At 42.5% G+C, this 116006-nt stretch overlaps 2 protein-coding genes across 2 annotated transcripts; one reads left to right on the top strand and one right to left on the bottom strand.

Moving 5' to 3' along the window:
* Positions 1-9796: 9796 nt before the first annotated feature.
* On the bottom strand, positions 9797-44799 carry ALG12 (ALG12 alpha-1,6-mannosyltransferase). Its single transcript, XM_089684710.1, has 9 exons — positions 44611-44799; positions 44404-44536; positions 33228-33401; positions 32251-32445; positions 27989-28092; positions 22962-23185; positions 17814-17983; positions 17148-17223; positions 9797-10833 (listed from the first exon to the last, which is right to left on the bottom strand). The coding sequence occupies exons 1-9, from the start codon at positions 44767-44769 to the stop codon at positions 10605-10607; spliced, it is 1464 nt and encodes a 487-aa protein (XP_089540836.1). The 5' UTR covers positions 44770-44799; the 3' UTR covers positions 9797-10604.
* Positions 44800-45521: 722 nt separating this feature from the next.
* CRELD2 (CRELD disulfide isomerase 2) lies at positions 45522-83309 on the top strand. Its single transcript, XM_089684718.1, has 10 exons — positions 45522-45749; positions 49689-49771; positions 51844-51954; positions 52328-52419; positions 58297-58473; positions 59908-60003; positions 69163-69246; positions 70207-70302; positions 80509-80649; positions 83038-83309. The coding sequence occupies exons 1-10, from the start codon at positions 45606-45608 to the stop codon at positions 83112-83114; spliced, it is 1101 nt and encodes a 366-aa protein (XP_089540844.1). The 5' UTR covers positions 45522-45605; the 3' UTR covers positions 83115-83309.
* The last annotated feature ends 32697 nt before the right edge of the window (positions 83310-116006 follow it).

Raw genomic sequence — 116006 nt, 5'->3', positions numbered from 1 at the left:
AGCTAGGTGCCAGTCCAGGCTTCTGGGTAGATCCTGAGCATATGGTTGGGATCTTTTCAGAGTCTGAACTGGCTGAGTGATGTCAATCGACTGCAAACTTTAGCCTTCTTTCGACTGAATATCGGTCACAGGAGTGTAGAATGAACTTCACTCCTCTGACCTATTGACTATACGTCTCCTTTTTCAATTAATACAAAACTCCCAGTGCTTACAATACACCATAACCCATCTGTACAGTAACCACATTCCACCTGACCAATTGTAATATCCTGGGTGGATGGTCTATGATGTTCTCCCAGTCACTCACCCCTTGGGGTGTGCAGCACTGTGATTTGCAACTGCTCTGTCCACTGGACACAGTGGAACTGAGCAATTGCTATCAGGTCCTGCTGTTTGTTCCAAGTACCAGGTGATCTGTGTGATTTACTTGGTGAACATGACCATGGTCATGAATGGCAGCCATTCATTATTTACTTTTTATGATTGGTGACTGATCACATGGTGTACAGGGCCAATCACAGTGGCACTGTACCATGGGATAGCTGTGGCCAATCACAGCATCCCAATAGTAAACGAGGTATGAATGCAAGTTATTTATGGCAGTTAAAATGATTGCTGTTATGAAAAAAAATCCTTATCGCCTTCCCAGAGTAGTACAGACACTGCACTACTGCCACACCAGTTAAGCCTCTTTTACATGGCTGGGTTGGTGCAGCTGCTGAATTCCTGCAGCAATAATCTGAATTGCTGCTGGAGTGGCCAGGTTATGTGATCAGCAGCAGCTACTCAGCCCTTTTAAACTAATGGTGGGCTGACTGCGGCCACTGCTGTTTGCATGTAGTTGTACACAGAGCGGTTAGCTGTATCAATATACACCATCATATTCTACAATAGAATTAGATACCTGTGTTCTATGATACTGTCTATCCTGTACATAGAAGTTAAGATATTTGGAATATTGAGATGTGCAGACCTGAGCTGGGAGGTGTCTATTAACATGGAGTATGTGATATACAGGGGCAAGAGAAACCAGCCTCATGGTATGTCTTTTTTTAAGCTGTTTTCTGTATACATAAAATTTAAGTATTTTTTGTTATTTTACTTATTGAGATATGAATAAGTGCTTCTTTTTGAGCCAGAATTCTTTTGTTCTTTCCAGATATTTTGAAAGCAAACCACATCTAGACTGCTGAAATATTCAGGTAGTTGTAAATCTGTCCTGCCTTCCACTTGAAATGGCATCAGGATGATACCTTGGCAGGACTTCTGGTAAAGGAAAGTACTGGAAGGGAGGAATTTGCAGTAGGGTACCTTTTTTAATGAGTCTAAAGTTCTGAACGTGTCCTGATGAAGAGTTTACCTCTCTCAGAAATACTGGTTTCCACATGAGTTGTTCAATAGAATAGTCCTCAGAAAAATGAAAAAAATGCTCCGTCAGCACTCTAACTACAGGTAATTCCAAGGAAGAACATGAGGTCTCAATTGAGTTTTCAGTTGATAGTTGCTTGTAGATACTGCTCAGCTCACTTAAAGCCTGTAAGTGTTCAGAAGACTGACACCCAAATTATTATTGCCTGAATCTTTATCAAAGGCTGACTGGAGAAAGTCAGAGAGATGTCTGCCACGGGCAAACTCAGCGGAGCATCATTTAGCTTCTGCAAACACTAAATAATTTTCCAATTACTGTAACATGTCTTATTTGTCCTAGCTTTCTGCAATGTATAGACAACTACAGAAGATAGGCCTGAGGCTAAGAGTATCTCTTTCAAAAACCGCACAGGTTCTGTCTGCAAGGATTAGGGTATTGACGGTGTTCCAGGAGGAGGAGGAGGATTTTCTTGAAAGGTATTATTATTCATCAACAGTAGCCTTCTCGGCCAACAGGACCCAATGACAAATACCCTCTGTTTTTGTTCTGAATTTTCAACAGAACTCTCAAAGTAACCACTTGCCCTCCTGAGGATTTACTACCCCCCCCGTTAAAGTAATGCAGCGTTACGGTGATGCATTTCTTTGACAATTGCGCGGACATGTAATGCTGCACTCAAATTTACGTCCTTTTTTTCTCCCCACAAATTGAGCTTTCTTTCGGTGGTATTTGTTTACTGAGTTTCTTTTGCGTTATAAAAAAAAAAAGCCCCAACAATTTTGAGAATTTTTTTTAACTATTTGCTATTAAACATGTCCAGTAAAAAAAATTAAATCAAATTTAGGCCAAAATGTAGTCTGCTACATATTTTGCTAAAAAAAAAAATCCAAATACGTGTAAATTGGTTTACATTAAATTTATAGTGTTTACAAATGGTGGTATATATACTGGAATTTTTTTTTTTATTTTATAGTAATGGTGGCAATCAGTGACTTATTGTGGGACCACGGTGGGCATTTTGACACTGGGGGGGAAACTGACATTCCCACTGACACCAATACAGTGATCAGTGCTACAAAAAAAAGAAAAAAAAGCACAGATGCTGTACACTGCACAGGGCAGGAAGGGGTTAACATGAAGGCCAATCAAAGGGTTAACTGCTGGCAGTGGTTTACTGTAAGCACACTGCTGTGGATGGCTGGGCTGTGCACGTTTCCTACAAAAAAGGTATGAGGGTTGTGGTCAGGTTTATCACATGCTGGATAACTTTTATGTGCAGTGTCCATTTCTGCTGTAGGCTGAAGGTTAAGAATTCATGGACTCTAAGAATAGGATTTTATGGTATGTTAAAACCCCCCAAGGGAAATGGGCAAAAAAAAGCAAGATTATAGAACTAATTCTTATCATGCATAAATACAACACACGTATATGGAAACTTCAGCAAAGGGATTCCATCAAATCTACCTGCTTGATTTCTGACCACCTTCGAGGTTTCAGTCCCTCTGCTATATTCTCTATAAAGTAAAGTGGGACCCTTTAGTGAATTTCCAGGTTTGTACACCAACAGCAGCACATCAAGGTGCAGAAATCTCATCTCAAGGTAAGAGTATTTGTCAGTCCTCTTCAGGGCAAGCAAATAAAGGTATTGGAATAGCATGGCCTGAATACTTTTGGTAGCTTAAAGCAGGGGTTAAAATTTTGAGTCCAGACCTATTAGCCGGTCACAAAACTTACTCTCCACCAGTTGCCCCACCCAACCTTGCCCAGGTCCACCCCTACCCCCTTAAAGCTTATGAAATTAAATTTTTCTTTAGAATAAATAGTTCAAAATATAAAACTGTACACAGTAATGTATATCCCAGCTCCCCTGTACTCCATTATAGTGATAAGACATGTTATATACACTACTTGCTGTCCCCTGCGGCGGTGGAGAGGGCGTCTCCTCTCAGCGTAGGAGAGCGGACCTCTCCTGCACCTGTCTGCTCGGCGGTGGTACTGCAGAAGCCAGAAACTGGAAGTTTTAACCGGAACTCGGCTTCACAATGAGGCTTTGAGCGCAGGTGCAGTCGCTCCATGCTTCATCTGTGCTCACCCCAGAGGAATTTCTCCTTGCATTTGGTGAGCGACTTTTTCAAGCCCTGCTTAAAGGATAGATTCAACTTTTAGACACAAATAATAAATGCACATTATTTTTCAGGTAAAAAAAAATTAGTTATTTTTGTCTACAGGAGCCTGGAAAGCATTGCAGCAGTGATCAGTAGATCGCTGATGCCATGCCGTTCTTCTGCAGACCTGTCAGAATATCTGCTTGCTGTATGGGATGTATGACCAAGCAGATATTCTGACAGAAAGCTTCAATGAACTACCACAGTGCTATGGTAGTTAATTGAAAACTACAAGCCCACAGCTGCTAAAGCTGTCAGGACTTGCAGTTCATTCACGGAAGTCTGTGAATGAAGGAGGCCCGCACGGCCGCGCTGGTTTCAAATTTGACAGATAGTATGGGGACACTTCTCCCTGTACTGTCAAAGGGAGGAGGGGTGGCAGGTATGGCTGCGGCTATGGGAACATGTTACACCCTAAAAATGGGTGAAATATGTAACATGTTCCCAAAGGTGAACTTATCCTTTAAAGTAGAACTAAACCCTCCTATCCTTTACAGCCACAGAAGCCATCATGTTTGCCTGTTTGAGCTGCAGTTCCCAGGATGCCACACATGATCCGTTATGACACCAGCCCTTTGATGATAGTTCTGTTGAAAGAAGCAGCAGGTGTGACCATCGGTGATGGCATTCTTTGAATAGAACTCTTTTTGAGAAACAGTTAAAATTAGAGGTTTGGTTTTTCAAACTTCTGCAATTGGAAACTAACAAATACCATGAAATATTAAGCCTGCATTAGCTGTTCATTCTGTGTAAAATTTCTGTAGACTGTACCCTGAGAGCTAAACACAGTGCAAAGCAGGTTGGAAAGGTGCAGAGTGCCCCTTTTGGTACCTGCATGATAGGACCAGGTAGATGGAAGGCAGCCCAGTTCAATATGGGATTGGTAAAGTGTTAAAGTAATTCTGAAGGTTCATTGGGTTTTTTTTTTTCCCCTTTCCATGTCATACACATCCTCTCCCGCAGCCTACATGCTCTTCCGCCCCTCTCAGGCAGTCCAGGCTGTAGAAAGATCCAGAATTTAAAGTCCAGATTTACCCCACAGTCTGGTGCAGCACCTGGCTCAGTCTCAGCACTCTGCTGAGAGCCTAAGCCAGCCGTGCCCTCCACAGTGAGCGGGCGGGGTGGGATGCAGAGCGGGGTGACTGAGTCACTGCTCTCAGCAGCGGAAAGAACTTAGCGATCATGTGATCACTAAGTTCTCACACTTAGAACTGGCAGGGGACTGATACTGCAGCTACCTAGAAAAGTATGATTTTGAAAAAAAAGCCATCAGTGGGCAGAAGATTTAAATGCTCTTACAGCTCATCTGTTTAGAGTAAACCTTAGGTTAGTGGTGGGCAAGCTGCAGCCCTTCAGCTGTTGTGGAACTATATTTCCTGTGAGACATTACAAGACTGGCTGTTACAAGCATACCTCTATCTGTCCCATGAGGCACTGCAAGACTGACAATTATAACCAGAACTCCCAGAAGCGTGATGTGACTTGTAGTTCTGCAACAGCTGGAGGGCCACATGTTGTTCATCCCTGCAATGATTGCCCCAGAATTTTTGTTTAAACTCCATGTTCATGGCAATATAACCCTGGGTGTAGAGCGATGGAGTTGCTGTTTATTTTTTCTTAATTTTATGATTTCATATTTAACTTTTTTTTTCTATACAACTTTATTGCTATTACTTGGTGGCTTATAATCCCTAATGTGATAGCATTGTGGATATGACATGTCCTCTTTATGGAGACAAGAATCCACTTGTGTCCACTGCCCAGAACTGTGCGTGATCTGCTGTGCACATGGCTTTCTAGCCATGATTTTGATAGCTCTAAACCAGCATGCACCAGTCACCTATAAGTAATCGGGTGGCTCCACAGCCACCCTGATTACTTTTACAATAAAGCTCAGAGCCCACTGATGAAAATTAAAAACAGGCTCACAGATGCTACTGCAGTCATGAGCTTGCTTTAACCTGTTCACTCTTTGGCCACTTAGACATCCAAAGAGGCAAACTAAATAGGTAAGTAAGCATCCTGCGTACATTGCCTATATAAGTAAAGAGACTTAGTGATGATTGTCCCTCAGTCTAAAATAAGCTTCATTTGCATGTTAAGGAGGAACCAAAATGGCAAAATAACTAATAAACTTCCGTTTTAACTTTTTTTTTTTTTAAATAAAAAGTCTAAACATGTCTGAGATTTGGGGTCTTCATAAGAACTAAACACTCCCTTTATTAATCATCATGAATTTACAGTGCTGCACTGTTTATTTGGGAAACACTGAACGCAAGTCCTTAAACATATAGTAGCACCTGGTTTCCCAACTAAAGCTCCATTCACATATAGGCGTTTTACATTGGGGGTGGAATTGCTGAGATTTTGCCCATAATTTCAGAACATGCTGTTAAAATGGGAAATTGTGCATCAGCATGTTTAGGTGACATTCATTTCAATGACACCTAAATCTGTGGGGAAAATTTACCGCAATTGCCGTGTGACAATCGTGAGACGTACAGCACCCAAAAGAAGTTCTGAAACTTTGGGCATTGCGTTTTTAGGTGCCATTGAAATGAATTGCACCTAAATGTGCTGATTCACATTTTAACATAGACATTTTGAATTTCAAAATGTCTGTGTATGGAGTTTCAAGGCCTCACAAAATCTACATTTGTAAAAAAAATTAGTAGATACAGTGCCTTAAGGTATTCATATCCCTTGAAATTTTCCACATTTTGTCATGTTACAACCAAAAACGTAAATGTATTTTATTTGGATTTTATGTGATAGACTAACACAGAGTGGCACATAATTGTGAAATGGAAGGAAAATGATAGTTTTCAAAATTTTTTTACAACTAAATATCAGAATAGTGGGGCGTGTATTTGTATTCAGCCCCCTTCACTCTGCTATCCCTAACTAAAATGTAGTGGAACCAATTGCCTTCAGAAGTCACCTAATTAGTAAATAGTGTCCACCTGTGTGTAATTTAATCTCAGTATAAATACAGCTGTTCTGTGAAGCCCTCAGAGGTTTGCTAGAGAACATTAGTGAACAAACAGCATCATGAAGGCCAAGGAACACACTAGACAGGTTAGGGATAAAGTTGTGGTGAAGTTTAAAGCAGGGTTAGGTTATGAAAAAATATCCCAAGCTTTGAACATCTCGTGAAGCACTGTTCAATCCATCATCCAAAAATGGAAAGAGTATGGCACAACTGCAAACGTACCAAGACATGGCCGTCCACCTAAACTGACAGGCCAGGCAAGGAGAGCATTAATCAGAAAAAGCAGCCAAGAGGCCCATGGTAACTCTGGAGGAGTTGCAGAGATCCACAGCTCAGGTGGGAGAATCTCTCCACAGGACAACTATTAACGCAACACTTTTCACATATTTATTTGTAAAAAAGTTTGAAAGCTCTTTATAGTTTTCCATTCACTTCACAATTATGTGCCACTTTGTGTTGGGCTATCGCATAAAATTCCAATACAATGCATTTGTTTTCTTTGTAACATGACAAAATGTGGAAAATTTCAAGGGGTATGAATACTTTTTCAAGGCAGTGTAACTATATAAACATGGTTTGATTTTTACCTAGTGCATTCTAGCCATTTTAAAAAGTCATATAGCCAAAAGTTTGCAGTGATACCCTTTGACTAACTTAGGTTATTAAAAATGCAATCCTTTGTGATTCCTTAGATTAATCACTGTCAAAAAGCCTGATGAATCCTGTTTATGATTCTCAGGAATTGTTTAAAAGCTTGACAATTTTTAGATGGAGCGCTTCACAGATTGGTAAACTTCTGCCCATCTTTACTTCTGAGACACTCTGACTTGCTAAGATGCTCTTTAAATACCCAATCATGTTACTGACCTGTTGCCAATTAATCTAATTAGTTGTAAAATTTACTATTTAAAAAAAAAAAAAAACTAACAACTTACTTTGCCAGCTCTTTGTTGCCCTGTCCCAACTTTATTTTTAAGTGTGTTGCTGCAATCAATTTCAAAATTACCTTATATTTCTTCTTAACTACATGTTAAAATCAGTATTTTTTGCTAGAAAATTTATTAGAACACACACACACTTTTTTAAAGCAGAGGCCCTAGGGAATAAATCAGTGTTTTTTGCAGTTTGTCACACATTATGCGCAGTGGTTTTTATATATATATATATATATATATATATATATATATATATATATATATATATATATATATATATATATACACATACATACACATACACACACACAGTTGTGTTCAAAATAATAGCAGTCAGACATCACTAACCTGATCAATCACTGTTTTTGGTAGAAATGATATTTCTACATGGCAAATAATTTACTAGCAGGTGTAGTAGAGTAAAAGAAATCCAACAGACCCAACAGTCATGACATGCATGCTGCTGATTCTGTGTAATTGAATCACAAATTGAAAGGGGCGTGTTCAAAATAATAGCAGTGTGGAGTTCTATTAGTGAGGTCATTCATTCTTTGAAAAATAGGTGGCAATTATTGCCCTTATTTAAGGAAGGAAGGCAGCAAATGTTGTACATGCTGGTTACAGTGCATTTCTCTCTGAAATTCTGAGGAAAATGGGTCGTTCCAGACATTGTTCGGAACAGCAGCGTACCTTGATTAAAAAGTTGATTGGAGAGGGGAAAACATATAAAGTGCAGAAAATGATAGGCTGCTCAGCTGAAATGATTGCAAATGCTTTAAAATGGCAACCAAAACCTGAAAGATGTGAAAGAAAGCGAAAAACTACCATTCGAATGGATAGCAGAATAGCCAAAATGGCAAGGACTCGGCCAACAATCAGCTCCAGGAAGATCAAAGAAGGTCAAAAGTTACCTGTGAGTATTGTTACAATTGGAAGATGCCTATGTAAAGCCAAGCTATCTGAAAGAAGCCCCCGCAAAGTCCCACTATTGAAAAAAAAGACGTGCTGAAGAGGTTACAATTTGCCAAAGAGCACATTGACTGGCCTAAAGAGAAATGGCGCAACATTTTGTGGACTGATGAAAGTAAGATTGTTCTTTTTGGGTCTAGTGGCCGGAGACAGTATGTCAGACGACCCCCAAACACTGAATTCAAGCCACAGTACACTGTGAAGACAGTGAAGCATGGTTGCACAAGCATCATGATATGGGGACGTTTCTCATACTACGGTGTTTGGCCTATTTATCGCATACCAGGGATCATGGATCAGTTTGAATACATCAGAATACTTGAAGAGGTCATGCTGCCTTATGCTGAAGAGGAAATGCTCTTGAAATGGGTGTTCCAACAAGACAACGACCCCAAACACACCAGTAAACGTGCAACATCTTGGTTCCAGACCAACAAGATTGATGTTATGGAGTGGCCAGCCCAATCCCCGGATCTTAATCCAATAGAAAACTTGTGGGGTGACATCAAAAATGCAGTTTCTGAGGCAAAACCAAGAAATAGAGAAGAACTGTGGAATGTAGTCCAATCACCCTGGGCTGGAATACCTGTTCACAGGTGCCAGAAGTTGGTTGACTCCATGCAACACAGATGTACAGCAGTTCTCAGAAACAGTGCTTATACAACTAAATATTAAGTGATTCAAAAGAAAAGCAAAATCTTCAAACATTTTTCAGTTTATATAGTGAATGTTTGAGTTTGTAAAGAAGAATACAAACACTGCTATTTTTTTGAACAGTCTAATATTCACTTTTCTTCAATTTTTTTTAAAGGAACAACACATTTGATATATTTTTCTTCACGTTCTGATTTGGAATAGAATATGTAGTGTTCCCAATGCATTTGCGTGTATGGAAATACACATAAAAGCTTCTATATAATGGCCGCCGGCCATGGTTACCAGTGACTTGACAAAGCGCAACTGCGCGAAACATGTCGTCTTGGTAACCCCACATATGCTCCCAGCTGAAGCCAACGCCGGACACTGCCTTCGTTTGCCATGGTGACACCACCCAGGACGCTGGTACGCTGACACCACGTGATTTGAAGTCGACAGGAGCATTCTTTGATCTCAGCTCCCCTCAGAGCGGACGGGCCGTCCATTGGAATCACACTGTCCACTTCAGGCTGGTTAATTTTATTATACTTGCTACTTTATCTCACCCAATAAAGATGCACCTCCACTAAGGTGCTTGTCTGAGAGCATTTTCCACAGCGCCTTTTTTTCCAGTTCTCTAGAAGGATTTTGAGCTTTATTCACTTTTTTCAACACACACACACACACACACTATTTTTTTTTTTAAAAGCAGAGGCCCCCAGAGAATAAATCAGTGTTTTTTGTTTTTTTTTTAATACACGGTATGCGCAATGGTTTTTCAAACGCAAATTTTTAAAAAAACAGAACAAAATACAAAAAATTTTAGTGAATAAAAACAATCAATAACCCAATTTTTTTGTAAAAGTATAAAAGCTGATGTTACGCCGAGTAAATAGATACCAAATATGTTGCCTGGGCAGAGCTGATAAAACGTACATTTTTACTATTTATAGACGTTTTAAAAGCATTTACAGGTTACCTGAGAAGACAATCTTAGAAGAAAGCCTGTTAGAGTCTGCAAAAGACTTGAGACCAGGGCAGGACAATGACCCTAAACATACAGCCAGAGACAATGGTTTAGATCAAAGCATATTTATCTGTTAGAATGGCGCAAACTCCAGACTTTAATCCAATTGAGAATCTGTGGCAAAACTTGAAAATTGCTGTTCAGACACTCTCCATCGAATCTGACAGCTTGAGCTATTTTGCAAAGAAGAATGGGCACAGATTTCGCTCTCTAGATATGCAAAGCTGGTAGAGACATCCCCAAAAAGACTTGCACCTATATTTGCAGCAAAAAGTGGTAATACAAAGTATTGACTCAGGGGGGCTGAATACAAATGCACGCCACATTTTTCAGATATTTGTAAACAATTTTGAAAACCATTTATCATTTTCTGTCCATTTCACAATTATGTGCCACTCTGTGTTGGTCTATTACATAAAATCCCAATAAAATACATTTACAATTTTGGTTGTAAAATGACAAAATGTGGAAAATTTCAAGGGGTATGAATACTTTCTCAAGGCACTGTACATTATACATTCTGAGACCGCTCTAAAATAATTAATTTTGTTAACAGTTTAAGGTGAATGGGTGGATATGTATCAAAATGAAACCCAAATCCATCAAAGCCAGATATATGGCTTAAAACTTTGTAGTGATTTTTATACTGAGACAAATGAGAAGCATCAAATTCCATGATGATGTGTGAGTGGAGTTTCATAGCTTCATCTGTCCATGTAACATCTTCACTTTTGTCATACCTTTAACGAAATATAAAACACAAAAAAAACTTGTCAAGGTCTATATTAACACATGCTCACATGAATCTAATTCAAATAGTGGCGTACTAAAACAATAGTTTTTCTGCCAGATGAAAGCAGTTTGTTCATGACACATTTTACATCACAGACCGTTTTTTACAAGTATGAAGAAGGTGACTATATGAATAAAATGAAGGAAATTACATTTAACATTTTCAAAAGTTAGAACATTCTAATATGCAAATAGAAGCTTCAGGGATGACCCACCCCATTCAACAACTCCCTACTGGTAATTCCTGAGGGTGGGCCAGCCCTCAATGTGAAGTTGTAAATTTTCTTTTCTTATTTGTACAGTACAGGACTTTTATTCATAGAATATGGGTTATATGCAGGCTACCTTCATGTGATTAGACTTTGGCAAAGACGCAATGTCTGACCCTTTTGTGCACTCAGGTAACCCCATGCACTCTGTTAGCCTCTAGTTTTTTGCTTGTGTCCTTAGGGGAACCTGTTCTCACCTGTATTTTAAATCAATATTTTCTTCTGACACTTCTTTCACAATTTACCTGCTTATTGCCTTGAGCTATCTAGCAGTTTCCGCACCAGTACCCTTAAGCTTTACCTTGGGTACCGTACAAAGACTCCACTTTTTGGGGTTAACCTGTAAGGTTAAGCATTAACAGCTCACCTTGGCACAAAGCATAGTGCATAGAGCAGCTCTTATATCAGGACATGCATCCATTTTGTACTTTATTCTGTGAGTACCCCACTGGAAAGCCCCTCGCTTAGCAAAGATGGATCATAGGTGCAAAGGTGCTGGGGCAAAAGGATCAAATAACATGCATTCTGCAAACGGCCTATGCGTATTGCACCCATCTTGGACATTTTTTGTTATATTAGGGTGTGCTATATATATGTATGTTCTGCACAGCATGAGATATATTTTTTGCACTTTATGCATGTAGGTGTTTTCCATCGTTTTATTGAGTATTTGCACAAAATGTGATGTGTTTTTTCACATACTGATTTAGTTGGTTGGTTCATTTTATATATATACAGTCATGGCCGAAATTGTTGGCACCCTTGATATTTTTCCTGAAAATCAAGTATTTCACACAAAAAAGGTATTGCATTAACACATGTTTTGCTATACACATGTTTATTCCCTTTGTATGTATTGGAACAAATATAAAACAGAGGCAGAAAAGCAAATATGACATAATGTCACACAAAACCCCAAAAATGGGCTGGACAAAAGTATTGGCACCCTTAACTTAATATTTGGTTGCACACCCTTTGGAAAACATAACTGAAATCAGTCGCTTCCTATAACCATCAATAAGCTTCTGACACCTCTCACCCGGAATTTTGGACCACTCTTCCTTTGCAAACAGCTCCAGGTCTCTCTTATTGGAAGGACACCTTTTCCCAACAGCAATTTTAAGATCTCTCCACAGGTGTTCAATGGGATTTAGATCTGGGCTCATTGCTGGCCACTTCAGAACTCTCCAGCGCTTCTTTGCCATCCATTTCTGAGTGCTTTTTGACGTATGTTTGGGGTCATTGTCCTGCTGGAAGACCCAGGATCTTGGACGCAAACCCAGCTTTCTGACACTGGGCCCTACAGTGCGACCCAAAATCCTTTGGTAATCCTCAGATTTCATGATGCCTTGCACACAGTCAAGGCACCCAGTGCCAGAGGCAGCAAAACAACCCCAAAACATCATTGAACCTCCACCATATTTTACCGTAGGTACTGTGTTTTGTTCTTTGTAGGCCTCATTCCGTTTTCGGTAAACAGTAGAATGATGTGCTTTACCGAAAAGCTCTATCTTGGTCTCATCTGTCCACAAGACGTTTTCCCAGAAGGCTTTTGGCTTACTCAAGTACATTTTGGCAAACTGTAGTCTTGCTTTTTTATGTCTCTGTGTCAGCAGTGGGGTCCTCCTGGGTCTCCTGCCATAGCGTTTCATTTCATTTAAATGTCGACGGATAGTTCGCGCTGACACTGATGCTCCCTGAGCCTGCAGGACAGCTTGAATGTCTTTGGAACATGTTTGGGGCTGCTTATCCACCATCCGGACTATTCTGCGTTGCAATCTTTCATCAATTTTCCTCATCCGTCCACGACCAGGGAGATTAGCTACAGTGCCATGGGTTGCAAACTTCTTGATAATGTTGCGCACTGTGGACAAAGGCAAATCTAGTTCTCTGGAGATGGACTTGTAACCTTGAGATTGTTGATATTTTGCCACAATTTTGGTTCTCAGGTCCTCAGACAGTTCTCGTCTCCTCTTTCTGTTGTCCATGCTTAGTGTGGCACAGACAGACACACAATGCAAAGGTTAAGTGAACGTCTCTCCTTTTTATCTGCTTTCAGGTGTGATTTCTATATTGCCCACACCTGTTACTTGCCCCAGGTGAGTTTACAGGAGCATCACATGCTTGTAACATTCTTATTTATCCGCAGTTGTGAAAGGGTGCCAATACTTTTGTCCAGCCCATTTTTGGAGGTTTGTGTGACATTATGTCGAATTTGCTTTCTTTCCTCCCTTTTTTTGTTTTGTCCCAATACACACAAAGGGAATAAACATGTGTATAGCAAAACATGTGTTAATGCAATACGTTTCGTGAGAAATACATGATTTCCTGGAGAAATATCAAGGGTGCCAACAATTTCGGCCATGACTGTATATGTTACATGTACATGCATTTTGATACGTTATGTGGGGTGTATTTTTTTGGAGAAATTTGGAGCACCTATAGTAGTCCTATCATTAGACTACTCACGATTACGTGTTAATTGGACAATCAGTCCAGATTGGTGTGTGGTTTGTTGTTTATGCACATACACTGTGTTTAGGCATCATTATCAGCATATGTATGTTCCTTTTTTCACTTATATAGTTGGCATTTAGCACATGCACTATAATATCACTTGATTTGTGTGTGTATTCATTGTATTTGTTTTATTGTGGATATGTACATGCGTTTTATAAGTTTATTTTTTACAGGTTTAGGTTTTTCTTAGGTAGCAGCGCCACATTTCCTTTTTTCATTATTTGATTTATCATCTGGTATATGATTGGATGTTGGCAGTTTCATTTGATCTTCTTAGTATAGGCTTAGTAGCACAGGAGATTTATTTGAACAAGCAGATTAAACCCCTGGATCGTCCAATGCTTTCTACAGCCAGAAAAAGCTCTCACTGGCATGGTGGATTTTCATTTCTGCCCTGGAATTGAGTCACTTCTTCACAGAGCCTGGGAGGTGGGGAAATGGATGCTAGCCTTATGGGCTGGGGTGGAGTTTACAACTCCCTGTCTAGGGAACTTGGTGCTTAGAGGAGTCAAACACCAAATCAACATTCTGAAACAGACAGCCAGCAATTACCTCTAAAAAAAAAAACTGGACATCCTCTTCTACAAGGTCACCAAGTCAGGGTGCATTTGAATACCACAGCAGTGGCCTACACTAACAATCCTGAGGGCATCCCAGAAGTCAAGCTGCCCAAAAAGAATCAAGCCTGATACTCTTCGAGATCACACTCCGGCTCTCTCGGCCATCCACATCTCTGGAGTGCATGATTGACAGGTGAACTTTCTAATCTGCCAATGCGTAGATCCAGGGAAAGGTCTTTGTACCCAGAAATCTTTCAAAATCTCTCAAGATGTGGACATCAGCCTCCAGGTCCAACAACATGCTGAACAGATTGGAAAGCCTAAAACCAGGGATCCTCTGGCTTTCACACTAGTTGCTCTACTAATTCCTTGGACTCAATTCAGACTGTCTTCCCTCTGATGATAGTCTCCCTTGACTGCTGCACAATAGGAGCAAAAAGAGTTCCAGCGTCTGATCATGCCAAATAGTCCCAAAAGGACGTGGTACATAGACAAAAGCCATACTCAGGCTACTGGTGGACAAGCCTTGTCCAAACAGACCTAACTTATTGGCCCATTCTGACTTAGGTTTTTCCACCTTATTCAGGACAACAGGATTTAGCATAAAAAAAAAAAATAACTGTGCAAGGACAGATGGCTGAACCTCAGGGAATACTCTATCACTCTTATTTTGGAAATTTTTTAGTCTGGTCTTGACCATTGTCTGGCCTTGAGTACCCTTAAAGTGGTTGTAAAATGCATTCAATGCATGAAGGTAAAAAAATCTGTGTGCAGCAATTCTCCCAGCCCCTCAATACTTACCCGAGCCTCATCACGATCCAGCGATGTGAATGACAGCCTTGGCTTTTCTGGGTCTCTGCTTCCTCATTGCCTGAGGCAGCAATTACAGCCAGTCAGCCAATGAGGAAAGAGAGGGGGAGCGGCCAAGCCGCAACTCCATGTGTGAATGGACACACAGAGCAGTGGGTGCCCCATAGGAAGCTACTTGCTGTGGGGGCACCCGACAGACAGGAGGAGCCAGGAGGGCCTGCTGGGGACCCAAGAAGGGGAGGATCCAGGCTGCTCTGTGCAAAACCACTGCACACAGTAGGTAAGTATAGACATGCTTGTTGTGTTACAAAAAAAAAAAAAAAAAAAAAAAAAAAAAAAGAACCTTTTAGAATATGCTTTTAAGAGACAGGTTTCTACCTTATCCATTCTCTTCCAGAAACCTTTTGCCTCGCAATCCCTAATCAAGGCTTTTCTTCAGAGAATTGCTCATACAGTCATGGCCAAAAATATTGGCATCCCTGCATTTTTGTCAGATAATACACTACTTGGCGCAGAAAATGGTTGCAATTACAATTTTTTAGGCATGCTCATGTTTATTTCTTGCTTGTATTGGTATGACACAAAAAAAGTTTAGGGAAAAAGAAGCCAAATCTAACACATTTCATGAAAATCCCCAAAAATAGACTAGACAAAATTATTAGCACCCTCAATGTAATATTTGGTAGCACAACCCTTGGAAAAAATAACTGCAATGAATCGCTTCCTGTAACCATCAATAAGTTTCTTATATACCTCTATATTGGAATTTTGGACTCTTATTTTGCCAACTACCCCAGGTCTTTCAGATTAGAAGGGTTCCTTTTCCCAACTGCTGTTTTGAGATCTCTCCAAAGGTGTTCTATGGGATTGAGATCTGGACTCATTGCTTTCCAGTTCAGTACTCTCCAGCGCTTTGTCTTAAACCATTTCTGGGTGCTTTTTGACATGTGCTTTGGGTCACTGTCCTGCTGTAAACCCAACTTTCTGACACCGCACCCTACATTGCATCCCAGAATTCTTTGGTAGTCTTCAGATTTCATAATGCCATGTGCACGGTCAAGACATCCAGTGCCTGAGGTTGTAAAGCACCCCAAAACATCAGTGAACCTCCATCATGTTTGATGGTACAGACTGTATTCTTTTCTTTAAAGGCCTCATCGCTTTTTCTGGAAACGGTAGAATGATGGGCTTTACCAAAAAGCTGTACTTTTGTTTTGTCTGTCCACAGCACATTCTCCCAAAATAATTTTGGCTTCCTCAGGTAAATCTGGCTTTTTTAGGTTTCTGTGTTAGCAGTGAGGTGCTCCTGGGTCTCCTACTATAGCGTCCCTTTTCATTCAGATTGCGACATATAGCGCAAGCTGACAGTTGCACTGTCTGCCTGAAAGTCAGCTTGAATTTGTCTGGAAGTTGATCGAGGTTCTTCAGCCATCATTCAAACAATCCTTTTGTTGCATTCTTTGATCAAGTTTTTCTCTTTCATCCACGTCCAGGGAGATCAGCTACAGTGCCATGGGCTGTAATATTCTAGACAATGTTGTGCACAGTGGACACAAGAACATTAAGATCTCTGGATATGGACTTTGCTGCTCTCTTATCAATGCTCCATGTGGCACACAGAAACGCATAACAGAAAGGCTGAGTCAATTTTTCAACATTTCAATGGTACATTCTTTTGAATAACTACACAAAAGATACAGCATGCAGGACTTTGCATAGCACAGCACACCTGAGTGGCTACTTTTAAACAGAGAAGAAAAGAGCCCAAAACTAACAGAAATGTACATTACAAAAGCTGGGGTTCTGCAGCAGAAGGAAGGGTGCTGCATATCATCACGGCTTCCATTCTGTGTCAAAAGGAAAGGATGGGTAGAGTTAGCAGCCACTAACTGTCCCTAATCAAGTAGACATCTAGTAGAGGACAGGCACTGCAACAAGCCCAGTGAAAGCCTGTAAAGTCCAGCTACAGATCATGAGTTCATCTGCTTTGAGCGCTAAAGGGACAGAATAGTCTAACAAGTTCCTTTCAAACTAGAAACGCCTTACAAATTGCAAAAATAAAAAAAAACTTTTTTTTTGATATTTTAAAATATTACCACATACCTCCAATGTGAGTGAAATTGTAAGAATCGCGATACTCCAGTTTGGGCAGTCGCTACATCTATATGTACAGATACATCTAAAAAGGCATAAAATAAAAAAATCTCATAATTCAACACGTTAACCACATCAATATTTGAATTCTAATTTATTTTTTTTTTTTGGGTGGGGGCACAAGTCTTTTTATGGTGTAAAAAGTATAAATTTTATTTTTCTTTGCCCAATTTATCAAAAGACCAGAACTTTCTGGTACAGAGCTTTGTAAAGAAGTAAAAGGGGTTTTGTTAAAGTCTGTGTTTAATACACAAAAGTTAAAATAAAAGGAAAACGATAAAAAGTGACCAAGAAACCGTTAACAGTTGTTTCATAGCCGTTATTACAGTGTAAGAAAGTAATATTATTTCCATAATTTACACTGTAACAAGCTATGACCGTGATACTGTAGCATGAGGGTCTCTTCGGGGCTCCTGACTATACAGTACAAACTTGGCTGTCAGAATGACCAGTCAAGGGAGTTGCAAATGTACATTACATATAGGGACTGGGGTGTTTTTGGGACTATGTACACCCTTACCCTATAGGCTGAACTTAAATCTAGTTTGATTCACAAGTGGTTAAATTGATAAGATGAAACAAGGAAAAATAGAATATCTAGAAATAAAATCATACCTGTTGAAGGGTTCACACGTTTATGTAACACATCCATTGCAACACCTCCAGGATAATTGAAATGGGACACATATAAAGATCCTGCAGAGTAGACAGCATTACCCAGAAGATGTGCTATTACACATAAAGAGCCAAACTTAAATAGCCAAGATTTATGGTAGTTGTGAAATCTAAAAATAGTAACAAACACAATCATGAGATATGATTCGTAAGAACTACTCAACAAGCCCCCAAATCACATATAAGGATTTGTTTCTCTAATTGAATACATTATTTATGGAAAAAATAAGGCATTACTTATGTAGTGCACAAAAATATTTATGAAACACATCCTTTAGGACCAGTGATTGGCAACCTGATAGATAATGAGAGTCTTAATTTGAATCCATCTTTCTCAAGGGCTGCAGGTGATAATTTAAACAAGGAAATAAAGTATTATTCCAACTTTACTATTGACTGATTTGCAGTTGACCCATGATTGCTAACACTGTAAAGCAGCCCATAGATGAGTAGATTTTGTTAGCTTCCACCACGGAATTGTGTTGATGGGGGAATACCTCCCACAGTGTTATTGTGTTCTGCCAGCGGGCAGCCTTCCCGACTTTCAAAACACAATGATTACTGTTAGTGGCTATAGCCATTAGCAGTAATCAAATGGAAAAACCTGACAGGCTGGATGTACCCAAGTCAATCAATAAATCAATTTGGGTACAATCAGCCCATACATGGATCGAATCTTGGCTGGTCCCTGCCAAACCATCTAAATTTCGATCCATGTATGACAAACTTTACACAGAAACTATCAGCATTAAATTTCTGAAAGCCACCAGAGCTATGCCAAGTGTACAGCATTTATCATTCTTTTGCAGGTTCTATTTTCATTGCCTGTGGCGATAGGAATTTTTTTTTTTTTAATTGATGTATTACACCACTTAAGGCCAGGAGCCATTATAAAACAGTGCTTGGATAACGTCACTTGTCCTACAGACATTTTAAAAGTGCACTCAGAGTCAGCAGATTCTAGGAACCACTGCTGTCAGTAACAGTAACCGCCCAATACTAATCCCAGGAGCTGCTATGATCAGCTTGTGATCCAACCAGAGAGCTCCATATGGACACTCTAATAGGGAACTGCGAAACAATGCTTCAGAATTGTGTTTACAGAGGAAAAGATGTGAAATGACGGCACTGTCACCCTTTGCTGCCTCCTCTGGAAGCAACAGATCACTGCAGTAGTGAGTGCCAGTGCCCAGGAATGGCTTGGGTGTGCTACAGCATCCCCCAAAATTATACTAGTACCTCTATAGCCACACTATCAGCAGCCATTATACTGCAGAATCTGCATTTTACTTTTTTTCTAAAATGCAGTGGAAGAGGGAACATATCTGCAATCTGCAAGGGATCTATAGTTGGCTCAAATGCTTATGGAAAGGAGTACAATGTCATTGGAAATTTTAGCAATCCAAAACCTAAAAAAATATTCTCTGTGAAAAACCAACTTCTATCTTAAAGCAACATTCATCCCAAAAACAAAACTTTTTTTATATTGCAGCTTGCCAATTCTCCAGTGTGCTGGCTGCATTCATTTTTCTTTGACTTTTTTTTCCCCTTTATTTTTACCTGTTGACCAGTAAGTCTGTTTTTTTACAAATTCCTTTAACAGACCAAGCTGTTCAGCAAAAGTGGCAGCTAGAGGACTGAGACAAACCATTTAACATTGATAGGTGTGCTTACAATTGTCAGCTTTTGTGTAAAAACTTTGCAGTTAGGGGAAAGTTTTTCTTTCCCTTTGGAACAAAGTGTTAGATGCTCAAGGAGAACTTGACAAATTAGAGCCAAAATCCTGCTAACACTACCTTAGGTTGATGCAGCTGTTGTTCAAAAGGTGTCTCCATTACTTTTCATTCAAGAGTGGAAGCAAAAACTGTGATAATAGCTAAACCAGAAAAAAATAAAGGAGTAAACAAAAAAAAATACTTTTTTTCCCACCATTTCTTCCTAAATAAACCTTGGAAGTAAAAATATCAAGATGCAAATCTGCTACTAAATTATAGCTCTAAGATAAATGTGGAATGGAGAAAAGTTGCTATAGGAAGGAACAGTCATGTCAAAAGTTAAAGCAGAACTCCAGGCAAAAAAGTCTTTACATGTCCTTGTTGCTGATTTCCTACCTTCACTGAATATGTAATTTATCTTCTGGTTTACTCAGTAGCTGCTCTGAAATAGCCTATTCATTTTCAAATCAAAAAGTTAATTCTCGTTGGTTTCCTGTTTGTAAGACCAGTGGCCACTCTGCCTCCTATTCCCCCAGCCACTGGTCTTGACACATCCTTTCTGTAGTTCTTTCTCCAGGAAGCATTGATGTAATTCAACCCCACTTGTAGTGGTGGGAGGACCTAGACTCAGAGTCCGGGTTCCTTGCATGAACTGCCCCTTTCAAACCCCTCTAAAAAAAAAATTCCACTGCAAGAAAATCATGGCTTTGGTCATTTGCCTACCGGGCACTTTTACCCCCTTCCTGCCCAGGCCAATTTGCAGCTTTCAGCGCTATCGCACTTTTAATGACAATTGTGCAGTCATGCAACACTGTAACCATATGAATTTTTTTCACAAAAATAGAGCTTCTATTGGTGGTATTTAATCCCCACAGGATGTTTTATTTTTTGCACTATAAACAAACAACAAATAAAAGTGAAAAGAGTGAAAAATTTGAAAACAAACAAAAAGGTTTTCTTTGTTCCTATTATAAAATTTTGCAAACAGGTCATTTTTCTCATTCACTGATGTGTGTTTATGAGGGTGTGCTGATGGGCATTGGTGAGTAGGCACTGATGATTCTGCACTGATATGCAGCACTGGTAGGCGGCAATGATGGGAACTGATAGGCACCACTGCTGGGTACTCTTGGGGCTGCACTGAAAATCAGTGCAGACGTCTGCTTTGACAGGTGCCAGTTACCGGCAGTACTTTTACACTGTGACAGCATGAGCAAAGTACTGCCTATACCCAGTAAGTATATTTACATAGTGGTCAGCTGTGATTGGACACAGGTGATCACGTGGTAAAAGGCTGCTGTGATTTGCCTTTTACCATGTCATGTGATCAGCTGTATCCAAAAGGACACAGCGATCATAAACAACGCATTTTCACCACTATGCTCAAAAGTTGTTCTGGGGTTTGCCTCCTGAAATACGGTCTTTGGTGTGCAACAAACATGTCTCCTGTCACTTTGGCCAAACAATCATATCTGTGATTGATCAGTCTGCAGCTTATGGTTTCAGAAGGCATGGTCTTTGCCTATATGTGTAATTGCAAACTGTAGCCTCCCACATGGAAAACTGGTGAGATTGTTTTCTGAATGAAGGTGCATGCAATTTTGAACCCACCTGTTGCAAAAACTACAAGAACTTTCTGGGGAAGCTTAGAAACAAAGAACAAGCGTACTTTATCCCTCGTAGGGGAGCAAATGATGTTTGTAGAGTGGTACAGCTGACCCACCTGGCAGAATCCTATCCTAGCCCCTCCATGCTGCTCTCTTGATGTCTGTAAAGCGTTTAACACAGTTTCCTGAGACTAAATTTTTTTTATGTCCTTCGGAAAGTGCGGTTTCGATGAGCAGTTCCTATCTTGGATCTCTGCCCTGTATGCCCAGTCTTCGGCTATGCTGAAATTTGCGGGCTACACTTCGGACCAATTTGCAAATCGTTGAGGCAAGAGACAAGGGTGTCCCCTTTCTACCATTTTATTTATTTTGGCCCTCGAACCTTTAGCAGCTGCTATCTGAGCGAACCCAGACATACATGGCCTCTAAACATCGGCAAAGTACCACAAATTGATGCTGTTCGCTGAAGACATCCTGATGTGTCTCTCCTCTCCCCACACTTCCCTACCTAACCTCTTCTGGCAGACTTCAGCTCCATTTTTAATCTAGACATCAGTGAAGCCAAATCTAAAGCTTTAAACCTCACTCTATCAAGAAGTTTTGGTCTTGAAAACGCCCTGTGGGTGGGGCGAAATGCATTGATGCACTTCTGGTCTGCTGTCTTCTTGGCCTACGTCACTTCCGGTATTTGGAACGCACGCCGACTTTTGCGGTTAAAGCAGCCATTTTTGAGGTGGAAAGCTGGTCATCCTCTACAGTGATCCTTAAAGCGTGAGATCCCTATATTTACAATTTGGAAACTTGTTCCGTTGAAGCCTTTGAGGCTATTAAACAAGGCCTGTTATTTTATTGAAACATGTGAGTGTCCTTATTCTATGGATTTATATGGTATTGAGTGGCAGTATTACACTATGTAGCCTTTCTTTCCTTGCACACTATTGAGGATTCCATGGAGAAGTAGAGTGGAGTCGATTGCTGTATCTAAGCAGGGTGAAGGCGATTTGAGTTTCTCCTGAGGGGCTATAGGATCCCTTATATCCTATGAGGCTTATTACTCACCTCCATCTGGTGAGTGCGGTCAATATTATTTTTCACGTGGTGATTAGGTGGAAGCACATTTTGGAATATTGTTTTGAAAATCCTTTTGGGAAAATAAGGACTTATGTTTGAAATATTATATTTATATTTTTGCACGGACATTTATTTGTGATTATTTTTATGTATTTAATTTTTGCGCTGTTTTTTGTGTTATTTATTATTGGTGGTTTTCACTGGTGCACAGCTGCATAATTGTATACTTTCTTTGATTGGCGCTGGGATTTTTTTAGTTTGCTTTCCTGATTTGGACTACACTTCTCCCTCTTCTCATCGTCATAACAAAAGGAGGGAAGGTGTTCTGTAGTTCACATAGGAGAACTGGTGAAAGATGAGAACATTAAGATATCAGTTCAGGACAGTTACAAGCACAAAGGATTTCTGGCAGGATGGACAGGTATTTTCTGTAAAATGTACTTAGCCTCAAAAAAGAAAATTAATGTAGCCAACACATCTAAGGGCTGGTAAACTGCAATATATAAGATATTTCTGTTTGGGGTTTAGATACACTTTAGGGACTACCAAGGTTGCAAGCCAAGAAGATTTATATTCAAGCACAGATCACACAAATAAAAATTTACACCCCAATCTCTGTGTTCTTTAGGCTAACACTAGGCATCTAACTACGGGTAAACTTTTTTATGTATTAAGCAAGTTTCCTTTGTACTTACATAAATGAACATCCTTTAGCAGCCACAATGTTTAAAACAGGAAATGTGTAAATGATAAACCGTAGTTCTTTGTGGGGAAGGAAAGAGTACAAAAATATGAAACCCACAACTGGTGCAATCAGGAGACGCATTCTCCTGTCAAAAAGGCCAAATGGCAGGAAGAAGATGCTTAATGCCAATGCTCGCGGTATGACTGAATAAAAATACCACAGAAATGGTGAAGTCTTAAAGATATCAGATAAGGAAATCTGTCTAAGCAAGGTCTGAATAAAATATATTATAATATACAATGCCTTGAAAAGGTATTCATACCCCTTGAAATTTTCCACATTTTGGGATTTTATGTAATAGACCTACACAAAGTGGCACATAATTGTTAAGTGGAAGGAAAATGATAAATGGTTTTCAAAATATTATACAAATAAATATCTGAAAAGTGTGGTGTGCATTTGTATTCAGCCCCCTTTACTCTGATACCCATAACTAAAATCTAGTCCACCTGTGTGTAATTTAATTTCAGTATAAATACAGCTGTCCCGTGAACCCTTCAGAGGTTTGTTAGAGAACATTAGTGAACAAACAGCATCATGAAGGCATACACCAAACAGATCAGGGATAAAGTTGTGGAGATGTTTAAAGCAGGGTTAGGTTACAAAATAACCCAAGCTTTGAACATCTTACGGAGCATTCGATATTGGAAAGAGTATGGCACAACTGCAAACCTACCAAGACATGGCCGTCAAAATAAAATGACAGGTCAGGCAAGGAAAACATTAATCAAAGAAGCAGCCAAGAGGCCCATGGTAATTCTGGAGGAGCTACAGAGATCCACAGCTCAGGTGGGAGAATCTGTCCACAGGACAACTATTAGTCGTGCACTCCACAAATCTGGCCTTAATGGAAGAGTGGCAAGAAGAAAACCATTGCTGAAAGAAATCCATAAGAAGTCCCACTTGCGAGAAGTCATGTGGGGGACACAGCAAACATGTGAAAGAAGGTGCTCTGGTCAGATGAGATAAAAAATTAACTTTTGCCTAAGAGCAAAATGCTGTGTATGGCAGAAAACAAACACTGCACATCACCTTGAACACACCATCCGAATCATGAAACGTGGTGGCGGCATCATGTTGTGGGGATGCTTTTCTTCAGCAGGGACAGGGAAGCTGGTCAGAGTTGATGGGAAGATGGATGGAGCCATATACAAGGCAATCTTAGAAGAAAACCTGTTAGAGTCTGCAAAAGACTTGAGACTGGGGCAGAAGTTCACCTTTCAACAGGACAAGGACCCTAAACATACAGCCAGAGCTCCAATGGAATGGTTTAGATCAAAGCATATTCATGTGTTAGAATGGCCCAGTCAAAGTCCAGACCTAAATCCAACTGAGATTCTGTGGCAAGACTTGAAAATTGCTGTTCACAGATGGTCTCATCCAATCTGACAGCTTGAGCTATTTTGCAAAGAAGAATGGGCAAACATTTCACTCTAGATGTGCAAAGCTGGTAGAGACATCCCCAAAAAGACTTTACAGTTGTAATTTCAGTGAAAGGTGGTTCTGCAAAGTTTTGACTCAGGGGGGCTGAATACAAATGCACACCCCACTTTTTACATATTTGTAAAAAAGTTTGAAAACCATTTATCATTTTCCTTTCACTTCACATTTATGTGACACTGTGTTGGTCTATCACATAAAATCCCAAAAAAATACAGTTACATTTTTGGTTGTAACATGACAAAATATAGAAAATTTCAAAGGGTATGAGTGATAACCTTTATTGACTAACTTAGGTTATTAAAAATGCAAACCTTTGTGATTCCTTAGATTACTCTGTCAAGCTTTAAACAATTAGTGAGAATCATAAAAAGCCTGATGAATCCTGTTTGACAATTTTTAGATGGAGCTTTTCACAAATTGATAAACTTTTGCCCATCTTTACTTCTGAGACACTCTGACTCTCTAAGATGCTCTTTATATACCCAATCGTGTTACTGGCCTGTTGCCAATTAACCTAATTAGTTGTAAAACTTACTATTTTAAAAAACTTACCACTTACTTTTCCAGCTCTTTGTTGCCCTGTCCCAAACTTTTTTGAAGTGTGTTGTTGCAATCAATTTCAAAATTACCTTATTTTTCATCTTAACCACTGTAGCTCCAGGCCATTTCTGTCACTTTTTGTTTACATGTTAAAATCAGTATTTTTTGCTAGAAAATGTCTTAGAACTCCAAACATTATATATATATATATATATATATATATATATATATATATATATATATATATATAAAATTATATATATAATTTTTTTTTTCTTTTAAAGCAGAGGCCCCCAGAGAATAAATCAGTGTTTTTTTTTTATGTCACACGGTATGTGCAGTGGTTTTTCAAACGCAATTTTTTTGGGAAAAAAAATACAAAAAAGTTTTAGTGAATAGGCAATACATAACCCACTTTTTTGTAAAATATAAAAGATGATGTTACGACAAGTAAATAGATACCAAACATGTTGCCTGTGCAAAGGCGGCAAACAACATAAATTGTACTATTTATAGGCGAAGTTTGAAAAGCCTTTACAGGTTACCACTTTGGATTTACAGAGTATGTCTACTGCTAGAATTACTGCCCATGATTTGACATTTGTGGCGATATCTCACGTGTGGAATGATCACTGTTTGTGTACAGGACCAATGCATGCATTCGCCTTTGCGTAAGAGCACGGGCAGATGGGGCACTTTAAAATTTTTATATATTTTTTTGTTTTTGTAATCACTTTTATTGCGGTCACAAGGAATGTAAACATCCCTTGTGACAGCAAGAGACATGTGACAGGTACTTTTTATGGAGCAATCTGGGGTCTATAAGATCCCAAATTCCTCCTCTGCACTTGAAAGCATTCACAACACCAAGATTGGTGTTTTTGAACGCTTTCAGTTTTTCAAAAGTGGCGCCAATAGTTTCCGAGTAAACCAGAAGTGATGTGAGGTCATCGCTTCCGGTTTACTATACAGGACAGCCATTCAAAGCCGATTCCCGCTTTGTTCGGCTGCCTGGCCAGCCGGCGGATATGCCGGCTAGTCGCTCGGGTCTCCTGGTGGAACAGGAGATTCTGAGAGGGCCGCGGAAGATGGAAGTCCCCTCCCACTGCTTATAAAGGCAATCGAGTAACAGTTAGCCGTGCAAGAGAGCCGACTGCCGGCTGTAAAAACGGTACTGGGATGATGCCTGCAGCTACAGGCATCACTCCGGTATAACCACTGAAAGTCATGTTTTGTATTTTCTGGTGTGAATAAAATATGGGTTTATGATATTTGCAAATCTCTGCATTCTATTTGTATGTAGATTTTACACAGCACCCCATCTTTTTTGGAATTGAGGTTGTACAGGTGAAACTCAAAAAATTAGAATATTGTGCAAAAGTTCATTTATTTTAGTAATGCAACTTAAAAGGTGAAACTAATATATGAGATAGACTCATTACATGCAAAGCAAGATGGTTCAAGCCATGATTTGTCATAATTGTGATGATTATGGCTTACAGCTCATGAAAACCCCAAATCCACAATCTCAGAAAATTAGAATATTGTAAAAAGGTGCAATATTCTAGGCTCAAAGTGTCCCACTCTAATCAGCTAATTACGTCATAACACCTGCAAAGGGTTCCTGAGCCTTTCATGGGAAAGACTGCTGACCTGACAGGGAAAGCCTCAAAAGGTAATTGCAAAAGAAGTTGGATGTTCCCAAAGTGCTGTATCAAAGCACATTAATAGAAAATTATGTGGAAGGGAAAAGTGTGGAAGAAAAAGGTGCACAAGCAGCAGGGATGACCGCAGCCTGGAGAGGATTGTCAGGAAAAGGCCATTCAAAAGTGTTGGGGACTTTCACAAGGAGTGGACTGAGGCTGGAGTCAGTGCATCAAGAGCCACCACACATAGACGGATCCTGGACATGGGCTTCAAATGTCGTATTCCTCTTGTCAAGCTGCTCCTGAACAACAAACAATGTCAGAAGCATCTTACCTGGTCTAAAGAAAAACAGACCTGGTTTGTTGCTCAGTGGTCCAAAGTCCTCTTTTCTGATGAGAGCAACTTTTACATCTCATTTGGAAACCAAGGACCCAGAGTATGGAGGAAGAATGGAGAGACACACACTGCAAGATGCTTGAAGTCCAGTGTGAAGTTTCCACAGTCTGTGTTGATTTGGAGAGCCATGTCATCTGCTGGTGTTGGTCCACTGTGCTTCATTAAGTCCAGGGTAAACGCAGCCATCTACCAGGAGATTTCGGAGCACTTCATGCTTCCTTCCACAGATGAGCTTTATGGGGATGCTGACTTCATTTTCCAGCAGGACTTGGCACCTGCCCACACTGCCAAAAGCACCAAAACCTGGTTCAATGACCGTGGGATTACTGTGCTTGATTGGCCAGCAAACTCGCCTGACCTAAACCCCATAGAGAATCTATGGGGCATTGCCAAGAGAAAGATAAGAGACATGAGACCGAACAATGCAGAAGAGCTGAAGGCCGCTATTGAAGCATCCTGGTCTTCCATAACACCTCAGCAGTGCCACAAGCTGATAGCTTCCATGCCACGTCGCACTGAGGCAGTAATTGCTGCAAAAGGGGCCCAAACCAAGTACTGAGTACATATACATGCTTATACTTTTCAGAGGTCCAATATTGTTCTATGTACAATCCTTGTTTTACTGATTGCATGTAATATTCTAATTTTCTGAGATTGTGAATTTGGGGTTTTCATGAGCTGGAAGCCATAATCATCACAATTATGACAAATCACGGCTTGAACTATCTTGCTTTGCATGTAATGAGTCTATCTCATATATTACTTTCACCTTCTGAGTTGCATTACTGAAATAAATTAACTTTTGCACGATATTCTAATTTTTCGAGTTTCACCTGTATATTGTTGGAGCTTTAAAAACAGCATCGCTAGGATAGAATGCTTGACCAACTTAAAAATTTTCAGCTAGCTGGCCAATACATTTTTTTTTTTTTTTGTAGAAATAAAGGATACTCCCCAACTTGCACTTTTATTCAAAAATGTATTATACCACAAGACTTCTCCCTCTGGCCAAAGAACACGTTTCCAGAATATGGAATCTATAGCAATGGTTAGACCTAAAGTGACAGAAAACAAATGTAAAATCTGTAAATGAAAGCTGAATTTTAGGCAGAAATTGAAAGCATCATTTGATTGAGTAGACTAAAAAGGGACATCAGCCTTAACCAGTCAAAGCATTAATATACTGCACAGTGCTGTCAGACCCAGGTCACATGCTTGAAAGAAGGGGAAAGCACAGGATTGACAGTGTACTGCTGTCCTTCACTGTCCAATCAGTATGCTGAGCAGTGAGGCAACACCACTATTCCTTAAAGTTCACCTTTTGACAAAAAATAATAAAAATTAACTTTTTTTTGCAGGTAAAAAAAAAAAATGCATTTCATTTATTTTTTTGCTGCAAGAGCCCGTAAAAGCACTGCACCATTGATCAGCAGATTGCTGGTGTCATGCAGGACTCCCGCAGACTTGACAGTATATCTGAATGCCCGTACATCCCATATGGGCAAGCAGATACACTGACAGGAAGAATCAATGAACTACCAAACAACCAAAATCCCAAAATTTGGGTTGTCTCCAGAACAGTAATAAATGGGAAATCTTGCAGTGGAGACATTAGTTATAGTGACACTGGTGACAACCAGGGACTTCCTCACTTTGAAGGAATTTCCTCTTACTTCCTATTTTGGCTATGGGACAGGAAGAGAAGGATTGACTCCCCTATGGGACACAAAAAAAAAACTGTTAAGTGTTAAAACCTTCCCTTACGCTATCCAAATTGAAAAAAGTTTTGCATTTAGTCCTAATTTAAAGCTCTACATATGCAGTTGCAAGGAACATTACTGATTTGTTTGTTTTAGATGGAGAGACTATCAAGCAGTGCAGTGGTTATTTGACGCCAATAACATATCACAGTAGAAATTCAGTTTATTAAAACCCTACTGCTCGGGTCAACCGTTTACACAACTGTTGCCCTGGTTTCTGCTATCCAATACTTATGAAACTATTGTATTTTTGTATACCTTATGGACAAGTTTATGTAACATTTAATCCTAAAATACTGGATGACCTTGTGCTAGACACAAAATTACATTTGGATTGTCTCCCTCCAGTTTTCCTTTTAAATTGAACAAATCATATTTACAGAGGTCTGATGCCTTGTGTCATGATTCCAATATCTACTGAAATTATTTGCCCAATAGTGACTGTATACTAACAGATGCAGTCACTGTCATGTATTTAGACAGTTGCAGGTGCTGCGGCTGTCTGAATACAATGGTAGGCAGCGCAGATTCCTCTACCCACGCTATTTATCGATTTTCTCTAAATCAAATTCAAAAGTGTATGAGGCTTCTTTCATTGTTTCAATTCCCTTCCAGTGTGATGCTCACATTTATCTACGTGCCACATTATCACTCTCAAAGCACAGTTGCTTCATTGAACATAAGTGGACATCCTTCTGGATTCCATCAAGTTCATGCAACATACAATATGTCTGCACAACAGCTAGGCAAATGCTGTGGGAAAAACAAAAGTTGCCCCTGACGTGCGAACACAGTAATTATTGCTAATGGCTATAGCTAGTTGTACAACAGTTGAATTGGGTACAATCAGTCTGCCCAAAGATGGTTCGAATCTTGGTCAGTTCCTGCTGAGCCAGCCAAGATTCAAACCATCTATGCCTGGCTTATTGTTTTCTGTTAATTTTTTTTCCCCTGCTTAATAGCAGAAACAGGGCATGAGACGCACCATCAGACCTACACAAATGCATGACAAGTTTCAATATGTAGCAAGCGTTCATTTGTCATGCAAAAGGAAGAACCAATAAGTAACTGTACGACAGATTTCTACATCTAGACATTTAACCGCATGCCGCCCAGCCACTGTACATATACGGCGGCAGGGCGGCACTCACAGGCAAAACCACATTTTAAGACGTGTGTTTTGTAAACAAATAGGGGGCGCGCGCGAGGCGCGCCGCCCTATTTGTCCCGCGGATCACCGCCGCAGATGTCAGTCGCCGGGTCACAGCCGCTCCTTAGCGGCTATGTCCCGGCGATCGGCGGCAAACAGTGACAGAGAGCACAGCTGCAGTAGCTGTGCTGTCTGTCACTTCCTTCTCAGCTCGAGGATGAGCTGATCGTGAAAGAAGAGTTTCTCTTTCTCGATCAGCCTTGTCCCTCCCAGTACACACCCCCGCCCCCTAGTAAAACACTCCCCTCACTCCCGTAACCCTTCCCTGCAAAATAAAGTTAACCCCTTCCTCCCCATTGCCATTAGCACAGTGTCAGTTTTTTTTTTTTTTGCACTGTTTTTGGGGATGTCAGTGACCCCAAGTCAGTACCCCCAATGTCAAAATGTCCGCCGCAGTCTCGCCATAAGTCGCTGGTCGCTGCCATAAGTCCCTGATCGCCACCATAATTCGCTGATCGCCGCCATTATTAGTATAAAAAAAACCCCTAAAAATCCCAGTATCTTTCCCGCCATTTGTAAACGCTATAACTTTCACGTAAACCAATTAATTTACACGTATTGGTTTTTTTTTTAGCAAAGACATGTCGCAGAATGCATTTTGGCAGAAATTTATGACTAAATTTGATTTTTGCATTTTTTTTACTGGACATGTTTTATAGCAAAAAGTCCAAAATATTGTTTTTTTTCCTCAAAATTGTCAGCTTTTTTTTTTATAGCGCAAAAAATAAAAACCGCACAGGCGATCAAATACCACCGAAAGAAAGCTCAATTTGTGGGGAAAAAAAGGATGTAAATTTCATTTATGTACCATATTGCATGACCTCGCAATTGTCCGTTAAACTAGCGCAGCGCTGTATAGCAAACAAATGGCGTAAATTGCAGTATTTATACCATAGTTTGTAGACGCTAAAACTTCCACAAAAAGCAATCAATATACACTTATTGGGATTTTTTTTACCAAAAACATGTAGCAGAATACATTTTGGCCTAAATTTATAACCAACTTTGAGTTTACTATATATTGTTTATAGCTGAAAATAAAAAATATTGTTTTTCTTCAACATTTTTGGCCTTTTTTTGTTTATAGCGTAAAAAATAAAAAGCGCACAGGTGATCAAATTACACCGAAAGAAAGCTCTAGTTGTGTGAAAAAAAGGACGTAAATTTCATTTGGGTGCAGCATTGCATGACCGCGCAATTATCAGTTGAATTAGTGCAGCGCCGAGTAGCAAAAAGAGGCCTGGTCATTAAGGGGGGTAAATCCTCTGGAACTCAAGTGGTTAAAGGCAAAACCTATACCAGTCAGGTTTTTTTTTTTACATCTGTATCTCATTGCGGATATTTTCATTCACTTCCTGTCTATAGCCAAAACAGGAAATGAGGACATCATGCCAAAGTGAGGGAATCCCTGATTGTTACTAGGGTCACCAGAACTAGTGTTCCCATTGGAAGATTTCTCCTCCATTGCTGTTCTGAGGGTAACCCCAAATTTAGGATTTTCTTTTACTCTCACTTTGGATGACAATGGTAAACAGGACAAATAGAGGTCAGATTATCAAATGGGGCCGCACACAGCAATAAAACCTGACAGGTGTTGTAATCTCTCTCTACTCTATCCAAATTTAAAAAACAAAAACAAAAAAGAGGTTTTGCCTTTAGTTATACTTTAAAGTCAGTGGGGAAAAAACTACCTAGTAAAAGAAGGGATATGAACTCCCCTACTATATGTGTTCCTATTCACACAGCATATCAAAACATATTTTTAAAAAACATATAATTTATAAGATTTCTAGTCGTTTCTTTGGAACAGCATCATACATAGGACTTGTTACTACACAATAAACCACCCATGCCTTGAGATCTTCAACCATTTGTTAGGACCGACAGTGTGCACAACTGGTAATGAAAATAAACCAGCATAGTACAGACAAGATTAATTATGGTAAATAAAACTCTCCATCCCCATCTTAACTTTACATAGAACGGGAAAACTTCAGTTTTGGAGTTTTCAGGAATAAGCAAGTAAAAACGTAAGCAGTAATTTTTATATATTTTTCAAGTTATTCTATGTGAATGGGAATAGGCATTGTCCCAATTTGGCTGCAAAAGTGGAAACACATTTTTAAATGATACAGTCTCTAAATGTTCACATAATCATCAAGGTTACTTTTGACATTTACAAAACAAAACCCTTTAGTATTTTAGACATTCATAAAAAATAGAAATTTGGCCAAACTACTCACTTAAGCAGACAATTCCAGCTGGGACTGCATGAGAGAAAGCTGTAAAAATGGAAATGCTTCTTTTCATTAGAGATATTAACAGCATGAGTCCCATTAATATACACAGCTCAGATCTGAACACAATGATGGCGAATGCCGAAAGCCAAATAAATGGACCAGGCTTCTGCTTCATCCAGTATTTGATAGCCAGCAATACTATGGAAACAAAAAAGAAAAGTTGTGGATGCATACTCCATTACGGTTTGCAACAATATGCTTTATGGTGGTCACATGTGTATGTGATCGGTTGATCATTTAATAAGACTAAAATGACTGAATTAAAAATTACAAAACAAAGACCATCTGTTCAAACAACCTATAGTAAGTTTCTGATCAATTTAAATTTTGCCAAGTCAATCAGCTGTAGCAAAATTTTGTCATTCACTTTTGTTTGAACTAATAAATATCTATTTGTATGCCACAGAAACAATTGTAACTCTGATAAATTCTTTTTTTTTTTTTACGCATTGTACCCCATAATAATGAAAATTACATCCACATGGTAAAAAGCTTAGCCTCCCATAAAAAGGGTAAAAAAAAAAAACCCACATGGGGGTTAGTCAACAAAAATAATGAAGATCTACTGTGCTACTATTACGTGATAAATTAGGTGAGTGGGAGCTGCTAGCTTTACTGTACTTCTACTTGACCTAAAGAGACACATCCTCACAGATCTACTACAAAACTTCAATAAACACATTTTTGGATTAAATTTAAGAAATAACACACAATTAATGAGCTTTACACTAACAACACTTTTTGGAATTCCAATACCTTGATCTATAAGGGATATTCCCATTGTTTACATGTATTGCAGTCAGAGATTACAGCCTTGAATTAGCAAAATTAGCAGATTCTTACAGTTTGCTAAAAAAATATATTTTATAGCATGTTTGTATCTAATGAATGAAGCCAAATGTAAAATAATAAATACTCACCGATGGGAAGTGCAAATGTATTAGGAAGGGTTCGAGTACAGTAGAACATCAAATGAAATTGAGATGTTGTTATTAGGCAGAACAATGTAGAGACGGTGGATCCAAACTGTTTCCATATCTCTTTCTGTAACTGCCATAGTGCAAAAATGACAGTCAAGCCTAAAGATCCTCGAACTAGTACAATAAAAAGAAAACATGTTTTGACATTGTAATACATTTAGAGGTATTTTAGCAGTATGTAATACAGTACATTTAGATGTATTTTGGATGTATAGTATGTAATTAGATATTCTCTGCATACAGTACCTAGTGATCTTTAAAATCATTTGTGCCACTAAGTCTAGAGCTACAAGAGCGATTCTCATCTCTGAGAGATTTAAAGACTTGTCGACCCTTATGTCATTAGATGTACATTTATTTTCAATGTGCTGCAAAGGAGATGACTGCCAACAAGTGGCTAAATCTCTCAGCTGCAGAGACATGGAATCACCCCTGTAACCCTAGCCAAATTTGAAGTCCTACTAAATGCTCTGTGCAGTAGTTTTGCACAGAGCAGTGCTGATCCTCCTCTTCTCGGGTGCCCAATGACAGCACTGGTGCGTGCTTGCTCTCGAGCCCCCTCTGTGTGTCCATAAGTTCCCGTGCACATTGCTGGACCCAAATCAAGCTCAGGTAAGTATTTCTCCCTCCTCACTGGCTGATTGACAGCCAGTCTTTTGAACCAGTGGCTCTAAAGTGGTTCCAAAGGTACATCACACTTACCTGTTCTGTGCAATGGTTTTGCACATAGCAGCTCCGATCCTCCTTTTCTCATTTCTCCCACCAACGCTTCTGGCACCTCCCACTTGCCGAGAGCCCCCACAGCTAGCTGCTTGCTCTGGGGTACTTGTGCATGGTCCCTCCCGAGCCACCTGTATGTGTCTATGGGAAGCACAGAATTTGGCTCAGTCCCGTTCTCTGCTCCCTCCTCACTGGCTGATTGACAGCAGTGGGAGCCATCGGTTCCCATTGCTGTGTCTCAGCCAATGACGAGAGAGACCTGGGAGAACCGAGGCTCCTGTGCACAGTGCCGATTCGAGATCAAGCTCAGGTAGGTATTAAGGGGGATGCGGAGGAAGCTGCACACTGAAGGTTTTTTACCTTCATGCATAGAATGCATCAAAGTAAAAAACCTTCACCTTTTACAACCACTTTCATACTACATGCTAAAAAATTTGTTTAGCAAACTATACAACACCAAACTATAAGAAGACCTCTAACATGTTTGTGCATTTAATAGTTTATTCAAGCAAATTTAACTGCTATCTAATGCATCTATATGCCCCTCAATGTACATCAACATGCAATTTCTGTTGGTCATTGACTAACACAGGATTTAAAAACAACTGTGTCATACTGTCACCTACAGGAGAATTGGAAACGGGGAAAAAAAAAAATTAAAAACCTGTGAACTTGGTATAACCCCTTGCACTCACTCCATCAAGCCTCCATGTTTTTCTTGTGTCCGGGAAGGATGAACATCTTGACCAAAGTATAACTATTTGTACAAGCTATGTTTATGATCTTGCTCTCATTGCTGTTTGTTACAAAACTGAGGAAAGCGAGGAGTGGGAGGGATTATACAAGCCTGGCCACTGTTTTTTTTTTTATTGTTTACCAGTTTCTAAATATTCCTATAGTCAGCAGTATAACCCAATTGTCTCTAAAACCTGGGCCCCTCAATGAACTCCAAGTGAAGGATTTTACAGGGGGGTTGGTTTACTAAAGGTAAATATACTGTGCACTGCAAGTGCAGTTGCTTTATATCCAAGGAGAAGCTCTGAAATGAGGCAAAGCTGTGCTGATTTCTTTCATCCAATCATGTGCAAGCAAAATGCGTTTTTTTTTTTTACTTTCCTTGCATGTTCCTCTCAGATCTAGAGCAAGTGCACAGTCGATTTGCCTTTAGTAAATTAACGCCAGCGAGTACAAAAATCTATTCTTCTCTACAAACGCACATCAACAATGTATAGCAGCTAAATGTTCAAATACATGCATTTATGAAGCCCCCCAGCCAGAAAAACTCATTTCCAATATCTTGCCAGTGCTCCCCTTCTGCTCCTGCCTCAGTCCCACCTGGCGCTAGAGACTTTAAGGGGAGATCAATCACTCAACTGGCTGCTATACCTGAGCAATGTCACATGGGAGAAGGTCTGTAACATTAAAATATAAACGTGAGCTGCTACATATACAGTATATGTAAAGTGCTGCATAAATTGACAGCCCTATATAAGTACCAGTTATAATAATAAAATATTAGTTGCAGGGAGATGAAAATGATTCTGATGTACAGTTGCAAGAAAAAGTATGTGAACCCCTTGGGATTACGTGGAGTTTTGCATGAATTGGGCATAAAATGTGCTCAGAACGTCATCTAAGTCACAACAATAGAATACAGTCTGCTGAACATAATACTACACAAACATTAGATGTTGCCATGGTTTAATTGCACGTAACATGTAAACATTCACAGTGCAGGGAGGAAAAAGTATGTGAACCTTTGGACTTAATAACTGGTTGACCCTCCTTTGGCAGCAATAACCTCAACCAAACGTTTCCTGTAGTTGCAGATCAGACCTGCACAACGATCTGGAGTCATTTTGGACCACTTCTCTTCACAAAACTGTTTCAGTGTAGCAATGTTCTTGGGATGTCTGGTGTGAATCGCTCTCTTAAGGTCATGCCACAGCATTTCAATCGGGTTGAGGTCAGGACTCTGACTGGGCCACTCCAGAAGGCGTATTCTGTGCTGTTGCAGCCATTGTTTTGTTGAATTACTTGTATGCTTTGGGTCATTGTCCTGTTGCATCACCCATCCTCTGTGGAGCTTCAGTTGGCGGACATATGGTCGTACGTTTTCCTGCAAAATGTCTTGATAAACTCTGGAATTCATTTTCCCATCAATGACAACAATCCGTCCAGGCCCTGAGGCAGCAAAGCAGCCCCAAACCATGATGCTCCCTCCGCCATGTTTCACAGTGGGGATGAGGTTTTGATGTTGGTGTGCTGTGCCTTTTTTTCTCCACACATAGTGTTGTGTGTTCTTCCCAAACAACTCAATCTTGGTTTCATCTGTCCACAGTATATTTTGCCAGTAGTGCTGTGGAACATCCAGGTGCTCTTTTGCAAACTTCAAACGTGCTGCAATATTCTTTTTGGACAGCAATGGCTTCCTCCGTGGTGTCCTCCCATGTACACCATTCTTGTTTAATGTTTTCCTTATTGTAGATGTGTCAACAAAAATGTTAGCATGTGCCAGAGATTTCTGTAGGTCTTTAGCTGACACTCTGGGATTCTTCTTTACCTCATGCAGCATTCTGCGCTGTGCTCTTGCAGTCATTTTTACAGGATGACCACGCCTAGGGAGAGTAGCAACAGTGCTAAACTTTCTCCATTTGTAGACAGTCTGTCTTACCGTGGACACATGAACATCAAGGCTTTTGGAGATACTTTTGTAGCTCTTTCCAGCTTCATGCAAGTCAACAATTCTTGATCGTAGGTCTTCTGAGAGCTCTTTTCTGCGAGGCATGGTTCAAAACAGACAGTGCTTCTTGAAACCAGTAAACCCAAAACAGGTGTGTGTTTTTTAAGGTCAGGACAGCTGTCAGCAACACATCCGATATCATCACACTGGTTGGAGTCAAGGTTGGCTCACTCCTGGCTCCAATTAGCTCTGGGAGAAGTCATTAAGCTAGGGCCTCACATACTTTTTCCTCCCTGCACTGTGAATGTTTACATGTTATGTGCAATTAACCACTTGAGCTCCAGAGGATTTACCCCCCTTAATGACCAGGCCTCTTTTTGCTACTCGGCGCTGCACTAATTCAACTGATAATTGCGCGGTCATGCAATGCTGCACCCAAACAAAATTTATGTCCTTTTTTTCACACAAATAGAGCTTTCTTTTGGTGGTATTTGATCACCTGTGCGCTTTTTATTTTTCACGCTATAAACAAAAAAAGGCCAAAAATTTTGAAGAAAAACAATATTTTTTACTTTCAGCTATAAAAAATATACAGTAAACTCAAAGTTAGTTATAAATTTAGGCCAAAATGTATTCTGCTCCATGTTTTTGGTAAAAAAAATCCCAATAAGTGTATATTGATTGCTTTGTGTGAAGTTATAGCGTCTACAAACTATGGTATAGATACTGCAATTTACGCCATTTTTCTGCTATACAGCGCTGCGCTAGTTTAACGGACAATTGCGCGGTCATGCAATACGGTACATAAATGAAATTTACATCCTTTTTTTCCCCACAAATTGAGCTTTTTTTCGGTGGTATTTGATCGCCTGTGCGGTTTTTATTTTTTGCGCTATAAAAAAAAAGGCTGACAATTTTGAGGAAAAAAAAACAATATTTTGGACTTTTTGCTATAAAACATGTCCAGTAAAAAAAAAATGCAAAAATCAAATTTAGTCATAAATTTCTGCGAAAATGCATTCTGCGACATGTCTTTGCTAAAAAAAAAACAATACGTGTAAATTAATTGGTTTACGTGAAAGTTATAGCGTTTACAAATGGCGGGAAAGATACTGGAATTTTTAATTTTTATTTATACTAATAATGGCGCCGATCAGCGACATATGGCGGCAATCAGACATATGACGGCGACCAGTGACTTATGGCGGGACTGCGGCGGACATTTTGACACTGGGGGGGAGCTGACTTGGGGTCACTGACATCCCCAGTGACACCAATACAGTGATCAGTGAAAAAAAACCCACTGAAACTGTATTAATGTCACTGGGGAGGAAGGGGTTAACATTTTCAGTGTTCACTGTGTGAGGGGAGTGTTTTACTAAGGGGGCGGGGGTGTGTGCTGGACGGGGGAGGGAGGGGGGAGCTGATCAAGGGAGAGAAACTGTATTCTCCCTCTGCAGCTTGGCGGCGAACTGTCACAGAGCAGGCTGTGTGTAAACAATGCAGCCCTGCTCTGTTTCAGTGTTTACCGCTCATCGCGGGAAAACGGCCGGTAAAAACCGGCCGTGACCCGGCGGCGGGGACCCGCTGCTGACACCCGTGGGACAGGTAGGGCGGGCGCGTGCCTCGCGCGCGCCCCCTGCCCGTTTTGTAGGCACACGTTTTAAAACGTGCTTTTGCCTACGAGCGCCGCCCTGCCACCGTTTATATGCGGTGGCTGGGCGGCATGTGGTTAAACCATGGCAACATCTAATGTTTGTGTAGTATTATGTTCAGCAGACTGTGTTCTTCTATTGTTGTGACTTAGATGACGTTCAGAGCACATTTTATGCCCAATTCATGCAAAACTCCACGTAATCCCAAGGGGTTCACATACTTTTTCTTGCAACTGTACATGTCATGAGCTATGTGCAGATACAGAATGGTATTTCTTGGTTGTCCACAACCAACTAGAGACAGAAAAAACTGTTACATAGGTTCTATCTGTGGTAGTCATGCAGTATTTGGACTGACCGGGATGACACACTAATGCCAGAAATCCTAACCCCGACCCCGACATCAGAGCCAGCTGGTCCAATACCGACGGACACTTTTGGAGGTAAGACCTTTCTCCCCAACAGGTGTGGTGACACCCTCCGAGGTGATTGGCCAGTGGCCAAGGAGTCCATCGTGGTGCTAGCTGGTCTGGCTGAGGGCTGTAAAGGCAGAGTCCTGCAGTCCTTGGGAGTGGTGACCCAGGAGGTAATAATAAGTTTGGGACCCCACTGAGAGAATGAGCACTAGGCCACGACACCACCCACTTTTTTCTGCACCTTGCTTCATGGGCTAGGCCTTTTGGGCAAGACCAGCGCAACGCTTGTTACCAGGCAGTAAGGTCTAGCAACTGTATAGCACATTGGCACCATTTTTCTCTTCATGTGTGTGTATGTCACTTCACATAATTATTTTTTTAGGTTTCACTCTACATGATGGTCGAGTGTAGATCTTCAAGCCCACCCTAAAGTCAAGAGGGAGAATGTGCGGCCATCAGGTTCCTTAATCCCTTGCTTTGGGGTTCTCTCTTTGGAAGAGGCCTCACTTAGCACTCAGGGGTCAGTTTTGACTAGCCACAAGGCAAGCAGTCCGCCGGGCAATTTGGCTAGGTGATCCAGAGTGTCCTTGCCCGTCAGGAGCTTTGTGGCCTGGAAGGAAAGGGAGGCAGGTCATGGGGAAGGGAACAGTGACACAGCCTGCACATTTTTTTTGGTGTACACCCCAGTTGCGACTTGGCATGCAATTTGCAATTATAGCAATCATATTGGTGTGGTTCTGACTTGGTCAGAGCCGCACCAATTTCTAAAGTAGTACATGCACTACTTTTTGTGCAATTAGCATAGATATCTGTGTCAGATATCTTGCAAATCGCACCTGAAATCAGCATGTCTCCAGACTTTGAAATCGTGCAACTTCACTGTAAGTCACGCAATTTCAAAGTCGGGCTTGATGTGACCGGGGTTTTACTTGGTGTTTAGCTGACAAACTGTATGTTCTGGTAGGCTACTTTAAGAGCTGATTCTCACATGTGCAGTGTGGGTTGAAGCTCAGGTTTCACAGCTAATTAATAGCAGTTGTTCAGTGGTTGAGATCAGGTTTACATCAGGTTCAGGACAGGATTAACTCAGGATTTTATCCTGTTCAGACATATGTGGTTTACAAACAGTTCCCATAGAAGTCAATAGCTTGTAATCCAAACCTGAAGGCACGGCTTAGAAATTGTATAGGACTCTTTTTCAAACCGCAGTGAATCCACACTGCCAGTGCACTGGACATATGTGAACAGGCACCCTAGGAAGCAATGTTATTTCACGTCACGCAGATTGGATGCAGTTCAAACCACATATATGTGAACAGGCACTAAGAGCTGATTCACACAACTGCGGTGCGCATTGAGCTCAGGTTTCACAGCTAATTAAGTGTTCTTGCATGGCAAGACCACTTACTGTTATCTCACTTATATATTCTTATTATTATAGCCAAATTTACCACCCTAACTCCTCCCACAGTTTTTACACTACATAGACAGTAATATACCGAAACGTGCGGATTGTTCCCGATTGGTGTGCTATTACTTTGTGGAACGTTTCGCCAAATGGTTCACAAAATATTGGCGTTTTTGTGGTGAAATTGGTCCCATAGGAATGAATGGCGGAATGTTCAAAACTAGAGTGGGAGCTGACAAAAGCTAGAGTGGGAGCTGAAAAATCAGGACATGATTTCTAAACTGCCATCACTCCCTCATTTTCAAGCCCACCTACACAAATCGTATATCAAAACGTTCAGCTCTCCCTGCTGCCACTAACAATGTCCACGGCTAAGCCATAGTCCTGATAATTTTCACAATATGACCATTTGTTTGCAACTCACGCCGCCCATTGACATTCATTGAAACTCCACTCTAGCCACCTCAAATTTGAAGGGCAATTTCTAAACTGCGACTGTGCCTTCATTTTTAATATTTCAGAGACATACTATGCATCAAAATGTAGGTCTGGGTCTTGTGATTCTCACAATATAAAGCTCTTCGGTGTAGGATTTATAATTTTTAAACTACAACCGTTTGAAGATGGCAACCGCCAGTGAAGTGAGCAAGTTGGAACAGTTTGTTTTAACCGCTCTTCTCTGCCCTTGCTGTAGAGTGAGTTGCCATAGGAACCCAGGTGTGTGAGCAGGCAGCAGTGACAAAAGCTAGAGTGTGAGCTGAAAAATCAGGACATGATTTCTAAACTGCCACCACTCCCTCATTTTCAAGCCCTAGACTACTGGTGGAGGCAAGAACACTTCACACAATTTCCCCAGAAATTGTAGCTTTTCTAGTTCATACAGTAGTTGCTCACCGGTTCATGTCAGATTTAAATCAAGTTCATAACAGGATGCGCACCTGAACCACACCGCACTTCTTAGAAATCATACAAGACTCTTTTTCAAACTGCACTGAATCTGCACCGTCAGGGCACTGGATATATGTGAACAGGCACCATAGGAAGCAATGTTTTTTTTATGTCATGTGGATTGGATGTGGTTCAAACCGCATTCAGTTCGCATATACGTGAACCAGCACTTAGTCTCATGTTTGGCATGAGTAAGGAAGGGACAGTGCAAGGACTCTAGCTCACACCATAGCTTGAGGGACCTCGGAAGTGTGTGGTAATCACCTGACTGCTCCATGTCCTTAAGGCCCATTCATACCAGAAACTGCAAGTAACTGCGCGTTTTTTCCTCATACCTATGCATGCATTTGATGCATGCTTGACATGCAGTTGACGTGTTTTTCTATCTGCATTTGTCCTGTGAAGTCACTTCCTTCTTTCTTTGGGCTTCTATGTGCACTGTGATGTGCTGCAGTGCATTGTATGCAGTTTTGCACATTTGCAGTGCGGACAAATGCAGCATGCTTTGCTTTTCCACACTGTGTTGCACTGCACTGCAGTGCAGTGCTGTGAACTGTGCCCACAGGATAGCCTGGATTTTGGACTGTCTAAACAGTGGGAGTGAAGTCCAAAATGCAACAAACTGCATTCCACTGCGTTCAGTGTGAAAGGGCTCTTAGAGTGCGCGGGTTTGTATGCAATATATGTTTATGCCCTTCCGTGTCCAGCCGGCTAGATTTTGGGTGAGTGCCAATGATACCAACAAATGGGCACAATTGCTCCCATTGACACCAGTGAAAGGGCACAATTCCTCTCATTGACAGGGCACAATTCCTCCCAATGACACCAGTGAAAGGGCACAATTCCTCCCAATGACACCAATGAATGGGCAAAATTCTACCCAATGATACCAACAATAGGACCCAATGACACCAATGATGGGGTACAATTGTCAGGACCTTTTCTACTCTCGGTGGCCATAGTCTGGCCCCCCTAAAGTCTGAAAGAGTAAACTGACCATTTGTTTAACCACTTGCCAATCACCTTATAGCAGAAGTACTGCTACAGGGTGGAAGGGCTCCGCAAAAATAACATATATAAGTATGTATATATACACATGATTTGCATTTCCGGGTAGGGGGTGCCGCTATTGGAGGCTGGGGATGCCAATCACTGGGTCCCGGTTGGCAATTCCTGGCTGGCACTCGAGATCGTTGGCAAAGTTAACAGGGGAGAGATCTGTGTGTAAACAACACAGGTCTCTCCGATGTCAGCATGGACATGCTGTTTTGTATGTCTCTGCACACCAGAGAGATACAAAGCAGCATGTCTCCCTAGTAAAACACACACAGTGCACAGTTAACCCTTTGATCGCCCCAGATTTTAACCCCTTTCTGCCCAGTGTCATTAGTACAGTGTCAGTGCTTTTTATTAGAACTTATCACTGTATTAGTGTTACTGGGAGTGGCAGTTAGTCAGTTCCCCCCAGTGTCAGAATGCCCCCCACAGTCCAGCTATAAGTCGCTGATCGCCACCATTACTAGTATAAACAAAAATAATAAAAATTCCAGAATATATACCGCCATTTGTAGAAGCTATAAACTTTCACGTAAACCAATTAATTTACAATTATTGGGATTTTTTGCAAGGACATGTTGCAGAATACACTTTGACCTCAATTTATTTAGAAACTTAATTTTTTAAATTTTATTGGACATGTTTAACTAGTTGCCGACCGCAGATAGCCGAATGACGGCTGCACTGCGGCCGGCCAGTTCTGGGTGGACGTCATATGACGTCCTCCCAGAACGCGCTCTCCTGCACGCCCCAGGGGGCGCGCACCCGGCGATCTCCGTGATCGTTGTGTCCTACGGACACAGCTGATCACGTGATGTGGTAAAAGGCCAATCACAGCGGCCTTTTACCACGTGATCAGCGGTGTCCAATGACACGCTGATCAGAGGGAAATGCAAGTGCCGGTTCTCGGCTATACTTTCCTCACGCTGTCAGATCGTGAGGAAAGTACTGCCGAGAACCGGCAGTTGTCACAGCGAGGATCGGCACCGATCATCAGGGCACTGATGATCAGTGCCCTGATGATCGGTGCTCAGCAGTGCCACCCGCAGGTTCCGCCCACCTGTGCCCAGCAGTGCGCCCACTAGCTCCGCCCACCTGTGCCCAGCAGATCACCCACCTGTGCCCAGCAGTGCACCCACCTGTGCCCAGCAGTGCACCCACCTGTGCCACTCTGCAGTGTCACACACCTGTGCCCAGAAGTGCCACCTACCTGTGCCCAGCAGTGCCACCCACCTGTGCCCACCAGTGCCACCCACCTGTGCCCACCCACCAGTGCTGCCCACCAGTGCCACCCACCAGTGCCGCCCACCAGTGCCCAGCGGTTGTGCCAGTCAGTGCCGTCTATCAGTACCCATCATCAGTGCCGCCTATCAGTGCTGCATATTAGTGCCGCCTATCCGTGACACCTCATTAGTGCTGTCTATCAGTGCCGCCTATCCGTGCCACCTCATTAGTACTGCCTATCAGTGCCACCTCATTAGTACCGCCTATCCGTGCCACCTCATTAGTACTGCCTATCAGTGCCCTTTAGTGCTGCCTATCAGTGCCCATCAGTGCCACCTATCAGTGCCCATCAGTGCTGCCTCATCAACACACATCAGTGAAGGAGAAAAATTACCTGTTTGAAAAATTTTATAATAGAAACAAAGAAACTTTTTTTTTTCAAATTTTTTGCACTTTTTTTATTTATAGCGCAAAAAGTAAAGCGCCCAGTGGCGATTAAATACCACCAAAAGAAAGCTCTATTTGTGAGAAAAAAATGATCAAAATTTAATATGGGTACAATGTTGCATGACCGCGCAATTGTCAATCAAAGTGCGGCAGCGCTGACAGCTGAAAATTGGCCTGGTAAATAAGGGGGTATAAGTGCCTGGTAGGCAAGTGGTTAATAGCAAAAAGTCAAACTTTTTTTTTTTCTTCAACATTGTCGGTCTTTTTTTGTTCATAGCGCAAAAAATAAAACATGCACAGACGTTCAAGACAAACCAAAAGAAAGCTCCATTTGTGGGGAAAAAAATTGACAAATTTCATTTATGTACAGCGTTGCATGACCGCGCAATTGTCAGTTAAAAGCAGTGCTGTATCACAAAAAATGGCCTGGTCAGGAAGGAGGGTAAATCCTCTGGAGGGCAAGAGGTTAAAAAAAGTTTGGAGACCCCCGTGCTAGAACATACCCTCATGTATGAATGGAGCGGCACGTGTCTGCTCACACACACGGAGGACATCTCACCTATCAGCTGGGAATAGAACTTGGACACCTCCAGCACAGAGGCCGCCAGTACAGCCGGGCCGGACAGAAGAGTGAGGAAGATGGGGCCGAGGAACGTCCGGGGGACCACCCCGGGGAACTCATGGTGATCGTACTGCAGGAGGAAGACAACAGGAGGGATTAGTGTCCGCCGTACACAGCTCCGCCCTCCCCCGCTCACCACATTACCTTGTCCAAGTCCAGCTTATGATACAAGAGGTCATGGGCGGCCTGCAGGTTAAAGCTCTCCTCCACCTTGGTGTACGGACATACCATGAGATGTAGGAATGCCACGGCCGGGTACAGGAGCACCAGAGCCTGCCCGCCGCTTCTCCCCTTCATCGCCATGTCTGACGGAGGAACAGCACGCCCCCTACCGACGTTATAGGCTACTACAGCCGGGAGTCCTGCCTCTGTACCAAGCACAGGGTGAGGTGGCCGGCTTTCCCCTATAAACCCAGCGCAGGCTGAGGTGGCAGGCCTTTCCAATACCCAGCACAGGCTGAGGTGACCAGGTTACTTATGCCCAGCACAGGCTGAGGTGACCAGGCCTCTTATGTCCAGCACAGGCTGAGGTGACCAGGCCTCTTATACCAAGCACAGGGTGAGGTGGCCGGCTTTCCCATATAAACCCAGCACAGGGTGAGGTGACCAGGCCACGTATGCCCAGCACAGGCTGAGGTGAACAGGCCTCTTATGCCCAGCACAGGCTGAGGTGACCGGGCCACGTATGACCAACACAGGCTGAGGTGACCGGGCTACGTATGCCCAGCGCAGGCTGAGGTGACCGGGCTACTTATGCCCAGCACAGGCTGAGGTGACCGGGCCACTTATGCCCAGCACAGGCTGAGGTGACCGGGTTTATTATGTACACATTGGTTTGATATCTGTACCCATCTACACACAGCACATTCCCTGTCCTCAGCAGCCGTAGACAACTTCTCCGTACGCGTGGAGCGCTGATTGGCCTAAGCGTGGCAGCGGTGGATTTGTCCACATCCTGGAAAATTGTACCGCACAGCCAATCAGCGTGCAGGGAGGGCGGACACGGAAGTGAGAAGCCGACTTGGAAGGATGCAATGTCTGTGCCTGGAGTGAGTGTTGTCAGGGTAGGAGCTGCATGTCAGTCCTGCGTACCGGGGTGTTGTATGGGTGGCCCTGTGCACTGCTAGTTCTCCTCCATTATGGCAGTCATAGGAAGCACTGGGACTGCTGTGTCCATACACCTGCCCACCCGGTTCCTCATTGTACTCTTCTTCTTCATCTGTACAGCTGCAAAGAAGGAGCCGTGTGACACGTGTAGGAGGCTGGTGGACAGGTTCCACGAGGTAAACAATATCCTTCTGCTGTGTCCTCAGGGCTGGACTATACAGAGCCTTGTATACATATAGGCTGGCCATTTACTGCATAGGCTCATCTATTATCTGCATTCTGTACTGATTACCTGTTTACAGTCATGTGTTGGCACTTAGTCTTTTGTCACATAAAGGTTTCCTTCCTTGATATAAACATGTAACAAGTTTCTTAGCCCTGGTTCACTCTGGTGCGACTTGTCATGCGATTTGACAGTTTCACCCTACTGTCAGTAATGGAACTGCTCAAATCGGTGTGACTCTGACTTGGAATCACACCGATTTTAAAAATCATTTCTGCACTATTTTCAGCAATTTCAGGTGCGATTTTCATTGACATCTGTATGAAGTCGCACAGATGTTCAGGCAAGCTGCATATAAAATCACACCAGCTTGGTGGCTTTGAAATTGCGCTACTTCAAGCAAAGTAGGACAATTTCAGGGTTGCATTTGGTGTGAACCAGGACTAAAAGCCAAACTCCAGGGATGATCTGTATTGCATCCTTATATTGGTGCAGCGTATACATCTCTGCTACCTGATAGACTGCTGGGAAAGCTGACCATCAGTGTAGTTAGTAGTCATTACTGCAGTGATCAGTGAGACCTTCTGGGTACCGTTCTGATTCTGGCAAAAATTGAATGTGTTCTGTGGCGGCAGTGCCAAGGGAGCAACAGTGTGAACTGGGGAAGTCGATCAGCAAAGCAAATATTTATCTTCTACTTTTCACAATTTGTGATTTTACAGCTTGTCTGGTTTTATTTCTAGCATAAACGTGGACTCCAGACTGACTTGTATTGCATAGTTAAAGCCAGCTTGCCACAATACATTACTCAAATGTGAGTGATCCCTGAGAAAGCTGAACATCACTGTAGTAGTCAGCACTACTACAGATCGTTCCTTCAGCTTTAAAGGGTAAGTTCACCTTTTGTAAAATGTTACACCCATATTCAGGATGCAACATGTTACAAAAGGACCAGCCCCCACTTCCCTTGTTTTGACAACTTCCCCCCCAGCTTTCATAATTTAAAAAAAAAAGTGGCCACGTCACTCATGCACCATATTCTTTGAATTGGAAAACTACAAGTTCTCACAGCCTTTGCAGCTGTCAGGTTGTAGTTCTCAATGAACTACCATGGCGCTGTTGAACACTGTGGTAGTTCATTGATTCTTCCTGTCACAGTGTATCTGCTTGCCTGTATGAGGTGCGAGTACACAGATACACTGACAGGTCTGCAGGAGTCTTGCATGGCACCAGTGATCTACTGATGGCTGCTGCAATACTTTCCAGGCTCCCAAAACAAAAAATAGCAAATGCACATTTTTTTTTTATCTGCAAAAAAAATGTGTATTTATTATTTTTTGTTAAAAGGTGAACTTATCCTTTAACTTAAATAATTTCAGGCACCCTGTATGCAGTTTTTTGTGATTGAAGCATATGCTACTGTTTGTGATTATTATGAATAAAAAAACATTGTCAAATGCAGAAGATGAATATTAGTGTTTTGCTGGCTATCAGCCTTTAATTCTGGAAGTGTTACTAAACCCACAACAGTAAAATCAGTCTGTATATGCAGTAAAGCATGCTTGTTATACTCACTGTGGAATCTAAGGAGTTAATCCTCTCCATTGTGTAAAAAGACTGTTTGATCCTTTCTTCTCTGCCCCTCCTCTTGTTGAAATGACCACCTGATACAAACTGAATCCATCACATACACATGGTCAGTTTGGTGCGTATTGCTAGAGAGGGTTTTTTCTTTGCAGAGTGCATGTGATCAGCACAGGGCCAATCGGCACTGTCCAGACAGAGGGTCAGAGGTTTCACATCCTAGAGCAGAAAGAAAACTCCTCCTACAAGCTTTAACCAGTGCTCTGCTGAAGTCACAAGACTGTTCTAACCGCTGATGAGAAAATGTATTTAGCAGTTTATATTTACTAAAATAATTGCACTTCAATGTTGTGTGTACTGTGGGAGACCAGATATAGTGAATGCAGGGTCTTGGGTTTAGTATCGCTTTTTCCCAAAATGTTCCTGTAACTGTTTATAAACTGTTAGACCAGCAGATTTAGATAGATTTGGATAACAAATTGAACTCCAGCTAACACTACCCTTCCTCAGACTGACAATGCTGCTTTACAAAAATGTCAGCTTTGCTACTTCTTCCGGAGCAGAGACACACTAGGACAAGAAGTGTGTTACTGGCTAAACCACAAGGTGAAATAAAGGGAAGAAAGCTTATAAAAAGAAAACTAATGCAGTCACCACATCTAAGGGTCTATTCACTCCAGATGCAATGCTGGAGGACAACTATTTCAGCTCACTCCCACCACAACCAGGCAAAATGGCTTGTCTCCTACCTGGTCAGTTCACATCACAGCTTTTGGCAGTTAATTGACCTGCTGGAGTAAAGGCATATAGGCTGTTAATTTTGCAAGGGAAAATTCCCTTGGAAAGTAAACAGTCTATTTGCCTTCAATAAATCTAGTTAAGGCCTATCTGGTCCTTCCATGAAAGTTTCTACTTGGTGATGCTTTCTCTTTCCTGGTCTGGAGCACCAAGTTCATCCCCTTCCTTGTGGCAGTTCCTCTATCTTGCAGAGGGTTTCACTTCATCTGGGCTTGATTTTGGCTTTGGTCCTTCAGTGTTCCTTTGCTGCAGATGGATTCCAAAAAATGTTATTGGACCTGTCAGGTGCTCTTGCCCACTCATCAGTTGGACTGCTTTTGGATGACCCAACTGTTTCTGAAATCCTGTGTGTCTCAATAGATGGTGGAGAAAGTAATTTGTTTGTACTGACCAGATTTAGATTTAAAGCATAATTAAAGTCATACATTTTTAGGTTTAGGATAGAGTATTGCGATTTTCAGTTGGGGAGACTTCCCTTCACTTACTATCCTGTAGACAGAACAGGAACTAAGGGAATTTTCTCCAAGGTGTTTGAAATCTTACACAGCTGTCATCAGAAGTTCCTATTGGAAGATTTTCTACTCCTCTTCTCTTTCAGGGACTACAGTAAGTTTGGACTTCCCTATACTTTCTCTCTCAGTGCAAATAGTTACAAGGACAAAAAGAGAGGGTGAATCTCTAGAGCAGAGACATGGTAACATTAAGATCCTGATGGAAGTTCTAACTCTCCCTATTCCATCTAAACCTTTTGCTGAGAATAGATTACAGACACTCTGGAACTATAACAACTATCAATGCTTGGTTTCCTGGCAGCAGAGAGTACCGCTTCAAAAAATCTGGAAATCCAGCAGGCGAAAAAGCCAATGTGCCATTGAGGCTCTATATGCTAAAATATAAATTCTGCTTGGATAACAATAAATGCAAAACTGTAAAGTGGTTCTAAAGGCTGAAGATTTTTTTTTAACCTAAAATTCTGTGTGCTGCTCCCCCCTCAGCCCCCCATACTTGAGCCCCCTCTCAATCCAGCGATGTGCTTGGGAGCCTCGGGTCTCCCTCTCCTCATTGGCTGAAACTCAGCAGCGGGAGCTATTGGCACCCTCTGCTGTCAATCACAGTCAATGAAGAAAGAGCAGAGGGTGGGGCAGAGCTGTGGCTCTGTATATCTTATGGGGACACAGAGCGGGGCTCGAGAGCTATTTGGGGCACTGTTCAAGGGGGAGGAGCCAGGAGTGTCGAGGGTGACCTGAGAAGAGGATCGGGGCTTCTTTGTGCAAAACCATGGCACAGAGCAGGTAAATAATAACACGTTTGTTATTTAAAAAAAATAAACCTTTAGAATCACCATAAATGCAGGTAAAATTAAAAGCAGAAACTCCACAGGGCTCTCTCATAAAACGTAATGGCATGTATATGTGTTGTCTATAGCAATATGTCATTTTCCAACACTCATCTGACTTGTGCAGCTGAAAAACAAACTATATGTTTTATGTGGGATTTTTTTTTTTCACAGGGTCTTGAAAAGACATCAAAAAAGAATTTTGGAGGAGGGAACACTGCTTGGGAAGAAAAAACTTTATCAAAATATGAAGCTAGGTACTGAAAAATTAACCATATTGCAGTGGTATCCAAACTCATTAATCAGTTTTGGATTATAATATAAATATATTCTAAAAATATTTTAGTAAAAGGTCTCGTGCACACGGGGATTTTTTTTTGCAGCCACTTTTAGGGGTGTGAGGCATTTGAAAAAAAAAAAATGTTGCTCCATGTTATCCTATGTGTCCATGCACATATAGACTTTTAGAAGCTTTTAGTATCAGTAGCATTTATAAGCAGAAAAAAAACCCACGAGCAGCAGTGTTTTGGCAGAAAAAAACGCTTGATTTGTGTAAACGCGCCTAAACGTTTGTTAATGCTATGTGCATTTAGCGCTTGAGCGTTAATTGATTTTAATGGCCAGAATAAATTATTATTCTGGCCAATGAAACAAATTGACGCCTGTAAACACTCATAAACGCTTGTAAAATCGTTAGACACTTTGACAAGCGTCAGGAGTTTTTTCTGCCAAAACACTGCTGCCAAGAGTGTTTTTAAAACGTCCTGTGTGCATGAGGCCTTAGACAAGGTTCTCAGGGTACAATAGGTAAAGGTATGAAGTCTCAGGGTACAGGACAATCATGTATTAAGATATTATCAATAGCAAAACCAGGCCTCTAGAATGAGGGCTTCTGAGAAACCATGTCTTAGTGGATTGAGAAGGAAGAAGAGCGAAGGGGGTGTGTGTAAGGGGAGACCAGACTCTAAGGTAGGCAATAACCCTATACTGCAGAACCGCATCAATTTTGTCATGAATCGTGGTCCTAGTAATCCTGCGCTTGGTCTCGACTACGGTATGTTAAAGAAGTTATTCTTCTAAGCCTTTGCTATGGTTTGTTTAGCTGCCGTGGTTATGTGGAGAAGTAGCTTAAACTCAATCCAAGTTAAGTTCAGAGGGTGTAAATTAAGCAGTGCTAGAAGAGGACCAGGGGGAATTAAAGTAGAGAACAGTGTAGAAATCATTCAAAATATCTCTTTCCAAAACCTTCCATCAGATATGCAAATGTGTGCCATTATCTGCTCACCCTCAAAACCAGGTTGGAGGGTAATATGGGATGAATTTGATAGAAGTCTGAATTGACGAGGTCAGCCTCTCTTGTATCTCCAGCCCAGGCCCCACTGAAGGTGGAACAGATAGTGCCGAGGGCCAGGAGGAACATGAGTGCCTGCAGGCAGGGCATCCGGTCAGGAATAGAGTGGATGCAGAAACAACCAGCTGAGGTTAAAGGAGCACTCCACCAGAACTGCAAGATCTGGATGCATGGCTTGCCGGAACGTCTAACAAGTATGAGGCTGGAACACACTGACAACCGGAGCTGATATAATGGACTGCCAGGGCAAGCACTCGGCTGGACTGTAGAGCCGAACTGGAGACGGAAGCGTAGTCAGAGTGATAGCAAGGGTCAGCAACGAGCAGGCGATGAGGTACCGAAACATCAGACAGGAACGAGGTCAGGAGGAAGCCAGGATCAGAAACTGATGAGGAGAAGGATAAACGGGATCCAAGAGCAGGTCAATGGCAAGCCAGGTCAGTAACAGATAACACATAGGATACAGTAGGACACATGGAAATAGCTGAAGACCAGTCAGCACTGACAGAGAGTAAGAGCCTCTTTTAAATAGTCTGTCTGGTGCCAGAAACTGTGTGCACGCTCCTGCGTGCGTGCACCCATGTGCACGCATTCTTTCTTGCATGCACCAGCCTATGCTCATTTTTATTAGCAATGCCCTGTGCTTATTTCTATGCGCAATGTTTCGCGCATGCGCATTTTTATGCACCAGTCATCGTACAGGAATTCCTTTACCTTCTGGTGAGGACTAGGTACCAGAGGGATAAGACTTCATAGGTAACTTACAATGCATTGATATTTTGCATGGTGGATTTGGTTGTGGTCCAGACGTCCATCCAGTCAATTGCTTCTGAGGAAAGTCCCTGTATTAGAAAAATATCCAATTGTGCATAATTTGTACCAGCTGGAAGTGTAAAATGTTATTTATATATTCTAATATTTATTTGAATGGTGGCAGTAATTCTTCTGTTTTCTAAAATTCTTGTGTTTTTCTTACAGCGAGATACGCCTGGTGGAGATTATAGAAAATCTTTGTGATAGCACTGATTTTGAATGCAATCTTATGGTTGAGGAACATGAAGAACAGGTTGAAAAATGGTGGTTCAAGATGTAAGCTGTGATTTTGTTCTAGGGTAATCATAAGCTGAAGTGTATCTAATTTTGTTTCAAAGCTCAGACATAGACTTTATCGTAGATTAGGTCTGTTAGTGCTATGTTCAATATAATTATTTTGATGAATGGGCAGTATCTTTTAGAAATCCATTGTAATAAATGGACAGTTTGATTAATAAATAATTGCAAATGCGTTATTGGTCCTTATGGAAAATGCAAGTAAATCTCTGTCTATCACAAAAAGCTTTGTATGGACTTCCACAATATGTTACGTCAATGCCATTTTAAATATTACTGGTATTGTTGATAGCTGGTAAATTGCATAATTGCAAATTGTAATTACCATAGTTGTGTGTTTGTTTTTTTACAGGCGGAACAAGTATCCTGATTTATTGAAGTGGTTTTGCATTGATACTATAAATGTTTGTTGTCCTTCTGGAACGTACGGACCTGACTGCTTAGGTAAAGAAAGGTAGAACATTTGAAATAAATAGAATATATTTTGGTATAGAAAGCAAGTTTTGCAGGACTAAATACATGCTTCCTTCAACTTTATTATAATAAATTCATATTAATGTACACGTGTAATATTAGAGAGCCACCTATCAATTCTATGTCTCTCAAGGGGTTCCAGAACTGGGATATTTGCACTAGCTCTGTGGCAATTAAGAAGGGGTGCCCATCACTTGTTAAATTTGTCTGATATCATGATTTTGTTACGATGCAAGGATCTGAACAGCTTAAATATACAGCCGTTCTAAGGTAAATATAGAAATGGGAAAGTGAAATAAAATAATTGTATATAAATATGCCACGATGTCACAAATTAGTGAGCATTGTTTTTTTTGTTCAGCCAGTGGACTGAACAAAAGAAAACTAGCAGATTCCTCCATCCATACAGATGAGGTAGAATCCCCCTCCCTGCCGGGACATTGTATTCTGAGGTCGGCACCCCTGCTGTCAGAATACACTGGTCAGTGACTGTGGCTGCTAATCAAGAGAAAATTTCCAGCATGTTTCCAGCAATTGACTTCTATCGAGCAGGGATAGCCACACCCTGATCAAAATTCTTCCAGTCCATGCGGAAATGGCCAAATTTCGACTAGTGTATGGCTAGCAATGCACAGAGTTGTGCTGGTAACTACAGTATGTAGCTGTGACATTGCAGAATTGGGATGTTGTGATACTGGTAACTTATGCAACAGGTAGGCTATATCATTTTGAGTCAAATTAACTGCAAAACTTTCATGTCATGTGCAAACGTAAATACTCCCCATGGAAATTGTTGGCTATTTCAACATATGTGAACAAACAAAGTTTAGATCTTGATTTAATGGCTAAATTCACCTTTAAAAAAAAAAATGCACATGTATTTTGCAGGTTAAAAAAATGTGCATTTGTTACCTTTTACATTGCAGTCTGTAAAGCACTGCACCCACAATCATGAGATTGCAGGGGCAATGTCAGGATCCTGCAGACACTCACTAAGCTGTCAGCCTGTACTTCCTGTACAGGCAGGCAGTTACTGAATGGCAGTAAGAATTAATAAAGTTGAGAGCACTCGCACTATTGGGAAATGCAAGTTGTCAGCCGTAATGGCGGACAGTACTTGTAGTCTATACTGTGTGGGCAGAGCTCTGCATGACCGCGCTGTTTTCAAATTGTGGCAGTGGGTGCAGGGATTGCAGCAGGAGATGGCTGCATAGGAGCATGTTGCAAGTTACACCATAAATGTAAGTGTAACATGTAACTTGCTCCTAAAGGTGAACTTATCCTTTAAATCGCACCTGCAGATATACTTGAACTGAAATATAAAATGAACTTGGCGTTTTCATTAACTAAATTAGCAAAACTTGTGATTTAGTATACAGTAAAAGTAAGTACGCCTCTCCATTTATCACCACATCAAATTCATGAAATCAGAATTGGAATCTGGCGTTCCAAATTGGATGCCAATGATTAGAACTACCTTTGAGAGTATGCAAGTGAAACTTGCATACTAGAGTCTGGTGTTCTCTTTCCTATTGACATTTGTTGTGTTATCAAGTTAAGATGAATAGAGCTTTCTAAGGCCCTCTGAAAGAAAGTTATGGATGCCCATGAGTCTGGCAAGGGATAAGATTGCCAGATGATCTCAAATCAATCATTCCACTGTCAGGAAAATGGCATAAACCTCAACAAAATGCTAATGCTAAGCCCAGAAAATTCAACCCATGCGTTGACTGCTTAATGCTGAAAGAAGTCTCCAAGAACCCCAAAATTTTATTGCAACATTTAGTGTCAAACTGCATGCATTACAATCAGAGAATGCACCGATTCAATCTGTCCAAGAAGAACATTAGAGCAGGATTACTGTTTGCCACTATTCAGGTAGACAAATATTGGGCCCTCTGAATTAATCAAAGATAGAGTTGTTTTCTCACAATAACAGTAAATAGTTTTGCAACAAACCAAATACACATTGTAGAAGAAGAAGATAACTGTGAAGCAGGATGCTGGAAATGTTATGATTTGGGGTTGCTTTGCTGCTTTAGAGCCTGGGTAGCCCGCAGCCATTAAGTTATTATACATTCTGCATCATATCAAAGGAGTTGATTTACTAAAACTGGAGAGTGGAAAATCTAGTGCAGCGGTGCATGGTAGCCAATCGGCTTCTAACTTCAGCTTGTACAATTAAGCTTTGACAAAAATTAACCTGGAAGCTGACTCTCTAAGAGCTGCACCAAATGTTGCACTTTCCAATTTTAGTAAATCAACCCCAAAGTGTGCTTAATGAGAATGTGAGGCCATCTGTGCTAAAGTTGAATTAGAAATTAATCTTTCAGTGTGATAATGATCTGAAGCATATGAGAAAAAAAATGTTTCCCACTGGAGGTGGGACTTTAAAGGGCAGCACTGATTAATGAGCCAATATATCAAAGAGAAAGGGGAAAAAAAAGCACAATAATTTATTGGTACATAATTGATTAAAATGACAGTTATATTCAGCAAGCGTGGTTACAAGAGATTACATGCACAATACTGTACATGATCAGTTTGATAGTCATCTATCCAACGCTTTCGAGATTAGAACTTCTCTTCTTCAGGGATGCAATACATGACTATGGATATATTCCATGGATTCAAGCTTATTTGATATAATCGCATAGGTATATAAAGGTAATGCAGAAGTGCTGAGAACTAATGTTGTCTGGGTACACCGCTGTCCGCCAATGCCACTGGGGTCACCATAAGGAGCCAAGAATAGGAACCTCATCCATGATTAAAAAGCAGTATTCTGTTGTGAAACTTGTATATATAAACACAAGGGTACATATACAGTCAGGTCCATAAATATTGGGACATCGACACAATTCTAACATTTTTGGCTCTATGCACCACCACAATGGATTTGAAATGAAACGAACAAGATGTGCTTTAACTGCAGACTGTCAGCTTTAATTTGAGGGTATTTACATATGTGCCTCCCACTTGTTAAGGGACCAAAAGTAATGAGACAATTGGCTTCTCAGCTGTTCCATGGCCAGGTGTGTGTTATTCCCTCATTATCCCAATTACAATGAGCAGATAAAGGGCCCAGAGTTCATTTCAAGTGTGCTATTTGCATTTGGAATCTGTTGCTGTCAGCTCTCAAGATGAGATCCAAAGAGATGTCACTATCAGTGAAGCAAGCCATCATTAGGCTGAAAAAACAAAACAAACCCATCAGAGAGATAGCAAAACATTAGGCGTGGCCAAAACAACTTTTTGGAACATTCTTAAAAAGAAGGAAGCACCGGTGAGCTCAGCAACAGCAAAAGACCCGGAAGACCACGGAAAACAACTGTGGTGGATGACCGAAGAATTCTTTCCCTGGTGAAGAAAACACCCTTCACAACAGCTGGTCAGATCAAGAACACTCTCCAGGAGGTAGGTGTATGTGTGTCTAAGTCAACAAGCAAGAGAAGACTTCACCAGAGTGAATACAGAGGGTTCACCACAAGATGTAAACCATTGATGAGCCTTAAAAACAGCAAGGCCAGATTAGAGTTTGCCAAACGACATCTAAAAAAGCCTTCAGAGTTCTGGAACAACATCCTATGGACAGATGAGACCGAGATCAACTTGTACCAGAGTGATGAAAAGAGAAGAGTATGGAGAAGGTAAGGAAATGCTCATGATCCTAAGCATACCACCTCATCAGTGAAGCATGGTGGTGGTAGTGTCATGGCGTGGGCATGTATGGCTGCCAATGGAACTGGTTCTCTTGTATTTATTGATGATGTGACTGCTGACAAAAGCAGCAGGATGAATTCTGAAGTGTTTCGGGCAATATTATCTGCTCATATTCAGCCAAATGCTTCAGAACTCATTGGACGCCGCTTCACAGTGCAGATGGACAATGACCCAAAGCATACTGCAAAAGCAACCAAAGAGTTTTTGAAGGGAAAGAAGTGGAATGTTATGCAATGGCCATGTCAATCACTTGACCTGAATCCGATTGAGCATGCATTTCACTTGCTGAAGACAAAACTGAAGGGAAAATGCCCCAAGAACAAGCAGGAACTGAAGACAGTTGCAGTAGAGGCCTGGCAGAGCATCACCAGGAATGAAACCCAGCGTCTGGTGATGTCTATGCGTTCCAGATTTCAGGCTGTAATTGACTGCAAAGGATTTGCAATCAAGTATTAAAAGTGAAAGTTTGATTTATGATTATTATTCTGTCCCATTAATTTTGGTCCCTTAACAAGTGGGAGGCACATATGCAAACTGTTGTACTTCCTACACCGTTCACCTGATTTGGATGTAAATACTCTCAAATTAAAGCTGACCGTCTGCAGTTAAAGCACATCTTGTTCGTTTAATTTCAAATCCATTGTGGTGGTGTACAGAGCCAAAAATGTTAGAATTGTGTCGATGTCCCAATATTTATGGACCTAACTGCATAAACCCAAGGGGCATTCAATAGATGAAGACTTGTTATGAAGTGACTGCAGTGGTCCTAGATGGAAAGGCTCACTGTGTATATGATGGTAGGAAGAAGGATGGCTGCGATGTTGCTAACCAAACCAGGGCCATGTGATCTTTTCCTGCTAGTGTATAAGGATGTGGGAAGGCAGGATGGTCTGACCACGTGGAGCACAGTCCTCAGCACTTCTGCATTACCTTTACGTTTTGTATGTATGACTATCAAACTCATCATGCATGTAATGTATTGTGCATGTAATCTCTTGTAACCACGCTTGCTGAATATAACTGTTATTTTAATCAATTATGTATCAAATTGCATGGGTTATTTTTTTCAATTCCTTTGTCTTTGATATCTTGGCTCATTGGTCAGTGCTGCCCTTTAAAGTCCCACCTTGAGGGTGGGAAACGTTTTTTTTCTTGTATGTATTACTCTAAGGGATTTTGGTGGCCTTTAGTTGCTATTACCTCAACATTTTTTAATGATCTGACGCAAGTTCTCAATTCCAAAAAGAATAGAAAAATATAGGGTTATGTAATGCCCTGGTTAAAGCCCCTATTTAATTCCATTGAAATTTTGTAAGGGGATTTTGAAATGGGCAGTTTATGTAAGGAACCCACAAACATCTTGAAACTGAAAGATTTTTGAATGGAGAAGTGGTCAAAACCGTCATCAGTTCAGTGCCTGTCAGAGACTGGAGAGTTTTTAATAAAATGCCTACAAGGAATAATTTCTGGTAGAGAGAGCAATACCAGCTTTTGATGCCCATAGCGTACTTACTTTATCCACAGTACACCTTTTATTTGATATTGATATTTTTGTTGAATAAATGAAAGGGTTAATAAATGTTTCTTGGCTCCCTTTTCAAGTATATCAGCGCTATCTTTAGACACTGTTTAAATCTAATGTTTGCCTGTTCAAATCTGCTGAAAAAGTCAACAATTTCCATAGGTTGTACGTAATTTTTTCACCTGACTTTATATACTTTACCTCTTTCATGCCCAGTGGTTATTGGAGCTTAGCTATTCAGACCAAATTTAGTATGTGTTGGTTAACCTGATAGAAGCTTTCTAACTAATGTGCCTACCTAAATTTATGTTTTTAATTACATGTAAAGTTTTTATTTGGTACAATGCTCATATTTATTATTACAAGTTGACAAATGGACAAACCGAAAAAGAAATACACTGACAGCTGGCATGGCGATCGCATGATCATGAACCAGGTTGATTGGTTCCCCAATGCTAGCAGATACTGAGAGTTGTTACTAACAGCAAGTCTCACAGTTAGGACAGTTACTCAAGTGACAACCATGAAGCAATTAATATCGACCTAATACAGTACATGTGTTTTAGACACAATAGGTCATTACATACTGTGTTGTGTTTTAGGTTGCCTAGGTGGATCTGAACGGCCATGTCATGGGAATGGTTTTTGCAGTGGTGATGGTACCAGAGGAGGAGACGGAACTTGCAGCTGCAAGGCAGAATATACAGGACCATTTTGTCTTGAATGTGCAGATGGATACTACAGCTCTGAAAGAAATGACACTCATTCTGTATGCAGTGGTAATTGCTGTTTGCCTTATCTGATTAATTCTGTAGGAAAAAAAACACTTTGGAACCTCTTTATAAAGAAGTGAATCTGACATTCAGCAAACATTCTTAACTTGAGAATCTTCAAGGTCCATGTGTTTTCAATGGCTGTGACAGATTCTCCATCAGAGAATGTTTGGCTTAAAGTCACATTCACTACTTTATAAGCAGACAAATTATTATTTTTTAGCTAGTCAGACACATGACAAAATAAGATTATGTTGTGTTATGTGGACAGCTTCAGAAATTGGGAAAATAAAATGTTTATATTTTAAGTTCCTGCCAATTAAGATCTATGTGAAAAGTTTTTGTTTATCCTAGAGACCTTTTTTAAAACACAGGTTTGGTGCATATTTTCCAATTTTGTCAAAAGAAGCTAGGTTAGATAACAAGCACATATTATCTTTAAAGAGTTTACAAAAAATCTACAGGAATAGAGCTGAAAGACACTTAGCGTGTGTGTATATCCTGACGCGAAGCCTTGTTGTGAATAACCAAATTCTGTTTAAGATTTCTGATAGGAGGCAAGTTTGGGCCATTTAAGCAAGTCTAGTCTGTTTTAGAGAAAAACATACATACAGGCACTAAAGTTAATTGCAGCTTATTTCCCCTTGCTGAAAAATCAATAGCTTTTATTTAAGATACATGTTACATATAGCATTAAACCTATTTTTTTAAATCCGATTTTATTTTTCAAAAGATTTTTTATAAACATTACATACACACTTAAACATACCATATCAACCAAACCAAAAAGAAAAGAGAGGACAAAAAAGCCCATAAATGTAATCTAATACAGCTTTAGTATTGCCAACAGGATGCTACACTAGAAACGTATTATAGAGTCTATCTAAAAGCCTACCCAGCCCAATCAATTTTGACAAATATATAAAACTTCAGGTACTTAGCTGTACATAAAAGGAATGATGCCATATTTTAATAAGTTGAATTTTGTGAATTGGAATGCTGGTATTGCTTGGGCAGTGGAGTTGATGTACACAAAACTGAAGCACAATAAGTTATAAATAGTTGCCTATAGTATCCAGCAGGATTCTGTATTTAATTTGCTCATGGGGAATGAAACAGGAAGCCTGACACGTGGCTGTCTTTTAGTTCTTTTAATTTTTATGGTCCAATACCTTTTGTTTTTGAAGAAGAAAAACAACATAGTTTCTAATAAGACTTCACTGCTTTAGCTATCAAACCTCTGTGGATTGATATCCAACATTTTTTTAGACATAAGAACTGTGATTTTCTGTGACTATATAACAAAATTTTACTTGTCACACAATGTCTGCAGTGAAAGCTGAGAGAGTTATGATTTGGAGGAATAGTATGTTTACCATTGCTCAGAGTTTCATACTGCTGGTTTATCAGCTTTGATATACCGCTTTCTTATTTTTCTAGATTGCCATGAAGCATGTAAAACATGTCATGGAGCAACAAATAAAGACTGCAAAGAATGTAAAGATGGATGGGTAGAGGAAGATGGAAACTGTGTAGGTTGGTATCTCTTCCTTTTTTTTTTCTTATTTTTTTTTTCTAGGATTTATGATGTAGAACAACATGTCGTCTGCATATGCTGCTACCTTATGTTCCACTTCCCCTCTTTTTATCCCTGCTATATCTATACAATTTCTTATCCTCACCAGGAAAGGTTCCAAACAACAAAGGAGAGAGTGGACATCCTTGTCTGGTGCCATTATACATTTTAAAGAACTAAAAGAGGGATCCATTAACCTTAATCGCCGCTGATAGTCTGTTGTAAAGCCCTTTTATCCATCTTAACATTTTAGGTCCTATTCCTAAGACCTCTAATGTATCAAACATGAATCCTCAATTAACCCTGCCGAAAGCCTTTTCGGCGTCTATCAACAGGAATATTGTTGGCAGTTTCTCTCTTTTTACCCTTTGTAGGAGGAGCATTGATCTCAGACCATTGTCCCTACCTTCTCTTCCTGGAATAAAACGTACCTGATCTAGGTGTATCTGTTCAAGCATCAGCTCCTTCATTCTAGTTGCCCAGTACCTTTAGCGTACAATTTGGTGTCTGTGTTTAATAAGAATATGGGCCTATAACTGGCACACTGTGTGCTGTCTTTCCCTTCTTTAAGTATAATTGTTATATGTGCCTGCAAAGACTCGTCCCTCCTCTATTACGTTCATATAACCACACCTTTTAGGCACAAGGAGATCTTTAAACTTTTTAAAATATCCCACAGTGTATCCATTTGGACAAGGACTCTTTCATACATCCATATCTTTAAGGGCCGGGATAATTTCCTCAGGGGTGATTGAACTCTCTAGGGCCTCTAATTTTTCTTTTGCTAATCTTGGCAACTCCACTTCTTTTAAGTATTTCTGCCTGTTTTTCTTCTTTTCATCCTCTGTTTCTTTTTGATTTCTGGGGTTCACGTCGTACAACCTACTATAGTAGTTATGGAACCTATTAGCGATATCAGTGGTGGTGTACACCATTTCTCCTTTACCATCTTTAATTCTTTCTATAAAATTTTTAGATTTTTTTTTTTTTATTTACGTTTCCTCATTAAATATTTTCCAGGTCTATTCCCCCACTAATATCTTTCTTTTAAGACCCTGTTGAATATCCTTCTTGACTCAGACTGTTCCATTAGCTCTTTTAGTTTTTCTCATTCTTCATCTTCTGATAGACATCTGTACCTATCTTCATTTTATTTAACTGTTCTAATTTATAGAGCTCCTCTGTCACCTTCTTTATTTTTTCCCCTCGTTCTTTCTTTTTTTTGGCCCCTATCTAGAAGATCAATATGCCCCTTATAAACTTTATGTGCCTCCCAAATTACACTCTAAAAATTGCTCAATTTCCTGCCTAAGTTTTTTTTATCTCTATTTCTGGGTCCTGTAGAAGCATCTCATTTAGTCTCCACATATTTATTTTGTCCTGACACCTTCCTACCCATAGTCTCATTGTGACAGGAGCGTGGTCAGAGTTGGACATAACCTCTATCTTGGAACTCACCAGCGACTCCAATAGTCTATGTTCAATCATTATATAATCCAATCTTGAGTAGGAATCGTGTACCTGACAGAAGAAAGTATAATCTCTTTCACCTGGATGTTTTACTCTCTAAGTATCACTCAATTGACACTATTCTCTTCAACACTTTAGATTTCCTACTCCCCTCTCTCCGCATACATGAAAACGCATCCATCTGAGGATCCAGACACATATTTAAGTCTCTTGCCACAACCAGGCCACCATTTTTTTATTTCAGAAAGTTTCCCTAATACACCTTCCAGGAACATCTCCAGATTTTTATTTGGACCATAGATATTAGCTAGTGTATATTCCGAACTCCTTGTAGCTTTCCCCTCAAAAATAAAAATCGGCCCTCAGGGTCCTCCATTTTATCCTCTAGGATGAAAGTAGCTTTTTTTGAGAATCCAATTGCTACACCTTTAGCTCTTTTAACTGGGGGGAGGTAGGTTGGTATCTCTGAATTCGCAAGAAAGAAAGTTAGTTTTAGGATAAAGAGTATTTCATAGCATTATGCATAGCCTTCAGTGAATTTCCACCAGGGGTCTGTAAAGGGCATTAAGCCAACAGGAGTTGACTAAGTCCCCCTTTAAAGGTTAAGTCTACCTAGAATATATTTTAGTGATGGACCAATGTTGGTGAATTATATAATCTATTGGCTTGGTGATACAATTCACTACTATTGCTGAAACATCTGCAATCTATGATAACTGAAAATGCAGAAGGAAGAGTGGAAAATAAAGAATCAAATTGGTTTATGGAGCTGCAACTCTGATGCACAGCTTTTTCTGCCAAAATATTCAGCTGAACCTTTATTCCTTTATCAGCAGGACACAGGGCATCTTCATATCCATTATAATAGGGTTATGACAAGTGGTTGGGCACTGGCAAAAAAAGACAGGAAATTCCCTCCTAGGCCAGAATTCCTGAGCCTTCTCCCTCCTCGTTCTATGCTATCAAATATTTTGCATGTTCAGCTCAGTGTGCATTCCCAGCATATTTTTTGCTTTGCCAGAATAACTGACTCCTGTGCACATTCTCTGGATGACATCATCATCTCCCCCTCAGCCAATCAAGAGTCCAAAATCCCTTCAACTGGGGAGAAGGTGAGAGCAGCTGGCAAGGGATGTAACCAACACATCACTGGAAGGTTGAGATGAGTAAATTCCAGAGTTTCGTTCTACTTTAAGAAACTCAACAGGTTTGTCAGAGTGCAGAAGTTTCAGTTGGAATCAATGTGGTCATTGGTGCTTCTCCCCCTGCATTCATTCAGGGCTGGATTGTTCATGGGCATTATGACTGCTGACGTAAAGTGTGGGGCGAAGCGTACAGTCAGTGACCAACTTGGGACCCACACATGGGTGTGAAGCAGGTCCTTATAACGGATGCCAGCCTGGTGGGCTTGGGTGGAGTCCTGGACAATCTTTAGAAACAAGGTACGTGGTAACCTCAAGATAGGTCATTGAGGCAATTCACTTTCCACTACTGCATTGGTCGTGCATCTGAAGGCACTCCATAGTTACAGTCTGGCTGAAAAAAGACAAAAGTCCATCCAGTTCAACGATAAAAAAAAAAAAAAAAAAAAAAAAAATTGTAATCCTATACCCACAGTTTATCCAGAGGAAGGCAAAAAAACCCCAGCAAAACGCAAAACATGATCCAAATTCCTTCCTGATCCCCCGAGAGGCAATCTGATGTTCCCTGGATCAACTTTACCTATAAATGTTAGTATCCAGTTATATTCTGTGTATTTTCTGTGTATCTAAGAAAGAATCCAGGCCTTTTTTAAAGCAATCCACTGAGCTGGCCAGAACCAACTCTTGAGGGAGTCTATTCCACATTTTCACATCTCTCACTGTGAAGATCCCTTTCCTTGTTTGGAGTTTAAATTTCTTTTCCTCCAGACGTAAAGAGTGCCCCCTTGTCCTCTGTTATGACCTCAGGGTGAATAGCTCTACACCGAGTTCACTATGTGAACCACTGATGTATTTATACATGTTGATCATATCCCCCCTTAATCTCCTCTTCTCAAGAGAGAATAAATTCAGTTCCTCTAATCTTTTCTCATAGCTGAGCTCCTCCATGCCTCTTATCAGTTTGGTTGCCCTTCTCTGTATTTTCTTCAGTTCCCCAATGTTCTTTTTGTGAATTGGTGCCCAAAACTGAACTGCATATTCCAGATGAGGTCTTACTAATGATTTTTACAGGGGTAATATGATATCTCTCTCTCTCTGGAGTCTATACGTCTTTTAATACAAGAGAGGATTTTGCTCGCTTTAGAAACTGCAGCTTGGCGTTGCCTGCCATTATTAAGCTTGTGATCTACCAGAACCCCCAGATCCTTCTCCACCATTGACTCCCCCAATTGTACTCCCCCTAGTATGTATGATGCATGCATATTCATAGCCCCCAAGTGCATAACCTTACATTTATCAACATACAAAAATAATTTGCCACATAGTTGCCCAATTAAACAGTGCATTGAGGTCGGCTTGTACGTTGGAGACATCCTGTAAGGACATTATTTCACTGCACAGCTTGGTGTCATCTGCAAAGACTGAAATAGTATTTTTAATCCCAGACCATGTATCATTTATAAATATATTAAAAAGTAAGGGTCCCAACACTGAACCTTGGGGTACACCACTGACAACCCTAGACCTTTCAGTGTATGAATCATTAACCACTACTCTTTGAATACGATTTTTTTTAGCCATTTTTCTATCCATTTACATACAGATTTTTCCAAGCCTGTATAGTTTACCTTACACATTAGCCGTGTGTGGGGAACTGTGTCAATCGCTTTTGCAAAATCCAAGTATACCAAGTCCACCGCCACCCCTCTGTCCAAGGTTTTGCTGACCCCCTCATAAAAAGAATTTGTTTAGCAACTTCTGTCTTTCATGAATCCATGCTGTCTGTTGCTTAAAATATTTTTTTCCAGGAAGAACTCATCTATGTGGTCTTTTATTAAATTCTCCAATATCTTCCCAACTTCTGAACTATATGTAAGGGTTCAGTTGGACAGTGCCACAGTGATGGCGTTCAAATCATTAGGGAGGCACCAGAAGTCAGGATGCTCAGGAGTAAGTGGATCTCATCCTGCCTTGGACACAAATTTATGTTCCTGCACTATTTGCAATCCACATTCCAGGTGTGGGAAATTGTTAGGCGTATTTTTGGGATTGTCAGCTGTCAAAAACTGACCCAGGGAGAGTGAGCTTTTCGTACAGAGGTGTTCAAGGAACTCTGCTGAAGGTGGGGAACCCCCCCAGATGTGGATTTTCTGGTGTCCATGTAAAAACTTGTAAATAGTAAAAGTGCTCATGCACTTATGGATGTGCCACAATTGTTAAAAACAAAAAAAACAAAATAAATCTTTTGCAGCAGTCTTATACTTGTGTTAAAATATCACTTCCTGAAGAAGATCTCTGATCAAAATGCGTCGAGGTGTGATGACGCAACTTCCAACGTCACATCCGTCCTGTGGAACACACACCGCTCCAAGGAGCGATCAGTACAGCGGCTTCCATTTTGAGCAGTAACAAGGCTGAGTACACCAGGAGCCCGGGCTTAGACTTTTCTTTTGTGAGTGGTAATTTTTATTGGGGGTACCTTTATAAAAAAAATACAAACAGTTTTACACTATGGGATGTCCCCTTCTTTTTCTTTGTATATGGTGATATACTTTTCCCTTCGTGCGGAGGTGTGGATTTAGCTGGCTCTTTGAAAATTGCCCTTTAAATATCACAGACAACCCCAAGGATAAATGGTCACAGGCTAAGGATCTGGAGACAACTGGCTTACTGGGAATGTCCTGCAAGCATTAAGGACCATTCTAGATATAGATGGTCATTGGAGAAGGGTGATTGTCAGTCCATGTGGGGCACTTCTGTCGAGCACAGCACTTTTTTTGGAAATGATCCATTAATCAGGATATCGAATATAAGTTGAGCACAAGCATATGCACTTGTTTCACTAATATGGGACTGGTTTATGATATGCTGAATATATGCACATGTTTATGATTATGTGCGGTCCATTTGTTTTGCTATTTTACCATTTAAGAACTTGACAGATTCATATCCAGAACTAGGGATTCTCAAGCATTTGCGAAGGATGCTTTGGTGACCCCCATGGGATCAGTTCTGCCTAATTTATGCCTTCCTGCCATTGAACCTTCAGATCTGCTTCACAGGATTCGGGTGATTCTGATCGCCCTTGCCTGGCTCTGGAGAGCGTGATACTCTGACATTGTCAGTTGATGAACCATAAACCCTTCCGATCATCCTGACCTATTGCCACAAGGTCCAATCTGCCATTCTTCTTTACCTCCTCCTTCCTAACCTTTTAAAGGATAAGTTCACCTTTTATTATATTCATATGCAGGATGTAACATTTTACGAAAGGACTGTTCCCCATTCCCCCCCCCAAAGCCCTGTTTTGACAGCTAGCAGGGGATCTTCTCCCCCTGCTATCTGTCACTATTTCATAAAGACATGGCTGTGTGGGTCTTCGCCCGTTTGGCCACGTCACTCATTCACAATATTCTGTGAATAGGAAAACTACAAGTTCTGAAAGCCTTTGCGGCTGTCAACTTGTAGTTCTCAATGAAATACCACAGCACTGTTGAGCTCTGTGGTAGTTCATTGATTCTTCCTGTCCGTGTGTATCTGCTTCCCTGTACGAGGTACAAGCAGAGAGATAAACCAATCGAGTAAAAAGAAGAGTTTTAAATACAATTAAGTTAGCATGTGTTTTTGATACCCAGGATTGGTAATAAACCTTCAGTGGAGACACCTTTTTGCCATGATAACTCTTACAGTAGTAAATTTCACTTCCTCTGGGTAGGTCTCCTCTCACTCCCTTCCTCTGTTTGTAAGAACGAGTCATTCGTAACTCGAAGACTGCCTGTAGTGGTCCCAGAGAACCAGTGGTATTCCGCCACTGTTTTCTATGTCTGCAAACACACAGTTTGTCAATTTAAATCTTCATAGTTTTAGCCTTGCAGCAGTATAGTGACAGTAAGGCAGGCAGGTTGGAATAAAGCATTGCACAGCAGAGATTTGCAATAGAAACGTTAGCAGAGTGGCATTAACTCAGTTCATCACATTCCATCTCTCACACATTTCAGAATGCTAAAAGTCACTCTCATATTTACATACCCCATGTCCAGAAGCTCTCACCAATTCCGGAGTCCGGCTGTTGCCCATGCCTGCTTGTTCTTGTGGGTCTGTGTCGCATGTGACTTGGCCCCATCCAGGTAGTATGACTTGTCGCTTCTGGCTGTAATAACCTATTTGGTAGTCCTCATACTATGCCTGAGGGTGCGATTCAGTGGGGTGGCTAGCTGGGAACTGCTGTGGTGGGCAGAGCCTGTTCTCGTTAGCGCCGCCTACAGCGACATGTTTCGCCCACATGACCGTGAGCTTCGTCAGGACAAGCAGAGAGATACACTGCAGGATTCGTGCATGGCACCAGTGATCTGCTGATCGCTAGTGCAATGCTTTCCAGGCTCCCAAAACAAAAAATAGTAAATGCACATTGTTTTTTTACCTGCAAAAAAATTGTATTATTTATTATTTTTTGTTAAAAAGAGAACTTATCTTTTAAAAGTTAGTAAGGTGACTTTACAGAAGATTTACCATAGGACTTATTTTGCCTGGTGTCTTTCTCATCTGTATACTGGGAGTTGCATCCTGACTTTTTTCTATAAAGGAGTCAATCAGGGTTTGGCCTTGAGCATGATCAAGGGTCAGGTTTCAGCCTTAGCAGTCTTTGGTGCATATAAAAATAAAATAAAAAAGTGAGCACTCTCTGGTCAGCAGCTAAAGCACTAAAGGTAACCAATATAAAACCTTGTCAAAAACAAAATATATAAGTGCAGCGCTAAAAATAAAGAGTATTATAATTGTCTGTCCATCAATAAATAATTTCAATAAAATTAAATGCCCAGGATATGTTAAAATGAAGGTGACAGTCTGTGCAGATAAATGGTGCGGAATCACAGTAAAATCCAGTAGTGGTGCTCCAAATAGTGTGGTAAAATTACGCACTCAGCAGATGTTTAATATATATATGCATTAAATGAATCAGTAGAGGTCTCCTTAAGGATATGGATCTGGTCTAGGTCAAGGATAATCCTCCCTCTAGGTGGTGGTGTTGTCAGAAGCACACAGAAAGTAAAAGGATCCAGCTGGCCAGAGGTCCCTTTAAGGAATGGATGGGTGCTGATGCCTGCGTACAGGAACTCCCTTCTCTGGATACTTTAGATGGCTGGATCATGTGGGCTCTATAAATAAATAGCTCCTCAAGGGAGACCATAAAGAGTGCCCATAGTGTAGTAGTTTAAAATATAATTTATTATACAAACAAATTTGCAAATTCCTCAGTATTAAAAAGCAAGCAGCGTCAGGTATATGGTATGGACTAACCATCCAGAAAGTAAGATGGCCGTCGGGCCTCCACGTGGCTCTGGCAGCGTGATGTCACGGCATCTTGGCTCCTAACGCATTTCGTGCGCACACACTTCTTCAGAGGCGGATACCAATGGCACGATAACGTTAACACAATGTATTTATAGGCAAAATGGCTCGTGCGCATTACGCCGGCGCCATTTTGCCGTAGCCCAAAACACAGTATATGTCCGCGCGCATGCGTGGCGCCATTTTGCCTTGGGTTTTCTAAGGAATCATAATCATAGATGCCGGATTGGAGTAAGTAAAAAGTTACTAATTAGCCAGGAGCTTTAATCCTAGTGAAATCAAGGTAAATTAGGTTAGCTCATACAAGGCAGCAGGTCGTCTGCATAAAAAGGCATCTTTTCTTCCCCATCAGTAATCTGACAACCTTGAACTTGCACATCTCTACAGGTCAGTTCAGCCAAGGGATCAATGGCAATAGCAAGTATGGGTGATAAAAGGTACCCCTACCTACCTCAAAGGGCTCAATATTTTGATTATTTACTTAAATTCAAGCCATTGGTTGGCACCCACTTGATAAAGGTTATACCAAAAACAAATTGTTCAAGGAACGCAAATAAATATGGTCATTCAAACACTTTATGCGTCTCTAAAGAAGCTGGCACTCTAGAGGCTGGGCCATTCAACGGAATCTGGATATTTTGTGAATAGACGGTCAAAGTTGCATACCATTCAATAGGATATCCATCCAGGCTGGGTGTTTTATTAGGTGGGAAGGATGCATCTATTTCTTCCATAAGAGGAAGATCTAATATGGTAGCGTGCTGCATAGACAGTTTTTGAAAATGTAAGTTTGCTAAAAAGAGGGACATGTCTTCAACAGTATATCCCATCTGATACTTAAACAAATGAGAATAGAACTCAGAGGAGGCAGAAGTTATGTCTTTTGATTGAGACCTCAGCACACTAGATTGATAATAAATGCAAGGTGTATTCAATCCTATATAATGATGGCAATATCCTGCTATTCTGATCAACCAATTCAAACACTCATTTTTCATATAGCAACTGATTGATACTCCTTGAATAATCTAGCGCGAGGAAACTACTCTTGGTTTGCGAGTTTTACAGGCTGCTGCATGAGGAGTCTAACCTGTTCTAGTTTCATTGTAGTATGTTTGTATAAACGTGTATTGATCATCTACTATTTTATTTTTGCAGACCAGGATGAATGTGCCACAGAAAAATCTCCTTGTAAAGAGAGTCAATATTGTTTAAACACAGAAGGATCATATTTATGTGAAAGTAAGTATATTGCCTATTTCTAAATTTCTAACTAATGCAAAGATCAAAGCAATAAGGTCAAAATATGGCACTTATAGTTAATGTCCCTGTTGTTTATGAAATGAGTGCTTAGGTGTTTTTATTATTCCTCTGCTTTTAATTGGTATCGCACTCATAGAAACGAGTTTGAACTAGACTTCACGTATATTCCAAAATGCTATAATTAGTTAACTGTTATTGCACCCTTATGTGGACAAAGAAACCAATTCAAACACTTTCTTCAGATGTTTGACATTGTGCTGTGGATTTTTAGATGAGCAATGTCATTAAGGGGGTGGGGCTTTGTCAGTGGGACTCTGAATGATCTGTTCCCTATTATTTGATTTATACTGTGGAGTACAGTTATTTATTTATTTATTTCAGGTACAGTTCTACTACATCATCTAGGGGTTGTTGTAGGGGAACTATACATCGGCACTGAAAAAAATAATGTAGTTCGCCTCTCTATGTAGGTGTGGCTTCACATGTGTGGTACGAATTAAAGCTTTGTTTTTACAACTAATTGACAAAGTATTTGTCCAGGTCAGGTTTAGATCAGGATCAGGTCAGGTTTACATCAGGATCAGGAGAGAAAACCGGCCTGAAATCATATTCACAAACTCATGACATGTGCGGTTCCCGTAAAAGTCAATGAATCTGTAATCTGCACCTGAACAGGAGCACACTACTTAGAGATTGGATATGACTCTTTTTCAATCCAGACTGAAGCCACACTGCCAATAAACCAGATGTATGTGAACAGGCACCATAGGAAGCAATGTTATTTCGCATGTCATGTGGATTGGCTGCAGCTCAATCTGCATATATGTGAATTGGCTCTAAAAGTCTGGGTCAGCAGTCCTGGTACTTTTTATGCATATTGGTTGTGTTTAGACAGATTAAGCTTTGTTTGTTTGTTTATTGTTTTGCTGTTTTCATTAGAGTGTGATGAAAGCTGCTTCGGGTGTACAGGCGAGGGTCCAGAGAAGTGTACAGAGTGCTCAGCTGGATATGTGTTAGAAGATAACAAATGTACAGGTAAGAGAACATCTGTAAAATCACTTTTATTGAAACACTTTTTTGGAACAGACTTGATACTTGAATCAGCTTGTTTACATATAATAAATATTCAGTAGATGTGTGCCGTTCAGCCATAACTTTATAACTAAATACCAACTCCCATGGCTTTAAGTACCATCTCTATGCTGATGACACACAAATCTATCTTTCTACTCCTCACCTCACCCCTTCAGTCTCCTCTTGCATTACTAATCTACTAAGTGACATATCGGCATGGATGTCACTCCACTTCCTCAAACTCAATCTTTTCAAAACTGAGCTCTTAGTATTCCCTCCAGCCCGTGCCCCCTCCCCTGACTTCTCCATCAAGACCAATAATACAACCATCAGTCCCTCCCCTCATGCCAGAGTACTAGGTGTAATCCTAGACTCCCATCTGTCCTTTCAGCCCCAAATCCAATCGCTATCCAAATCATGTAGACTTCACCTCCGCAACATCTCCAAGATATGGCCGTTTTTAACCTGGGAAACTACTAAGCAACTTATTCACTCCCTTGTTATCTCTCGCCTTGACTATTGTAACTCCCTCCTCATTGGCCTACCTAATCACAGGCTATCCCCTCTTCAGTCTATCATGAATGCTGCTGCCAGACTCATCCACCTTACTAACCGTTCCGTATCTGCCACCCCTCTCTGCCAATCCCTCCACTGGCTTCCCATTGCCCAACGGATAAAATTCAAAACATTAATAACATATAAAGCCATTTATAACTCTGCCCCAAATTACATCACCAATCTTGTCTCCAAATATCACCCAAACCGTACTCTCCACTCCTTGCACGACCTCCTGCTCTCTAGCTCCCTTGTCTCCTCCTCCCATGCTCATCTCCAGGACGTCTCCAGAGCTTCCCCCATCCTCTGGAACTCTCTGCCCCAATTTATCAGACTATTGCTTACTCTGCTCACTTTTTGGCGATCTCTGAAAACCTACAGTATCTCTTCAGGGAAGCCTATCCTGCCCTCAGCTAAAATTGGAATCTTTTACTCCTCCTAATAGTCCATCCTCCACAGTTACTACCTTTTTGTACCACTAGCCCCTCCCTCTTAGATTGTAAGCTCCAAGGAGCAGGGCCCTCCTAACTCTCTTGTATTGAACTGTATTGTTGCTGTATTGTCTCCCGTTATGTTGTAAAGCGCTGAGCAAACTGTTGGCGCTATATAAATCCTGTATAATAATAATATTGAGTAGGTCCCACTTTTGCTGCCAAAACGGCTCGACCCATCGAGGCCTGATGTTCGTTGGTATCTGTCATCAATCCTTCAGTAGCAGATCTTTTAAAGTGTAAGGCAAGTAAAAACCTAACTAAGCTTAAATCTACTTCTACCCCCATTCAAAGCCTATTTTATCTAACCTGTAAAAGGAAAAATGCCTATACTTACCTGTTCTGAAGTCGCTGTGGTCCAATCACATGATTGAGTCCCATTGCCAACTTCTGTGTAGAGGAGGGACAGCTGACAACAGACACTTCATAGTAAGGCTATGGGTGACGTCTTCACACAGGCTGTGCAGCCATAGTCCCAATCTTTCCTCTGCACTGAAGCTGGTGCAGGAGAGATCATGTGACCAGACTGGAGCGACTTCAGAATAGGCAAGTATTGGCATGTTTCCTGTTACAAGGTAGATAGAATAGGCTTAAAAGGGGGGTGGGAGTAGGTTTAAGCTTAGTTAGATTTGACCTTCAACTTTAAGTCCTGTAAGTTGTGAGGTGGGGCTTCACTGCCATCAGATCAGCAACAATGTTTAGGTAGGTGGAACATGTCAAGTAACATCCACATGAATGGCAGGACCCAAGATTTCCCAGCAGAACATTGCCCAAAGTTTCACACTGCCTCCAGTAATAAAAGGCCGAGAGAGATGTTAACCTTTCCACACTGTGTCCAGATCATAAGAAACCGCTTTTACTGGAGTTATACTTTACCAGCAACGCAAAGATAAATATTTCCAAGGTGTTCTAAGTATTTCTGAATGAGATTGGGGTGTGAAGATATTTTAATAGTAGCCACAATTGTGGAAGTACATTTTACCAACATGGACAGATTTTATCTTGAACTTAGCAGTAACCTGTGCCTTTCAGGTTCATCAAGAATATAAGGACAATTTACTTGGATTGTAAGGGGTTGTGTTAATACCCCGACTATACAAACAATTTTCTCAAATACTTTAATCCCCGTAAAAGTTAATGTTTGGGTAGTATAGGGGTTAAAGCAGAACTCTGGTCAAAACTTTTATTTCTCTAGTCATCTTCCTGGACGGCACACCTGAGATGACTAGCTCCCCTGGTTGCCGACCAGCTGCAATGTTTTTACTGCGGCAGGGCAGCACATCTGCACACAGCGCCGTCTTTTAACGTCGCTATGCAAAACAGGTAGGGGGCGCGCCCGCCCTACCCATCCCGCCGATCGCGGCAGCGGGTGTCAATCACCGGGTTCCGGCGGCTCATTACCCGCTGGGTCCCGACGATTACCAGTAATCACTGACAGACAGCACGGCTGCAGTGTTTACACTGCAGCTCTGCTAGCTGTCAGTTCAGAGCACGCTGAACCTGAGAGAAGACTTTATCTCTTGGGATCAGCATGTTCTTGTGAAGTACACACCCCGCCCCCTAGTAAAATACTCCCCTCACACACGTAACCCTTTCATTACCTAAAAAATGTTAACCCCTTCCTCCCCAGTGCCATTAGTACAGTGTCAGTGTTTTTTTTTTTTGCACTGATCACTGTATTGGTGTCACTGTGGATGTCAGTGACCCGAAGTCAGTTCCCCCCAGTGTTAAAATGTCCGCCGCAGTCCCGCCATAAGTCGCTGATCACTGTCATAAATCGCTGATCGCTGCCATTATTAGTATAATATAAAAAAAAATCCCAGTATCTTTCCCACCTATTATAGACGCTATAACTTTCACGTAAGCCAATTAATTTACATGTATTGGGAAAAATTTATTTTTTTACCACAAGTTTTTGGAAAATAACAAAAAAAAATTTGGCAGTCTAGCCAAGTACAGGACCCCAAAATCCAATAAGCACCTTCAGGCTTTTAAAGGGCTTTATTTCCTCATTACACTTCCAGACTACCTATCACAGTTTTGGAGGCCCTGAAATGCCAAGATAGCACCTAACCCCCCCAAATGACCCCTTTTTGGAAAGTAGACACCCCAAGGAATTTGATAAAAAGCACGGTAAGTATTTTGCAGATTTCATTTGTTGCCACAAGTTTTTGGAAAATGAAGAAAAAAAACAAAAACATATTTTTTCTATTCTTTTTCTTTTATATTTCAAAACCTTGTGAGAAAAAATGAGATCTGCAAAATACTCACCATGCCTCTTTTTAAATTCCTTGGGGTGTCTACTTTCCAGAAAGGGGTCATTTGGGGGGGGGGGGGTGCTATCCTGGCATGTCAGGGCCTTCAAAACTGTGATAGGTAGTGAGGAAGTGTAATGAGGAAGTTACGCACCTTCAGGCTTTCAAAGTGGTCATTGGATTTCAGGCTCCTGTATGTGGCTAGGCTCCCAAAAAGTCTCACACATGTGGTATCCCCATACTCGGTAGAAGTATCAGAATGTATTTTGGGGTGTAATTCCACATATACCCATGGCTTGTACGAGAAATAATTTAAATGACAACTTCGTGTTAAAAAAAAAAAAAAAAAGTTTTTGTCATTTTCCAGAAACTTGTGGAAAAAAAATAAATCTTCCATGGACTCAATATGCCTCTCAGCAGATAGCTTAGGGTGTCTACTTTCCGAAAAGGGGTCATTTGAGGGTGTTTGTACTATCCTGGTATTTTAGCACCTCAAGAAATGTGATGGGCAGTGAGAAAGTAAATTCCATTATCTATACCATAGTTTGTAGATGCTATAACTTTCACACAAAGCAATCAATATACACTTATTGGGATTTTTTTAACCAAAACATGTAGCAGAATACATTTTGGCCTAAATTTATGACGAAAGTTTGTTTTTTTTGGATATTTTTTATGACCGAAATGAGAAAATATTGTTTTTTTTTCCAAAATATTTTTTTTCAAAAAAATTTTTCTATTTATAGCACCGAAAATAAAAAGTGCACAAGGGATCAAATACCACCAATAGAAAGCTCTATTTGTGTGAAAAAAAGGACATGAATTTCATTCATGTACCATATTGCATGACCACGCAATTGTCCGTTAAACTAGCGCAGCAATGTATAGCAAAAAAATGGCGTAAATTGCAGTATCTATACCATAGTTTGTAGACGCTATAACTTTCACACAAAGCAATCAATATACACTTATTGGTATTTTGTTTTTACCAAAAACATGTAGCAGAATACATTTTGGCCTAAATTTATAACTAACTTTAGGTTTACATATATTTTTTATAGCTGAAAGTAAAAAATATTGTTTTTCTTAAATTTTTGGTCTTTTTTTGTTTATAGCGTGAAAAATAAAAAGCGCACAGGTGATCAAATACCACCGAAAGAAAGCTCTATTTGTGTGAAAAAAAGGAACGTAAATTTCGTTTGGGTGCAGCATTGCATGACAGCGCAATTATCAGTGGAATTAGTGCAGCGCCGAGTAGCAAAAAGAGGCCTGGTCAGGAAGGGGGGTAAATCCTCAGGAGGGCAAGTGGTTAAATTCCCTGCCCTTTCCTCTCCTCCTCAGTTTTTTGATTGTGTTTCCCTGCAGCGAAACGTTTGTTGTTTTTTTACAGACCTAAGGCCTGGGGCTGGAGGTCCCCTCTGTGGGGTAAAACAGCCGAGCTGGAGAGGGCAGACTGTAACCAAGGTCTCTTACCCACTCCAGGGGTCCCAATGTATCGGAGCTTCCCAGGCACCATGGAGGTTTGTCTGACTTTCCAGGGAAGAGCGTCCTTCCTCCCTCTTCCAGGGCAGCAGGGAGGCATATCCAGGAGAGGATCATGCCGCAAGGTCTCTTCTTGTAGGTATGGGACTGCTGGCCAGCAGGAGCCCCAGTGAAGGCAACACAATCCCAAGAGCCCTGCAGGATGGAAGAAAAGGCAGTAGCTGCAGCCAGTGAGAAGGCCACGGGCAATGAGTCTGACTCGGCAGGTGTACCTAGGGGGTGGAGTATACCATTTTAATATGGGCCCCTTGTTTATATCTCCCTGGAAATGCGTGGAACCGCCCAAGAGAGCACCCACAAGACACCTAAGGATAACCTAAGGATAAAGTCCCTGTTCCGCGAGGGTCTTAAATTTAAAAACCTGGAAAAGATAGTACCCTTTTGGGGAAGAGGAGGAAGAGAAATTCTTCAAGACCCCCAAATTAGGCACTTCACTATCTCAAGTCTCTAAAAAATCTGACCTGCCTTTTGAGGACTCGGGTAACATCAAGGACCTGAAGGACCACAGGTCTGAGACGCTGTTGCATAGAGCCTGGGAAGCAAACGCAGCTACTATGGACAGAGCCTTGGCATCCGCTTGTATCGCTAGGAATACTGATGCCTGGATGCGTTGAGTAATTGATCATGTCTCTCAGGGGTTCCAAGAAAAAAGGGGACGCCCAGACTGAAGAGGTGTTGGAATCCCTGGAAGTGGTTAATAAGGCAGTCGCCTACGTAGCAGACACTGCAGTAAAGATGGTCAAGACATCAGCTAAGACTGCAGCGCTTATCAACTCAGCCCGTAGGGCGGTGTGGGTTAAGGCCTGGGAGACGTCTAGCGCCCGGCTCTGTGGTCTGCCCTTTGAGAGTTCATTGCTGTTTGCCTCAGGGCTGGACCAGGTGCTATCTAGGTTTGCTGAAATTCCCCGTGAAGGACAAGGAGAAGAAGTTTTTTGAGCCCCCCTTAGTCAGAGCCAGCAGAGGCTTAGGAAAGACTCTCCCAAGAAATGGGCCAAAAAAGGGTGCCAAAAAAGGAGTTTCCTTTTTATTCTGGCTCCAAACCCACCAGTAAGGATCCCCAATGACACAGATATCAGGGCTGTCCAGGTTTCTCCAGCAATGGGGGAAAAATTCAGAGAGCACGTACATCCTACAGTTGATAAAGCAGGGGTACCAGCTGTAATTCTCTTCAACCCCCCCCCTCATTCCTTTTTGTTGACTTATCCCTCCAGAGACAAGATAAAGGCAGAGGGTCTATTGGGAGGGGTCAGGGATTTAACGTATCAGGAGGTAATTGTCCCTCTGCCAACAGACCAGCTTTTCTGGGGCATTTATTCCCATGTCTTCGTGGTCCCAAAGCATTCAGGGAAATTCCTATTAATCTTAACCCTAAGAAGGTTGAACAGGTTCCTGCATTACAAAAAGTTCTGTATGAAAAGTATTTACAGTGTACGTAAGTTTATGGCCACGGTGGACCTCAGGGACACCTACCTCCACGTTACCATTGCTCCAGAACACCAAGCCTTCTTACAATGACTGGGGGGGGGGGTCAGTCATTGGCAGTTCCAAGCCCTTCCGTTCAGACTAGCAGCCAGGCCGAGGATCTTCACCAAAGTTCTGGCCAAGGTGGTGGTGTATTTACACATTCAGGGGTTTTCCCTCATCCCCTATCTAGATGACCTGTTGATCTACAGGTTCTCACAACAGTAAGTCCTGAGAGACCTTGAAAAAGTGATCTTCACTTTGGAATTTTTGGGCTGGATTGTCAATCGGGAAAAGTCTTAATTGACTCCCTCCCAGACCAAGGGGTTCCTGTGGTATGTAGTGGACTCCAGAGTCCAGAGGCTCTTGCCCAAAGAAAACACCAACAAGGTAGTGGAGGTTGTTTCCAGGTTGATTATGGCACCGGATTGTTCCAGGAGGCACATCATGAGAGTGGTAGGACTCATGAAAACCTGCATCCAGCTGTGGAGTGGGCACAGCTACATTCCAGGGAACTTCAGTTTTTCCTTCTATTCTTGTGGGATAGGAAAACGGAGTCTCTGGATGAGAGGGTGTCTCTCCTGGAAAATGTAAAAGACTCGCTAGGATGGTGGATCAAGCCCCACAATCTGGGGGCAGGAAAACCATGAGCGCAGTGGGATCCAGTGCGGGTAAACACGGACACAAGCGAGTGGAGATAGGGAGTTGACAAGCCGAAGCCTGTGTGAGAGCCGCACCTGAGGGAGACCTCCTCCAACTACAGGGAGTTGTTGGCAGTAGGTCAGGCTTTAAAGTCCTTCGAAGCCAGGATCGGGGAAAAAGAAGTCCAAATTCTGTCGGACAATATGTTGACAGTGGCATACCTGAATCATCAGGGGGCCACTAGATCCTGGAAACCCCTGGACCTAGCTCAGGAGATTCTAGGATGGGTGGAGAGCAGGGTCCTTTTGGTGTCTGTGGTCCACATAAAAGGCTCAGCCAACACGAAAGCAGACTTTCTCAGCTGACAGTTAATGCACCAGTGGGATCTCAATCCCGAGGTCTTTTTACAGCTAAGTCAAGTTTTTGGCAGCCAAGAAATAGACCTTTTTGCCTGCAGGAAAAACAGGAAAGTGAGGCATTATTTCTCCATGGCCTGGAAACGGGTCCGAGGGTCTGGATGCAGTAGCACAGGAATAGGACTTCGAGCTGACATACGCTTTCCCCCCTCTGGCATTGATCCAATGAGTGCTACAGAAGTTGAGATGGTCAAGTTGCAGATTGATCCTGCTAGATCCGTGGTGGCCGAGAAGGGCTTGGTTTGTCACTTTGAAAAGGTGGTCTGTGGCTCCCCCGCAGCGCCTTCCAGTCAGGGAGGATCTTCTCTTGTTGGTGCCAACTGTACACCCCGATCCAGAGTTTTTTCGATTGACGGTTTGGCTCTGAAAGGGAGATCCTTAGGAGAAGGGGGTGTTCGGGGAAGGTAATAGACATTGTTCTCCTCAGCAGGAAACAAGTGACCAGGAATATATGCGCCAAAGTATGAGGTGTGTTTTCTAGTTGGTGTCAAGAAAAGGGGGTTTCTTTTCCCACGGTCCTTGTGGTCTTAGACTTTCTCCAGGCAAGGGTGGATAAAGATATAACAGTAAACAACCTAAGGGTGCAAGTGGCGGCCTTATCGGTCTATTTAGACCAGAGACTTGCATCAGAGCCCTTAGTTAAAAGATTTCTGGGGTCCAAGAAAAGAGTGGCCCCCATTAAGAGCATTAAGAGTCATAGTTTTCCGGCTTGGGATCTAACATTGGTGTTAGATAACCAAATCACCATTTGAGCCAGTGGCACAGATTTTGGTTAGGATGTTATTTTTTAAGTTAGCCTTTCTGTTAGCCATCACAACAGCAAGGAGGATAGGCGACTTTCAGAGCCTGTCAATCAAGGTACCCTTCCTGGTGGTATTAGAGGACAGGGTAGTGCTTAGACAGGATCCTCTTTATATGCCCAAGGACACAAGAGATGTTCTTATCGTCCTTTTGTCAAAACCCTAAGAATGAGAGGGAAAAGAGTTTTCATTGTTTTGATCTCAGACTGTGTTTGTAGACTTATTTGGAAAGAGTAAGTGACTTCAGGAAGTCGAGTAACCTTTTGATTCTGTTTAGCAGCCCAAGGAAGGGACAGCAAGCAGCTAAACCCACAATAGCTAGATGGATCAAACAAACTATCTCCTTTAGCTTATGACCAGTCAGAGGTTTCAGTTCCTTTACACCTAAGGGCTCACTCTACTAGATTGCTGGCGACCTCTTGCGTGGAGAGGGCTGGAGCATTGATTGAACAGATCTTCCCAGCAGCCACTTGGACAAGCCAGGATATCTTCGTGAGACACTACAGGGTAGATCTGTTGTCACCACAGGACCTGGCAATCAGCAGGAAAGTATACAGGCAGTAGGCCTGAGTTCCGTGCTTCTTGTTTCTGGGAAATCTTCCAGGATGGCAGGCCTACTTCCCACCCGTGTCTGGTGTTGTTTTATTTGGGGTAGAAAAGCTTTCATGCACCAAGGTGTGGGAATATTCTTGCATAAACTTAGGAGGGGAGGAAAGGTTGGGGAGTTTAAACTGTCAATTTTTCTATTGTGTTTCCTGTCAGGTGGAGCTAGTTATCTCAGGTGTGCCGTCCTGGAAGATTTCCCAGAAACACTGTTACCGATAAGTGTAACCGGTACTTTTTCCCATGCAGTGGGGCTGTGCCTGCACTGCATGAGTTAAGTGCTCATTTTGTCCAGGGGCTCAGGGAAAAGCTGTACTAACCCATTCCTCCGATCTTCTGGAAAACAGAGCTCCCCCACGTCCAGCTGTGGACTGTTTATGTCATCCTCCCGTCTGGAGCTGGTCTATGGGTGTGATGACCTCAGTAACCGTCCATACTCAGTAGTGGCAGGGACCGGTCTTGTGCTCTGAGGATTGGCAGATTAGGTAAGTGTATCTTTGCTTTCCAAGCCCCTAGACAAAAATTAGCATTTCACCCATGCAGTGCGGGTACAGCCCCACTGCATGGGAAAATAATCATTTTGCCAGGAATTCTTCTTTAAGTGGTTATGTGGTGCTGGAAAAATAGCCAGCATGAATCTCCAAATCAAGGAGCAGAATACATCAGTTCCTGTGATTATATAGGAAATCTGATGACATTTTGGGGATTTCCAGCAGTGACCTTTTCTCTTGCTTCAATACTTTATTGCAGTAGTGCTCTATTACTGAGTGAAAACAGTGAGAGAAAACCACTATTCCAATTCCAATCCTCTACATGAATTGGGAAGGACCTGAGCCAGTCAACTTCAGAGGGGGGTGGGGGTGGAATCGTAAGTAAAACATACTTTAGAAAATAGCTCAACCATTAACTACCACAACTACCCCCCCCCCCCCCAGTTTCCATTACAAAAACAGTGCCTGTTTCAAATAAAAAGAGTATATAAAGTAGGCAGCACACATTTTCTATGGTGTCTACACCAATGCACTACATTGTGTGCTGGTAAAAAGGACATATTGCAGTGTGAAATTGCATTCCAGTGGGTGTGCATTAAAAAGATGCTAATGAATGCATGTGCTATGTTATTACAGACCGTAATGTAGACTGAGCTTGCTTATTTAATGTTGTCATTCTAAAGGAAAATGTCTGCATATGCCACAACAACCTGTAGAATTTATTTATTTATTTGGTAATCCCTAAAAGACAGCTTTGTGTTGCTAAGGGTAAGCACTTTCTCTTGCTTTCTATATATAAGGTCCTGTGATTTTTTTTTTTTTTTTTTGTTTGCTTTTTTTTGTTTTGCATACTGCATTTTTTTGTTATACAGAGAAACAATATTGACATGCCGTATATGACCTGCTTACAGATATGAATGAGTGTGAAACTGATGAGAAAATATGTGTCAGAGATAATGAGGACTGTATAAACATCCCTGGAACCTATAAATGTGTCTGTGCTGAAGGCTTTGAAGAACAGGATGGACAGTGTGTAGCCCTTACAAAGACAGGTAATATTTGTGCAAACTCTATGTAATTCTGTTGGTAGATAAATCAATAAAACGTCTTTGAGCATATTAGGACTTATTATTTATTTCAGGTACTTATATAGCGCAGTCAATTTACACAGCACTTTTACATATATATTGTACATTCACATCAGCTCCTAACCCTCAAGGAGCGTACAGTCTAAGGTCCCTAACTCACATTCATACATAGACATACTAGGGACAATTTAGACAGGAGCCAATTAACCTACCAGCATGTCTTTGGAGTGTGGGAGGAAACCAGAGTACCCACGCAGGCACAGGGAGACCATGCAAACTCCAGGCAGGAGGTGCCGTGGCTGGGATTTGAACCAATGACCCGAGTACTGCCAGGCAGATGTGCTAACCATTTAGCCACCGTGCTGCCCAGGACTTGTGTACATGTGTGGTGTTTGTCAGTTATGGGACTGCATTGCATTTGTTTGGACGTAAAGGAGCAGACAGGATCTGGAGCAGATGTGAAAGACAACCAATCGGCTTCTATTTTCAGCTTGTTCAGTTAAAGGATAAGTTCACTTTTGGGAAACATGTTACATGTTCCACCCGTTTTTAGGGTGGAACATGTAACATGTTTCCATAGCCACAGCCACCACCCCTCCCTCTGACAGATAATTTGAGAAGTCTCCCTGTACTATCTGTCAAATTTTAAACTAGCGTGGCCCTGCGGGGCTCCGCCCACACGGCCAGGTTATTCATTCATGGACTTCCGTGAATGAATGAACTTCAAGTCCCGGCAGCCTTAGTGGCTGTGATCTTGTAGTTTTCAATGAGCTACCACAGAGCTATGAAGCACCATGTTAGTTCATTGAAGCTGCCTGTCAGAATATCTGCTTGCTCATACATCCCGTATGGCAAGCAGATATTCTGACTGGTCTGAAGGAGACCTGCATAGCATCAGTGATCTACTGATTGCTGGTGCAATGCGTTCCAGGCTCTTGTAGACAAAAATAATAAATGCACATTATTTTTTACCTGCAAAACAATGTGCATGTATTATTTTTGTCTAAAAGGTGAACTTATCCTTTAAGCTTTGAAAGTGAAAGGTAGAAGTTGATTGGTTTCTATGCACTGCTGCTCAAATTTTGGCTATTCCAGATTTTGGGTATGTCCTATTGAGATTGCGTAGGCAAAGGAGGCCTTTGCTGTAATTTGAATGCCACTGTACACAAATGTCAAAGCCAGTGTTTGAAAGAAACATCCATGCACACAAGGGATAAAGGTTAATTATCCAAAACTACATGTGCTTAACAAAGATCTGTTTTTTATTGATTTTTGGCAAGTAATAAATATAAAAACCATGGAACTTAATGTGGCCGCTTCAAGACATTCTCACATATTTAGGAAAAAGTATAATCATACTAGAGCATGTGTCTGTTCCTTTCTAATACAATTAGGGCTCATGCACACTGGGCAAAAAAATTGCTGCTTATACAGGATTTTGGCATTTGTTTTCTTCAGCCTGTATAAGCTATATTATTCTATTTTTTCATGCACTTTAGGGTGTTTACAGGCTTCTTTACAGAGGAGCTTTTTTCAGGCTGAAAAAAACCCTTCACAAGTCTGTTTCTGAGAGGAACTTTCTGGCAGAAAAAATGTTTAATGCACATTCAACTGCAGCATTTAGAAGCATTACATGTTCTCAAATGTATACTGAATATAGTAAAAAAAAAAAGAGTAGCGAGGAATATTTTGGGGAAAAAAACGCTTATAAATGCAAATGCCCATAAAGCGCACATATTCTTGTGCAATACGAGCCAATATGAGCATTTTGTTATGCTGCTTTTCTGCCAGAGGTTCTGGCATTTTTTCAGCCACCTAGTGTGCATGGACCCTTACCTGTCTGGCTATATTTTCTTGTAGCTCCCCATGTTCCTATACATATTCACTGATGATGACCAATAAGCCTGAAACAGCTGTATGCAGTTTGAAATAGATGGCTGTTTAATATTAGGCTGTGTAAACAAGATGTACAGTTTGGACAAGTGATATAAAGGAATGTTTCACATGCTTTCTCCAACTATTCTTAAATGAAGAGTCCTTACTAGCTCATGTTCTTAATAGAAGTGATTACATGTAAGCACCTTCTGTTTTCTATAGGCTTTTTAATGCTTCACAGTGAATTAGTGGTGGGGAAAGTGCTTTCTTTCATCACCGCTATTCATAAACCAGTAATACTTTCTCATAATATTTGTTCATTTACATTTGGTTATCTATTTACCAAATAGCAGCAGTGTTCTTATTGCACAATTGGGAGAATATTGTATATAAACATTTAAGTGAAATATGTTCAAATGTTTGCATGTCCAAAGTATCGTTTTTAACAATCTTGCAATTGATTGTTTTACTCCATAGATGAAGAAACCGTTACTCAGCAAAACGTGACATCTGATGCAGCACAAGGATCAATAAATATACATGAGGACCTCTGACCCACATCCTTAATTTAAATATTTTAAGTTATTGGACTCCAACCTGTTATGTGAATAACAAGTTTGGCAACCGTTATCATTTTATCTGGTATTCAGATGGGATTTGCCCTGAAGGCTGCACACATTTCTTTGCAAAAACAAGATGTGTCTTATATTTTGATAATACTTTCTAATAAATGTTTATTCAGTAAAAAATGTATAACGAGCATGCTTTACTGCACATACAGACTGATTTTACTGTTGTGGGTTTAGTAACACTTTAAAGTAAAACATGTTTATGTAGCAGTATGCCCCCTCACCCTCCCCCCTTACTTCCCTGAGCCCTCACTCGTGCCTTTCTGCAGCAGCTCTCTCCCTCACCCCGCTTTGCTGCAAGCAGTCAGGCAAATTCTGTCAGTCCTGTGACATAGTTACGTATTTTCCGGCGTATAAGACAACTTTTTGACCCTTGAAAATCTTCTCACAAGTCGGGGGTCGTCTTATACGCCGGTATACGTCAGGGTGGCACTTTTTAGAGGGGCGGCGCGGTGCCGCCGCTGTCCCCCCCTTCTGACCGAAGGGACACCAAGTACAGGGGTGGGCAGAGGGCTGCTCTCTCTTACCTGGCTCCCACAACGATCCATCCAGGAAGCGCTGCTCCTTCAGTCACTCCGGCCACTCCCTCACTCCTGCCGCTTGGCTCCGCCTCCTCACCGGTGATTGGCCTCCAGAACTGTAGTTCAGGAAAGGCACACAGGCGGCCAATCACGGGCGAGGAGGCGGAGCCGAGCGGACCCGCAAAAATCGAGTGAGGGAGCCGGTAAGTGTGCAGTGCAGAGGTGCTGCTGTAACCACATATGCTGGCTGCAGCAGCACCATACTGGAACAGGGGTCAGCAAGTGTCATTGGTGTCAGCGGGAGGAATAGTGCCCCATCATTGGTGTCACTGATACTAATGATGGGGCATTATTCCTCCCACGGACACCAATGATGGGTTGCTATTCCTCCCACTGACACCAATGATGGGGCACGATTCCTCCCTCTAACACCAATGATGGGCACTATTCCTCCCACTGACACTAATGATGGGACACCATCATTGGTGTCAATGGGAGGAATAGTGCCTCATCATTGGTGTCAGTGGGAGGAATCGTGCCCCATCATTGGTGTCCGTGGGAGGAATCGTGCCCCATCATTGGTGTCCGTGGGAGGAATCGTGCCCCATCATCGGTGTCCGTGGGAGGAATCGTGCCCCATCATCGGTGTCCGTGGGAGGAATCGTGCCCCATCATTGGTGTCAGTGGGAGGAATAATGCCCCATCATTGGTGTCAGTGGGAGGAATAGTGCCCCATCATTGGCGTCAGAGCGAGGAATCGTGCCCCATCATTGGCGTCAGAGCGAGGAATCGTGCCCCATCATTGGTGTCAAAGCGAGGAATCGTGCCCCATCATTGGAATACCATACTGAAATACCATACCATATTGAAATCAAATCTGATGTTTTTTAATTTTCATTTGGTATGCGTTGGAAGAGGGGTAGTCTTATACGGTGAGCATAGCCCAAACCCTATATTTTAACAGGAAAAGTAGGGGGTCGTCTTATATGCCCAGTCGTCTTATACGTCGGAAAATACGGTACATAGTTAATCTGGTAAAAAAAAACACTAAGTCCATCCATTTCAACGAAGAGTATATTCAGCATATACAAAAAGAATACAACATTTTTCATAAAAAAAGTGCAATATCTATTTCTGTCAATAAAAGCATTCAGCATGGGTGCAGGGACTGTTATCCACATACAAGTCAATGGGAATGTAAAGGCACTTTGATATGGCTTAGGAGGTCTGAAACAGGTCCAAAGGATCTCCGACTGAACTCAATTGAAAAGCATGCTGCATTTGCCCACCTACACAAGCTCTAACAATTCCATTGGGGACACGTTTTGCACAATAAGGAAAGTATCCAGTTTTAATGGTCAACTTCATATTCGTTTATGGTTAGGGTAAAGCATATCTAAACCCTACCCAAAAATGTAATATATTGTAGTTTACAGTCTTTAGATGTGGCTGCATTAGTTTTCTTTTTTAGGCTTTCCTTATTTTTACCTGGTGATCCTGCCAGTATCTGTTAATTTTTTGGTTTCCTTTAATAAACCAAGCTGTCCAGCAAAAGTGGCAGTTAGAGGGTTGAGTTGACAAACCATATAACACTGACAGGGATACTTACAATGGCCATTTTTTTATTCACTTGGTTAAAACCTTTTATCCAAAAAGGAAAAAGCAATACAGACAGAACAGAAGGTTAATAAATCACAGTATTCCAGAGGAGCAGACAACATTCTTGCTCCAGCCAAGCAGCAGGTTTCACCATAACCACAGAAATCAGGTACTGTAACTGCTTAGACAGTGTTCGCTTGAGATAGATGGTAATTTGCCAGTGATGTAAAGTCCATCTAAATCTACTAATCCAGGGGTCTCCAAACTGCGGCCCAAGGGCTGGATGTGGCCCTTTGCTAGCCTTTATCCGGGCCCTTGGGGCACTATTCCTCCCTGTGACACCAACGATGGGGCACTATTCCTCCCTGCAACACCAACAATGGGGCACTATTCCTCTCACTGATACAAACGATGGGGCACTATTCCTCCCTGCGACACCAACAATGGGGCACTATTCCTCTCACTGATAAAAATGATGGGGCACTATTCCTCCCACTGATGCCAACGTTGGGGCACTATTCCTCCCACTGATGCCAACGTTGGGGCACTATTCCTCCCACTGATGCCAACGTTGGGGCACTATTCCTCCCACTGACACAAATGATGGAGCACTATTCCTCCCACTGATGCCAACGTTGGGGCACTATTCCTTACACTGATGCCAACGTTGGGGCACTATTCCTTACACTGATGCCAACGTTGGGGCACTATTCCTCCCACTGACACAAATGATGGAGCACTATTCTTCCCACTGATACCAATGTTGGGGCACTATTCCTCCCCCTGATACCAATGTTGGAGCACTATTCCTCCCCCTGATACCAACGTTGGGGCACTATTCCTCCCCCTGATACCAACGTTGGGGCACTATTCCTCCCCCTGATACCAACGTTGGGGCACTATTCCTCCCCCTGATACCAACGTTGGGGCACTATTCCTCCCCCTGATACCAACGTTGGGGCACTATTCCTCCCCCTGATACCAACGTTGGGGCACTATTCCTCCCCCTGATACCAACGTTGGGGCACTATTTCTCCCCCTGATAGCAATGTTGGGGCACTATTCCTCCTCCTGATACCAACATTGGGGCACAATTCCTCCCGCTGATACGAACATTGGGGCACTATTCCTCTCGCTGATACGAACGATGGGGCACTGTTCCTCTCGCTGATACGAACGATGGGACACTGTTCCTCCCGCTGATACCAATGTAGGGGCACTATTCCTCCCACTGATACCAACAATGGGGCACTACTCTTCCCCCTACTGACCACCAACCCTGAGGCCATGTTTATTTTCACTGATGCTGGGCCCAGGATATTTTTGCCCCAACTGGCCACAACCCGACCCTCCTAAAGTCCAAAGGACAGTAAACTGGCCCTTTGTTTGAAAAGTTTGGAGACCGATGTACTATCTAACAGTGCCCTCTCCACGTGTTGACAATGCCTCTGTCTGTTAGTGGCTATGTTGCTCTTCCATAGGTACAGTGAGGATTGAGTGCAGCCATCTTAAGGCAGGAATTGTGTTACTGGCCAGATCAAGTGAAAAGAAAATGGGGGGAGGCTAAAAAAAAGAAAACTAATGCAGACACCACATCTAATGACTGGTAAGCTGCAATATATTACATTTTTGCTTTTAAATTGAGATGTGCTTTAAAGGTTAAGTAAAAGTTTTAGTGGCTAAGTTTTGAATGAAGGGACTTGTGTTGAAGTCAAGGTTAATGTTTTTGTAATGCAGGCCACTGTAGGGTTAATTGTGAGGGTCATGATAAGAGCTAGGTATACCTTTTAGTGTGATGGCTGCACCCATTTTTTAACATATATTCAGCTCAGATTTTCCCAACTCGAAAACAATTCCACCATGTATCTGATGACACTGTATGTTCTATCCATTATGTGTCAGATAAGTCACCTAGATTAAACTTCAAATCACACTGATACCTTAATGTCCCTTGGTCAGCAAATAAAAATAATACATCCAGTAGAAGGTCATTCACTGCACAGGAAAGGTACACTGGTGGAGATATGCTGATCACATTATGCAAAGGCAAATATAAGGCTATCCACATACTACAAGTCTCCCTTTATCAAATGTTTGGGCTAAGCGAACGTTGGAGATTTATTTGAAGTATAATTGAAGTAACCTGATGAAGTGGCTGATGCAATGTATACTTGGTACTGTACTACAATGCATTGCTGTAAATAACTTCTATAACTAATGTATAACATACATTGTTTCTCTACAATATTTATGTAAATGCCTAATGGGTGACCCTGTTACATGTTTTATGTTTCTTTAAGTTTAAGGATGGAAGAGTACAATTAGGTATTTAATACCCCAGAGAGCATATGGTTGTTATTGGTGAATACATTTTTGTCTTATAATAATACAGTACAAGACACATGAATTAATTCTTAGACCCTGGATTATATGCCGCTGCTTTAATTTGTCTGCAAATAAGCAAAAGATTTGCTGGGACCACTCCTCTCCACTGTATTCATATCTATTAGGCTCCACATGTCCTTGGGTGATGGATCCCTTCTCCTTTTGGAGAAGATTGTTTGTTTTTCTGTGTTTCACTTGATTTCTTTCAGACTGCTTATTGCATTATGTCTCACTAGCAGTTTCTGAATTGGTTCTATTGTTGTTCCCTCCTTTAAGGATTCGGTTGATAGGCATTTGGAGACTCTTTTAAAGTCTTTGTTTGCACGCTCCCTTTTGAAGGTATGCTTCTCTTTGGGAAATGTATTTAAGGTGTATATTGAGGTGGCTACTGAGCCAAGAGGGTACCTACAGTACACCACTATCCACAGTCCTCTCCCTATTGAATGCTTTTCTTACATTATATGGGGGCCAGGTATCCTAGAAGCTTGTTCTTGTTTCTCTCCTTCTGTGGGAATGTCATTCTGCCTCCCCATGTCCAACCTGAAGGCATGTTAAACATTTTACCATTTTCCTTATACAGTAGGTGGGAAAAAGAGTGTCATCTATATCTACTTGCCACGTCTTCTTCACTTGGGAATTGACTCATCGTCTCTTTCCTACAGGGTAGTCCCTCTATGGCAGTGATGGCGAACCTTTTTAAGCCCGAATGCCCAAAACTGCAACACAGAACCAACTTTTTTATTTCAAAGTGCCAACACTGCAATTAACCACTTGCCTACCGGGCACTTCTACCCTTCCTGCCCAGACCAATTTTCAGCTTTCAGTGCTGTTGCACTTGACAATGACAATTGTGCGGTCATGCAACACTCATTTTTTCACACAAATAGAGCTTTTTTTGGTGGTATTTAATCACCACTGGGTGTTTTATTTTTTGCACTATAAATGAAAAAAGAGCAAAAAATTAAAAACATAAAAGGTTTTCTTTGCTTCTCTTATAACATTTTGCAAACAGGTAATATTTCTTCTTTGATGTGCGTTGGTGAGGCTGCACTAATAGGCAGCACTGATGGGCATTGATGAGGTGGCACAGATAGGCGGCACTGGTGGGCATTGATGAGGAGGCACCGATGATGCACTGATATGCAGCAATGATGGGCACTGATAAGCGGCACTGACTGAGAGCACCAACTGGAGGCACTGACGGACGGCACTGCTGGGCATCATTGATGGGTGGCTCTGATGGGCAGCACTGATGGGCGACACTGCTGGGCACTGACAGGTGGCACTGCTGGGCAGCACTGACAGGCGACACTGCTGGGCACTGATGGGTGACACTGCAAGCAGTTAATCTCACCTCTGGCAGTGTCGGTGTGGCTTCCAACCCAGCAGCTCATTCCCATCCACGCTGAACACGTTGCCCCTGGCCCCGGAGCAGTGTGGGAGCCTCTTCCTCTCTTCCACGCCCATCCCCGGTTACATCACCCCTGGTGCCAGATCCGCATAGGAGCCGTTTCCTCTCGTCCACACCCACCCTGGCCCCAGAGACATGTGGGAAATGTAGTTTGATGGGGGTCCAGTGTGGACGAGATCTGGATGACCGGTCAGTGTGCGTGGTCCGTGTGCGCTCATCTTCCTCTTCTTCCTGGCGTGGCCACTGAGATGGCTCTGCGTGCCAGTTCTAGCACGTGTGCCATAGGTTCGCCATCACTGCTCTATGGGATTGCTCCATCTTCTACCCAACTGGGTGGTCATTTTCCTTTTTTTTCTAGGACTTCTGCTCTCAGGGAATGAGCTTCTCTTTTTTTGCTTAAGCCCATTTTCCCAGCAATGTCCATGTTCTTGGGCATTTTATGGCATCTGTCATGTCCTTTTTACAAGTTGCAGGGCCACTACCTGATCCTCTGTTGTTTTTTTTCAAACTGTTTGCCTGCCAGGTGGCTGTGTGAGCCTCTGCTGTTGCATGCTTTTGCTGCAAGGTCCTTCTGCTGTCAAAATGATAATTGACTAACATAATTGCTTCAATTGGTATATCAAGTTACATAATTGCCAGTCCAGTAGCTATACAGAGTAAGGCCCTAGGAATAAAAGGTACATAAAGACTGGTACAAAAAGGTACAAAGAAATGGGGGGCATTTTTCTTATAAAAAAAAAAAAAGGTAACTAAAATAATTAATAAAATTTTACTGGGCCTAGTAGCTCAGTTTTATCAGGTTGAACTGTTGTTCCCGCTGGGCATAGACAAATTAAGGAAGAGCTCGGGAGTTTATTTTTACCATGTTTTCAAAATAAGCTGAGGAGGAGGAGGGATATTTAAATACAATGTATGTAGCCAAACGGCAAACCTCTGCATAAATTGTGAAAATATTAGATGCAGAAAAAAAATGATTATCTAAATTCATATGCTTTTTTACCACTACTTTTATAATCCTATACAGACTGGATGAAAGGTTTAGTGCAGTTCAACACTTTTAATAATTTAATGTAATGTTAAAGGCTAATACTAACTATGCTTTAAAATGTTCCCTCCTAGCTATCCTGCATACCCTGTATAAAAATGTTGTGTGCTTAGTATTTTTATGACAAAAAAGTAGAGAAACAAAAAAGCCAAATCTGGCACATTCTACGCAAAACCCCAAAAATGGACTGGACAAAATTATTGGCACCTTCTCAAAATTGTAAGAAATAATTTGCAAATCAAGTTTGTGATGCTCCTGTAATTTGTAATTAAACTCACCTGTATCCATTAACAGGTGCTGACAATATAGAAATCACACAGGCAACCAGTTAAAATGGTGACACATTTACTCCGCCTTTCTGTTGTGTGTCTCTGTGTGCCACATGGAGCATGGAGAAGAACAGAAATTGTGGAAAAGCATGGACAATCTCAAGGTTACAAGTCCACTTCCAGAGATCTTAATATTCCTGTGTCCACTGTGCGCAACAATGTCAAGAAGTTTACAGCCCACAGCACTGCAACTTATCTCCCTGGACGTCGACGAAAGAGATTGCAATGAAGGATTGTTCGAATGTTGGATAAAGAACCTTGATCAACTTCCAAACAAATTCAAGCTGACCTTCAGGCACAGGGTACAACTGTGTCAGCTCCCACTATATGTCGCCATCTGAATGAAAAGGGACGCTATGGTAGGAGACCCAGGAGCACCCCACTGCTGACACAGAAACATAAAAAGGCCAGATTGGAGTTTGCCAAAACTTACCTAAAGAAGCCAAAATCCTTTTGGGGGAATGTGCTGTGGACAGACGAAGCAAAATTACAGCTTTTTGGTAAAGTTCATCATTCTATTGTTTTCAGAAAAAGCAATGAGGCATGTAACCGCTTCCCGCCCGCCTGCAATGTACTGCAGCCGGGCGGCAGCTACAGGCAAAGCGACATATCGGTATGTCACTCTGGCTGTACTAACACGGGGGCGCTGCATGCCTGAGCTGGCGCGCATCTCTCCCCACCTGCAGCTCTGGCTTCCTTGTGTAAGGAAGCACTAAACAGCGGCTGCAAATTTCTGGAGGCATGGCATCACCCATAGGCTCCCATGGCCCAGCTGTTGACCCAGGGGAGCTGGAGCTGCAGGAATGAAAAATGGGTAAATACACAGAACTTTGTTTATACTGGATATGTAAGATAGGTAGTAGGACGGGGGGGGGGGGGCATTTTTAGCAGCAGTTAGTGTTAGCCTTATCTGCCACATTAAATAGTACATTTTTTATAGATGCAAACTGACAGCTTTGGAGGAATGAGGGACAGATGGGAGCTATGTTTTCACTGTCACAAATGTATTGTATTTTAAATAGCAATGAAAAGGATTTGTATGAAATTTTCCCCTGTAATGAAGTTCCAAACTGAACCACATGATGGCACCAAATAGTTAGGCTTGCCACTAAAGTAATGATAAAATGCAAACAAGGAATGGCTATACCAAAATAAGAAAGCACACCTGTCATAATCCTTTTTAAATATTTAAACATTTACTTAACTAAAGTTAATGAAGCAGTTTACATCAGTTAAAAATGCTAGCTATTAAGACTAAACAACATTTTAATTTCCTGCTAATTTTTTATTGTTTCTGCAAAATAGGCATTGCTATGCAAAATTGTTTAGTGTGCTGTGAGTGTTAAGGTGGCTATAGCCAAATATTTCTGACATTGAAAAATGCTGAGACCAATGGTGGCAATGGTTACTTACCGAAGAGAAGAGAGGCACCACTGGATCCACACCACTGGCTCTGATGAGTGATTATACAAAGCTATAGATTCCATCAGAAATCATCTACCACTGCTTAGGCTGAGAAAGACTGCCTTGTAATATACATATAGGTTGGTGTTTGCTCTAATGTTGCAGCTAATTGCAGCTGTTCTATTATGAAGAACTTCCCCAAAACTATTCTCCTCTCTTAGAGGCCATTGCTGACCTCCTGAATATCCTAGCTGCCTGCCTAACATGCCTATCTGTTATTTGAAATCATGGTCTAAGTCAGTGTCCTGAGCAGGAGTGTATCTACATGGGCCGCAGTTTTGACCTTGAACTATGCTGCAGGGGGCCCGTGCACCCCCACTTTATGCCTGGATAGGAGGAGAATAGGAGGAGCGGTGGGGGTGGCTGCATATAGAGGAACTGATCTCTCCATGTTCCTAATGCAGCCTGCGGGAGGAAGAGAAGGAGAAGCCGGCACTCAGCAGCTGTAGGAGGAACATGGAGAGATTGATTCCTCTATATACAGTCACCACTGCCATTCCTTCTATCCAGATTATATCTGCTGCCCCCCCCCCCCCCCGCTCTCTGGCGGCCCCCCTGTGCTCTCTGCCACACCCCGTGTTCTCCGGCAGCCTCTCCTCTGTGTCCTCCGATGGCTCCCTCCATGCTCTCTGGTGGCCCCCCCATGCTCTCTGCCCCCCCATGCCCTCCGGTGCCCCCCCTGCTCTCCAGTGGCACCCTCCCTTTGCTCTTTCCCACTCCCCTCTCCTCCCCTGTAGCACTGCCAGGTTCCCCCCCTCTCTCCCTCCGGCTGCTGCGAAGGATGCTGTCAGGATGCAGAGTGAGGAAGGGGCCGGGAATATGAAGGGAATATGTCATTTACCAGCCCCTTCCTTTCCTGAATGGAGAGTCAGTGATCGGTACCAATCACTGACTCTGTCCGTTCATAACTGAAGTGTAGCAAACTGTATTTACTATGTTTGGTTTGTGAATTAACATGAAAAGCTATTGCTGTCCATTTATTCTGCACAGCTGAGTCTGAAGAGAAGGAGATTGAGGCTGTGTCCTGAATCTCCTTTCTCTGTCTCAAAAGTGAAACATCAGAGGTCTGTTTAGACTACAGATATCTCACCAAAGCCCCCCAACAGGGCTCTAAACTACTAAAATACCGCATCATTTAATAATATAACTCATGAGGTATTTTAGTAGCTGTGCGGTATCATACCGCATACTCAGATGTGGTAAAATACTGCTTAGTGAATTGTCCCCTCTGTTTGAAGTTATCGGTTGAACTCTCATTAGGTTCGAATGTTCGACCGCGAACCGAATGGGGGGTGTTCGGCCCATCACTACTGAGGAGTATTTAGTGGCATCATGACAAGGATGATTTCATCATCATAAAAAGGATGAGGGGGCCCAGAAACCTAATTCTTAAAGTGTAGCCAAACCCTCCTATACTTTACAATCAAGGAAGCAGCCATCTTAGCCTCTGGGTTGATCTGCAGTTGTCATGGTACTGCAAATGTGATCAGCTATGACAATGGCAATTTGATGGATGACAGCTTGGTAGAGAGCTAACATAAGCACACTAGTAACTCTATTCAAGGCATAACTTGAAAGTAATTGTTTTGGGAAACAGTTAAGTTAGTTCGTTTAGTTCCACTTTAACTAAAGCTGTCCATAGATGAATTGAAATGCAGCCAGTTCAGCAGGAACTAAATTTTGAACCATTCCCTATCGACAGAAATCAATCTAACAATCGACTTCTGTTGAATGGGACTGTTGGAAAATCTTTCTTGATCCGCCAGGTCCAGCCTTTGATCAGTGTATTCTGACATCAGAGGAGTTCAGCTGTCCGAAAACAATGGCACAGTGGGGAAGATTCCTCTAACCATCTCACTTGTATGGGGAATTTGTTCGTACTTTTCACGATAAACCCTCTGGCCAACTGAAAAAAGAGCCATCTATGGCCAGTCTTAGAGCTTCACAAAGTAGATAGTGTATTGTGTATTCTATATATGCACACCTTTAGATTGAACAATGCTGTGTTCTACTGAATCATACTGAATGTGGATGAGTAGTGCCTGGATTAAATGTTAAATTTCAAATAGCACATTAACTATTTGGAAAGAGCTAAATATGTTTTGTAACACCTGTGGCTCTGACCTGTCATTATATCTAAAGGTTACCACCAACAGCCATAACTTATCAAACTGTGGATATGAATAGCACTACAGACTTAAAGAGCTAACTTCCAGGGGGCGTGGCCAGGATGTGAGCTGAGGCGGACGTGCAGCTGAAGAGCTCCTGCCATCCTGTAATTAATCCATTGTCATCTGAACTCTATTGGGATGGTGAGACCCTCTGATCTCCTTGATCTCTACCCCCGCCCTCTGCCCTTACCTCCGATGCCATCCAGGAGCCGTTCTGCCAATCAGAGACCCCTGTCAAGTCCTTCCCTGGCTCCGACCACGCGACCAGACGCCATCTTGGTCGAGCGGCTGCAGGCCTTGCTAGTGGAGATGGACGTGGACCCGGCCGAATCCCTTGCCCCATGCACCCCGATCTGATTGGCACCCACAGATCCTCCGATATCCCCCTCAGATGGTACATCAACCATCCTGGCGGCTATTGAATAGAGCAAAACCTCCCTCTTGGTACGCATAGTTAAGCTGGCTGAAGAATGCAATTTAATCCACAGAAACTGCCTTATTAAAACTCACTAATGACCTACTAACTGCTAAAACCAACGGCCATTACTCCATACTCATACTCCTTGACCTTTCCGCTGCCTTTGACACAGTCGACCACCTGCTCCTTCTCAGTAAACACTCCATTGGCCTCCTCTTACCTTTCTCAGCGCACTTTCAGTGTCAAATACAACTCCTCCTCCTCCGCTCCGCTTCCTCTTTCTGTTGGGGTACCCCAAGGTTCTGTTCTCGGGCCCCTCCTTTTCTCTCTGTATACCTCCTCCCTGGGCCAACTGATAACCTCCCATGGCTTCCAATACCACCTTTATGCTGATGACACCCAGATCTATCTCTCCACTCCCTAGCTCACCCCCTCAATCTCCTCACGTATCACAAATCTACTAAGCGACACATCAGCATGGATGTCACATCACTACCTCAAACTCAATCTTTCAAAAACTGAGCTTGTAATATTTCCTCCTCCCCGATCCCCCACTCACGACTTTACCATTAAGATCAACAGCACAACCATTGGTCCTTCCCCTCATGTCAGGGTGCTAGGCGTAATCCTAGACTCTGACCTCTCCTTTGGGCCCCACATCCACTCACTGGCTAAATCCTGCCGCCTCAACCTCCAGAACATTTCCAAAATCTGCCCCTTCCTGACCAATGACACCACAAAACAACTTATCTACGCCTTGGTTATATCCCGCCTCGATTACTGCAACTCCCTCCTCACTGGTCTACCGTTACACAGGCTATCCCCCCTTCAGTCTATTATGAAAGCTGCTGCTAGACTCATACACCTTACCAACCGATCAACGACTGCCAATCCCTCCACTGGCTTCCAATAACCCAACGTATAAAATTCAAAATACTAACCACAGCTTACAAAGCCATCCACAACACTGCCCCTAGCTACATCACCAACCTCAACCACAGATACCGCCCAAATCGCCCACTCTGCTCCTCCCATGATATCCTCCTCTCTAGTTCCCTCATCACCTCCTCACATGCTCGCCTCCAGGACTTCTCCAGAGCCTCTCCCATCTTCTGGAACTCCCTACCCCACCCTGTCTGCCTTTAGGCGATCTTTGAAAACTCACTTCTTCAGGGAAGCCTACTCCACCTCCACCTAAGAACAGTACTTGAATCACCTCCTCCAGATCATCCCCCGCAGCTATCACCTTTTGTATCATCTCCCCCTTCCTTTAGATTGTAAGCTCCACGAGCAGGGCCCTCATATTCCTTCTGTACTGAAATGTATTGTAATTGTACTGTCTCCCTTATATTGTAAAGCGCTGCGCAAACTGTTGGCGCTATATAAATCCTGTATAATAATAAATATAATAATCCATGCTGATTTGGATAAATGTAAAGGCCGCATCACTGAAACTGAATCCAGGCTCTCTATTACAGAGGTTCTCACTGCAAATCACACCACTTCTATAGCTGTTTTCCAACGTTCAGTGTCCATTCTGATGGCCAAAGCAGATGATGCTGAAAATCGACTTAGACGCAATAATGCCAGGATACTGGGTCTACCTGAGTGTGCGGAAGGTGAGAAGCCATCAGAATTTGCAGAATTATTTTTTAAAGAAATACTTGATCCCCTATCTGTTTCATCCACTTATGTGGTTGAAAGGGAACACAGGGTACCACCTGGCAGCAATATACCAGGTAACCATCCGCGCCCATTGCTGGTGCATTTTCTAAATTACTGCAACAGAGATATCATCCTTTCTGAGGCCAGGAAACGCCCTGCTTTACAATTTGAAATTGCTTCCATTATGTTATTCGCAGATTTTTCAGCTGAATTACAGAAGAAAGGAAAATGTTTACTGATATTCGCAGATGCCTTAGTGACAAAAATATTAAATACAGTATGTTATATCCTAGTCGCCTTCGTGTGCAGTATAATGGATCCTCCCATTTTTTTTTACTCCCCTACTGAAGCAGATGGATGGCTTTCTACTCTGCGCTCTGGATGCAGCTTGGACAAAACCCGTGGTTTACAAGCAATTGCAGTCTAGCCGGTGAATCCTTATCCCATGAGAATGGAGACGGTTCGGAACATTTCCATCAGATATTCTGTAGATGACCCATAATCCTATTCTGGAGCTCTTTGGCCTTGGCCCATCTATTGATGATCTAACCCCCGCCCCACTCTCAGTTCTTCCCTGAAGAGGTCTGGATTGTGGGACTACCCTGTTGTTATAGCCTAGTTGCTATTGTAGGGAAGGACTTTGAGTTCTGTTAAGGGTATAAAACTGACCGGTGTGTTGTTGGGGTAACCAGTCAGTAGGGTGGTTCTACTACTGTTTATGATAAGTATGTTTAAGTTTGTATATGACAACTGTACGCTCCTTAGATTTCTGTCGTGGTGGGATTTGGGGTATTTGTGGTCGGTAGGGGGCTATGGAGGCCCCCCTCTTCTGCTGATGGCCTTCTTCCCCTATTGTCCCTTTTCTTCATTTCCCTTTTTTGCTCACTTGGGTAGTCTTTGGCCCTCCTTCCATTTTTTCTTATCTTGGGTATTTAATGGAGCTTAGAGTGATCTCATGGAATGTACGAGGTTTAAACCATAAATTCAAATGGTCCCTAATGTTTACATTTCTCCAATCTCACAAACCACATATTCTTTTTTTGCAAGAAACTTATCTCCTGTGTAGTAAAAGATTATCCCTCCGTAGGGCCTGGATGCAACAGGCTTTTCATGCTACATATAAATCTGAATAAATCTTTCCAGTGTACTGTAGTGCAGGTATGTTTAGATCCTGGGGGCAGATTTATTATTTTAATCCTAGAGATTTGCAATGTGAAATATGCTTTTGTCAATGTTTATTTGCCACCGCCTTTCTCTGCGGACATATTATATAAGATACAGGAGAGGCTGGCCCCGATACAGGTCTCTGAGGTGATTATTGCTGGTGACTTTAATATAGTACTTGATGTTTCTTTGGACTCCTCGAACCCTAGGAGGATTATCTGTCCAGGTTTGGAGATATGGTCCCAAGCCTTTGGTTTGACTGAGCTGTGGAGGCTTCAACATCCTGGGGTACGTTACTACTCATGTTTCTCGGCAACTCATAGGTCAGCCTCTAGAATTGATATTGCATTTGGATCTCGTTTATTATCCAAATCGGTGTACAGGGCTGTTTACCTACCGGCAGGTATCTCTGATAATTCCCCACTAGAGTTGACATTGAGGATGAGAAGCTGGAGGCACCCGGGATGTTGGAGACTGGATCCTAAGTGGATTCGCAATACCAAAGTACAAGAGTTGTTATCTGGGTCCTGCTCTCAGTTTTGGGAAATTAATGCCCAGTCTACCTCCCCTCTGTTAGTTTGGGATGCTTTCAAAGCTTATACATGAGGGCAATATATCTCGGCCATTAAAACGGCAAGGAACGATTTCACCAGCACTACTTCCGTGTTGGAACTTAATGTTGCCAATATGGATTCTAAGTTTGCAGACTTCCCTACTGAGGACAATTATGCTGGGTTGGCTGGGGTCCACAGGGAGCTGGAACTACATTTTATGTCCCTGTCCCATGCAGATGCAGCGCTTCTTGTGGGCAAATTGTTTGAATCTGGTGATAAGAACGGCAAATTGTTGGCAAATTTAGTAGCTGAATCTCATCAACAGACAATAATTCCTCAACTTTTGTCCTCTATGGATGACCTCATTCTAGAACAATCTCATATCCTGCAGGAATTTAGAAGATACTTTCAGTCTCTTTATAGTCCTTGCCCCTCTCCAGATCCCATGGTCATAGGGGATAGATTGGGGAGCCTTTCCTTGCTGCGTTTGTCGGAAGATGATGCGGCTGACAGAGAAATCACTATCCCTGAAATTGAGGCAGCTGTTCATCCATTCCTGCCCAATAAAACCCCCGGGCCAGAGGGATTGCCTGGGGACTGGTATAATTTATACATTTCAGATCTGGCTTGGCACCTTTATGATCTCTTCAGGGAAATCTTGGCTCAGGGTGTCCTCCCCTCCATGTATCAGGCTCACATTGTCTTGATACTGAAGCCTGGTAAGGATCCTCTACATTGCTCCTCCTATAGACTCCTATCACTATTGATTTATGATTTAAAAATTCGGACTAAAATTTTAGCACAGAGGTTGAGGAAACTCCTTTCTTCTCTCCTAAGTATAGATCAGACTTGGTTTATCCCTGGGAAATCTACTGATATTAATTTTCAACACCTTTTGTCACATATTCAATTCCCTTCGGTGGCGTCATCCTCCCGGGTGATGGTCATGCTTAACGTTGAAAAGGCGTCTGACTCTGTTGACTGGGTTATATGTCTAAAGTGTTAGAGTTGATGAGTTTTGGCCAACATTTTAGTTCCTGGTTAAGCATTTTATATAGTGATCCCCAAGCCCAGATCAAATTGGGTGGTGACCTTTCTGACCCCTTCCCTGTGGGTAGGGGGACAAGACAGGGGTGCCTTCTTTCCCCTGCCCTCTTCACGTTGGTTATGGAGCCCTTGGCTCAGGCCTTGCGGATGTCCCCCGAGGTTCAGGGCATACAGGTGAACACTATTACTGAGAAAGTGGCTTAATACCCAGATGATTTGGTGTTGTTTCTCCACGATCCAGGTCCATCCCTTAAGGCGGCCTTGGCCCTGATTTCTGATTTCTCGCCATTATCGGGGTTAAGGGTTAACTGGGACAAATCTCAAATTCTCCCTATAGACCAGTGTGCTAAAACTTTGCTTGACCCTGACACCCCCTTGCCGTAGGCCTCCACAGTGAAATATTTGGGTATTATGGTTTCATCGAACCCCTAGATTTCTATAAACTCAAGTTATTGTCGTTACTCTTGAGGGCGAAGCAATGTATGGCATCATGGACTAACCTTCCACTCTCCCTCATAGGTAAGATTTACTTAGTCAAAATGAAACTCCTTCCCTCCTCCCTCTATGCACTCCAACATACTCCGGTTTGGATTCCACAGAAATACTACAAACAATTTAATGCAACAGTAGTCTCTTTCCTGTGGGTTTCGAGGCAGCCAAGATTTAAACTAAAGGTGCTGCAGAGACCTTGGACTGAAGGGAGATTGGCCTGCCCTGATCTATATTCTTATTACCTCGCGGTGTTTGTTGCTCTCTCATGCGCATAACTGGAGAGTAGCTGATGAGACCAATGCTGCTGTGGTATTGGAGGCAGCTTTCATGGGATTTTATGAAGCCCTCTGTAACCTGGGGTCCAGCCACACCTTTTCCCATTACTATGGCTATGAGAGCGGTCCTTAGGGCCTCGCAGTTGCACTTTCCTTTAGAATCCCTAGTTTGGTTGCCCCACACCCCGTTATGGCTGAACCCCTCTTTAAAAGAATTCTTTCTCTTCCCTGACCCCCATATTTGGGCATCAAAAAATGTTAAGTATTTGCAGCAGATCTGTGAGGGTGGCACGCTCAGTACATTTGATTCCTTGAAAGCTCAATATGCTCTTCCTAACTCCTATTTTTTTAGATACATTCAACTACATCACGCTGTTCATCAACAATTTCAGGGTAGTCCACTACAGTTCCTGGAGTTAGGGTGTGAGTCCATGCTGTGGGATGAGTCCCTGAAGAAACCCCTCTCCTCTATTTACAAAGCCTTGCAACCGTTGGTCCATATTGGTCTTGAGCACCTTTTTGCTCAATGGCGCATGGAGGTGCCTGATTTTGACTCTGAGGATTGAGAGGACATATGGGAGCATCCTGTGCAGCAATTGGTTTCTACTCATGACCGATTGATTCAGTTTAAGATTCTACATAGAATATAATATACTCCTCAGAGGCTGTACCGGATGTTTCCAGCCCACCCTTCTAGATGTTGGCATTGCCCAGCAAAATTTCTACATATCTTCTGGAGCTGCCCTGCTATCCAGAGGTACTGGACAAATGTAGTTGACAATCTATCCTCTATAACTATGGTTTTTGTACCACTATCTATTGAGGTTTGTCTGTTCGGGTTGATTCAGACCTTGGCTATCTCACCATAAGAACCTTGATTGGTTTCTTGCTTTTTTATGCTCGTAAAGCGATACTTTTAAAGTAGAAGTCCCCTCATGCCTGTCAAGAATGGATTCACATCTGGGACTCACCTGCCGTGTGGGCTGCAGTACCAAGGCTGGCCAGCGGGTGCTCTCAGCAACCAGAAGCTCACTCCTGCAATCAGCCATCACCTGAAGCTGACTGCAGGATGTGTATTTAAGGAATGGCCAGACCTGCAGTCAGGGCCTTGGTGTATGTTTCCCATGAGCCCCTGTACCTGGTATCCTGTGTTCCTGTTCTGCTGACTATCCGATTTGTTGCCGAACCTGCCTGATCTTGACCTCTGCTGACTTCTCCTGCTTGATCCCTGGCTTGCCTGACCATCCTTCTGCCTGATCCTCTGTACCGCGCTGCCCGTGAGTTACTGAACCCGGCTTGTGACCCTGACTATTCTCTGCCTGCTCCTCCGGTACCTCGCTGTCCGCACGTTGCTGACCTGGCCGTCCTGACTACGCCTGACGCTACCCAGACGATCCATCCATCCCGCACGGATCTGTCCCTGTTACCAGGTCTGCCAGCCTCTTCACGTCAGGCTTTCCCACGGTACATACCCTCGGCGGACCCCTCTACTACAGTTGGGTGCACTCAGGGGCCGCGACCTGGTCTCAGTCCTGCGCCAAGTCCATCCCCACCATCAGGGGCTCTGGTGAAAAGGCAGACTGGGGCTTAGACTCTGTGCCCTGGGGAATCCCGTTCTGTGGGTACTAGAGATCCCGCTGGGCGGTGCCTGACAGTACCTGACGGCCTGCCTGACCATTCCACCTCTCCAGCCCTGACTACGCCAGTGTTCCTGAAGCCTGCTACTTCCCGGTGTCAGTCCACACATTTCTGGTCATACCCGGATCCCTAACAATGCCCCCACATCCAGTTTCTGGAAACATTTGGTCAATACGGTCCTCCGTCTATATAAATATACTTATGAATCTAGGGGATGTCCCCCTAAATTTACTAAGGTGTGGCAAATCTGGATTGATTCTTCCGAATTGGTCCCTTCCAGCTCTGATTAGGAATGAGTTATGGTTCTCTACTGCTTGTCGCAGATTTTTTGCTTGGTGTGGGTTGTCAGTGATCTTCTTCTGTGGGAATTGTCTTCTGCCACATTTAAGCCCTTGTTCACCTTATCTGTGTGTTATGTTTCTCTTCTTGTTTGTTTTTTCATTATTTGTGATTTGATCAAGCCTGGGTATGCCCAATAGGCTTTGTTTTGTATTCTCCACTTTATAAGTCAATAAAGAGAATTAAAAAAAAAAAGAGCTAACTTCCAGGAATTCAGCTGGAGTGTATCATTTCCATCTTATCTGTTTAAGCAAATCAGCCATATTTACACAATCAATATATAGATGTATTTATAACCCCAAATGATAGACATCTTATATTTATTCAACGTGGAACAATGACTAATATTAAATACTAAAGCATACATAATAGGATACCATATGTGCAATCATATTAACATGTTCGATCACTAACATCTATGAGATATTTATTCCCAAGTGTACAATTTACTTGAATGTCTGTTTGGGGTCAATAGATTTTTTCCAGATATTGTGTTGGCATGCCTGGAACTGTGCCTTAAAAAAAAACCAATACATATTACACACATGCACAATTTGTTTTAAAAGATTTAATCATATATAATGCACAGACAATTTGGATATGGATTAAAACTTGAGAACATTTGTGTATGACATGTTGATATTAATGGATCGTGTTGACAGTGCACTATGTGCAAAAGAACATTATCTCATATTAAGCAGCAGATGTTTAACAGCTAAAGAAAAATTATTAGCAATCAGTCTGTATGATGTTTCCATTAGGAAAATATTGGAACTTGGAAGTGTACTCTTGACAACCAAATTACACAGTACTGCAAAATGATTTTCATTATCAGAGACAATAGATAAAAATGAAGCATTGTGATTAGCTCTGGACATATTTGTAGCAGTTTCAGTTCTCAGTTTACAACAAAATTATGAGAATTGTTAAAATTGTATTTCAAATTATAAGCATTTGTTTGAATGATTGGAGCAGTGTGATCACCAAAAGCAAGAGCAATCACATGGTTGCCAGAGAACAGAAGGATTGGGACAATGTTGAGTTACATATCAGATGATGAACACATTTTAGAATTTTATATCAAATAAGAGTTTAAACATGAAGTTAAGCTGTAGCTTAAAGTCGATCAGTTATAAAATGAGTAGAATGGATGAGTTTTGGGTTAGAGTCAGGCATATCCAACCTGTTTGCAGTATAATGAATTGACAAATCGATGTGGCCGTTTGATGTCATAGCACCCAGCTACCAAAATGCACGTCTTGGTCTAAAGGGTAAGTTCACCTTTAGTAAAAAAAAATGGAGAATTGTATCAAATACTTACCATAATTTAAATTTCTTGATGCCAATCAATGACAGCATACATATGATAGAGCTCCACCCCTATCTCCACCCACAGGACCAGTTTAAATCTATAAAAGGAAAGAGAGAGCTATCCACCACATTCACCATAAAAATAATAAGATCTAATGGGAAGGTCTGTATGTTGCCATGGATTGGAGTCTGGATGGGAAAATTATGGTAAGTATTGATTCCATTTTCCATTTTCCTGATGCCAGCATGGCAGCATAAATATGATAAATAAAGAACTGAACAGGGAGGATTACAATGCATAATCAACTTTTATTAAAAATGGACATAGGGACCTGAATTGTCTTTCCTCCAAAATCTACTGTGAGAGCCCATGGGTCTACTATATATTGCCTCAGGAAGGTATGTTGTGTCAACCAACTTGCCACCTTGCAAAAGGTTTCCGTAGATACACTTGCATACGCTGCCCAGGATGTAGAGACAGATCTAGTGCAATGAGCCTTTGCCACTTAGAGAAGCTCACACCTAGCTGCTCTATACACTCCCTTGACTATCCAGGCAACAAGATTCTGACAGTAGCTTCCTTTCCATACTGCCTTTGGGTGATGTCCCACAGCGTACGATTTTCTGTTGCTGCAGAACAAGCTCGGGTGACAAAGTACAGGTCCATCTGCAGATATTGTCTGTAACCCTTGTAGGGTTCTAATTACTTCTGGGGAACAGCCTAACTCCTGTAGTCCTTGCGTTTTAAGTTCCAGGATACCAAGGACAGACATGCAGGATACAGAGAGAATGTATCTACTTGCAATAGAAAGTTTTTTGGCAGCCAAATGGGTGGGCATACACTGAGATCTATCGCTAGGGAAAACTGCAGTCTATGGGGCCAGTCAGATTCCTGGACAGCAATCTGCTCAGGAACTACATAATTAGCAGAAGGGGGGGGGGGATGTATATGCCAGACAGAAAATCCAAGGATAGGTGAGGTCGTTCACTCTCTCTGCCATCGGGTGAGGGTAGTAAAGAAACCTGGGAACTTTGTGATTGACTGGGGAAGCAAACAGATCTAGTTGTGGAGCACCCCAGATTAGAGTGATTAGAGTAAAGACTTCTGGATGGAGAGAACACTCATTGGGATCTGGAAAATATCTAGAGAGCTGGTCTGCCTTGATGTTCTGAGGACCTGAAAGATGCATTACATGAAATTCCTGTAGGTTCTGTTTGGACAAGATCATAATCAGCTCTACTTCTTTTAGAAGGGACATGCTGTGTGCCCCCCTTGTCTCTGTATGTCTAACCTCACCTCACCTCACCTCACCCCCTTAGTCTCCTGCAGCACCACAGTCAGTGCCATGAGTGCTGCATGGACTTCCAGTACATTGGAAACTATGCCTTCTGTTGGAAAACTCCACCTGCCTTATACGCTGAGATGACCGCAGGTGGTGCCCCGTCATGTACTGATGGCATCAGTGGTAACAATGATCCAGGGTAATGGATCTACAGGAGACACTAAGTAAGCGTTTCTTGATGCTTCCACCACTCGAAGGGAGACTCTGATGAGTTGAGACAAGTGATACTTCCTCTTCTGTGCAAGAAAGCCAATTTGAAACTGAGATGCCAGTGAGCCCAGGGTAGCATAGGGATACAAGATGCCATAGTCTCCAGTAGACTCATGCATTGGAAGGCAGACATGACAGTTGACGCTATCACCCTCCTGATTTTATCTCTTATCTTAAGAAGCTTCTGAACAGGAAGAGATAACGTGTCTGCATGGGTGTCAAACTGTGCCCCCCGATATGCGATGTGCAGTTCAAGCTGGCTCTTTTGCAGATTCACTATTCAACCAAATGTTTTCAGGCTGCTCAGCAGGGCTTCCCTTTTCCCTCTGTAGCTGGTGCAAATCCTGGGCTAACAGAATGATTCTGTCCAAGTAATAAAATATAATGAACATACAAACTGAAAATGTGTCCTGCAGATCCACTGATATTACTCCTGGCCGGATAGCTTGATCAATAGTATGGAGGGACTCCATTTTGAACTTTTGTACATAGCTGAATTGATTCAGAAATCAATCACTCCAGTCTCTGGTCTTTTTTTTTAACTAGAAGTAGAGGGGAGTAAAAGCCCGTAAATCCTCACATGTGAGAGACTGAGACTATTGCTTTTTGCAGCTGTAAAATGTTGATGTACTGATGAAGTACTGTTAACTTCTGCACAAACTGTATTGCCCTGGTGGGGAGTAAGGGAGTGATCTGGAGGCTTGAACCCAGAAATTGCCATGCTTCACTGTAGACTGGACCCATGGATCCTGGCACTGCATTTCCCAAATGTGCACAAAATTGAGCAACCTGGCTCCATCCAGCCCCACCTGGGCAGGCCTCACATCAAAAAGACTTATAGGAATCCAGTAGGGCAGAAGGGATCTTTGATCTCTGTATCTTCAGGAAGGTAGCCTACATACCGGTACCTTTCCAGCCTATCCTGAAATCTCTGACCTGGAAAGAGATTCTGAAGTCTCAGAACTTGGTTTGGGACTCTCCAGTTGAGCTTGCTCGCTGGCGTCTACATTTTCTGTCTTGCGTCAGGAGACCGAACTCATCACTGGTCACTCTAGAGATTGCCACCTACAATTTTTGGCCAAATAGAGACTTGCTATCATAAGGCAATGTATAGCAGCTTTCATTTGAGGACAGATCTGTGGACTACAGCTTAAGCCAAAGAGCTCTCTTTGCTGTCAGTGAACGCAACATCGCCTTGGAGGTGCATCTGAAGACATCAATGCATCAATGAAGTTGACTGTCAGGGTTCTATTCAGCACAAACATGAGCATGTGAGGGAAAGGAGACAGCATAGTTGCCAATACTTTACCTGGCTATGCTTGTTTGCATAGAAATCTGCGCATGCTTATCAGCACGAGCATTCGCGTTCACACACACCTGCTGCCAGAACGTGCACCAAGCATGCTGTATAAGGACAGTGGCTGCACTCAGACTTTGCTGGATGAGCTTCAGCTACTTGTGCTCCTTGTTCCTGGGTTCCCTGTGTTCCTTGGATTACCTGTTAACGACCTGGCTTGCCTCTGGACTTCCCTGCTGCCTGATCCCTGGTTTTGACCATGGCTTGCTCTTGTTCTACCGTGCGTGACTCTGGTTTGCTCTTGACTACTCTTATGCTTGCTCCACTGGATCCTTGTGAATGACCTCTACTCTGTTCTTGACCATGTTCCTGCCTATTGATGTAAGGGACCACCCGGCGGTACCACTAGCACTCCACTGATCAGGCGTCCCCAGCGTACGGAGTCTAAGCCCCAGAGTACTTGTTCACCAGAGCCCCTGATGGTGGGGATGGACTTGGAGTACCCCGGGACCAGGTCGTGACTACTGAGGACACCCGTCAGTGGTAGGGGTATTCGCCAGGGGCTCCCACGGGAGAGAGCCAGATATGAGGAGGTCTGGAGACCCCGTTGAAAGGGATGGATGGCTGAGCAAGTGCAAGGTCAGGCAGGCCGGGTCGGTAACTATGGGGATGGTGCGGTACAGAGCAGCGGGCAGAGAATAGTCGGGTCACACGCCAGGTCAGCAACAGCAGGTCAGATCCAATAGGGGGCATCCAGGAGAGAGGTCAGGCAAGCAAGGGTCAAGACAGGAGAAAGCAGCAAGGTCAGGGCACAATCCGGGTCAGCAACTTACTATTCACAGGTTCACAGGATACAAGGAGACCAGAAGGCACTGAATGACAGCTCAGGGCCATTTAAATATCCCGCCCTGCGCTGTCATTGGTGCCAGGCGCGCGCCCGCAGTCTCTACTGCGCATGCGCGAACTCGATTGCCGCGGTCGGCCAGGTCCCAGCGCCCGCGTCCCTGCACAGGGCGGTGCACTGCGCCTGCGCCGAGCCCAGCGCCGCGGCAATCCCCGACAATTGCCTTGTTTGCCTTCCTGTGTATGACTTCAGCTGCCATCCTGACTATGCTTCTTCAGTTCAATCCTGCCAGCCTGATCCTGCTCCTTCCTTGGGTGCCAACTTGCCTGTGGTCAGTGCCCTGGTCCTGCTACCTCCAAAAGGGGCAACTGAGGTCCTGAAATCTGTACTGGACAGACCAGCTAACAGCTATTTGGTTGACTGTACTGCAAGCAGCTTCCAGCAGATCTACCTAACCGGTACCCGTGCTTCTTTGAGCATAGCACTCCCTGTTCTCACCTTCAGGGGTACTTGGCACTTAGCCACAAGGGAGGCCCTCTCATCAAATTGGCCTCAGACCAGGCACATGACAGTATCATCCAGCCATCATGTTGGAGGCCGAAAGAGGTGCTTCCCCACTGGAGGCTCTCTGCCAACAAATCGCAGCACTCACTCAAGCCATGAAGAACCTGCAGGATGGCTATTTCCAGTTAGAAGGTTGACTTCAAACTCTATCTGCCATCGTCTTGCCATCCAACCAAAGTCCGCCAAGTGCTGACATTGGCTGAGAGCTTTATTTCATCTAGAGCACAGACTGCTTGCTCCTTGGGCAGATCTTGATTGATGATGACTTTGAGATTCTGGGTCCAGACCTTCATAGCACTCACCACAGAGGTTAGCACGATTGCCGACTGACAGGCACTCACAGGCACAACCTGCTGCCAGATAGGACTTGCACAGATGCACATTGATAGTCCTATATAAAAAATCATGAAACTATGTGGAATCTTCCACTGGAAGAATGTCTCTGGCCAGCCTCATCACTGCTGCATTCACTGCTGGTGAGCTGTGCAAAGTAGCGGTGTCCTCCTCTGCCAAGGGATACAATTAATTGTAAAGGATCTCCAGTCCATTCTTTGCCATTCCTCTTGGAACAAATCTTTAATCTCTATCAGGGGAAAAAAAGGCTGGTTGTTTTTTGAGAAATGGAAAATAGGTTTTAGGTTTTTTGAGAGGAGGTTTTGGGTCTTTCCGCTCCAAGGCAAGCTTTATGACTTTAATAAACAACTGGACCATAATAAACTTAAAACTTGAGAACTGTTGTTCTGCCTCTGAAGAGGATGAGTGGCTTTCCTCTGGTTCTGGTGAATCTGGGCGTACAGTAGCAGTGAGTGACTTGGCCCCAGGCTCTCATTGTGCTGTTGTAACATATGCCAATGAAGTGCCCAGTACCTTCCTACTTAAGGAGGACTGATCATGCAGCCCACTATTTTTTGGAAGGCTGTGTCCTTTCCCCTACACCCTCCTATGGCCTGCATAAACTAGCTAGGAAATTCTGACAGGGAATCCTAGACTACTTGTCTGAGCAGAGCTGTGACCTGTTGGCTCTCAAAGTCCCTGTCCCTGGAAAGGTCCCAGAGACAGCAGTCTGTCATAGGAACCGTACAGACCTAGCACTTCTTCCTATTTGGATGCTGTAAGCGCTCAGCAGAGGATGAGTGCCAACATTTGCAGGAACTCTTTTGATACCTTGGAAAGGACTTGAGGGGGCTGGATTAGTCATTGTCCTCAATGGATCTGTCATGGTGTAGCACTGATCTCTTGGACTTTCTGGGATGAGAGGGAGAATGGGCTGGACTGCAGTGAAAATGCACTCTTTTTTTGTGTTTTTTTTGTTTTTTGTTTTTCTACTTAATACATGATGGTACCTATGTGAGCACATGAAGGTCTTGGTCATGTGGCAGAAGACTCATATTGGAGCAAAGAGTCCACACTGTTCAGAAAAGGAAACAAATATAATGTCAGAAAAGAGACAGACTAACAAACAAACAACATGCTCAGGACTTGTAGTTTATGCTTTCACAGTTTGCACTGACAATGGCCACAGGGAGAAGAACCCCTGCCTGCTGTCACAGGGGAAGGGGTTTGAGAGCTGGTGATTACCAACATATTACACCCTTAATATGGTTATAACATGCAAACATGTTGGTAAAGGTGAACCTATCTCTTAAACATAAGTTGGGTGGCTTAGAAAGTAAGGATTTTAGGAGCCATTTGTCAGTATGTGTTGTAGTAGGGAGCTGACTGCTTGCACCAGGGAGAAACAGTTCCTGCTATACCTTCTCCGTATCCTCGTCCTCTTACACCTGTGAGATGGGGAAACAGCTCTCATTGTTTGAACACTGTTTGTGTGCAGTAAATTACTGTGGAGTAAATTAAATGTTCAGGAGTGACATTCTGCGGTTTAGCCACAAGAATCCACTGTTTTCCTAACACAGCCTCAGACTGCATAGATATTTCTATACTCATGAAGAGGTGAGGTTTTCATACAGAGTTTAGAGGACAGGAAGGAGAGAGACAGCAGCCATGTTTAGAGGATGGTGAATGCAGGAGCCGTGTGAGCAGAGAATCTGATGGCATCCAGGTGTGAGAACATCCCTCAGTAACCAGAGCTGCAGTTGGGTGAAGCTGATCGTGTCCAAGACCCTGATCCTGTTCAGAGAAAGGAAAATTGCTGCCAGGAATGCTGATGAGAGCAGAGGAGCAAAGCAATATACACTGCGATACCGCATGCTTGTTGGAGGGACATTTGTTCTGTTCAGAGTCACCAGCGGATGCAAAGCAGACCCGGGTCGGTAAGATCGTGCACACACCTCATTTCAGTGTTGGCGCCTTGAGACTGAGTCCGGGCCTATAGTTAGTTAGTTAGGGTCTCTGTTTGTGTCAGGCCACAAGTGTTATTACTGATCATTGGAAGAACTCCATAACTTAAAGTGACATTTCACACTGGAGAGCTGATAACATCCCACAAACTCAAGCCAGACTGGCGTTTTGCTCAGAAGGAATACTCAGGCACGTGCTACAGGACCAGTTATGGGAGGGGGAATACTGTAGATTTGTGTAAGATTGTAAGCTGTTGTGCTGCACCGCAGGCTAGCCCATACCGTACACCCATACACTGATTCCTGCTCTTTTAGGGTAATAACGGGTAAGGTGTGGCAGCTTAGTTGTGCCCGCCAGTTGGTAAATTACTACACTTTCTACCTTCATCCATCAGGAGGCGCCGTGTTGTGCAGCACAAGGGTCTCAGCCTTTGGGCTGGGTGTATGTAAATTTATTGTATGTTCTCAGCATTTGTGGTTGTGTTTATTTGCCACATCTAAGTAAACTTCTGTTGTGGCAAAAGCTGGTGTTGGGGTTGCTTTCCTTGTTCGTGACTTCACTGTATCCTGGGGATCCCACCCCGGTACACGGCTTACACACCTACCCGCCCAAACGTCAAACCATCACCAGCCGAAACCTCCACAACCTGAACCCTGCCCCCTTCCACTCTGCAGCTGACCAACTTTACGACAGTATCCTTCCCCTGTCCTGCCCTGACCTGGCCACTACTGTTTATAACAACTCGCTTCAACCCTGGCAGAATGACCACACCAAAAACCTCAAGCGACGCAGTCGCGCGCTAGAGCGACTATGGCACAAAACCAGATCCCAGCAAGCGTTGACCCGATATAAATCCGCCTTCCTCACCTACACTTCCTCCCTCCATGCTGCCAAGCAAGCCTACTTTGTAACCCTCATCAATACCCTCTCCTCCAGCCCTCGCTGGCTCTTTTCCACCTTCAACTCCCTGCTCTCTCCGCCCCCACCTCCACCCAGTACCTCACTCACCGCCCATGAGATTGCTAACCACTTTCAAAGCAAGATCAACGCAATTCGCAGGGACATCACCACTGCTAAGACTTCTGCCCCACCTAGCATCCCTCACATGAAAACCCCCTCAACACTCCTCTCCCTCGACCTCTCCACTGTCTAGACCTCCATCCCACCAGACATTCCTCATGCTAAAACCCCCTCAACAATCCACTCCTTTGACCCCGTTACCACCGAAGAGGTCACTAAGGTCTTCTCTGAATCTTGCCTTACCACCTGCCCCCTTGACCCTGTCCCCACACATCTCCTATGATCACCCTCCTCCTCCATCCTATGCTTCCTCACTCACATCTTTAATCTCTCCCTCTCTACTGGCACATTCCCCTCCCCTCTGAAGCACGCGCACATCACTCCCAAAAAACCCTCCCTGGATCCCACCGACTCAAACAACCTTAGACCCATCTCCCTGCTGCCATTTTCATCCAAACTCCTTGAGTGCTTAGCCTATAATCGTCTAAGCTCCCACCTCACCGACAACAACCTCCTTGATCCCCTACAATCTGGCTTCTGTCCCCTACACTCCACCGAAACCGCCCTACTCAAACTCACCAACGACCTGCTAACCGCCAAAGCCAATGGCCACTACTCAATGCTACTACTCCTCGACCTCTCTGCGGCTTTCAACACGGTCGACCACCCCCTCCTCCTCAAAAGACTATACTCCTTCGGCCTCAGAAACTCGGCTCTCTCCTGGCTCTCTTCCTATCCATCACAACGCTCCTTCAGCGTTACCTATAATGCTACCACCTCCCCCTCACTCCCCCTCTCTGTTGGGGTCCCCCAAGGTTCTGTCCTCAGGCCCCTTCTCTTCTCTATCTACACCTCATCCCTTGGTCAACTGATACACTCCCACGGCTTCAACTACCATCTCTATGCTGATGACACTCAAATCTATCTCTCTACCCCTCGCCTCACCCCTTCAGTCTCCGCCCGAATCACTAGCCTTCTGAACGACATATCAGACTGGATGTCACTCCACTTCCTCAAATTAAACCTTGCCAAAACCGAGGTCCTAGTTTTTCCCCGCGCCCCCCCTCCTCCTGACCTCTCCATCACAACCAACAACGCCACCATCAGCCCCACCCCGCAAGCCAGAGTGCTAGGTGTCACTCTAGACTCCAATCTGTCTTTCCAGACCCAAATCCAATCGCTGACAAATTCATGCAGACTCCACCTCCGCAACATCTCCAAAATACGCACGTTCCTAACCCCAGAAACTACAAAGCAACTCATTCACTCCCTTATCATATCAAGACTTGACTACTGTAACTCCCTCCTCGCCGGCCTACCCCAACACAGGCTATCCCCGCTTCAGTCTATCCTGAATTCTGTGGCCAGACTTATCCACCTTACCAACTGCTCCGTATCCGCCACCCCCCTCTGCCAATCACTCCACTGGCTTCCGATTTCCCAACGCATAAAATTCAAAATACTAACATTGATGTACAAAGCTGTTCATAACACTGCCCCAAACTACATCACCGACCTGATATCCATCTACCACCCAAAACACACTCTCCACTCCTCACAAGACCTCCTACTCTCCAGTTCCCTGGTCTCCTCCTCCCATGCCCGTCTCCAGGATTTCTCCAGGTCTTCCCCCATCCTCTGGAACTCACTACCCCAATCCATCAGACTGTCACCTACCCTCCTCACCTTTAGGTGCACCCTGAAAACCCATCTCTTCAGAGAAGCCTACCCCGCCCTCACCTAACTGCTGATCTCCTCCGCTCTCCCCACCACTCCATCCCCCACAGCTATTTCCTCCTGTACCACTCTACCCTCCCTCCTAGATTGTAAGCTCCAAGGAGCAGGGCCCTCGAACCCCTTGTGTATTTTATTGTATTGTTACTGTACTGTCTCATGTATTGTCTCCCGTTGTAATGTACAGCGCTGAGCAAACTGTTGGCGCTATATAAATACTGTGTAATAATAATAATACAGTCCTATACACAGTGCTATATTGTGTTTTATTACTGTAATTGCAGTGTAGTGGGCTACATAATAGTGGGGCTACATATTAATGTGTACCCCCGTTCCCCTTCAGTTATACAGTGTGTATGTATATATATATATATATATATTTTTTTTTTTTTACTTTAAGCTAAACTAAAAAAAAAATACATAGAAAGTTGGGGTACATGTTTCATTTTTGTGTGTGTGTGTGGGGGTATTTTTTCATTAAATTTTGCTAGGGCCTTTTTTTATTTCAGTTAGTAGTGTGAATGTTTTACTGATACATGAAAAGCTGTCCTTTGTCTGCAACGCATCATCACATACTTGCGCAGTAAAGTTTTATGCACCAAATCATCACATCTTCACTGCACTACATCCTGACATCATAGCTGACAATAGAGTTAGGCAGTCCCATGTATTCGAAATGTCAGGCTGGCCAAGAGGTTTGTGTAGCATAGGTTCTGCACAGGGACATAGTGAGAAGCAAGCTTGTCCTGCCGGACAAAGTGGTGGTAGAGGAGGTAGTGACTGATGAAGCTTTCCTCCTCCCAGGTGCAGAGCTTCCAGTTTTTTGCAGCAGCCACAAACGTGCCCTCTTTTTCTTCCTCCTCCTCCCTCTGCTAATCCCCCCATAGCCCCACAAGTTGACATGAAGGAGCCAGCGAAATAATCAGCACTCAATTTTTCATTGCTGCAGGAGGATGCACAGTAATTCCTTCCAGAGGAAGAGAGCATTGGGAACACAGAGGGACTGTAAAAGCAGTTGGCAGTGATGTTCCTGCAGCTGCAGCTTACTAGTAAGCTGGCAGGTCAGTGATGACAAGGTCATTAGTGCCAGAGTGGAGAGAAGGAAATTGAGGGAGAGGCAGAACAGCAGCAAGGCAGGATTTCATCCAGAGGCAAGGTCAGCTTGCAGAGAACTGGAGGGAGCAGATGCCCTATTCAGATGGAAGGCACTGACCCAGGGCTGGTCCATAGAGTTCTGCAGTCTGGGCCTTTTTTTACACATATACAGCTGACAGCATCTTTTTTTTTTTTACTATACAGGCGTACCTCGGTTTACGAACGCCTCGGTTAACGTAATTTTTTGTTTACGAATGAAAATCCATTGAAAATCATGTCCCTATACAGTATTTATGCCTTTTAAATTGCACTTATAAAGAGTTTTGAACAGATAAAATACTTTTTTTTACTTTTTTCTGTCCTCTGGAACAGATTAATTGGTTTTCAATGCATTCCTATGGGAAACCGCGTTTCGGTTTACGAATTTTTCACAATACGAAAAGTCCTGCAGAACCCATTAAATTCGTAAACCAAGGTACACCTGTACTTTATATATAAAATATGTAAAAAACAAGTACTCGTTATCTTCCACCCTGTACTGCGACGCATCACATAAATACATTACATTACAATACAATTGTATCATAGGCCTGAAGCTTTATTGAAGGACAAAGGCACATAATGGAGAGTGGGGAAGGGGAAATCTTCTCAAACGTCCTCTTTCTCCTTAAAGTCTATAAGGTTATAGTTTGTGAGCAGACTATGGACCAGTCTGCAACCGTCCTCAATGGACATCTTCCCCCTCTAGTAGATAAGGCTCTTTCTGGTGCACCACAAAGCAACACGTCACCCGCCAAGGGCCATCAATGTCCTCTTGTGTAAATGCACCACAAAATAGTCCGTTCAGCACCCCAAAGTGGATGTTGGCTGTCTGTGGTACAAAGTCTTTGAGTTCTGGTTCCATGGCCTTCAAGAGTCCCTGTACAAAGGGGCATTCCCAGAAAACATGCAAAGCAGTTTCTTCATGGACGATACAAAGGTGGCAGTGCCTGTATCTGCACAGGTTAAAGCATGCATAAATGTGCTTAGTGGCAACCCAACCTGGATCACCATCTGTGGCAGATCTTTGTGCCTGCTGGTGAGTCTCTTTGAAAACACATTCCTTACATGTGGCTAGAGGTAGGCCAGGAACAGACTATACAATGTTTTTGTCTCTGAGCGACTTGTAGACAGTCTTTGGCTTCCACAAGTAGAGCTGAACTCCTTCCAGCCCCTGTTCCTTGATAAACTTAAGATAGTCCAAATAATAACATGGAGTGTCCTAATTATAGGGGAGAGAGCTGCCCCATTTGACAATTCAAGGTTCCTCCAGTGTGACGGGGAAAAAACAGTCCATAGTCTTATCAATCAAAGTCCTGTGGATGCAGTTTCAAGCAAAGTACACCCTCAGCTGCATAGTAATGTTGGACATGCCCTTACTGCCTACAGAGGGACTCCTTGATCATGACTGCCAGCTTTACTCTGTCCATCTTGGAGACCTAGAGGAAGTAAAACACCGTCCTTGTGATGGACGTACAGGTGTTGACCTGTGGAAGCCAGGCCTGTGCGAAGTCTTGCAATAGAGGGAGAATCTCACTGCAGAGTACCAGTGTGTTTCCTTTGATGGTGAGTTCTTTGGGGCTCCAGAGTTCAAATTTCCAAAGACTTCAAGGCTGCTCTCTCAGCTCCAAACCAGACACCGAGAATTTCAATGAAATTTGCACTAATGTTAGAGGGGAAGGACGCAAGGGAAGGTAGGAACCACTTTTAGAAGAACTTGATCTCTGACATCCCACAGTTGGCTTTTGCCCCTGAAGCTTGGCCAAAGTCCCCACAGGACTAGATGGATAAGTCGATGGAGCGCTGGTCAGCGCAGAACACCATCACTTCATCTATGTAGAGCAAGCACTCGACTTCCCTTCTGTCTGATGCACTCAATGTAGAGCTCTATACAACAAACAAAAAGAAGAGGTGAGAGAGGAAAGCCTTGCCTGACTCCAGAGAGAACAGGGAAGGGGTAAATGTTCCAGCTGTTCACCAACACTGTGCTGCAAATGTAATGGTACATCAGGTTAAGCCATTTTAATGCATGCCTGAGCAAATGACCAATGGATTCCTGTAAGTACATCCTACATGAATCATTTGCCATTTTTCGAGATGGCAAGGGCTAGAAATAAGGCATGGAGACATGGATGGATGGATAAGTGAGTGTATTTTACATATTAAAACTGAATGAAATAATGTTTTTGGTTTGTGGTACTCAGATACAGTTACATTTCGCTTTAATCTGCGTTTTGTGTAATCCCCTGCAGAATAAGAAGACCTGCATATACACAAGATAGTTAAAGTGGTTCTAAAGGCTGAAGGTTTTTTTATGCATTTGTTTCTATGCATGAAGGCAAAAAAAACCTTGTGTGTGCAGCACCCCCCACCCCAGTTCCCCTTATACTTACCTGAGCCCAGCGATCTGCAAGAGAGCCTCAGCTCTCCAGGGAATCTCCCTTCTCATTGGCTGAGACAGCATCAGGAGCCATTGGCTGCCGCTGTTGTCAATCACAGCTAGTGAGGCAATGAGGAGAGAGGGAGCAGGGCCAAGCCACGACTC

This window comes from Staurois parvus, unplaced genomic scaffold (genome assembly GCF_062004578.1).
Source record: "Staurois parvus isolate SC_StPar_1 unplaced genomic scaffold, SC_StPar_1.0 ptg000019l, whole genome shotgun sequence".
Lineage (NCBI taxonomy): Eukaryota > Metazoa > Chordata > Amphibia > Anura > Ranidae > Staurois > Staurois parvus.
The sequence above is the reverse complement of the archived record's forward strand: the minus strand, read 5'-3'. Positions and strand labels throughout refer to the sequence as shown.

Coding starts and splice junctions, on each gene's coding strand:
- CRELD2 (XM_089684718.1), top strand. CDS start 45,606: ATGGCAGTCATAGGAAGCACTGGGACTGCTGTGTCCATACACCTGCCC. Junction 69,247..70,206: donor AGGATCATATTTATGTGAAA/GTAAGTATATTG, acceptor TGTTTTCATTAG/AGTGTGATGAAAGCTGCTTC. Junction 80,650..83,037: donor TGTAGCCCTTACAAAGACAG/GTAATATTTGTG, acceptor TTTACTCCATAG/ATGAAGAAACCGTTACTCAG.
- ALG12 (XM_089684710.1), bottom strand. CDS start 44,769: ATGGCGATGAAGGGGAGAAGCGGCGGGCAGGCTCTGGTGCTCCTGTAC. Junction 44,537..44,610: donor ATAAGCTGGACTTGGACAAG/GTAATGTGGTGA, acceptor TTCCTCCTGCAG/TACGATCACCATGAGTTCCC. Junction 17,224..17,813: donor ACGTGTGAACCCTTCAACAG/GTATGATTTTAT, acceptor ATGCCTTTTTAG/ATGTATCTGTACATATAGAT.